Below are 121,896 nucleotides of genomic sequence, written 5' to 3'. Positions count from 1 at the left end.
CTTCAGTGGGCCGGTATAATTTAATTTGGGCCACAGTATTTGAAAGCTATATATGTGATCAATTTATAGAGAGTTTTTATTGCATTCAGCGACTGGTCCATTGACCCAGCTGTGTTAATTATGAGACGGCCCAGCTGTGTCAAACCATTCTTAAGCCGAATAACTTTTTATGGCCGACATCCAAACACATTAATTATTAGAACAATAGAAATAAATACATAAAAGTGAGAAACAGCTTCCATACTCATCTATCTTCTTAGATATTTAATCGAGATTCTCATACATTGTTTCTTTTGAACATCAAACAGACAACAAGCATCCGAAGAATTAAACGAAAGAGAACATGTTACCAGAAATAGGAATTCTAGTAGTTGTGTTAATCTTTGTGGTTTTCGGGTTTTGCACTTGTATCGACACCATCACACTCACTCAACCAGTTAAAGATGGGGATATTTTGGTCTCTAATGGAGAAACTTTTGCTCTTGGATTTTTTAGCCCCGCAAACTCCACCGACAAATACGTGGGTATCTGGTATAACAAGATATCGGAACATACCGTTGTTTGGGTTGCCAATAGAGACCGTCCCATCACCAACTCCTCTGGTATCCTTTCCGTTGATCAAACCGGGAACCTCGTCTTGCGCGAAATAAATCAAAGTTTTATGTTTTGGTCAACCAACATTTCCGGAGTGGAGAGTGATCGTCTTTTTTCAGCTCAGTTATTAGATTCGGGGAATTTGGTGTTGTTTCAAAGCCTTAACAAAGACGTTTATTTGTGGCAAAGCTTTGATCACTGAAGAAACACTATTTGGCCCCGGAAGATTACGGATAATCTGGGGGTTAAGTAGATGTTTCCCACGAGGGTTAGGTCTGGCAAAGATGGTTGTTCTTCTGATGACCTGCAAAACAGACCGTGGCTCGTCACTGAGAAGGGGGGTGGGTTCCTCCTTGTGACCACCCTCCGGCGTGAGAATCAGACTAGATTGCTCTGAATATAAGTGTATATTAAGAGAAATAGCTAGAGCAGATATGTGAGTATGAGATAGTATATGATAAGATGTGTTGATACCGTTCCAAGGTGTTGGAGTATTTATAACCGAAGGTAGGTTTCCAAGCAGGTACAGCCAGCTGTATAATATTCCTTTTCTACCAACTGTGGGCTACGCACGTGCCATGCTGGTGGTTGGTAGGTAGGCAGCGGCTGATAGTGACATGGCCGGCTGTGTACTATTCCTTTTCCACCAACTGCAGGCTATGTACGTGCCACGATGAGGGTTGGTAAGTAGGCAGCGGCTGATAATGACATTAAGTACTAGAGCGTGCTGCTCGTCGTACTGTTGTCAGTGAGCTGTCACCCTGTGATTGATTCATGGGCTGCTTTGGTCAGATCTTGTCTATTTTGTCCATACCTTGGCAGGTATAGTACAAAAGATCCTCCAGAAGCGTACGGACTGGCTCATTTGGGCGGGAGTATTCCCGCCTTGCTCATTCCTTCAGGTGACTACTGAATTATTGAGAGTTAGTGCCTTGTGCGTGTAGCCTTGCTATTAGTGCGGGTAGCCTTCCCTGATGGCTTGTATCCGCAGATGCGGGAACAGGCGGGGTACTTCACCATTGGGAGGCTTTTCCTGCGGGAACAGCTTGCGTACTGCGCGTAAGGTCTTCATTTCTGAGCATGGTGGGTCATGCGGAACCAGTTGGTCTTTGCGCAGACGTCCCTCTTAAAGGTGAGTCTTGCGGGTCCAACTGGGCTCTGCTGAGACCTACCTCTTCAAGTTCCCCCAGTCCAATGTTCTTCTCATGAATTGTTAATAAGTGAGGTGAACTTTTGGACTTAAGCAAGGGGTTTTGAAAAGGGTTTTTAGTTTTAAGGTTGTCCGTGGGGATTCTTCCCGCGGTTTCCCTAATGTCACGTGCAGAAATTCCCGACTTTTCTGCTTGATCTTTGGGTATGATGCGGGTAGGTGTGTAACTTCCTCGTAAGTCAGGAGCGTTGAGTTTCACTTGTGTAGATTCTCCACAAGGTTTTGGTAGTTTGACATAGTGATCAATTATGTTAAACAACCAATTCCATCTTGGAGCTTCAAACAATCTAGTTCTCAACGTTCCTGCTATGCGGGGATGTTATTTCCCTTTCCACAAGCATGGCCCAGAAGATCCTTCTTGGTTTTAATTCCCTGCAAGTGCTAAGTATGTGAAGGGTTTCGCCTTGACACTGTACCCGCACTCGTCTTATAGTTACTTGACTTCCAAGGTATTCTTGGCTTCAATTCCCTGCAGGTGCTAAATATGTGAAGAGTTTTGCGTTGACACTGTACCCGCACTTGTCTTACGGTTTCTTGGTTACCAAGGTATTCTTGGCTTCAATTCCCTGCAGGTGCTAAGTATGTGAAGGGTTTCGCCTTGACACTGTACCCGCACTTGTCTTACGGTTTCTTGGTTACCAAGGTAAGGGGGTATATTCCCTCTTATTTTTGAATCTTTTTGAATCTTTGAAATTCGAAGAGTTGGTGAAAGGATAAGAACAGTCCAAACTGTTGAAGGGACGTTAGCGTCGTCCGACGGTTTCTTCTGACAGTTTCAGGACGTGCAAGAAGTTATGGTGACGTGATGGTATATGGTCATTCCAGACGCTTTTTCAGGCGCGTGGGCGCGAATTTTACGGCGCGTGTCCTTTCAACAGCTGTTGCCAGCTTGCTCTTTCCACGTGTCATAGTTTCATTGCACCTGCGCTTTCTCTCTCATCCGCATTAAATTCATCGCATTCATTGCGATGAGTATATAAAGGGGGAGAGGGTGCATCTTAATCCACACATTCACTTCACTCTTCTTCTTCTAAACGATTTCCGGTGAATACTCTAACTTTTCCGTCGAGCATTCTCCTGAAATCGTTCTTTACATCCAAAACATGTCTTCCATTCATGATCCTGAGGCTACTGCCGAGGAGTCTGAGGTGTACACCGAGAACCCAATGTCCGCGTCTGATAAGGACGATAAGAGTACTGCTGGCGAGTGCCAGTGTGCTCTTACCGTCGACCTGTACAAGTACATCATCAAGAAGTTCATGCTCGAGCCTTTCGAGCCTGAGTTTCCTGAGCCTCACCAGACGGTGTACGATGCCCCCAAGGGCAAGATAGGGGTTTATGCTTCATTCTTCATATATGGGAATCTCAGATTCCCATTAACGAAGTTCGTATACCGTGTTCTGGAGAGACACGGTGTACATTTGACGGAGGTGCACCCGATGGCGATCGCTAAGGATCGCCACTTTGAATGGGTGTGCCATATTCTGGGCGTTGAGCACTGCGTCGACCGCCTGATGACCTTCTACTCCTGGAGGTGCATCCAGGGCTGGTATACCTTGGTCACTCGGATCAAGGGTTTGAAGATCTGCGCTACCGAGCGCGGTCTTCGGTCTTGGAAGCGGGAGTTTTTCTACATCTCCGCTTGCGTCGTCCCCATTGCGATGACGTTCAAGAACGGGAGGGCGCTCCCTAGCCTTCACGCCTCCAATTACCAAAAGGCGGAATGGTTCACTAAGATCTCCCAGATCCAGACTCCGGTTTACCGCTTTGCGGAGTCTGGGATGGTGATGCTCGGTATGAGCCGGGTGTGGAAAGATGCTGGGGCAGAGGCGCCACAGATTCCCATCGTCCTCGAATACGGTTTGAACTCTATCCCTTACGATATGCTTCATATTATTTGCTAATTTAGGGTTTTTGTTCTAACCATTTCTTTCTTTTTATCTTCAGAGGGAAACAACTTGCAGTCTCTTCTGCAGCCGCGGGGGAGCGGTGGTCCCGCTCGGTTGGGTACTCGTGATCTTGACGAGAACGAGTTGCCCATCCCGGAGCAAACGGCGGATCGGTTTGTGGAGGTCTACCCGCCGGGCCACGAGATTCTGAGCGCCACGCGGCCAGGTAAGGGACTCTTTAACCCTCGCCCTCTCAATGCTCAAACCTATGCTGGAATTCCTCTAATTTTGTCATCTTCTGATGAGGAATCCGCAGATGGTCCTTTCTTCGTGAGGAAGAAGAAGGCTACTGGCGCGAAGGGCAAGGCGAAGGTTACCTCCGCCGTCGACCTAGGAAATCAGTCTGACTCCGAGACTGAAAGCGAGGAGGCGGCGGGGAACCCTGGGGGTGGTGAGACCACTGTTCCGGAGGTTGAGACAGCTGTCACCTCCGGGCAGCCCAGTACGACGACGATGACCGGCATGAAGAGGCCGGCTCCATCGGGTTCGTCCCCGCCTGTCAGAACCTTCAAGCTCAATAAAACTCGTAAGTATAAATTATATTCAGCTTAACTGCATATCTTTCCGCCATCATACTTATATATCGTCTTCGTGCAGGCGTGGATGCAACCGCATTCCCGAGTGGAGCGGGAAGGAGCGTCTCTGGACCCATGACAGTAGGTTTGGTCAACCTACCCGAGGCGATGACCCAGGCGGCTGCGCCTGTTTGCAGCATTGTTTCAGTTGCTCATCCCGTTGAGGCAACTGTTCCAACTGTAACATCATCCCCGCCGGCTGTCAGTGCCATCTTCACGGAATCCTTCACTGAGCCGGCGGTGGTTTATCCTGCGGGTTCTTCCGCAGCTACGGCCACGGTTGTGAGTTCACCTCCAGTGAGTTCACCTCCGTTGGTTTCTACCGCAGGGGCCTCTACAATGCCTCCTCCAGCGCCGGCGACTACGGCCGGTCCCTCAGGTGCGTTCAGGGTTGGGGCTTCTAGCCAGTCTTTGCCTCCTTCCCATCTCCCTGACCTCTTGGATGGATATCCCTTAGGTTCGGGTGATGGGTTTGGCGGCTACCGGCCTGTTGTCGACCCTACAGGTGCGTAGGGTTATTTTGGCTTATTATATTTTTTTTATCATCTTTTCCTAACTGTTTTTTGTTTTTATAGTTTCGGATTCCAATGAGGTGTATGTTCCACGGTGGAACATCCGCCGGGGAACAACCCTTCGAACAGCTGTGGACTGCGTCGAGTGGGCGCGTCACACAGCCCCAAGTGGTGCGTTGGGGGAAGCCATGTCTAGCTACCAGGAGGGTAGGCTGACAAATGAGCTTCGGATTCTCCTTGCCCGGATGCAGCCGCGCGTCGAGTTGCTTTGTCGTGAAAACGACTAGTTAAAGACGGCGCGTAGCCAGGAAGTGGCTCAGGCGCGGGCTATCCGGGAGGAGAACAGGAGACTTTCCGCCATTGCTGCGGATAAGGAAAAGGCCTTCAAGGCCCTCGAGGTTGAAGTTCAGGCCCGGCTCGAGGCCCGTTCCAAGGCTACCCAAGCTGTTAACGAACAGCTTAGGTTGGCTAAGGAAACTGCGCGGAACGCGACCGAGAGGGCCACCAAAGCTGAAGCCATTGCTGAGCCTCTGCGCGCCGAGAATGAGGAGCTTAAAGCCAAACTAGAGAGGCTCCAGCAGGCTCATGATGCCTTGGCCATGGAAGACGCCAAGAAGCTCCAAGAGATCTTGGACCAGAGGGGTATGCTTGACCACACTAAGCGTAAGCTGAAGGGCGTTGAAGAGGCTGCAGCTAAAGAAGTGTTGTTTGCCAACCTTAACCAAAATGAAGCCGAACGCGCCCGTGACCAAGCTCAAGCTGCCCTCCAGGAATCTCAAGCCGCTATCTAGGAAGCTCTGATCACCAAGGAATGGCTTTTACGAGAAGCGTTGTCGCAGGTATGCGTAGCTTCATAATATCTTTATGCTTTTCTTTATACTTAGAAGAAAAGTTTTTGATACATACATATTTTTTGTAGGTTGTGCATCGGGTCTTCACAAACACATCCTATGACGATGCCATGAGCGCATCCCTCAACGCTTCCCATGATGATGGGGAAAAGGCTGGTTTCCTGCTTGGTCTGGGGTTTGTTGAGAAGGGCATCCCGCCTTCCAACTTCCCTCTTTATGACGTGGACACTGAAGCTGCTTACGACCAAGCAGTGAACCAGTATGCTGCCTTCCCGCATCCAGTGATGGAGAAGGTGAACGAAATTGCTGCTGCTGATGATGGGCTAACTATTCTCAAGACTTTCCTTGAACCGCCACAGCCAACTGATGGTGCGGGTTCAAGTGGGTTTGGAGGGAGTGGTCCTGAAGTTTGAACCTTTAGATCCCTTCCCACTGTTAGAATAGATTTATATTTTTGCATGCGGGTATGTGCCCAGCAATTCTTGTAATATTTGAATTTTGATGGAATATATATTATTTGTTAATGCCTTGCCTTGTAAACCTTATATGTTTTGTTTCACGCATATTTTGGTTTAACTTAGCAATTTCTTGATTACTTTGGATAAGTTAACTTCTCAACGTGGCAGATAATAGGTTAAAGTTTTGCTTCATCTTTCGTGATTGTGCGGGTAAGACCGTCACTTTCACTTAGGGTGGCTAAATTTTACCTATATCTGACCTGCGTGAAGGTTTTCCTCATCTTTTCCTTAGAAATTTTCTAAGTGTTTTAAATAAGTTAACCTTTCGACGCGCGGTTGTCAATAGGTTTATGTTCGGTATCCTCTATCATGATTATGCGGGTAGGACCGTCACTTTCATTTAGTGGGATGACCAAACTTCACCTATAACTGACCTGCGTGAAGGTTTTCCTCATCTTTTTCTTAGAAATTTTTGCCGTTTTTTGTGTTTATGCGGGTTTTGCCGCCTTCCACACGCAACGACTTACTTCTTTTCACACTTATTTATGCGGTGAATACCGGCATATCAGTGTGGAAAGTTCATAAGTATAGAGGTAAGGCTATCAACACAATGTGATAAAGGAGAATCATTTCCATTAGAAGTGGCTCTAGGCCTTTTCTTTACAAGTTTGGAGTTGATCTACATGTAACATTTGCGTAATTGAGCTTCATTCCATGTTCTTGGGATGGGGGTGCCATCGAGCCTTTCGAGCCGGTATGCGCCCTTTCCCAAAACTTCTTTGATAATGTATGGCCCTTCCCAGACCGGGGCCAGCTTTCCTGGGCGTTCTTGGTTCGAAGCCTCGTTGTTACGCAGTATGTAGTCTCCGACATTGAAGTTGCAGAGTTTTACCCGCGTGTTGTAGTACTTTTGCATTTGTCGCTTGTAGTTCTCTTCACGCGCTGCGGCTAAGTCTCTGCGTTCTTCGGTTAGCATAAGGTCTAACCGTCTTTCCGCATCATTGTCTTCTGGCTGAATCAAGACCCTTGGTGAGGGTAAACCAATTTCGACCGGGACCATGGCTTCAGTGCCATAAGTGAGGCTGAACGGGGTTTCTCCCGTACTGGCCTTTTTCAGCGTTCTGTTTGCCCAAAGGACGTGTGGAACTTCGTCCACCCAGCCGGATCTGTGTTCCAAGAGTCTTTTCTTTATGCCGTCGACGATGCTCTTATTTGCTCTTTCCACCTCACCATTACCCTGTGGGTGCGCCACTGAGGTAAAGGTGTGGGTGATTTGAAGTTCTTCCAGCCACTTTTGTAGCTTCTTGTCAGCAAAGTTGGTGCCGTTATCGCTCACCAAATTCTGTGGAAGTCCAAAACGACAAATAATAAATTCCCAAATAAATTTTTTGATATGTTTTGCGGTTGTTTGGGCTAAGGGTTTTGCTTCTATCCACTTGGTGAAGTAGTCGATGGCTACCACTAGAAACTGAACGTTCCCTGCTGCTGTGGGAAATGGACCTGTCACATCGATGGCCCACTTCTGAAATGGCCATGAAGAGGTGACTGGAACAAGTTCATTCTTCGGGCGATGCGTGTTGGGTGCGTAGAGTTGGCAAGACCTACACTTTCTGATGTATGCCAGCGCATCCGTATGCATCCCCGGCCAAAAGTATCCCGCGTTGTTTAGCTTAGCTACAACAGCGCGTGGACCTGCGTGTACTCCACAGATGCCCTCGTGCACTTCCCTTAGGAGGTAGCCAGCATCTTGGTTGTCCACGCATCTTAGGAGTGGGCCAAGAAAGTTACGTCTGTAAAGGATATCATCGATGAGTTGATAGTTCAGTGCTTTACAGCGTATTTTTCTTGCCTGTGTTTTTGACTCTGGCAGTATACCCGCCGCAAGGTAATTTATTATTGGTGTCATCCACGTTTCTGTGCCGGTTTGGATGACACAGATTTCCTTGTGCGGGACTGATGGTGCTCCAAGGAGTTCAATGCGGATGTCCTTTCCCAAGTGGGTGAAGGCTAATGATGCAAGCTTGCTTAACGCATCCGCAGATTTGTTTTCGCTACGCTTGACGTGTATGACTTTACAATCGTTAAAATCACGCATAAGGGTTTTTGCTTGTGCGAGGTATAGGGCCATTGTGTCGTTCACGGCCGTGTACGTCCCGTTTATTTGGTTGGCTATTAACATGGAATCCACGTGGGCTTCCAAGTTTTTCACTCCCATCTTACGCGCAATTCTCAGCCCGGCCAAGAATGCTTCATACTCCGCTTCGTTATTCGTACTTGGAAAATCCAGTCGAATAGCATAAGTGTATTCTTGGCCTGCTGGGTTGGTTAGTTTCAACCCTGCGCCTGAACCCTCGTTGTTGGTTGCTCCATCAGTGTAGAGTCGCCAGACATCATCGATGTCTTGTGCTGGAGAGGGTTGAGCCTCCTCCTGGCACTCTTTCTCCCGCGAAGCGGGGACTTCTGCAATAAAGTCGGCCAAGACCTGGCCTTTTATGGTTGGTCTTGGCTTGTAGTTTATCGCGTATTCCCCCAACTCAATTGCCCATTTGGCTAGGCGTCCCGACAACTCGGGTTTGCCTAGAACGTTTGCAAGTTTGAAGTTGGTGAGAATGGTGATTGGGTGACCTTGGAAATATCGTCTTAGCCTGCGTGAAGCCTGTACAAGTGCTAAGATTAATTTTTCCAGGGTAGAGTACCGGGTTTCCACGTCTGTTAGGACACGGCTAACATAGTAGATTGGCATCTGGATGCCTTTCCGCTCTACTAGCAGGACTGCCCCGGTTGCTCTATCTGTGGCGGAAAGGTATAGGATTAATTCCTCCCCCGCTTCTGGTGCTGTGAGAGTTGGGAGTTCGATCAAGCGTAACCGAATTTCCTGAAAAGCTACTTCCGCTTCTGGTGTCCAGCGGAAGTGCATTTTCTTTAAACAGTTTCTCAATGTTGACACGAATGGGAACGACCTATCCGCATGGTTTGCCAAAAAGCGGTTAAGTGCGACTAGTCGTCCATTCAGTGTCTGAGCTTGCTTGATGGTAGTAGGTGATTCCATTTTGATAATGGCTTCGACCTTTTCAGGGTTCGCTCTGAAGCCATCTTTAGTAACAATGACTCCTAAGAACTTCCCTTCTTCCATCCCAAAGGAACACTTGCTCGGATTGAGCTTCATGTTTATCTTTCTGAGCGTGTTGAAAGTTTCTTCGATGTCTTTCAACATCGCTTCTGGCTCAGGGATTTTGATGACCAAGTCATCCATGTAGACTTCCAAGTTCCTCCCAATTTGGGCATGAAACTCTTTGTCCATCAGGCGTTGGTATGTGGATCCGGCATTCTTAAGTCCGAATGGCATCATTTGATAAAAAAAGGTGTCATCGGGCATCCGAAATGCGGTTTTGTCCTGATCGTCAACGGCCATGTGGATTTGATGGTACCCCTTATACGCATCAAGGAAGCATTTAAGGCGAAACGGTGCTAACGAATCTACCTTAAGGTCAATTTCGGGTAACGGATAACAATCTTTGGGGCATGCTTTGTTTAAGTCTTTGAAATCTATGCACATGCGCCATTGTTTGTTAGATTTCGGTACCATGACGGGATTTTCAACCCATGTTTGATATCTGCTAACGCGTACGATGCCCGCGTCAAGGAGTTCCTTGACTTGGGTTCTACACGCGTTAGCTTGTTCCGCCCCCATTACTCTGCGCTTTTGTACGACTGGCGTAAAAGCCGGGTCACACTTGAGCTTATGCTCTGCCTTACTTCGAGGTACACCAGTCATGTCAGCTGGTGTCCACGCGAAGATGTCAGCGTTTTTCTGTAGTAAGCGTTTGAGTAAGGTGCGCGTAGGATCAGTGATTGTTGGGCCAATGGTAACAGCCTGGTCAGGGTATTTGCCATTGAAGGCCCATTCTTCTGGTTCGGTGATGGTTGGTTTAGCCATCTTTGGTTTGGGTTCAGATGAGACAAATGCGATGCATACCTGGGGAATACCGGGGATCATCGCTACACCCTCAGCTGTTGGCCATCCCATCATGCCATGGACTGAAGATACCACGGCACTGAATCTTGCCATCCCATCTCTCCCGAAGAGAATGTCGTACGTGTGGTGTGGCTTCCTTATTACGACAAAGTCCACGTCTTCTGTGTGGGAGTGTTTCCCGTCTGTGAGAATGACGGGGAAAGATAGGATACCCAGGGGGGTGTTTGTGCTGCCGTCGAATCCTTCCATCGAGGCGTAGACCGTTTCCAGGCGTTCCTTGTCTTCGTCGTCTAGCTTGTCGAAGAACTTCCTGTACATAACCGTTGACGAGGCGTCGTTGTCAGCAAGAGTGCGGGAAGTAATGTAGTGCCCCAGCTGGCTTTTGATGACGATAGGGCCTTCTTTGCTGGGTCCTCCTGGCACTCGCGGGAAGCGCACCTCAGCTTCCTTCCACGCGCATGGTTCTGTCGTTCGTCTTTTTCTTCCTCGGACGTTACTATGAACAATGTGGATGCTGATGTCAACGGGATTTCGTCCGTTGCCTTTGTATCGGTTATCATTCCTCCCTCCATTCTTGATTGATGCCACAAGGTGTGTAAGTCTTCCATCCTTGACGAATGTTTCAACAATATCCTTCAAGGATGTACACTCCTCAGTGGTGTGACCCTTTGTCCCGTGGAAGTCACAGGATTTGCTCTGATCCGCGTTATGTCGCTGCCGGATCATTGGAGCTTTTGGCTATGGGAGTTTTTCGGTGGCAAATATCTCCGTGACGCTTTTGGTGAGTGGCGTCCACCGGGGTTTTCGGCTTGATGGGTGCGTGTTATCCCTTCCGCCTACTAGAGGGCGAGAGCTGGATGAGGTGTCAAAGTTTACCCTTGACTGCCAAATACCTAGCTTCCTCTTTTTGTTGTGCCGGGCGGTCCGGACATTGTTTTCTCTAGTCCTCTGCGTGTAGAGGTTTGTGCTCTGGGGAAGATCTCTACCCAGTTGCTTTTCCGTTTCCGCGAAACGTTTAGCTGCTGTCATGATGGCATCCCATGTGGATGGCATGCCGTCTTTACCCGTCAACGTGCGGATAAGCTCTGGGTATTCGGCGCCCTGGATGAAAGCGCTGCGAACAAGATCTTCGCTTATGGTGCCCAGACTCAGCTTCTTCGAGTTGAAGCGAGTGATGAAGTCTAGTAAAGATTCATCCTCCTCTCTAACGCAGTTGAGGATCATCCACTGCTCTTCAGTATATTTCCTCTGTTGACTGAAGTGCTGGCTGAACTTGTGTTGGAAATCCGCCCAATCATAGATGTGGTGGACCGGTAAACGATCAAACCACGCCCTGGCCGCTCCAACCAGCGTCATCTGGAACATATAACACCACGTGGGTTCCGTCCGGTTGCTGACGGTTGCCCCTGCTATGAATCTGTTCAAGTGATCGTCTGGGTCAGATATACCATCATAAGTGCCGATGTTGGACATCTGTTTGGCACTCTTCGGGGCGATTGCTTCCGCAATGTCCCTTGCAAACTTGGACGTTCCCGCATTTGCAACAGTTGGTCTAAAGGTTTTGGAGAAGTCACGTGGGTTTCCCCCCGCGTTCCTTGGTTTGAAGGTTTCTCCAAAATTCCTTCTTGGTTGGAAGTCCGTTTCCTTACGCTTCCCTTTCGCCTTATGACGAGGGTTTGCGTCACTGTCGGACTCCTCCCAATCATCGTCCAAGTATTCGCACTCCTTGTTCATGTTGAGCTGTTGTCGAGTGCTTCCGAATTCGTCAGCCTGTTGGAGTGAACGTAAGCGTTCATCCAACTCAGCTTGGAATTCCTTCTGACGTGCTTCCACCCACGCTTTAACTTGATCCAGTGTTTGGCGGGGAAGCCTCGTCTGTTGCTTCTCTACCTGGGTATCAATGAATCCCAGGGGAGGGTTGTTTACTGCACTTGCCCCGACTTGGGTAACCGGGGTAGTGTTCGTAAAAATCGTGTATTCGCCGGTATTCCCCCCAGCAGTTGGGGTTGTGGTTACCGGAGTTTCTTGGTCACTCGGTGGCCTTAGCATCGGAGTAACCTTAACCATCTTTCCAGAAATTTGAAAAAACTGAGAAAAAGAATTAGTTCTAGCTTAATGCACGGATGGCGCCAATGAAGAAACACTATATGGCCCCGGCAGATTACGAATAATCTGGGGGTTAAGTAGATGTTTCCCACGAGGGTTAGGTCTGGCAAAGATGGTTGTTCTTCTGATGACCTGCAAAACAGACCGTGAGCTCGTCACTGAGAAGGGGGGGTTCCTCCTTGTGACCACCCTCCGGCGTGAGAATCAGACTAGATTGCTCTGAATATAAGTGTATATTAAGAGAAATAGCTAGAGCAGATATGTGAGTATGAGATAGTATATGATAAGATGTGTTGATACCGTTCCAAGGTGTTGGAGTATTTATAACCGAAGGTAGGTTTCCAAGCAGGTACAGCCAGCTGTATAATATTCCTTTTCTACCAACTGTGGGCTACGCACGTGCCATGCTGGTGGTTGGTGGGTAGGCAGCGGCTGATAGTGACATGGCCGGCTGTGTACTATTCCTTTTCCACCAACTGCAGGCTATGTATGTGCCACGATGAGGGTTGGTAAGTAGGCAGCGACTGATAGTGACATTAAGTACTAGAGCGTGCTGCTCGTCGTACTGTTGTCAGTGAGCTGTCACCCTGTGATTGGTTCATGGGCTGCTTTGGTCAGATCTTGTCTATTTTGTCCATACCTTGGAAGGTATAGTACAAAAAATCCTCCAGAAGCGTACGGACTGGCTCATTTGGGCGGGAGTATTCCCGCCTTGCTCATTCCCTCAGGTGACTACTGAATTATTGAGAGTTAGTGCCTTGTGCGTGTAGCCTTGCTATTAGTGCGGGTAGCCTTCCCTGATGGCTTGTATCCGCAGATGCGGGAACAGGCGGGGTACTTCACCATTGGGAGGCTTTTCCTGCGGGAACAGCTTGCGTACTGCGCGTAAGGTCTTCATCTCTGAGCATGGTGGGTCCTGCGGAACCAGTTGGTCTTTGCGCAGACGTCCCTCTTCAAGGTGAGTCTTGCGGGTCCAACTGGGCTCTGCTGAGACCTACCTCTTCAATCACCCTTCAAATAACTTTCTTCCGGGTATGAAGCTCGGCTTAGATAGGAAAACGTGTTTGAACCGGGTGGTTACATCTTGGAAGTCTAGTGGGAATCCCGGTGTCGGGGATTATTCTAGTCAAATGGAGTTTGCTGGAAAACCTCAGTTGTTCTTGGTCAAAGGCATGACAAGAATTTGGCGGGCCGGCTCATGGACGGGTCTTGGATTCAGCGGCGTACCCTTGATGGGGAAAGATTCTGTCGTTGAAGTTAATTACATAAGCAATGATGATAAGGAGGCGGCGACTTACCATATGATCAACTTGAACTCGTCTATGTATACTAGATATGTTGTTACTGAATCTGGAACCTTGGAGAGGTTAATGTGGAACAAGGCAGATCGTAAGTGGACTGTAATCTGGTCAGCTCCAAAAGAACAGTGTGATGGCTATAACCATTGTGGTCCTTTTGGCTTTTGTGATCCAAATAAATGGATCACTTCTGATTGTGATTGCCTTCCTGGATACGAGCCACAGTCACTACAGGACCAGTACATAGGGGACGGTTCCAAAGGGTGTAAGAGAAAGGTTGGAACACTGATGTGCAAGGGTGGAGACGGGTTTGTTGAGTTGACCCATGTTAAGGTACCCGATACATCAACGGCACATGTGAACATGACTTTGGGATTAAAAGCGTGCGAAGAGTTGTGCTTGAGAGATTGCACATGCATGGGGTATGCACTTGCTGATATCAGTAAAGGGGCCGAGGATGGAGGTTGTCTTACATGGTACGGGGACATGAACGATACAAGGACGTTTTCAGGTGGAGGACAGTCTTTTTATATTCGTGTTGATGCCAATGAATTAGGTACGCCACCATCTATTAATGGTTTTTTTCTTTTTTTTTGAATGGCGAATCATTGCTTTCAAGGAAAGTTACCAAAATACTTGACCACAAAATTTTCAAAGTGGCAGTACCTGCACACACGGTCTAACATCTAATCTTAAAAGGTTTTAAACAGCCATCCAGATAGAGATCGGATGACAGTGACAAAAAAAATTCTAGTTTGACTATGGTTAGAATGATTGTTTGGATATAACGACTATACTGACAATAACTGTAAAGTTTGAACCTCCCCCCCCCCCCCCCAATATGGTCAGACTTTCGTCCGGATACTGTTCAAACGATCGTCATGACCAATAACTTTCAAAGTTGAACTTCTTTTTTGTTAAAACGACTATCTAATGATGGAGTGTCAAATGAGGTGTGTAGCTATAGCATAGACAACTCATCTCTACAAGAGTCATTGGAAATTACTCCTTTCCAGTCATTTCCTTTCTGGCTAGGCCGATCAAAGCTCGTCACATCGGACTAGTAGGCTAAGGCCGCTTAGCTCACACCTTTTGGCACTGAAAGTCATAAAAAGTACATTGGGACCCACATTTTGACCAATTGTGAAGCAACACGTGTCACCAGTAGGCTAAATTTAGCATACCAGTAACCAGTTCATATATCGTTAGACGACCATGCCACTTAGACTTGTAGCCACTTGTTGGTCTTCATTAGCCGCCTAAATATCACGAGCTGGTTAAAACCGTTATATGCCCAAATCACAAGGATTGGCTGTGTAATTAACTACCGTATTTATAATGATAATTTTTCGTCATGAATTCAAGTCATCTTGGATATTTCTGGTTAACTACCATGGATGTACCAACGACCAAGTGACAAGCACTTTGAAACGTAATACATTTCCAAGGGTTATTTTTAATGATTTGTCGTTAACATATAAGCTCATATCATTTCATGATATTATATTTCAGCCAAGTATTCGTCAAAGAGGCCAAATACATCGCACAAAACCCGATTTCTCGTATTTGGGATGCCAGTTATTGCAGCAGGGTTTGTCTTGTGCGTCTCCATTTACTGTTACGCAAGGAAGAAAAATGGTATGTCAGAATTTATTCATGTTATCTTTGGCAAAAAAAAAAAAAAATAATAATAATAATAATAATAATAATAATAATAATAATCTAATCTAACATCTAACAATACTAATAAAGAAAATAACTGAGATGATGTGACAATCTCACATTTATTATTGGTCTAATCTCTTCTCTCATTGATTCTACCTATCCTTGGGTTATTGGACAAAACCATTTTGATAAATGAGTTATAATTTTCTTTCTAATCTTTCATCCCATTCATCATATCTTTGCATGGGTTATGGGTCAAAATATTTTTGACAAGATGGATTATAATTTTCTTTATAATTCTCTAATTCCTCATCTTATTTATCCTACATATCTATGGGTCATGGGTCAAAATAATATTAACAAATGAGTTATAATTTATCTTCTAATTCTCTAACTCCACGCCATTCATCATAACTATCCGTGAGTAATAAGTTAAAACAATTTTGGCAAATGTTGTATATAAATAGACTTTTTCTAATTTGTAAATTTAAGATTATAGACTTTTTATTATTTGTATTATATAATTTATTTTCTTTATACCTTTAATTTTGTTCATTTCTTTTTCAATAACGGACCTTATTTATTTTTATTACTTGACAAATCTCATGTCATACACGGGTTCAAAAGCTAGTAAAAAATAAAATAAAAAATAAAAAAGGGTTCAACAGGGCCTAGACATATGTGTGACTCCACCTAAATGTCTAAAACGTTATTTAACATTATTATAATTTATGTGGATAAATAAGAAAAACCAATGAAGAATGTGTAGTATAAACACGTACTTACATTCTGCTCATATAGTTTTTATTTTTTTATTTTATTTTTTTTTGGTGTTTATGGTTTGTGCTGTTTTCTGGCCAGTCCGTCTAATTTCATGGTTTACGGTTTTGACTTATGCTCCAAGAAAAAAAAATGAAACTCTCATAAATGCATTAAGATACCAATTTTCATTACCTTTTAATGGATTGACGCAGCCAAACAAAATGAAGGTGAAGTTGGCTTCGATTTCAAGAAAAACTTAAAAACCTTGGAAGGGTCTAACATGGAGAACGATATTGGCAAAGGTGTTGATTTAGAAGTGTTTGATTTGAGCACAATAGTTGTAGCAACTAATAACTTTTCTCCGTTAAACAAGCTTGGAGAAGGTGGATTTGGTTCTGTGTATAAGGTAGCGTCTTGTCTATCTTGGTAATGATTATATATGGCCTTTGTGGTTAAATATAATTGTTAATTAATAAAGAATGAGTTATTCAGGGTAGGCTACTAAGCGGGCAAGAAGTTGCTATCAAAAGATTATCGCAAAGTTCAAGTCAAGGGATACAAGAATTCAAAAACGAAGTAACATTGATAGCGAAACTTCAACACAGAAACCTTGTCCGGCTTATGGGATATTGTTTTCACAATGAAGAAAAGATGTTAGTTTATGAATACTTACCAAATAAAGGCTTGGATTCTTTCATCTTTGGTTCGTTGTTTAACCTATTAAGTTCTTAAATTCCAACTACTTCAATTTCGAAATCTTTTTTTCAAACTCTGAAATATTTTAATGAAATGGTTTGGTCCTAGATCAAGAAAGGGCATTTCTTTTAGATTGGAAGATACGATTCCATATCATTCAGGGGATTGTTCGAGGACTTTTATATCTTCATCACGATTCTAGACTCAGGATAATCCATAGGGATCTAAAAGCAAGCAATGTTTTGTTAGATACAAATTTAAACCCTAAAATTTCTGATTTTGGATTGGCGAAAATCTTTGGAGGGGATGAGGACGAAGCTACAACCCGTAGAGTTGTTGGAACATAGTATGTGTAGTTCTCCATTTTATAACACAACTCAACTTTAATTTGTTGCATTTATCTAACGATGACATAAAATGATTGTAGTGGCTATATGTCTCCGGAGTATGCAATGGAAGGGCTTTTTTCAGTCAAATCTGATGTCTTCAGCTTTGGAGTTTTAGTTATGGAGATAATCAGTGGTAGAAAAAAACAACAGCTACACTAATGACACTAAGGATAAATCACTTAATTTGATCGGGCATGTAAGTACATGACAAATTTTTATCACATATTTTTTTGTTATTATTCAACCATCAAACAAATTTTCTCATACTTAGCATTGTTGTTAGGTTTGGGAGTTGTGGAAACAAGACAAAGCATTGACTATTGTTGACTCATCTTTAGGAGATTCATTTGATGCCCGTGAAGTTCTTTTATGCATCCATGTTGGGATCTTGTGTGTTCAAGAATTGGCTAGTGATCGACCTACAATGACTGACGTAGCTTTTATGTTGAGTAATCATGAAACAATGCTTCCTTCTCCTAATCAGCCAGCATTCATATTTAGACACTTGAATTATGGAAGGAACTTACTCTCTACATCACCAAGTGGTGGTGTTAGCTCTGTCAATGATGAGACCATTACCGTCCTTCATGCCCGATAAGTTCATGATAACATCGTATTTATTTCTTGAGCCATAAATGAGGCATGTAAAACAATTAATATGTGATGTCTTTGAACATCTTGAATTAAGTTGTCTGTAAGTAGCATTTACAAAAGTTTGAACAATACACATGTAATGGGCTAGAACTTGAAGGTTAATCTTGATGGGTTAAAGTCAGTGGTGGTAGTGTCAGTGTCGGCGGTTGCGGTGGTGGTGGTGTCGGTCGCGGTGGTGGCGGTCGCGGTCGCGGTGATGGTGGTGGTGGTGGTGGCGGCGGCGGTGGCTGTAGTGGTGAGTTTTTATGTTAAATTACATTTTTGGTTTGTCTTCCTTAATATATTTTACTCTAAAACTAACCGGGTTAGTTCTCGCTAAGAAAAGACTCCGTGAAGGCCAATAGAGTGAAGGTTAGGATTAATGTAGGGAGTTTCTTAAGTTGGAATTAATATCAGCCAATAGGCCAAAGTTCGGATTATTAAAATCCAACATCCCTTATTATTATTATTATTATTATTATTATTATAAAACAGAGTAAAATAGTCGGGTAGGTTTTTGTAAGAAAAGGGTTAAACGGGTTAGCGGATTGAAGTGAATCGTGAGGGTTTGAAGAACGCATCATGTTTGGATACAGATAAAATAAATTATATTTTGTCACAAAAAAGTATGCATAAGAGCATTCACAGTAGCCTCTCCATCTCCATAAACTTCCAATATGGGTCGATCTGGTGGCTGAACGTGTGAGACGGGAATGAAAAATCAATATGACAGTTGTTGAACATTGATGCACCAAAAGCACGTTTTATTTTGAAGGAGTACTTGAAAAGCTAATGATCATTTTGAGTATGTTACCTATATATAGTCATATGTTCACTTTAAGAATTGCATGTGTTTTTGCTTTGGTGGGTAATTTGGGAGAGAGTGTTTGAAAGCTATATTTGTGATCGACTTATAGAGATAAGGTTTTGATTGCAATCAGCGATTTCCATTGACCCAGCTGGGCCAAGTATACACAAACGTACCATTCTTAAGCCGAATACCGTTTTATGACCGGCATCCAAACACATTATTAATTAATTAGAAAAATAGAAATAAAATGAAAGTGAGAAACAGCTCCCAGACTCATCTATCTTCTTTGGTATTCAACCAAGATTCTCATACATTGTTTCTTTTGAACATCAAACAGACAAAAGGCATCCGAAAAAGCGAAAGAGAACATGTTACCAGAAATAGGAATTCTAGTACCCGTGTTAATCTTTCTGGTTTTCGGGTTTTGCGCTTGTATTGACACCATCACACTCACTCAACCTGTTAACGATGGGGATATTTTGGTCTCTAATGGAGCAACTTTTGCACTTGGTCTTTTTAGCCCCGCAAACTCCAGCGATAGATAAGTGGGTATCTGGTATTATAAGATTTTGGAACATAAGGTTGTTTGGGTTGCCAATAGAGACCGTCCCATCACCAACTCCTCTGGTATCCTATCGATTGATCGAACCGGGAACCTCGTCCTGCGCGAAATAAATCAAAGTTTTGTGTTTTGGTCAACCAATATTTCTGTAGTGAATAATGATCATCTTTTTTCGGCTCAGTTGTTGGATTCCGGGAATTTGGTGCTGTTTCAAGGCCTAAATGAAGATGTCTATTCATGGCAAAGCTTTGATCACCCTTCAGATACGCATCTTCCGGGTATGAAGCTCAGTTTAGATAGGAAAACAGGTTTGAACAGGGTGTTTACATCTTGGAAGTCTAGTGCGAATCCCGGTGTCGGGGATTATTCTAGTCAGATGGAGTTTACTGGAAAACCTCAAATGTTCTTGGTTAAAGGCATGACAAGAATTTGGCGGGCCGGCTCATGGACAGGTCTTGGATGGAGCGGCGCACCATTGATGGGGAAAGATTCCATCATTAAAGTTACTTACATAAGCAATGACAATGAGGAGGTGGCGATTTACCATATGATCAACTCGTCCATGTATACTAGATTTGTTGTTAACGAATCTGGAACCCTAGAGAGGTTAATGTGGAACGAGGCAGATCGTAAGTGGAATTCAATCTGGTCGGCTCCAAAAGAACAGTGTGATGGCTATAACCATTGTGGTCCTTTTGGCATTTGTGATCCAAAAGAATGGATCACTTCTGAGTGTGATTGCCTTCCAGGATACGAGCCACAGTCACTACAGGACCGGTACATAGGGGACGGTTCCAGAGGGTGTAAGAGAAAGGTTGGAACACAGATGTGCAAGGTTGGAGACGGGTTTGTTGAGTTGTCCCATGTTAAGATACCCGATACATCAACGGCACATGTTAACATGAGTTTGGGGTTAGAAGCGTGTAAAGAGTTGTGCTTGAAGAATTGCACATGTGTGGGCTTTGCACTTGCTGATATTAGTAAAGGGGCCGAGGGTGTAGGTTGTCTTACGTGGTACCGGGACATGAACGATACAAGGATGTTTTCAGATGGAGGGCATTCTTTTTATATTCGTGTTGATGCCAATGAATTAGGTATGCCACCATCTATTTATGGATTTTTTTTCTTTTGAACGGAGAATCATTGTTTTTAGGGAAAGTTACCAAAATACTAGACTTGACCACAAAATTTCCAAATGAGTAGCTGCATCACACACTGACATCTAATCAAACGGCCGTCCGGATAAAGATCAGAGACGACTGTGACAAAAGATTCTCAAACAACTATTCTAATAAATAAATTTTCAAAATTTGACCCCCTATGATCAAATTGTCATTCCGGTACCGTTCAAACTGTCATTCTGACTAATGGTTTTCAAAGTTTAACTTTTTATTTTTTGGTCAAAATGGTCATCTAAGTGTTTTGTGAATGGGCGTGTAATGGAGTATCAAATGCGTATGTTGCACCTATAGCATACACGACCAATTTCCAAAATAGTCATTGAAAATTAGACCACTTCTTTCTAGTCATTTCCTTTCTAGGCCAATCAAACGTTGCCACATCAGACTAGTAGGCTAAGGCAGCTTGGCATTAGCAGCACCTTTTTGACACTGAAAGTCATAAAAGTACGTTGATACCCACATTTTGACCGTGGTTGCAAAAGTCGCTAGCCGCTACCAACTCAGTTGACTAGAGAGTTGTGAGTACTAGGACATAGTCAGGGAGTACTCAGGGATGGCTCGCCGAGAACTCGGCCTAGGCTCGAAGTACTCGGGGATTGCTCGTTGAGTAATCGGCACCTAGACATGATTTTTACAACCATGATTTTGACCAATAATGAAGCGACATGTATCACTAGTAGGCTAATTTTAGCCAACCAGTTAACATATCATTAATCGGCCATGCCATGTAGACTTGTAGCTGCCTGTTGATCTTCGTTAGCTGGTTAAAGCCGCCTAAAGATCACGAGCTAGTTAAACCCGTTATTTTGCCCAAATCACAAGGGCCATCTGCATAATTAACTACTCTCTATTTATAATGATAACTTGTCATCATGAATTCAAGTCATCTTGGATATTTCTGGTTAACTACCATATATGTCCATGGATGTACTAATGGCCAAGTGACAAGAACTTTGAAACGTAATATATTTCCAAGGGATTTTAAAGAGTTGCCGTTAACAAATAAGCTCACATCAATTGGCATAATCTTTCATGATATTATATTTCAGCCAAGTATTCGTCAAAGAGGCCGCCAAATACATCAAACAAAACGCGATTTCTCGTATTTGGGATGCCGGTGATTGCGGCAGGGTTTGTCTTGTGCATATCCATTTACTGTTACGTGAGGAAGAAAAAAAAGCAAGGATTCAAGAATCCCTTAATCCAAATCAAGGAACTATTCATACATTGTTGAATCGAAATAAGGAATCTCAATCTTTGATCATTTTGTCATCATCCAATTGTTCTCGAATAGGCCCATTCAACGATGTAAAATCTCCCCATGTGATAAAAGAATCAATCAAAAAGGACCCCCTAATTCCAATTAGGAATTCTTTAGGCCCCTTAAGAACAGGCTTTCCAATTTATCATTTCGATTTATTTTCCTATTTAATAACCCATAATCAGATCTTGGTAACTAACTATTTACAACTGGATAATTTAAAAAATATTTTTCAAATACTTCAATATTATTTACTGGTATGTCAAAATTTATTCATGTCATCTTTGGCAAAAACAAAAGGTTCACCAGGGCTTAGACATATATATGCGTCACTCCACCTAAAAGTCAAAAACGTTATTTAACATTGTTATAATTTATGTGGATAAATAAGAAAAATGTGTACTCGTTTAGTGTGATACTGTGATTACATTCTGTTCATATAGTTTTTCTTTTTCTTTTTTTTTTTTTTGGGTCCTTCCAATTTTAAGGTTTATGGTTCGGACTTATGTGTCCCGTGAAAAAAAAAAAGGAAACTCGCATAAATGCATTAAAATACCAGTTTTTACTACCTCTTAATGGATTGATGCAGCCAACCAAAATGAAGGTGAAGTTGGGTTCGATTTCAAGAAAAACATAAAAACCTTTGAAGGGTCTAACGTGGAGAAGGATATTGGCAAAAATGTTGGTTTAGAAGTGTTTGATTTAAGCACAATAGTTGTTTCAACTGACAACTTTTCTCCCTTAAACAAGCTTGGAGAAGGTGGATTTGGTTCTGTTTATAAGGTAGCGTCTTGTTTATCTTGGTAAAGATGTGGTTATATATAATTGTTTTTAACTAATAAAGAAGGAATTATTCAGGGTAAGCTATTAAACGGGCAAGAAGTTGCTATCAAAAGATTATCACAAAGTTCAGGTCAAGAGATACAAGAATTCAAAAACAAAGTAACTTTGATAGCGAAACTTCAACACAGAAACCTCGTCCGGCTTTTGGGATATTGTTTTCATAATGAAGAAAATATGCTAGTTTATGAATACTTACCAAACAAAGGCTTGGATTCATTTATCTTCAGTTTGTTCTCTAACCTATAATAAAGTTCTTAAGCTCCAACTACTTCAATTTCTAAATTATTTTTTATTAAAAAGTCTGAAATATTTTAATGAAATGGTCCTTCATTAGATCAAGAAAGGGCATCTCTTTTAGATTGGAAGAAACGGTTCCAAATTATTCAGGGGATTGTTCGTGGAATTTTATATCTTCATCACGATTCTAGGCTCAAGATAATCCACAGGGATCTAAAAGCAAGCAATGTTTTGTTAGATACAAATTTAAACCCTAAAATTTCTGATTTTGGATTGGCGAAAATCTTTAGAGGGGATGAGAATGAAGCTAAAACGCGTAGAGTTGTCGGAACATAGTATGTGTAGTTCTCCATTCTATAACACAACTCAACTTTAATTTGTTCCATTTATCTTATGATGACATAATATGATTGTAGCGGCTATATGTCTCCAGAGTATGTATGCAAAGGAAGGCGTTTTTTCAGTCAAATCCGATGTTTTTAGCTTTGGAGTTCTAGTTATGGAGATAATCAGTGGTAGGAAAAACAACAGCTACAATAAAGAGAAATCACTTAATTTGATCGGGTATGTAAGTACATGACTGAAGAAACACTAACCGGACCCCGGACAGATTACGGGTAACCTGGGGGTTAGATAGATGTTTCCCACGAGGGGTTAGACCCGGTAAAGATGGTTCTTCTGATAACCTGCAAAACAGACACCGTGAGCTTGTCACTGAGAAGGGGGGGTTCCTCCTTGTGACCACCCTCCGGCGTGAGAATCAGACTAGATTGCTCTTTAAATATAAATGTATATTAAGAGATTGCTAGAGCAGATATCAGGTATAATATGATAAGATATGTTGAGATAAGATGATCATACCATTTGTGGTATTTATAGCCGGAGGTAGGTTTCCAAGGAGGTGTGGCCTGCTGAATAGTGTTCCTGTTCCACCAACAGTGGCCTACGCACGTGCCATGCTGGTAGTTGGTGAGTAGGCAGCGGCTGATAGTGACCAGGCCTGCTGTGTACTATTCCTTTTTCACCAACTACAGGCTAGGCACGTGGTATGTCAGGAGTTGGTGAGTAGGTAGCGGCTAATAGTGACATACAGTACAAGAGCATGCTGCTCGCCATACTGTTGTCAATGAGCTGTCGTATCTTTGGACAGATCTTTTGCCCATACCTCGTCAGGTACAGTAAAAGATCCTCAGTATCGTACGGACTGGCTCATTTGGGCGGGAGTATTCCCCCTCCCGCCTTTGTGCGGGAATGTTCCCGGCTTACTCATTCCTTCTTCAGGTGACTGCTGAATTATTATGAGAGTTAAGCCTTGTGCGTGTAGCCATGCTGCGCGGGTGGCCTTCCCTGATGGCCGGTATCCGTAACTGCGGGAACAGGCGGAGTACCTGAAAACCATTGGTAGGCGTTTCTTGCGGGGACAGCTTGCGTACCGCACGTGAGGACGTCACGTCTCTGAGCGTGGTGGGTCCTGCTGATCCGGTTGGTTTCTGCGCAGACGTTCCTTTAGTTTAGTCTTGCGGGTTGAACTGCGCAGACGTCCGTTAAGGAGTCTTGCGGGTTGAACTGCGCAGACGTCCCTTTTCAAGGTGAGTCTGTGGGTCCACCTGGGCTCTGCTGGGACCTACCTCTTCAAGTCCCCCCAGTCCAATGTTCTTCTCATGAATGTTTAATAAAGTGAGGTGAACTTTTGGACTTAAGCAAAGGGTTTTTGAAAAGGGTTTAGTTTTAAGATTTTTCCATGGGGATTCTTCCCGCGGAAGTCCTAATGTCACGCAGAATTTCCCACTGTTCTGCTTGATCTTTGGGTATGATGCGGGTAGGTCTGTAACCTCCTCGCAAGTCAGGAGCGTTGAGTACCTCTTGTGTAGATTCTCCATGAGGTTTTGGTAGTTTTGAACATAGTGATCAATTATGTTAAAACCACCAATTCCATCTTGAAGTTTCAAACAATCTAGTTCTCGACGTTCCCGCCATGCGGGGATGTTATTCCCGTTTGCGCAAGCATGGCCCAGAAGATCCTTCTTGATTTCATTTCCCTGCGGAGTGCTAGGTATGTGAAGGGTTTCGCCTTGACACTGTACCCGCAACCGTCTTATAGTTACTTTACTCCCAAGGTATTCCTGGCGTCAATTCCCTGCAGGTGCTAGGTATGTGAAGGGTTTTGCCTTAACACTGTACCCGCACCCGTCTTATAGTTACTTAGTTGCCGAGGTATTCATGGCGTCAATTCCCTGCGGGTGCTAAGTATGTGAAGGGTTTTGCCTTGACACTGTACCCGCACCCGTCTTATAGTTACTTGGTTGCCAAGGTAAGGGGTATATTCCCGCTTACTTTTGAATCTTTTTGAATTTTTTTGAAATTTGAAGAGTTGGTGAAAGGATAAGAACAGTCCAAACCTCTAAAACGTCGTGCGACGGTTTCTCCTGACTGTGTCAGGACGTGCAGGAAGTTATGGTGACGTGACAGTACATAGTCATTCCAGACGCTTTTTCAGGCGCGTGGGCGCGATTTTTCGGGCGCGTGGCCGCGAAATTAATGGTACGCGTCCTTTCAACAGCTGTTGCCAGTTTGCTTTTCGCCACGTGTCATAGTTTCATTGCACCTTTGATTTCTCTCTCTTCCGCATTAAATTCATCGCATTAATTGCGATTAGTATATAAAGGGGGAGAGGGTTCTTTGTAATCCACACTTTCACTCTTCCATCTTTATCTTCAAAACGATTTCCGGCGAATACTCATCTTTTTAGTCGAGCATTCCCTTGAAATCGTTTTCTTCTTTCTGCAAGATGTCTTCACGTGATCTCGAGTCTACAGCCGATGACAAGAGTACTGCTGGCGAGTGCCAGTGTGCTCTGCCTGTCGATCTGTATCAGTACGTCGTCAGGAAGTTCATGGTCGAGTCTCTCGAGCCTGAGTTTCCTGAACCCCATCAGACGGTGTACGATGCCCCCAGAGGCAAGATCGGGGTATATGCTGCATTCTTTGTTTATGGGAATCTTAGGTTCCCATTGACAAAGTTTGTTTACCGTGTCCTTGAGAGGCACGGTGTGCACCTGACCGAGGTGCATCCGATGGCGATTGCCAAGGTTCGCCACTTCGAGTGGGTGTGCCGGATTCTGGGCATTGAGCCCTATGTTGACCGCCTGATGACCTTCTACACTTGGAGGTGCATCCAGGGGTGGTACACGTTGATAACCCGGATTAAGGGTTTAAAGATTTGCGCAACCGAGCGCAGTCTTCGCTCGTGGAAGCGGGAGTTCTTCTACATTTCCGCTCGCGCCATCCCCCTTGCCATGAAATTCAAGAATGGGCAAGCACTTCCCAGCCTTCACGCCTCCAACTACCAGGAGGCGGAATGGTTTGCGAAGATAACCCGAGTCCAATCTCCGGTTTACCGGTTTGCGGAGTCCGGGATGGTGATGCTGGGGATGAGCCGGGTGTGGAAGGCTGCGGATGCGCAAAAGATCCCAATCGTCCTTGAATACGGTTCGAACTCTGTTCCTTACGGTATGCTCTGTTTCCTTTTGTTGATTTAGAATTTCTTCTAATCTTCTTTCCTGTTTATTTCAGAGGGGAACGACTTGCAGTCGCTCATGTACCCGCGGGAAGCTGACGATCCCGCTCGGATGGGTACTCGCGCTTTAGACGAGAACGAGTTGCCCATCCTAGAACAAACGGCGGATCGGTTCGTGGAGGTCTATCCGCTAGGCCATGAGATCCTTAGCGCCAGGCGGCCAGGTAAGGCGCTATTCGACCCTCGACCCCTCAATGTTGAAACCTCTGCTGGAATTCCTCTAATCGTATGTTCTGATGAGGAATCCGCAGATGGTCCTCCGTTGGTGCGGAAGAAGAAGGCTGCCGGCGGGAAGGGGAGGAGAAGGTGGCCTCCACTGCCGATCCGGTGCCTCGGTCTGACTCGGAGACCGAGAGCGAAGAGGTGGCGGGGAATCCTGGTGGTGATAAGATCACCATTCCGGAGGCTGTGACAACTGTCACCGAAGAGCCCAGGATGACAACGGTGACCGGCGTGAAGAGGCCGGCTCCATCGGGTTCATCCCCGCCTGTCCGCACTTTCAGGCTCAAGAAAACCCGTAAGTACAAACTTCCTTTATCTTTAACTTCATAATTTTCAATCATTAACACTTTTCTTCTTTGTGCAGGCGTGGATGTTGACGCATTCCAGGGTGGAGCGCAGAGTACTCCGCCCATGACGGTAGGCTTGGTCAGCCTACCTGAGGCGACGACCCAGGCGCCTGCGCCTGCTTCCGCTGGTTCAGTTGCTCACTCCTTTGAGCCGACTGTTCCAGCTGTGATGACGTCACCGCCGGCTGTGAGTGCTATTTTTACCGCATCTTTCACCGAGCCGGCGGTTACATTTGCTGCGGATTCCGCGGCGGCGACCGCGGCGGCTTCTACCATGCCTCCGTCATCGGCAACGACGGCCGAACCTTCAGGTATGCATGGGGCTTATCGCCAACCTCTGCCTCCTTCCCATTTGCCTGACCTCTTGGATGGATATCCGTTGGGTTCAGGTGATGGGTTTGGCGGCTATCGGCCTGTTATTGACCCTACAGGTGCGTAGGGTTCTTTTGGCCTATTTTATATATATATATTTTTTTATCATCTTTTCCTAACTGCTTTATGTTTTTTGCAGTGTCGGATTCCAATGAAGTGTATGTTCCACGATGGAACATTCGCCGAGGAACAACCCTTCGCACCCCTGTGGAGTGCGTGGAATGGGCTCGTCACGCTGCTCCCAGTGGTGCGTTGGGGGGAGCCATGGCTAGCTACCAGGAGGGTAGGCTAACCAATGAGCTTCGGGTTCTCCTGGCCCGGATGCAGCCGCGCGTCGAGCTGCTTTGTCGTGAAAACGACAAGTTAAAAGCAGCTCGCATTAAAGAAGTAGCTCAGGCGCGGGCTGTCCGGGAGGAGAACCAAAGGCTTTCCGCAGCTTCTGCGGAAAAGGAGAAGGCCTTCAAGGCCCTCGAGGTTGAAGTTCAGGCCCGGCTCGAGGCCCGTTCCAAGGCTGCCCAAGCTGTTAATGAACAGCTTCGGCTGGCTAAGGAAACTGCAAGGAACGCAACCGAAAGGGCCACCAAGGCTGAAGCTGTTGCTGAGCCTCTACGCGTGGAGAATGAAGAGCTTAAAGCCAAATTAGAGGCTCTCCAGCAGGCTCATGATGCCTTGGCGATGGAAGACGCCAAAAAGCTCCAGGAGATCTTGGACCAGAGGGGGGTGCTTGACCATACTGAGCGGAAGCTAAAGGGCGTCGAAGAGGCTGCGGCTAAAGAAGTGTTGCTTGCCAACCTCAACAAGAGTGAAGCCGAACGCGCCCGTAACGAAGCTCAAGTTGCCCTCCAAGAAGCTCTGGTTGCCAAGGAATGGCTTCTTCGAGAAGCGTTGTCTCAGGTATGCTTTTCATTTCTTTACGCTTTTCTTTGTAGATAGAAAAGGTTTTGATACTTGTATATTTTCTTGTAGGTTGTGCATCGGGTCTTCTCAGAGACGTCTTATGACGATGCTATGAGCGCAGCCCTCAACGCTTCTCACGAGGATGGGGAAAAGGCCGGCTTCCTGCTTGGTCTAGGGTTCGTTGAGAAAGGCATCCCGCCTTCCAACTTCCCTTTGTACAATGTTGATACTGAAGCTGTTTACGACCAAGCAGTGAATCAGTATGCCGCCTTCCCGCATCCGGTGGTGGAGAAGGTGAACCAAGTTGCTGCTGCTGATGATGGGCTAGCTATCCTTAAAGCTTTCCTTGAACTGCCACGATCTACTGATGGTGCTGGTCCAAGTGGAAGTGGCCCTGAAGCCTGATCCTGAAGATCCCTTCCCACTGCTAGGATAGATTTAGCTTGTATAGATTTATTTTCTTGTAGGCGGGTAGTTACCCGGCCATTCTTGTAATGAATCATTGTGAAATATAAATCTTTTTGCGGGTAAGACCGCTACTTTCGTTGGATTCCTTGCTTTGTAAACGTTGTATGACTTGCATACTTTAGTTTAAATTAGCAATTTTCCAAGTGTTTAGAATAAGTTAACCTTTGAACGTGGTAGATAATAGGTGTGAAGTTTTGCTTCCTCTTTCGTGATTGTGCGGGTAGGACCGTCACTTGCACTTAGTAGGATGGCTAAACTTTACCTATATCTGACCTGCGTGTAGGTTTTCCTCATTATTTTTTGAAATTTCTAAGTGTTTAGGATAAGTTAACCTTTGAACGTGGTAGATAATAGGTGTGAAGTTTTGCTTCCTCTTTCGTGATTGTGCGGGTAGGACCGTCACTTGCACTTAGTAGGATGGCTAAACTTTACCTATATCTGACCTGCGTGTAGGTTTTCCTCATCCTTTTGTTAGAAATTCTGTTTTGAACCGTTCGACGCGCGGTTGTCAATAGGTTAGTGTTCAGTTTCCTCTCATGATTCATGCGGATAGACCGGCACTTTCATTTAGTATGATGACTGAACTTTTCCCCTTCAACTAACCTGCGTGAAGGTTTGCCGTTTTTTGGGTTTATGCGGGTTTTGCCGCCTTCCCCACGCAACGACTTTCCACGTAATTATGCGGTGAAGACCAGCATATCCGTGTTGAATAAATTAACCGTTCGACGCGCGGTTGTTAATAGGTTAGTGTTCAGTTTCCTCTATCATGATTCATGCGGATAGACCGGCACTTTCATTTAGTAGGATGACTGAACTTTTCCCCTTCAACTGACCTGCGTGAAGGTTTGTCGTTTTTTGGGTTTATGCGGGTTTTGCCGCCTTCCCCATGCAACGACTTTCACACTTATGTATGCGGTGAAAACCGGCATCAGTGTTGATAGTTCATAAAGTATAAATGTAAAATCATCAGCGTCGATGTTCTAAGGAGAATCATTTCCATTAGAAGTGGCTCTTGGCCTTTTCTTTACAAATTTGGAATTGATCTACATGCAAACTGTGTAATTGAGCTCCCTTCCATGTTGTTGGGATGGGAGTGCCATCGAGCCGATACGCACCTGGTTCGGGATCTCGTTCTTTACGCAGCATGTAGTCTCCACATTGAAGCTGGAATTTTTATTCGTGTTTTCCCCTGCTGGGGTTCTACACGCATCAGCCTGCTCAGCGTTCATTGCGCCACGAGGTGCGCGAGCGTCCCATCTCTGACAAATGCTTCGACCATGTCCTTTACGTCTATGCATTCTTCGGTGTTGTGGCCTTTTGTCCTGTGAAAGTCACAGTATTTGCTCCAATCAGCATTGTGACGATGTCGGATTATTTGAGGCTTTGGCCATGGGAGCTCCTCAGTAGCGAATATCTCGGTGACGCTTTTGGTGAGCGGCGTCCATCTGGAGTTCTTGTTTGACTGTACGTTATCCCTTCCGCCTAACCGATGCTGCAAGCCGGATGAGGTGTCAAAGTTTACCCTTGACTGCCAAATGCCTAGCTTCCGCTTTTTGTTTAATCGGGCGGTAAGGACGTTGTCTTCTCTTGTTTTCTGGGTGTAGAGGTTTGTGCTCTGTGGGAGATCTCTACCCAGTTGCTTCTCCGTTTCCGCAAAGCGTTTAGCTGCTGTCATGATGGCATCCCATGTGGATGGCATGCCATCTTTACCCGTTAAGGTGTGGATGAGCTCTGGGTCGTTCGCGCCCTGAATAAAAGCAGCGCGAACAAGATCTTCGCTAATGTTACCCAGACTTAGCTTCTTCGAGTTGAAGCGAGTGATGAAGTCTAGCAAAGATTCATCTTCCTCTCGAATGCATTTGAGGATTGTCCATTGCTCCTCGGTATACTTTCTTTGCTGGCTGAAGTGTTGGCTAAACTTCTGTTGGAAGTCTGCCCAGTCGTAGATGTGGTTGACCGGTAGACGATCGAACCACGCTCTAGCAGCCCTGACAAGCGTCATTTGGAACATGTAACACCACGTAGGTTCCGTCCAACTACTGACGGTTGCCCCCGCTATGAATCTGTTCAAATGATCATCTGGGTCAGATATACCATCATATGTGCCTATGCTGGACATTTGTTTGGCACTTTTTGGGGCAATTGCTTCCGCAATGTCCCTTGCAAATTTGGACGTTCCCGCATTTGCAACGTTTGGTCTGAATGTTTTGGAGAAGTCACGTGGACTTCCACCTGTGTTTTTTGGTTTGAAGGCTTCTCCAAAATGTCTTCTCGGTTGGGAGTCCGTTTCCTTACGCTTCCCTTTTGCCCTATGGTGAGGGTTCGCGTCGGAGTCGGATTCCTCCGAGTCATCGTCCAAGTATTCTTCGAATTCGTCAGCCTGTTGGACGGAACGCAAGCGTTCGTCCAACTCAGCTTGGAATTCCTTCTGACGTGCCTCCGCCCATGCCTTAACTTCATCGAGTGTTTGGCGGGGGAGTCTTGTTCGTTTCTCTAACCGGGTATCGGTGAATCCCAGTGAGCGATTATTTACTGCACTTGCCCCAGCTGGGGTAGTGTTCGTAAAATTTACTTCACTTGCCCCGGCTTGGGTAACCGGGGTAGTGTTTGTAAAGACTGTGTAGCCGGTATTCCCCCCAGTAGCTGGGGTTGTGGTTACCGGAATTTCTTTAACCATCTTTCCAGAAGTTTGAAAAAACTGAAAAGAAATGAAGTTCTAGCTTTATGCACGGATGGCGCCAATGAAGAAACACTAACCGGACCCCGGACAGATTACGGGTATCACAGATTTTTATCACATATTTTATCACAAATCTCCTAAGATACATCACAAATTTTATCACAGATTTCTATCGTTGTTACTTGTTAGGCTTGGGAGTTGTGGAAACAAGACAAAGCATTGACGATTGTTGACCCATCTTTAGGAGATTCGTTTGATGCCCGTGAAGTTCTTTTATGCATCCAGGTCGGGATCTTGTGTGTTGAAGAATTGGCTAATGATCGGCCTACAATGACTGGCGTGGCTTTTATGTTGAGTAATCATGAAACAATGCTTCCTTCTCCTGAGCAGCCAGCATTCATCTTTAGACACTTGAATTATGGCAGGAACTTACCCTTTACATCACCAAGTGGTGGTGCTAGCTCTGTTGATGATGAGACCATTACCGTCCTTCATGCCCGATAATTTCATAATATCTTATTTATTTATTGAACCGTAAATGAGGCATATAAAGCAATCAATATGTGACATCGACGTCTTCTGAACACCTTGAATGAAGTTGTCTGCAAGTAGCATTTCCAAAAGTTTGAACAATACATATGTAATGGGCTAGAACTTGAAGGTTAATCTTAATGATGGGTTAAAGTCAGCTCATGGAGCTCAGTTCGTGAGTGTTGGTTTAAAGGGTCAAGTTAGTTTATGTTTTAATAAGTTAATGATTGCTTTCAACACAATCTTTTCATTTTGTGTTCTTTAAGCAAGTATCGATTTAATATAGACCCTTTTGAATGTATCTGAAGCTATAAATAAAAGCCAAGAAAAGAGTGATGATATAGTTTTATCACAAATCCTTGGCTTGTAGAATTTGTAGTCTTGATTGTGGACTATTTACCAACATAACTTATTTCATAAAAGGGTATTGTTAATGGTGTGCACTGTGCAATACCTTGACATTTGCACTTATGAAGGACCTTCTCTTTCACAGTAGAAGCAAACAGAAACATACCCAGTATCACTTATTTGGGAATGTGTTGAAAGAATTCAAGTAACAGTCGAACATGTAACCGGTGATGGGCAACGTGCTGACATGTTAATTAACAGCAACTCTCACGAGTATCAAGTTCAAGGAGATGCGGGAACTTCTTGGAGGTGAAGACTGTCTTAGTTCAATTCATAAATCAAGGGGTGAATGTTGTTGGCTAGCTAATCTCGAATAAGTTACAAGGAGGTGGGCATGGTAACTCAAAACAAGTGTGTATCCATGCCCACCTTCAAGTCCCAGATCGATAATCAAACACCAAGTAAACGAATATCTCTCGTTTATATTAATCAGAAAATATAACTCAAAAAACTGATTACAACTCTCAAACCCTAACTCGGTTTGACTCTTAATGAACCCTAACTTGGTTGCACCAACTTCTTATTCTAATGTCTAACCATAACTCGGCTTATATAAACTAACCAAACTTGCTAGTCAAGACATTACCAAATATAATAAACCCTAATAATTCTTGGGCTGGGCTTTACAATTGGGCTAAACAACAATTGTGCCAACACACCTCCATGTGACTTATGATCGTGTTTAACAATTTACCTTAGATTATAAATATATACCAGTTAGGGCATCCATTGTAATCAAGTTTTGAGTTATTTTCTTGGTTAGATTAAAATTTTGGGACTTATTCAATTTACATTTTGTGACATGCCGATTCTAGAATTTGAGAGCACGAAACTAATGTTACTGGTAGCATGTAACCACCTTGGAACGAGGCGTCAATCAAAGTAGGTACTAGTTTGCTAGTGTTATGTTGTGTTGATTTCTATTTATTTTTATCATTGTTTAAGAGGCTTGTAAATTTACATTATTGAAAAGAGAGAAGTAAAACCTTGAACACTTTTTACTTCAATGCATTGTTTACTCCTAAGCAGAACTTAATTTATGTTTTTCGTACATTGTTATATAAATGCCATTAGGCCTCTAGTATGTTGGTAAAGGGGTTTTTCCTTATAGGTTCCTCCTCGGGTGGTCCTGGATTCGATCTTTGAAGCGTCAAACTAATAGTGGAGTGTTAAAATTCCGTCTCGGAGCTTGAACTCAGTTATTGGTGATTGATAGGCCCAATTGCCAGCTTATCACAAAGTTAAAACGTCATTCAAAAAAATTGTTATCTTAATTAGTGACGAGGCTTTTGGATCTTGGATTCGGTACAAATAAAATTAACATACTAAATATACAAATAACTAGAGTAATTATAGTTTTAATATAGCTAGAGTAATAATGTTATAAAAAATAATATAGTGTAATAACAATTAACCTAGTTCAAAAGTTATAGTATAATAATACTTACTCTAGTTACTTGTATACTTCTCATGATAAAAGTTATTTGTATTTGATCTAAACTCTTCAAACATTATGTATCAATCACTCGCTGTGTTCCCGAGTTCATTTATGAAAAGAAAGGGAAGGAAAAGAAATTTTTCTCTTCTTACCTTTTCTTTTGTCATCACCTCTTTCTTTTTAATTTTCTTTCCTTCTTAATTTTTTCAATTTGAAAAGATACATTTTTTTTTATTTTACTCCTTATTTTCACTCCCCTCCCCTCCTTTTCTTTCCTTTAATGAAACTCGGGAACACCTTTTTTATATCTTCCGTCCCTTTCCTTTCTTAAATGTAACTCGAGAACACAGCAAATTTTTTTCATTCCTCAATATCCTTTCTTTTCCTCCTTTAAATGAAACTCGGGAACACAATCTTAAGCCAAAATCATTTTTACACAAAGTCATGAAAGTGATGGCTCCCAGAACCATCTACTTTCTTTGATAATTTATATGTTTATCACTATCCTCATATCTTGCTTCTTTTGAAACTATTAAACACACAAAAAACATCTGATCCGAAAAAAAGAAAACATGTATGAACAAAGAGGTATCATTCTGGTATTTGTGTTAATCGTTTTGGTTTTCCGGTTTTGCACGTGTATCGACACCATCACTCTCACTCGGCCCGTTAAAGACGGGGATATTTTGGTCTCAAATGGAGGAACTTTTGCTCTTGGATTTTTTAGCCCCGCAGGCTCCAACGACAGATACGTGGGTATCTGGTATAACAAGATTTCAGAGCAAACTGTAGTTTGGGTTGCCAACAGAGACAGTCCAATCACCAACACGTCCGGTATCCTATCCATTGATAAAACGGGGAATCTCGTGCTACACGAAAAAGATCAAAGCTTTGTGTTTTGGTCAACCAATGTTTCCGGAGTGATGAATGATGGGTTTGCGGCTAAATTGTTGGATTCGGGGAATTTGGTGTTGTTTCAAGGCCTAAACAAAGAGGTCTATTCATGGCAAAGCTTTAATCACCCTTCAAATACGTATCTTCCGGGTATGAAGTTCGGGTTGGATAGGAAAACGGGTTTGAACCGGGTGTTTACATCTTGGAAGTCTAGTGGGAATCCGGGTGTCGGGGAGTATTCATATAAAATGGAGTTTGTTGGGTCAACTCAGTTGTTCTTGTATAAAAATATGATACGAGTTTGGCGGACAGGGTCATGGACGGGTCACGGATGGAGCGGTGTACCCGAGATGACGCCGAATTTCATCCTTAACGTGACTTACATAAACAACAACGATGAGGTGGAGGTCATTTACCAAATACGCAACTCGTCCATTTTTTCTAGATTAGTGGTTAACGAGTCTGGAATCGTGGAGAGGTTAGCTTGGCATGAGGCGGCTCATAAGTGGATCGGATTCTGGTCGGCTCCAAAAGAACAGTGTGATGGCTATAACCATTGTGGTCCTTTTGGCATTTGTGATCCTTATAGATCAGGCACTTTTGAGTGTGATTGCCTTCCTGGATACGAGCCACAGGCACCGCAGGACTGGTACCTGAGGGACGGTTCCAAAGGGTGTAAGAGAAAGGTTGAGACACATATGTGCGAGGCCGGAGACGGGTTCGTTGAGTTGGCTCGGGTTAAGGTACCGGACACATCTACGGCACGTGTGAACATGAGTTTGGGGTTAGAAGCGTGTAAAGAGTTGTGCTTGAGGAATTGCACGTGCATGGGGTATGCAAGTGGTGATGTTAGTAAAGTAGCCAGTGGTGGAGGTTGTATTACGTGGCATGGGGACATGATCGATGCAAGGACGTTTTCAGACGGGGGCCAATCTTTTTACATCCGGGTAGATGCATCTGAGTTAGGTATGTACTTCATTAACGGGTTTCTCATATCTTATTTTCTCAGTAACTTTTAAGTTTGTTATTCTCATCATCAGTCATCACGTCACGTTAGTTTTTAAATACCAAACAAACTTAACAATGATTATAGTACATTTGTTATTAAATAAAAATAATATAAAAAAGCTGGCAATGAATCAATGGTAAGTAACAGAACACGAAATGTAGTATTTAATTAATCAGTGTAGGTACATTTATTATGAAGGGTTCGTTTCATGGCTATAAAAATATCTTTCTAGTTGAAACACTAACTAGCTTTATTTTCGTGCATTTAATTTAATCCTATTCACATAATAAATATCTAAAATCTATTTGAAAATAAAGTATTCTAGTAAAATTTGATAACTTGATTATTTGTGATTTGAGTTTTATCCTAATTAAGATTGTTGATAAAATAAAATATTAAAAAAAATTTGTTGATAACACGTGATCAATTTCCATTAGCTCCATCTTTAAAATCTTATCTAGATGTTAATTAATCCGACGAACACCGCACCTCCTAAAATTCATCTAATGTTCACTTTGTAGTATTCAAACCACACTAGTTTGATGAAGATAAACCTAATGTCACCGGCCAAAAGGCCTTTGACACTTTTGTATCTTATTCTTGTAATTTAGCTAAGAAAAACACATGCATATATTTATAACTTATTCGATTTAAAAACATTACAAAAATATTTCCCTGTCTTCCATTCGCAAAAAATATGAATCTATGTAATTTGAGAACTACTATAATTTCTCTAAAACTAATTTCTTTCACATAATTATAGGGGACACATAATTATAGTGGATGAGTTAAGAATGCTCTAAATAGAAAAAAAAATTTCCAACCAAATGGGCCAGCAAATGGTTAGCCCAACAAGATGTTGATGAGGTTACTCTAATAAAGCAATCCTACCTTATTCTGTCGGTAAGTTGCTTGTTTAATTAGCTCGGATTAATAATATCTAGGGTGCAAACGAGCGAAGCTGCTCGCGAGCTACTCGAGATCGGCTTATTAAAGAGCTTGATCAAGCCGAACTTAATCGAGTCTGAGCCCAAGCCTATAAGTAAGCTTGTTTAATAAATGAGCCCGAGCCCGAGCTTCACTTACCGAGCTCGAGCCGGCTCGCGAACCTAAACGAGCATGTCAGTTATATAATTTTTTGAAATATATATTTAATAGTTATTAATTAATATATATAATTTTATGAAAAAATAACTAAATTATTTTATACATAAAATTATAATATAAATAATGATAATTATATAAAAATAATTATTAGAAGTAAACGAGCCGAGCTCGATCTTTGAAAATAGAGCTCGAATCTGAGCCTGAGCCAAGCTCGAGCTTTGAAAATAGAGCTTGAATCGAGCCGAACTCGAGCTTGAGCTCTGCGTAAATTAAACGAGCCGAGCTCGAGCCTGGTCGAGCTCGGGCTCGGCTCAACTGGTTTGCACCCCATCTCAGCACTAATTACTACAACAAGAAACTGATCTCATAAAGTTAGCGGGCTTAGCTCTTATTAAATTAGTATGCTCTTTATTTGTGTAGATCTCTATTGCTAAATGCGTATAAAATTTCACTGCTAGAAAACTAGGTTTTGCGACCGCATCTGCCGTCGCAAATGGTAGTGATTGCGCTGTTGGGACTGTTTTGCGACTGAAAATGTGGTGGGAAAAACACACGTTTTGTTTTTATTTTTGCAACCGAATTTTTCAACCATAAAGTTGGTTGCAGATTTGCGAATTGCGACAGCTTCTAGTACTGCGACTAATTTTGTATGCAACCGTTTTGCGACCGTGTTTAGTGACTGCTTTCCTTAGCGATTTGGCAACTGCATATTATATATATCATGATATGAGTCGACTTTGTAAGCTTCTGACTTATAAAATCATAAGTATACGTAATGTCAGACATTTAAATCTGCGGCACAAAACTATATATATAAATAAGCTTATATATTATTTGGCCTAATGTTACTTCTTGTGAATTTATAACAGCCAAGTACTCATCACAGAGATCGCATAAGAACCGATTTCTGGTCATCGGCACACCAGTGATTGCAGCAGGGTTTTTCTTGTTTACTTTAGTCTGTTGTTTCCTATGGCAGAAAAAAGGTATGTCTAAACCAGCTCATTAGGCCTAGACATATGCATATATCCTGAGACTATGTATTGTTGTTTGGTTAGTTAAAGTGCCACCTAGGTGCCACGTGATTGCCACATAGGCAGTCGGCTTCAACAAACCAACTTAAAAAACAAGTGTAGCTAGGAGGCTAGTTAACCAAGACACCCCCCCCCCCCCACCTCCACAACACTTGGTCTAATATTAGATTTCCTTTCTCCGGCATTATTTGACCCTTGGAAAATGTCTTTTCATCTGTTTATTCTTTTTAATATTAGAACTTGCCCGGTATCGTCCCCTTTACCAAAAAGAATGAAGATTGAAGATATATAGGATAAGCAAATAAAGAAACCCATGAAGAATATGTGGAATGAAGAACACTTAGTGGTTTAGTTTGATTAGATTCTGACAAATCAAAAACTAATCCACCTGAGTGTTCATATATTTCTTAGAGGGTATGAATCATGAAAGCGTTGGAACGAAAATCCGAAAATGCTATTCGATTTTGTTTTCCGGTTGAAACCAATTTTCAAACTCTAAACAAATAAGTATTTTTGACTTATGACTAGAACACAACATATTCACAATCTCTTGGATGTTACTCTTTTTTTGTATAAAACTTGAGTAGTAAGAACTCTGCCTGGGAAACATGAATTAAGAAAAACCAGTTCTTTTTGAGTGAATTCGGAACAATTCATGATTCATACTATACCTATAGGCTATAACTACATAAACCAAAATGACATGTTTTTTGTTTGCATTGTTGACTGGATACCGGGCATGGGCCATGGTTTACGCTCCTGGCTAGAAGAAGAATGAAACTAACAGAAATGCATTAGTAAACTAGTCCTTAAGACCTCTTAATTGTTTCAAACAGCCAAACAAAATGAAGACGGAGTTGGGCTCAGTTTCAAGAATAGCTTGAAATCCTTGGAAGGGTCTTTCAGAAAAAACGATATTGGTGAAAATGTTGATCTACATGTGTTTGATTTGAGCATAATAACCACAGCAACAGATAGTTTTTCCTTTTCAAACAAGCTCGGAGAAGGTGGCTTCGGCTCCGTTTATAAGGTAGGAAAATTAACAGACAAATAAAAAAAATGCTCTAAATGCGTAGGAAAACTTTTTTTTAATTTTTTCCTATGAAAGTTTTCCCGACAAGATAGTTTTTTTGTCGGAAAACAGAGTCTCCTATACATTTCCGGCCCATTTTTGCATAAGAAACGTCCAAGTTTTCTAGTAGAGTACTGTCAGTTAATAAAGAACAAATTACTCAGGGCAAGCTACTAAATGGGCAAGAAATTGCAGTCAAAAGACTATCACAAAGTTCAGGACAAGGGATGCAAGAATTCAAGAACGAAGTAACTTTGATAGCGAAACTTCAACACAAGAACCTAGTTCGACTTTTGGGGTATTGTTTCCTTAAGGAAGAAAAGATGTTAGTTTACGAATACTTACCAAACAAAGGCTTGGATTCTTTCATCTTCGGTTAGTTCTTAAATCCAACTACATACTATATTTCCTAAAGTTCCATAAATTCTGAAATATTCAACGAAATGATGTATTAGATAAAGAAAAGGCATCTCTTTTAGACTGGAAGAAAAGGTTTCAGATCATTCAGGGAATTGCTCGCGGACTTCTATATCTTCATCACGATTCTAGGCTCAAGATCATTCATAGGGATCTAAAAGCAAGCAATGTATTGCTAGATACAAATTTAAACCCAAAAATTTCAGATTTTGGAATGGCAAAAATCTTTGGAGGGGATGAAGACGAAGCCAAAACGCGTAGAGTTGTTGGAACATAGTATGGGCCGTTCTTAGCTCTATAACTTAGAACAATCTTAATTTGTTTCACTTATCTAACAATGATGTGATACGATTGCAGTGGATATATGTCTCCAGAGTATGCAATGGAAGGCCTTTTTTCAGTAAAATCCGATGTTTTTAGCTTTGGAATTCTAGTTCTTGAGATAGTCAATGGTAGGAAAAACAGCAGCTACTATAAGGAAAACTCGGTTAATTTGATTGGGCATGTAAGTAGTTAAAGTTTTTTACATCTTTGTTTGTTGATTATTTACCCAACAAACTAAAGTTATCATCATAAATACCATGTTTAGGTTTGGGAGTTGTGGAAACAAGACAAAGCGTTGACGGTTATTGACCCATCTTTAGGAGATTCGTTTGATGCCCGTGAAGTTCTTTTATGTATCCATGTCGGTATGTTGTGTGTTCAAGAATTGGCTAGTGATCGGCCTACAATGACTGGCGTGGCATTTATGTTGAGTAATCATGAAACAATGCTTGCATCTCCTAATCAACCAGCATTCATCTTTAGACAGCTGAATCATAGTAAAGACTCAACATCAGCATCTGCTAGTGGTGATGGTGGCTCCGTTTTCGATGGGACCATCACAATTGTTCATGCTCGGTAGTTTCATACTCTCTTGAACATTAATATGAATGAAGTTATGTAATGTGTAAGTAGTTTTTCTATAAAGTTTAAACATGTATGTAATAGGTTGCAACTTATTATAAAAGTAATGTCACGCTGCTCCATAAATGTCTTTACAATCACACTTGTAAGATACATATTGTCAAGCTCTGGTACCCACTGGCGCAGGTTAGTTGGGGTCTGGGGGTGCCCCGGCCCCCCAGTTTTTCCGGTCGGTAGTGTATATTTTCCGATATTCGACCGAAAATTTTTATAGGTATTGAGCCCGACCCCCCTGGATTGTTTTTATACGTATCGAGCCCGGCCCCCAAAAATAATTTCTCCATAGAATAATCCTGGTTCCCACTGATTTTATTTTATAAAAACCCGACATTTGATTTTATTTTATATAAAGTCTGTTTATTATTATAATTTGCTTTTTGTAAAAGAAATCCCAAACTTTAAGGGCTTGTATTGTAAATATGTTAAAGTTATTAAATCAATAAAATTAACAAATGACGGTTTGAATTAGGGTTCTGCCTTCGCGCCTACGCACAGGTCTCCAGACTCCAGCGGCATTCCAAACGTCCGTCAAAAGGCGAAACGGCAATAGCTGCAGCCTGCAGTGATCGTCCACAGCCGCCAGCGCCCAGCCCCCAGCCGAAGTGCTGTGACATTCGTCAATTTCGGGTCTTGTTTGTATTCGTTTTTTTATTTGTTTATTATGTAAACCGACCCGATTTGTAAACCGAAACTTATGTTATAATCAAAATAATGGATTTATGTTACAATATTGTTTCACACTTGTTGGGTCTTGAAAACATCCTATTTTTATTTTTATTTATTTATTTATTATTTATTTTATTTTTTTGTTGTTTTGTGTTTTTGTCTTGATCCATTTTGCATGAAAACTCTTGTGTCTCACACCCATATTTGACCACCAACATTACCCTATATATACACCACCTTTCCTCTTCATTTTCCCTTGCTACAACTCCAAAAAAAAAAACTCTCTCAAACATCAAAGATTCAAGGTTATCTTCTTAAGTGTTCTTGAAGGATTTTGGTCTTTCATCTTAATTAGTTTATGTAGCCTTATTAATACTTGTTTATGGTTGTGCAAAATATATATAATATACACCCCTTGTTTACCTTTGGTAGTTACTTCTCAGATTCCGGTCGGTGAGGTTTCGGACCCCATAAGGCAAGGCTTCACGGAGGACTTCGTGTCCTTGATATATATACATCTATATAACTTGTTCATACATATTAATCTTGCTTATTTTAGTTTGTTGGTCATGTTTACAAGTTCCATGGTTATGGGTTTTTAAGAGTCTATGCTTCGGTTTAACCGTAAATAGCTCTAAACCGTAAACCGAACTTTGTTACTAGTTTTGTTTGTTTAAACATACTTAGTGTTAGATCTAAGTTTCTAAAATCATTTTTACAAATTCTATGGTTATGGGTTTGTAGAATCTTACCTCGGTCTTAACCCGAAACACGATCCGAACCGAAAACCGAACTTTTGTTTAAAGAATTTATTGTTAACTTTTGGTATTTTTCTATTTGTACATTATTATACAAGTTATTTAGTGTTTGGACATGTGGAAACCATCTATGAACTTGTTGTAAGATGGAAACCGAACCAAACCGATTCTTGCTCGCTTAAGACACACAAGTGTGTTTTTCTTTAGCCATCAAGACTTGTATATTTCTTTAAAAATAGTTACAAATTGATTTTTAAATATTTTCTTAAGTACTTGGAAATGTTGGATCCAACTTGATCTCATAACAAAGTTTGGACCGACAAAACCGAACACTCGCTTAACGTGCGTTGTTAGTTCTAAAACAATGGAACTACATACTTGGTTAAGTCTTATTAAATTTTATTGAGTTATCTCATAACATTCAATATTTTGGAAAGTTGACTTTGGGTTTGACCAATTATCAAGACCCGAACCGACAACCCGAACACTCGATAAAAAAAACCAGTTTTAGTATCTTTATTCCAAAGGGATTTGCATTCTTGCATTTTACCTACCTTATTACTTAACATAGTTTGAGTAAATATTAAGGTTAGATACTTTAACCCGGTTTCGAGCAAACTTACATTTTTAAAGGGTTATTATTATAAATTCTTAAATAGTCACATTTTAAACCTTGAACTTTAATTATTTACATTTCTCAACATTTATTTTGTTTAAAGACCTTCAAGACAACCTTTCTAAATTCAAGACTTCTTTTCTTTTTAGGCATTGTGCGTTAAACTCGTCGTTCCGACAAATCTCCAAATTATCATCTTTCAAGTTTACTACTTGAAGGTGAGTACTTCATACCCCATTTTCCATATTTTATTTTGGGGTGACATTTCATACTTATTCAACAAAATGCTTTATATTTGAATCTTAAACCACAAACGTAGTTGTATACTTTACCTAAATAATTGCTCGATTTGGTGTTCTATGCTTATATGCCTATGTGTTTATCGCTTTTGGTTGGTGGAACTATAAAATCCTAGACTATTTGGCATCCCCTTATAGCAAGGTGTCGTTAACGTAATGCAATTAACGATAACTATAAAATCCTAGACTATTTGGCATCCCCTTATAGCTAGGTATCGCTAATGTGTTTAGCGATATCTATTTATCCAAATTACCACTTTTATTTATCGTTTCGTATGCAAGTTTTGTGGTTATCTTTATTATATACTAATATGATTAAACTTATGAATTGCTCACCGACCTTTGTGTTGACAAACTTTATTTTATGAAATGTTGCAGGTTTGCATCTTGGTTGATTTATGATTGTGAAGAAAACGACATCAAAGACCTTAGGATATTAGTAAAAATGAACAATATCAATTTGCCATATTTTGTGATATCTTGTTCATGGTTATTTTATGAATAATTGTTATGTGACATTTTCGATGTTGTGAAATGAAATGAGTTTATTAAATACTGTCACTTTAATTAGTGTCATGTGCTTATGGACAATCGTTACACCTCGGCATGTTCCGCCGCCTTTGGTCGAGGTGTGACAAGTGCCACCTCTTCTCGCCACTAACGCCGACCAGAATACCAGAGCCCGACCTTCGTAACCGGTGATACTTAATTTGGGTTGAAATTAGAGTTAAATTGGGTTAAAATATGGTCGATTTTGTATGAACTCAGAGTTGAATTGGGTTAAAATTACTAAATTAAGTTCGAATCAACTAACCTGCGCCACTGATCGTACTGTTGCTTTTTTTTTAACTCAAAACTCGATTTGTATGAACTCAGAGCCTGCTTATATGAACTCATAATTACTTAATTAGTATTGTAATTTAATCGAATCGTGTTGTTGCATTTTTATTAGGTAATAGGCATATCATGACCCAACCCAAACCACTGACTCGAAAATTTTTATGTTGTTTGACTTTGACCCGACTCAAACCGAACCGCTGACCCCAAAATTTTTTGATCCATAACTTCGGCCCCACCGACAATTTTTCTCTGTAACGTCCTCTTTTCTAAATAAATAAATAAAGCATTTCGATCATTTTAGTTGACGTGTCGAGAGACGTTAATTAAATTAATTAAATAATATGTAGGGTATGGATAGGATAAGGTTAGCAAGGTTAATGGACTTGAACATAATTATGGGCCTAAAAGCCTTTGAGTTTTGCCTATTTAAACCCCTAGACTTTAATTTCAACCTTATCCTCATTATTTCTTCATCATTCTCACACACCTATACACACACAAATCAATCTTTCCATTTCCATCCTAGATTTAGTCCAATCACCAAAAAGATAAACTTTATATTATTGTCATTCGTTTCTCGTTAAGATTATTAACTCCTAAACCGGGTCAAACCAACGTAACCAAATCTAATACAAATAACATTAAAAATGAGAAATTATAAATAATATAATTAATATACATATAAGGAAATAGTGATTATGCAGATGCTTGTATATCTGTATGTACACCAATATATACATACAAAGATATATACATGTATATGTATATAGATATATTCGGTCTCGAGGAATCAACGGGTTGAAGGTCCGGCGAGATCCAAGAATACACGAAGCTCGAGGTGCCAAACAGATCCAAACCCGTATAAGACCCGAACCCAAATAAACAACCCGAGCTCAGATCTGAGCCATATGAGAAACCGAAACCAAACCGACCCGTTCCGACCACCGTTAAGCACCCAAACGGCCAGAAGAGGATCTGTCAGAACTCCACGCAAAAGTCCGGCAAGCGAAATGATTCCACGCGAAAGTCCGGCAAGCGAAATGAAACTAAGCGAAAAAGCTTATGCGAAAGGACTAGAGGTTGCCGTTCCAAGCTTTCTGTGTACACCACGGTGGCCGGTGTATGGTGTCGCCGGAAGGAGTGAATGGAGGCAGCGGTGTGTGGCCGGAAAGCTTATAGGGCAGTGGCGGTGAGGAGGGAGGTCGCCGGAATCCGGTAACGCCGGCGGTGGTGGTGGCTTTGATTATAAAGAAAGAAGAAGAAAGAAAAGTAAGAGAAAAGAAAAAAAAAAGAGGTGAGGGGGGGTGTACGGTTCTTGGGTTTAGGGTTGGGGGAGAGTTGGTATGTGTGTGTATATAATAATAATAATAATAATAATAATAATAATAAAAGTAAAACTAATAATAATAATAATAATAATAATAATAAAACTATAGTATTAATCATAAAATGCATAAGGATAATAAGGAAAGTGTGAATTGGTTAACGAAACCTGAACTCAAGACCTGCCCCAAATAAAGAAATAGGAGTAAAAGGAGAACCAAGCAACTAACTCGCTAAGAAAGAAACTCATTGACAAGTATTAATCTATAAATATATACATATACATATAAATATACATATGACAAATGTAGAAATGAATATGAGAACTTAAAATAAGCAAGAGCCAAATATGAACCCGAACTCGCTCTTAAAGAAACGTTAACTCTTAGACGCATTGAGAACGTAAACTAATAATAATGCAAAGAGTATATATATATATATATATATATATATATATATATATATATATATAAAGATCCTTAAGAATGCAAATTAATGAAGTCAGTTCGTTAATAAAATAAGGATAAGCATATTAGATTAATAAGAACAGTTAAAGATGAATATATGTCGATTCGGTTAATTTAACGGTTAACCCTGTTAACTCAAGAATATAAATAATAAACAAATATAGAGGATTAATACGTGTACATTATTAACAGTTAGTCGAGCTCAGTTGAAGAAAGGAATTACTATTAACGGTGAACACAACAGGATCCAGGTGAGTTCTAGCCCCTTTCTCTGCGTTTTTCGGGGCTGTATGCATACTCCTATGTGATAGTTGAAATACTTATCCTAAGTGATAGGTATAGGATACGTGTATGATTGTGCATTGACTGCTATTATTACATAATATTTATATGATAGAATGTGTATATGTATATATGTATATTATATATACATGAGACAGGTAAAGTATGCATGTACGATAATGAAAGTATAAAATGAGCGTATGGAAATATATATGTGTATATTGTGTATATACATGAAGCAGGTAAAGTATGCACGTACGATAATAAAAGTATGGAATGAACGTATGGATAGTTGACGGGACATGTATGGTCGTATGGTTAAACGAGACAAAGGGACCAGACCCTAATAATATCTGAGATTGTGATATAAGGGACCAGACCCTAATAATATCTGAGATAGTAGGGACCAGACCCTCATAATATCTGAGATTAGAGGGACCGGACCCTATTAATATCTGGGATAGAAGGGACCAGACCCTTGCAAATATCTGAGATTGAGGGACCAGACCCTAATAATATCCGAGATAATAGAAGTAGGATAGTATACGGTATACCTTAGGAAAGTAGTAAGGAAGGTGTGTAAATACGTACGTATGTACGTAAAGTATATATATGAATGGGTAATAGTAAGTAAAGTACAAAATACGTATCTTCGGAAGCGTATAAGTATGGACGTGAATGTATTGTATGTTAAATTGATTAACTAGAACTCACTAAGCGGAACTGACTTTTAGTATACACGCAGGTGAGCAGGATGAGACAGGTGGCTTGAGGGAGACACGTGGCGAATAAAGGAAGATTGGCATCGAAAGAAAGAAGAGACATGTGTTATTATATTCTATGTTTAAGACTTATGTTTTGTTATTTTAAGACAAGTACTTATGTTATGTAAGAATGCTTGACGTTTATGTTCCGCGAAATGTTTTAATTAACTCTGATTTTACGAATTATGTGAATGAGTAAATCCAACTAACAAGAAAGTAGGGCACCCGGATCGGGGGCTTTACAGGTTGGGGCACCCGGGTCGGGGGCCTTACATTCTCAAGCTTTGTCCCTGCTGGTACCATCACAATACAAATAGGTAAACTTGATGGTGGTAGTTTTAATTAGACGTGTAAAGTTATGTTTGAATACTATTACTTGTATTGGATTAATTGGGCCCTTTTCTAATTTAATGTTTAAGTTTCACCACTGCTTCACCAATGACTAGAAAAAGAAATTTTGCATCAAAAAATTACCTATAAGCAAGTAGCACAATCTAAATTGGTGATCGATGCATGATTTATAATGTTCTGATTGAGATAAAATCAGCTTAAACATACATTGGAGCTAATTTACTTTTCCATTAAATTAGGATTTTGTTGAGAAAATTAAACGTCATGACTATGCAATTGGCCTCTGGCTTAATGGCATAAGTTTTTTTTTATGGTGTTTTTGAGTGTGTTAGACATGGAGTATCAAAATCAGCATGAACGGTTGGCATCTCATCTCAAAAAACTCACTCAGATATTAGTGATGGATCCAAACAATATTTAAAAAAAGTAATGATTTTCATTAGTCCAATTACTACTATAAATTATTATATATCATGAAATTTATTCAGTTTCAAATATTACAATTAAAAAATTTGATCCATGATATGATAAAAGTTGGAAACAAATATCTACATGACACATAAATCCTCGACCACCAAATTGTAACAAAATATTCCAGAAACTATTTAATAGCATCACCCGTCCCTTATGATCGTTAACTTTACGAATTAGTCTTTCTAACTACTCTCTTTCTGAAGGTACATTTTCTCCTCCAACCTCTTGTTGTTTTGCAATTGTTTTCTTCATAAAAGAAACAACAAATACAAGAGAATACATATGGCTGCATGTGGAACCCTTCAGCAAATCTTTGATAACCCATTAGCCGCTTCACCATGCAAGCACAATATCCCCATGAGCCTGCTCGATGATTCACCCGTCGATGTGTTGTCAGGATTCAATCTTAACGAGATAACCAATTCGAATATTATTCTCTCCCCGGATCATACTTTCGAGACAGAAAGACACGAAAGTATCATAAAACAAGCAAGAACCAAGATCCCGGTGAAACCGAAGATCAAGTCTAGGAATATTAATGGGAAGGAAATGCCGCCACCAATGTCTTCTTTCGGGAAGCGGGTATGTTTTAAATCGTATCGGCATAATGGGAGGCTTGTTATTAAAGCAGAAAAGATCCTAACACAGAATATATTGCATGCGTATATAGAGGACGGGCGATTGATGTTGCGGTTTGTTCGGTTTGATGACGACATGGAGGCCTAGCAGGATGATAAAATTCGGTAACGGTAAGGTTATGGTGTTCATTAGAGTGTTAATGAGGATGATGAAAATAGGAAAGAAAATGTGATTAGGAAAGAAACACCAAAAAAGCAGCCAATTTGTAAAGTTCGGTATATTTCTCTTGGAAATAATAAATGTTGATTTCAATTTTGGGTTTGTGTTATTTTCCATACTTAGGTAGCCTGTATTTTCTCTTTTAAAATTGTGAGGAATTTTGTAGAATATGTAGTGATTATATAGGAAAAATAATTGAATTTTTTTAATATAAAATAGTCACCATCAGCTAGGTGGACCAAGTCAAACCTCACCCCGGCACTGTGTGGGAACAGTCCCCCCCCCCCTCCTTCTCCCAAAGCGCCCAGGGGGCGGTGTTCCCCGACGCTTTGGGGGAGCCCAAAGTGCCCCATTACGAGGGGGTTCTAAGACAATGACATCTTATCATCTCATCATATGCTTTTCATAACAAAATGGGATTTTTACATATTTCATGTTGGTAACTCCAACAATTACATATTCAAATCTAAAAATTAATTACATATTTCCCTTTTTCGTATATAATTACTCATTTACCCTTATTCATTTCACCTCTTTTGGTAAAGACACAGACCAAAAATCTAACTTATTATTGAAACATATAACGGCTAATTGATTTCATTTTCTTTCAACTTAGATTCACGTGACTTCTTTACCCTTTGAATTACTAGAATCCATTATAATTATAGTACCACCCAAACACATATCTTACTAAGTTTCAAGTACACATTTGTAATTTGCATTGTATCTTATCAATGTATATAGAGTTTTTAAAATAACGATGTTTAGAATTTCTTCATCTCAATATCAACATCATGTCACAACTCACAAGATTCAAAATCCTTATTGCTACCAAGAGAATCTAAAGAACAAATTCGCGAACCGTTCATAAGTTTAGATCACACATGAAACTTAGTAAAGATCACCTTCTTTGTGTGTGTGAACAACACAATCAGAAGTCGGGTATGAAATGCAAGTCAACAAGTAACCCTCTTTCATTTGGTTATCATCAAGAAACGACCCATCCGATTGGTCAACACCACCAGAGACCAGCTTTCCTGCACATGTTGAGCACGCGCCCGCCCTGCAAGAGTATGGCAACTCGACTCCAGCACTCTCAGCTGAGTCAAGAATGTAACAATCATCGGCTGCATCAAACTCGTGTTCTTCACCTCCGGGTCCCACAAGTTTAACCTTGTATGTAGCCATTGCGGTTGTTCTATATGAAGAACCGGTCTTTAAGCCAAAGGTTTTTGAAATGCTCTTAACTGTTGGAAGAGTGGATGGGTACTTTAGAAAAGAGCTGACCGTGGTTTGGGGAGCGGTTTTGACCATGGTTTGGGGTGCTGTTCGGAGCATGGTTTGAGTTGGAAGTGTGAAGGACGACATGCTGACCTGGATATAAATGAAAATAAAGAATTAGTAATCAGAATGAACCTTCTGAATGACTGATAACTAATTTCTACACCAAACGAATTGATGTGATAGACTAATACAGTAATAATGTTGTTCAAAATTAAAAACATGAATATGAAGATGATACCTAAAATAGAGGTGGGTAGGTGTTTCTATAAAATTGGGACATTTGCATATGATATGTCTTTTCTTTACAATTAAAGATTTATGGTTATGATCAAACAAGTAAAATGTCCAGAATATCAACATCAAAAACCATAAATCGTATTTGGCAGCCACATTATAAAGAGTATAAAACAACTCTTACCAAAAAACCAGCCAGAATAAAAATTAAGGCAGTAGTTTAATAATTGTGAGCAAATCCATATTCATAATTGAAATTCATAAATCCAAAGTGCAGCAATCGCAGGGCCATGAGATATTTGTGTACATACATTGCAAAGATCTTAAACTGAAAAGAACCTAACAATCTAATTAACATGAAAATCAGCCATTATACTCACCAAAATGAATTAAGACCGCTTAATTAGTGTGTGAATTCTTAATTGTGAAGTTCAGTAGCACACTTTCTTTTCACAGGCTATAACTTTTAATTTTAGTTTTAATTTCTTCTCTGCGGATGTTAATTTTCAACATTCTATATAAGTATTCCTAAATAAAACTCAGTCTCTCACTTTACAAAGTGTAAAATCGGTCAACATCGGTTAACAGGAGGATCAGCCAACACTCTTGACCTTGTATACAAATAATTTGCCTTTAATTATATTATCTCCACAATACATCACAAAGCCATTTCAAAACACTTACTCTACACCAAAATCTTCTGTTATACCTAAAAATCATGAAATCAATCTGAATACATCACACAGATTATCCATGTGAATTTTGCAATTACTTTCACATGCATGTAAGCATCTACGGCAGCAAAACAAAATAATACTCCTCAATTTCACAGATCTAACCTAAAAACGCATACCTCGACTAATCATAACGAGATCAATTTCGTCATAACAAAACCTAATAAAAATTGCATCTAAAACTCAAACTGTCAATCAGCGATCGATAGATTGAAACACAAGTAGTGTAATAGCGTTAGATTACAAGAAAACATAAAATTGAAGGATCTGGACGAACTTACGGTTACGGAGGTGAAATGCAACAAGCGGAGTAACCGAGGGGTGAGCAAATTGGAGTGTGGTGGGTTTATTATTTATTTATATTTATAAACAAGAGAGTTGGGGTGGTTGGGAAGGTGGCGTTTGGAATCTGGAAAAGTGTGTGAGCCAAATGATATCCTGAGGGGGTGTTTGGTAGAGGGAATTGAGGGGTGAGAAATGGAATTGGAAAAAATTATCTTGTTTGTTTATGAAAGAAAGAGGTGAGAAATGAAAATAAACCATTTCTATTTCTCTGATTTTGTTTCTCTAAAAAAAGCGGAGAATTGATTTCTAGGGTTTCATTTCTCCCATTTTCCTCTTTTTCATTTCTCCCATTTTCCTCCTTCAGCAAGGATAGCATCGCAACCCAATTGCCTCCTGTTAATCGTTATCTCGACAGTCACTCACCAATCGGTTGCAACATTCACCTATTCCTTCAATAACCTTTATAATTGCTAATCGATTAGCTGGTGATGTAGTCTATTGGGTTTCGACTATTTTCATTGATGCCTCTTCGAAATACGATCAGGTACTAATCAATATATCCCTTGATAATTAGGTCTAAATCCCGCTATTTTTTCGATTTCTACTTGAATATCGCCTTGCCTATAATTGGGCGAATTTGCGTCAGCATTCGATAATGCCCTCAACTTTTGATATATACAACTGATACATGGGTATGTTTGGATTAGTTAGATATCAGTTTAGAAATGTTTATTTAGGATGAAGATTTTGGATTTTTTCTTTTTGGACAATATATAAGTTTGGTTCCTCTGAACATGGTGCTCTTATTATAAACTATCGTGAGGTCTAGTTTAGTGTATAATAGGAACTATGAACTCTTTTGATTTGTTATATATATGAAGTTTAGATTTAACAGACACAAAGCAAACTGATATACTTTTTTTTCATCAGCATCGGCAGTCACCTGACATCCATCAGCATCGCCGCCGTACCTGGAATCAGCTTCTATCAATCATTTAATCATCAGCAAACCTAACCTGTGAGTTCTCCTTTAATTCAACACTTTGTTTTCATTATACATCTTATTCTATTAGCTTTGTACAAATCAATAATTATTAAGTGGTAGAACATGAATTAAGTTTATGTTGTTGATTAAATTAGCAACTGCTTCAATATTCTTAGCTAAATGAAGTTTAGATTTAACAGACACAAAGCAAACTAATATTTGGATTATATTTTGGAGTTATTTGTTTTTCTTGAATTTTCTTATATTTTTATGTGTAGATGGCAAGATCACCTTCCAGACAAAGAATAGTTGCCATAGGTGCATTTTATGTCATTTATGTTACGATTCGTTGGTGGATGTTGTGTACTTATCATTTGCGTCGGTCGATTGAGTCAATGACTTTACGTACAAAATATTTAATGAGTTACCATAATAGGCGTGAAAACATGGTGAGGATGGTTTATGAAAGTGATGTTACGAGTGTTGTTAACATAAGAATGAATATACATGCATTTACAACACTTTGTGATATGCTAGAAACTAGAGGGGGACTAAAGAATAGTAAAAACATGCTAGTCGATGAGCAAGTTGCTATGTTTTTACATACCCTTGCTCATAATGCAAAGAATAGGATACTAGTCAACAGATTTCATCGGTCCGGGGAAACTGTAAGTCGGTATTTCAAGTTAGTCTTAAATGCTATATGTCGATTACACAAAGAACTCTACAAGTCACCCGTGCCAGTGCCTGATAATGAAACTGATGAAAGATGGGAATGGTTTAAGGTTAGTCAAACACATTTTTTATTAAAGATATTTTTTGCTAACATACATTAGTAAGTAATGATTTCTTTTAACTCAGGGTTGCTTAGGAGCATTAGATGGAACATACATTAAAGTTAAAGTCCCTGCTATTGATAGAAAACCTTATAGGACAAGAAAAGGGCAGATTTGTACTAATGTACTCGGAGTATGTACGAGAGACCTTTTATTTACGTATGTCTTAGCGGGATGGGAGGGTTCTGCAGCTGATAGTAGAGTTTTGCGTGATGCAATCAGTAGACCCAATGGTCTTAAAATAACTCCGGGTATGTGATAGACAATTTTCAAAGAATATACATAGATTTAAGTATGATAATTAACATAGAGTTTATGGTTAATTGTAGGAACATACTACCTTTGTGATGTCGGTTATACAAATGGTGAAGGATTTTTAACTCCATATCGAGGTCAACGTTATCATCTTAATGATTGGTCTCGTCCTCCTACGAATGCTAAGGAGTTCTTTAATATGAGACATTCATCGGCCAGGAATGTTATAGAAAGATGTTTCGTAATGATTAAAGATAGATGGGCTATTTTGCGTGATAACTCATATCATCCCATAGAGTCCATGCCACGTATCATCATTGCTTGTTGTTTATTGCACAATTTCATACGAACAACAATGAGTGAAGACCCTCTTGATAACGAAATCCCAGTAAATCACACACAACCTGCAAATGACCATGACAATGTTATTTCTATGATCGAGCCCTCACAAGAATGGACCGATCGTAGAGACCTTCTTGCTAATGAAATGTTTAATAGTTGGACTGCGATGCGTGCGCAGCGTGCCAACAATGTTTCTTAATTATGTATTTTTTATTTGTAGAACCAAGGATGTTTCTTATTAATGTTTATTTATGCACTTTATTTGTTTCTTATTAATGTTTCTTGTTATATTTGTATTTGTAGTTACATGAATTATGATTTTTAATTGTATAATTATGCATTTGTACATAGACATGGCAGATTCAAATATAGTGAGAGGAGTTACTCGGAGCAAGCATACCTGGACAAATGATGAAGATGCAAATCTAATTGATGCATTAATGGAGATACATGCATCCGGAAAGTATGCTGGTGCTGACAATGGATTCAAACCAGGTTATTTAAATGGTGTTCAACAATTGCTAGATGTAAGTCTTCCTAACTCTGGCCTCAAAGCAGAACCACATATAAAGTCTAGGATGAAGACATGGAAGACACACTTTAGCATTGTATATGATATGGTGCATACAAGTGGGTTTGGTTGGGATGAACAAAAATGTTGTATTATTGCCGATGATAGTGTTTGGAATGAATACGTGAAGGTATATTCTAAAAAATATGTTTTTTAGATTTTAAAATTTTAGTCTAATTTATTTGTAATTGTCTTGTAGTCTCACAAAGGTGTTGTGAATTTTCGTGACAAGTCATTTCCTTTCTATGACAAATTGTGTACCATATTCGGTAAGGATAGAGCTACTGGTAGTAAAGCAGTTGACCTTGGAGAAGAAGATGTTGTTCAAGAGACGCAAAAAAGCTCACCTGTTGATATTGAAGACTTTGATTTTGTTGATGAAGCCGTTCCAAATATTGATAGATCTGAAGGACAAACAGGAAGTGTAACAAGCAAGCGCAAAAGAGGTAGAAGCACGGATGCAGATGAGATATATCGAGAGTCTTGCAAAGATATCAAGGAAGTTTTGCTTCGATTTGGGGAGATGGTGGGTGAACAACTTAGCAAAGAAGGTATGGAGGCTCGTGAAATCTATGAAAAGGTTAGTGATGAGTTGAAAGCTTTACCAGGTATCACTACGAAAAAATGGTTCAAAGCAGCTCATTTGATTGGTAAAGATGTGGATCTAAGACGTTCTTTTCTTGCGTTGACAATAGAAGAGAAAATTGAGATGGTCGAGTGTATACCGATGGTTCAATGGGATAGTTGTGTATGGTTGAAGTATGTTTTGTATGTGAATTGGTTTTAACTATGGTTGATGTTTTTTGCTTAAAAACTATGTTTTGTATGTGAATTGGTTTGATCAATGCATATTTTGGTTGGAATTTATGCATCTTTTTATATGTTTTTTATTTTTTAATAAATATTTGTTATGAAAAAAATACTTGTGCTAATGATAAAGTTGATATAATTCTCTGTTTATTTTCTATGTACCAAACAAGAGAAATGATTCTCATCTATATTTCTCTATTGAAATCTCTGTACTACCAAACAGAACAGTCAATTCTCATTCTCCAGACTAATTCCCTTTCTCTGCAATTCCATTTCTCTATTCCATTTCTCTACAATTCCATTCTCTGTACCAAACACCCCCTAACTCTAAAGACAAACTCAATCTTTCTTTCTTTTTCCTTTTCTAAATAAAACTTAAATAAATTCGAAGCCAGTCATCGGTAAAAGAAGTTCAGTGTTAAATAAAAACTTAAATACTCTCAAACACGTCTAGTCAACTGTCAATAATATAAAGTTTCACCACTAAACTTTCTTACGTTTTCGTATCATCACACACTATTACATTCGTATTTCATAATCAAATTTCATCATCATCGTACTCAGTAAATCCCACCAATAACGAAGCTATGGTAGAGTCTAAGGAGGGTAAGACCTAGACATTCTTATCTCTACTCCATAGAAATAGAGAGGCTGCTTCTAATGAGACCCCCGGTTCGATAGTGGTTTTGCATCAAGCCTGTGACATAAGGCACGTAATACTCAACCATTGAGACACAGGCTGATTGGTGCATATATCCTTGTCTTTCGGCTATTGGCGCCACCACATGATGTCTGATTAACTTTCCATCATTTTTAACGCTATTTTCACAAAATTATTAAAATAACGTTAAAGTTAATGCAATTTTACTTTTGCCCAGCCAATGGCCCACGCGGTATATACACACACCGCAAACAGGGCTTTTTCATAATAAAATTTGTTAATACCAAATAATATGTATAATTAGCTTATATTAGAAAAAATGCATTTTTAAGCAAATTAATTTATATAAACAAGTCTCCGGTCTAAGTGGTTGTGTAAGATATCCAAAGACTGATTTCATTAAAAGAGGGATGTTTTTGGCTCAATTATCACATGTGACAAAATATGGGTTTCAATTAGTGTATATGTTTTCTCACCTGTGATAAGTTTTCTTCATGTGGTCTCTGGGGTTGAGATTGATGTACGAGCTTCCCTTCAAACAGGTGGCATCCAAGACCTTAAGGTTCCGTGCTCAGAGAATGCAAATGATCTAGTGAGCTAATGGTTCATCAATGATACAAATTAATTTTTAAAAAAACAGATAATAAAGCGATCAAGCAATAGACGTTGCTCATAAGTAAATTGTTAATATTCAATGATCCTTCACAATAAGCTTGTGATTACAATTGGAACCGTATAAGATAATCTTTCAACATTCTGGTGCTTATTATAATAAATGAATAAGCATTTATATCTTTGTTTGTATATTTTTAATCTAGCAGAAAGTACTTTTTCTAATAAATGCAACCATTTTTTGTTTTTTTTTTCCCACTAAAACAATTTTATATTTAATAAAAAATAGTTAAAAGTGGTGATTGAAAATTGAAATGCAAACCAAAAACCATTTATTTTAGATCCAAAAGTCTGAATAATATCACTACAAATGATTAAGTGCCTCTTAACCGTGACCAATAGTTATGTCTCTATTCAATAAAGTCGTCAAATTTGCTTTGCGATCGTTGCTAGTGTTTTGCAAGTGGGTCAAATAATCGACCAAATCAAATTGCTATTTATTAGGTTCAATAAAGTTGTTAAAGTGCTTTCTTAGGATCCTTCTTACTTTTCGATACGATTTATTAGGTTCGAGAAAAAGCTAGTTAATTAAACCAAATCAAATTAACCGAGAGGAACAAAAAAAAACAAAATAACCAACGTAAATTGGTAAACGATGATTTGATTTTGTTTTTTCTGAAAGTTACGATTCGTTGGATTTTGTTTTTATAGATCAACATCACTGTTTTGAGCCAAAAATTGTAGACAAATTTATTAATAACAAAAAAAAAATTGTAACACCTAACCCGGAATAAGCTGACGTGTCACTATTAAAGATATCATAAGCCAAACACAATCCAATTAAAAGAAAAGGAAACAAAGACAACCAACGGGTTCAAACAAACCGAAAGAAAATCTTAAGTCATATTTATTAAAGGTATATTAGTTTTTAATGATCATGACTATTGCCTCTTGGTCACTGCTGGTCCCAACTAATGAATTGGTTACTAATGGTCCCAACTTTAAACGTATTTGTTTCTAACGGTCCGCGACTAACAGAATCCTAACGTCGTTAGTTTCAGGTCGCCGAAAAAACGGTTTTGGTCGGAAAACTCAATTTTTTTCCCGAAAACTCAACCATTTTCGTCCAAAACATCTTGGTAACTTCGTATCGGACCTTTAGGAACATTTTTCTAGTAAAAACCCCAATTATTGAGGTCGCCGGAAACCTTAGAACCATCGTCGGAATCGGTTGATGGTGTTCAAGTGGTGGTAGTTGGTTAACGGTGAGTCAATCGGAGGTGGTTGCGGTGTTCAGGTGGTGTTTTCCGGCAACAAATTTGAATTTTCCAGCCAAAAACGTTTTCCCGACGACCTGAAACTAACGGCGTTAGGATTCTATTAGTCGCGGACCATTAGGAGCAAATACTTTAAAAGTTGGGACCATCAGTAGCCAATTCATTAGTTGGGACTAGCAATGACCAAAAGGCAATAGTTGGGACCATCAAAAACCAATATACCTTTATTAAATGCTAAAACAAAAGAAAATATAATAAAATTCTTTATTACTGAACTTCATTTTACTCTCATCACTGATTTTCCTGATTTCTTGGATTACCTGTAAACAAATAAGAAAAACATAGACAAAGAAACACGGCTGAGCCAAAATTTACCCAGTAACGAAAAGAATGATACAATAGGTCGAGATCCACAAACTCGAGATCCACACCGAAACAGAAACAGATGCTTAACATAATCAAAACCATAATCCAACACACGAGCAGAACATAATCAGATGCATATATATAAACAAATTAAAACATATCAGAACTACAACAGAAGCATATACATATACCAAACTACACGACTGTGATGTAATAATAATACAATAGGTCGTGTAACACATAATCACCCAGATCCAGAAACAGAGGGGTACACAGCTAGCTAGTCCATGCACCTATGAGATGGTACGTGTTGCGTAAACGCATTGTTCCATCCCCCAAAAAATAGAAGTCAGAAATCATAACAGAACTAGGATCGATCCATACGCTCCTAAGTGGCCCTAATACTACACAAAAACTAGTTAGAAACGTCGTGAACTTTAATTACGCACTGTCACGACAAGTATCATGCCATTGACGCCCCAACGACAAGTCATAAAATGCTCGAGTAACAGAGTACTAAGCTAAAACCATATAACAAAACATATTCAAATGTGAACATGAAACAAAGAGTACAAAATATATAATTTATTGCATGATACAAAAATATATTATATAGCGTATCTGAACTCAAAATGTAAATAACGCATAACAAAAATCTGTACTACAAAGTAACGGAATAGAGTAAATACAATAAGTAAACGAGAAAAGAAACCATACCTTAATCAATGAGCCAAATAACAAGCAATCAAACCCGTCCATATATAACCACAAGAAGTTATAATCCCATTACTTTTACATATTAGAGTATATATATATATATATATATATATATATATATATATATATGGGGAGATTTCAATTAAGAACCCCTTTGAGTTTTAAGAACTCGAAAGAACTCAGTGTAACGTTTTTTTTTTTCGAATTTTTTTTTACACATGCGTAATATATGTAAGTTACATACACGTAAAAAAATTATAGAATTTTTACGCACCGAGTCGACTTTTTACACATGTGTAACGGACGTAAAAGTTAGTATAACCACTTACATATTTATTCTCTCTCATACTTTGACTTTTTTGCCAGATTTAATCTCAACCACATATTCCAATCCATTTAATTAAATGTGTGGCCTAGAATTAAGTTCTTAAAACTCAACATGATTCTCAAAATATCCCTCCTCTATATATCTATATATATATGTAGTTCAATCATGTTTTAAATTGGTCCACATAAATTGGTTGTATACACTAGGTTTTATACAATCCGTTTCATGATTTGATAATTAATTTATTCAATATATTATAACAATTATTAGATATTGATTTTTTTTTTGAACGACCAACAAAAGCAAATATATAAAATAAAAAACGACAAGTACAAACCAAATATACTAGCAAGACACTAGTCAACACAACCCTCAATAACAATTACACTTTAAACCTACACCAATCCTCCCATAACAAAAGAAGTCTTCCGGATCTATTTTTAACCCAAAGATAACTTAAACCTTTAATATCACTCACAACACCACCCGCAGTGGCCGCCAAACCGTTGAACACTATTAAAAATAAATAGTGAAAATAAATTTTTCCTTGAACCTTTAAAATGCTCATATTTATGTAACTTGTACAGATTCTTTTACAAAAGCCCTGGTTTACTTGTAAACATTGGAAACTACCAAAAATAATATAATAGAAAACATGATTTACTTTATACGTGGAATGTGAAAGTTGCAAGATGATGAACAAATAGCAAATGGTCTATTATTTCATCTTCTTCCTAGTCATCCAATAAAAATTCAATTGACAAATCAGTAGTTTCTTTCTATTTAACAAATTAATAATTTGGATAGCAATTATGACGTAACATAATTAATTGAATATTTCATTACGTTTTGCTTGAAAAGCCATAATCAACAAAAGCTTTCTTTACCGTTAGGTTAGGCGAATATAAGAATTTAGGATGTTACCTGGTTGCCGATCAAATTTACGTCTAACAAAACAGGTTACAGAAATAGACGGTCGCAATTCCGGGTGGCGGCTAATATTGTTTCTGGCAACAAGCGATAGCAGTGGCGGCGGCTTACGGCAAGTTGCTTTTAAGTCGGTCACAAACAAAGCCTGAAGTTTCAGCGGTGCAAGGGAACTGAAGAAGAATAGCGATTTTGATGAAGGCAGAATTGGTTACAGTTTTATGAGAGGAAAGGCTGAGTATAAATGGCCGAAATAATACGTTTGAGAAGAGTTTCATCCCGATGAATACGTTATTGTAGCTTTTAATACCGACTGATCCTACTAATGAACCCGAACAGCAACCAGTTTCCGACTCAGTATGGCTTTCAAAATATAGAATTTTGGTTTGCAAAAACCTCTTTAAAGCATGTATTTACTAAAAAGAGCAGCAAACATGAAAAATCCCGGTAACCATTAAACATAAAGTTCATAACATCAACTAATACGAGAAGATAACAAACCACCATAAATCAAAACCGACAACCCATGTCAAAGAAAAATGCTTCCAAGAACCGATCTCACAACAAATTTAAAACAGACAACACCTAAAAGATGCGAACCGGCTTTCCCATTGTTGTCTTCAAGTACAAGCATCTCACCTGAAAACAGAATATAAACACAAACATCAATCCATGATGCTGTTTCAAAAAAAATTAAACCAAATTTGATCAAAATATAACTCACATTCTGCCAGTTCTTCTTCAACAATGAAACAAGAAAATTAACGCTCATCTGCACGTTTTGGAAAATCTGTTTCTCCTCCATGCTGCAGTTACCAACGGCAACTCCCATGCACAAAACCTTTTTCAGTTGAAACTTAACGGTCGCCTTGGTTTCATTCACCTTAGCCTCAAGGGATTCCTGGTGAGTAACAAGTGTCGGGAACTTTCCTACAATGTGACATGAATAAAACAATTAAAATCACATTCTAATGAAATAAGTTATAGAAACATGTAATTATATTAACTCAGTCAGACTTTGGTTTAATGAATAAATCAATGCATGGACTTGTAGACAAACCAAACATTGAACGAACAGTTCAGCGGGATGTTCGTTTATACTACGTTTATTTAGCAAAAGAACAAACATGAACAACTTTGTTCATATAGTTAAACAATCAAACATGAACACATGGCTCGTCCTTTCATTTAGGCTCATGAACATTCATTTACGTTCGTTCATTTAAATTCGTTAACGTTTGCTTTAGTTAGTTTGTTTACATTTGTTATTATATTCATTCAATTTTTTTTCGACCCATTACAACTCAGTCTAATTTTAGAACTTTATAGGCCCAACACACTGTTCTTCCCATTACTTTTAACTTGTTTAGCTAGGTTATGTTCTTTCATAAATGTCCAATTACGTTCGTTGTTTTGTTTGTAAACTGAGGGCCGGGTTGAACTCGGCGATTGTGCGCGAGAAGCCGAATGTTAAGTGGAGTGATGTGGCGGGTTTGGAGAGTGCGAAGCAGGCGCTGCAGGAGGCCGTGATTCTGCCCGTTAAGTTTCCACAGTTTTTTACTGGTATGGTACTGTGTTTTTAGGGGGTTTCGGGTTATGGAGATTAGTGATTGGTTTATGATTGTTGTTTAGGGATTTAATTGGTTTAAAGGTGTTGTCTTTTTAGTATTGCATAGCATAATCATACCATTTTTTGAGGTTTTAGACATGTTTTAGGCTTTTTTTTAGGGCTAGGTTAGGCTGGTTCCAACCTTCTAGGCAATTTGTGAATGTTTCAGACTTCAATCAGTGTTGCAGAACATGATAGGCGCTAGTTGGCAGGAGGGGTACCGCCTAGCGATTAATCAGATTGGAGTTTTATATGTAATTATACAAATATACATACATATACCAAAACTTGTATATAAATTTTCAATTTTGACTAAATAGCGGTGGCTAATTCATGATTTATCTGCTAGTTTATTAGAATTAGAAATAATTGGTTCAAAGGGCCCATGATTAGCAAAGGCGCATAGCATGTTTTAGGCTGATTCCAGGCCATTTTAGAATATTTCAGACAAGTTTGCCTGAAATTTGCGGAATTTTTAGGATTTGGTCGGAACCTGACTCGCTTGAAGGTTCTTGCTTCTGACAACATAGATTATTATTGTCCTATTTGTTCTCATAATCCTAAATATGTGAGCTGAATGACTTATGATCATTATGCTTTTAAGCTTGTGATACTAGTAAAAGCTTCATTACCATAATCCTCAGTTCTTACCAAGTTTTAATGGTGTTGTTGAACAATGTTTTTATATTATTATTTAAAATCACATGAAATGTACCATTTATATTGGATCTTTTGGATTGACAGAATGAAGATATAAATGAAAAATGTGTTCAGAACTTGTAAGAATGTTCTATGAGTTGAAATAACTCATCACCTAAGTAATACATGGTTCTTCTTAATTTTATTTCTCATGGAAAAGCTCTTTATTTGGTATCGTGGATTAGTGGTTAAGCTGTAGGGAGGATAATTAGATGCAGATGGCTTATTATCATTGGTTTCAGTTTTAACATAAGTTGTCAAGTGATGCTTGATGATATATGCATGTTTTGTAGAGATGCATTATGATTTTGTCAACAGCATGATAGTTTGTTTTTGTGGTAGGTAAAAGGCGGCCTTGGAGAGCTTTTCTTTTGTATGGTCCACCCGGGACAGGAAAGTCATACTTGGCAAAGGCTGTTGCTACTGAAGCAGACTCTACATTTTTCAGGTGTTAAATCTAAATAAACATAGATTAATTCTGTGTTTTCTTATTTTAATCCTATATACAATGGAACTCTCTTTATTAGGTTTGTTTACTTTGTAGTTTGTAGTTTTTACATACGAAATGCTGACAACTGTGGTTAATGATATCAAACTTTAGTTAGTTTACATAGATACATATGTGTGTGGTATGTATGGATAATTATATATGTGTGTGTGTGTGTGCATACATGCATGAATATATCTGTATGTATGTAATATGTTTGCATGGATGCTCCTAAAGAAATTAACCAAAGTTGATGCATGTCAAATGGGTTGAAAGTTATTTGAATTTTAAAGTTTATTAAAAGGCAAAATACCTCCACTACCGATTCATTAGAAAAGTTAGATAATTATCATTATGTTAATTTTTTACAATCATATCTATATCTTTAGCTATATATAAAAATAACAATGGATTACAAAGTTTTTGGGCCAGTCAGTCTGGCTCATTTTGACCCACACATAAAATCACTGTTTTGACACTAGTAAACTTGTTGTAACTTTAATCTTTTTTTATAACATGATCTTCTTAATGGAAATTCAACATTGGTCAGGGATCTAGACAATATAGGTGGGGTGGTTCAGTCCACACCGGAGCTAGACCTAACAATGGCTTGGAGAGGGTGCAAATAGGGACACTGAGAAGAGTGTCTTTATATGCACTCTCTGTGAGCCTTGTTGTGTCTAGGTTCGGTGTGGGTTGAACCACCACCACCTGTCTTGGCCAGGTCCTCAACTAATGGTGCATCTCTATTAAGGTCCTCTTCTTTAAAAAAAAAGTTGAAGCTGCAATAAGTTTGTTGTGTTTCAACTGATTTCATGGTTGCACTGATTGGCATTGACACTTGCATACATACATCACACTGTGGAATGTGGACTAGTCACTTATGTATAAAAGTTAAATGTCGATTTTTAGCCCATCTACTCATGAATGGACTGATTTGGGTTGTGATTTATCCAAATCATATATTTTTGAACGCGTCAAATAGGTGTCAAATATATGATTAATATTATAATGGTTTTTTCGTAATTAAAATTAATTTATTAAATATTTAAATAAACTTTTACACAACCTGTCTGACTCCGATCTTTCATCCTCTAATGAAAGGAACTTCCAATATTCAAGCTGACAATATATATATTTCTGACTAAAAAGAACTTTTGGTTATGGTTTCTGTATATTTTGGGTTCTTTTTCTTTTTTTTTTTTGCATTCATGAACTTATGCCAATGAGTTGGCAAGTGCCAACTGGTGGTTTGGTGCAGTGTTTCTTCTTCAGACCTTGTTTCGAAGTGGATGGGTGAAAGTGAAAAACTGGTGTCAAATCTGTTTCAAATGGCTCGTGAAAGCGCACCCTCTATTATTTTTATTGATGAGATTGACTCTCTGAGTGGTCAACGTGGCGAAGGCAACGAGAGTGAAGCTTCAAGGCGTATTAAAACCGAAATTCTTGTTCAGATGCAGGTGATTATTAAAATTTAAAACCACAAAAAGATAAGTGATAAATTGATAGTAATCAGCCAGCACCGATATGACCAGTTTTTGTACATGAACCGAACGAGGCATGTTCACGTTTGTTTGTTTTACTTTAACTGAACAATCGAAAACGAAGAATTAACGAACAGGGTTTTCTTGTTCATGTTCATTCATTAAGAAAATGAACGTGCTCATGTTCGTTTGTAGATATTATAAACGAACGGTTCACGAACGCAAACAAGCATAGTTGAACATAGATGAACAAACATAATAGCGGAACACCAGTTAAGTAAACGCTAAATCAATCTGTTGGGCCTTATAAAATAAAACCAGACTGAACAGCAGCAGGCGATATAAGCGATCCTTTAATTTCATAAACCTACAGTAAAATGTAATGGGCCAAAAAGAATAAAGTAAATGGGTTATATAAACGAACGAACTTAAGAAACTTAATCGATGTACATAAATAAACGTAAACAAACACATAAACGAGCGTAATATAAATGAACGAACAAGATGCGTGCTCATGCTCGTTCAGTTAACTAAATGAACAAAGTATTTTATTCATGTTTGCTTATTTGTTGAATAAACGATCTTTTAGCCGAACGGTTCACTAAACGTTCGGTTCGTTTACAGGTCTATGACCACTTGCCAACTTTTTATTCTTTCAGGGTGTAGGACACAATGATGATAAAGTTCTTGTACTTGCAGCAACAAATACACCCTACTCTTTGGATCAGGTTTTTTAGAAAGTTAATAATACCTGTTAAATATTAATATTGAAGTCACCTAAGTTATCATTTTTAAAATAATTGGTGCAGGCTATCCGTCGGCGTTTTGACAAGCGTATATACATTCCACTTCCAGATTTGAAGGCGCGACAACACATGTTCAAAGTAAGGATGACTCTCCAAATATTCAATATCTTTGCTGCTATTTCTATTCAGTTGTTGTCTGATATAAAATATGTTGTTTCTTGAAATTTGGATTTTAATATTTTCAATTCACTGCAAGTAAGGGTCTCATATTGAGCTGGACGATTGGGTACAAGTCAGCATGGGTTTGTGTCTAATGAGTGATTTTAATTAACTTTTAACTTTTCCGTTTCTTTTTATAAAATAATTAGTGTGTAGTATGATTACCACAAATGTGATTTTTATATGCATTAAGAATAAACTTTTGTGAGTTTTTCGACTCGTTCAACCCAGTTGATTTGTTTCCTATGTAGCTTAACCTTTTTCTTTGTCTTATGTCTTTACCCATATGACCCGTTAAGAGGCAGAACATAAAAATCTACCCATTTATTAATAATAGGCCAAAGTGCCTCATGTATTTGCAAATTTATTAAAATGGTGTATAACATGTGGGTTATTATACAGGTGCATTTAGGAGATAACCCTAACAACTTAACTGAAAGTGACTTTGAAGCCTTGGCATGCAAGACAGAAGGATTTTCTGGTTCTGATATTGCTGTCTGTGTAAGTTCAGTTCTTACATTTACTGCAAGTATTCATAAATAACATTAAGGGTTCTGCTATACGAACCAACCCCCCCCCCAAAAAAAAGTATACTCCGGATTGCTTGTCACATCATACGGGCTGTATGATTGGATGAAAAATGGTCATACGGGTTTTATGACTTTCGGGGGGCCACATCGGCCATTTCTTTGTTGGTCAAGAACATCATAGGCGCCATATGATTTGCCCCTCGTACAACCCATATAATCATTTTCTTCCTGTCAATCGGCCCATATGGCCATTTTGTCACTGTCATACACTCATACGGCCCGCATGATCTGTCAGTGGTGTCTCGATGGTGTGTGGTGCTTCTTTAGCTCTGCCCTTTTGAGTATGTATCATATATGCTAATTAAGTCTAATATTTTTTACTTATATAGGTTAAGGATGTTTTATATGAACCCGTACGTAAGACTCAGGATGCCATGTTTTTCGTTAACACGAATGACGGTCTGTGGGTCCCGTGTGGTCCGAAACAACCCGGGGCTGTCCAAACCACCATGCAGGAGCTTGCAGCAAAAGGGCTGGCAGCAAAGGTAATGACATTTTTTCAGGATCAAATTGTTGACCTTTTTCATCGAACGGTTAATTCAAGTTATGTTATTGATAAAGTCACATTATAAGCATTCTGATTATTTGGACATGATATTTTATTGCAGATAAGTCCACCACCAATCATGCGAGCAGATTTTGACAAGGTTCTTGCGAGACAGAGGCCGACTGTAAGCAAAAGTGACCTTGAGGTTCATGAGCGGTTCACAAAAGAGTTTGGGGAAGAAGGTTAAAAGAATGGTGAGTCGCACCGGTTCTTGTTAAATGTACCATGCTACTTTGTGTTTATGGATTACTGTTATTATTATACAAGTTTATCTACATGCTTTTCTTCTGAATTAATGAAAAATGGTGTGATTAACTTTTTAAATTGTTTGTGTTGTCCATGTAATACGATTTTTGTGAAAATGCCGGAGTCACTGACTGTTGGCGTTGGTGTATTTTGCTTTCACTTTCTCATCTTTGTAATAAGATAAATCTAATTTATTAAGTTAAAGTGAAAACATGATATATAATTAAAGTTAGCAATTACTTTAACATGCTATATAATACATCTTATGATAATTATTAGTATAAGCATGTAAGTATGCAACAAATAAAATTTAACTTTTCACATTGCTGCATACGCTACATATACATTTTCAGTGTGTATACATTGTTGATTACATCATATGTGTTACTAATGAAGCTTTAGTGTGTGCAAGGTTATTTACATTGTTGCATATACTTCTCGTATATTTATAATATAATGTATGCACTATTGTCTACATGTAATAAGGTTTGATGGATCAGATGTTGACTTTGTTCTCAGTTATTTGATTTAGAAGGAACTAAATAAATAAAATTTAGAAAACCAGAAACTTCAATCCGGTTCAACTGACCGGCACCATAACCAGCCGGCTCAAATGAAGGTAGTTTGAGAGTACAAAACCGGAGCGGTTGGGCAAATAATTTATGCAGTCCAGTTTGTTTCGGACCTTCGGTAACGCTTGTTCAAACACATCCTAACCAAGATTACCCAATTTGGTCTCACCCACTCATTTTAAGCTATTGTCAATCAATCTAACAAGATTTTAAGCCATGAGCTAAACATCACATCACATCACATTACAAAACTGTTGATGATCATGTATTAGTGAACAAATTTCTATCTAAAAACCCTATTCCCTTGTACATTCTATCTCCTACCATCAACTCCTATCCAGGTACCAAATTTCTTGGCAATGGAAAACTCAACTTACTTTCGGGTTTTCCAAACCGTGAAAACCGTCTACTCGCGTGCAATCTCCTCTTTATAACCGGAACCTTTTTCGCTACCGACCGCCATATCATCTCCACCGCATCACCCTTCTTAGAAGGATACTGAAACTCGAAAAAATGCTCAACTTCTTTAAGCCTTTCCCATTTCCGAGTCCACTCGGTTTTACTGACATTCCTCATAAAGTTTATAAGAAACTTGTCCTTTAACGCGTCAGATGTTTTAACAAAGATACAAAACTCAGAGTAATCAAGAACATCTTCAAAGGGTAGTTCAATATCATCACTAATAATAACAGGAACACAGTGGCTAGCAATTGCATCAAACAACCGATTTGAAGACGGTGTATCACCGGCTATATTAAGACAAAACTTTGATGATTGCATCCCTTTAGTAGCAGAAGGTATACCTTGCTTTTGAACACTACCAAATGCAAAACGAACGTCTTTTTCTTTCTGTAAAAGATAAAAGATCTCTTGACGAACAAAGCCTCCGTCTTTTCTGTATATTGCTCCTTGAAAAAACAGCAAGTTCTGGCGCGAATCGAACCCAGACGAGTCGTTAACATAGCTTTTGATTATATGCTTGTAAGGTGCAATAACATCTTTGTCAATGTTTGCTATTGTTGGTGGATACCTACCAAAATCCGAAAGTATAAACATTGCAGGCCATAGCCGCATTCGTGCATCGAGTAAACTGTTTGGATGGTGAGCCACAATAACATGGTCTATCCCACCGGACCGGTTCCATTCAGGCTGACGCGTTAAGTACTTGACTACCTTCTTTTGCAGCTCTTTGTTTTTGTTCGTTTTTTGCTGCGGGTTTAGTCTTGAAAACCGGTTGAAACATAATGAAGAGAAAAAGGGGACGAATATTACATCGGCTTCACTCGAGTTGTGAACCCGTATAGCGGTTTGACCACCGGTTTGACCGTTAATTTCCGAGGCTAAAAGGTCTAAGGTAAGCCAGTATGCTACACTATGCTGCAAGTTTAACCCACCGGGGTATTCAGGCACTTTTAACCGAAGGTCTGGCCACGGAGTGTACCCGTCAGGCTCCCAATCCAAGAGCTCAAAATGAAACTCGGACGGTAAATCATACATAAACACTTTAAGAGTTGGTTCTTGTTGTTGTTTATGATCGGTTAAATACGGGCTGCAATGTTTCGAATGCGGGAAGAGGTTTTGATCAATGAATTGAGACCGGGTACCCGAGTTCAGGAGTAAGGATAAAGATAAGATGAACAATGTTAATGCAAGTGAGAGCAAGGCGATTAATGATTTCCAGGAAAGTAAGGCAATTGAATAATATGAAGCCCCATTTCTGTCAGCCATTTCGTCGAACAGGTGGTGGGCAATGCTATTTCATGGTGGGAAAAGATTAAACCTTGGAATGATGTTGAAGGGTAATTGAAATGAAGATAAACCCTGATTGGAATTGGATTGAAGATCTTGAAATCAAGCAAAATCCGGATGAATGGCAGGAAGAAAAGAAAAGAATCAAATCAATGGAGGTGTGTTTATGTATGTGTTTGATGAATGTGAGTGTTTCTTTGGGTTCTCACCCTCCAAACAAAACTGGCAAAGATTTAACAAGCCTCAAATTGGGGGGATCCATTGCTTTACAATTTGCCTTTTATTTTATTTTATTTTCCATGTGAATCTGGTAGAAATATATATAAAGCACATGCATGCTGACATGTTAACTTCAAATGATTTTTATATACAAAATTTTAGGAGGTGATTTTAGGATAGAAGGAATACAATATCGATTTTTTTTAAAGATTCTTTCGTATAACAGTAACTAAGTTTCAATTTTGTTCTAATCAGTTTACTGATATAAAGTTTCAGTTTATTTTCAAATATTTTGGCAAAAATGCGTAAAAATAATTTTAAAATTGCGAAAATGTGTATAGCATCCAAAAAAATTTATAGTTTTATAAATAACATTGGTATTTTTTTATAAAAAAAACATATTTTTATAAGGAAATTGGTGAATTATTTTTCATCATTTCAAATTCTTTTTTTTTTCACATTTTCTCAATTTTAAAATTATTTTTTACATTTTTTTACTATTTTTTTGCAAATTTTAAAAAATATTATGCAAGTCAAAATATTTGAAAATAAAAAAAAGCTAGATAACTTGCTATCTAGTTCAAATATGTAGGACAAATAAAACAAAACTATACACCAGTAATCTGATTGGAACAAAACTAAAACTTGATTACTATTTTATGAAGTAAACTTTTTTTTTATATGGCCACACTGATGTAAATTTTGGGTGTGCCCATAATCACCTATACGCATTGTTGTAATTAGTTTAGAACTGTAGATGCTCTATTGTAACTAGTTTAGACACAGTGTTGTAACTTCATTTTTAATGGGACAACGAACCTGTCACCTCAGCTTGAAACACCCCAATGCCGTTAAAGGGGTTGGTGAACATGGGTTGTTGTTTGCCCACTTGAGGCCACCTCTCTTCATATAATTGTGATAGCCTATATGATCCAATCGCATCACTACTTGTTTCAGTTTTTTGTTTATTAATTTTATTTAGCCAATGACCACCATACACATCTTCGTGTTTTCCGATGGTTTGTTGCGGATGGTGCTTGTGGTCTTCCCATTTCTTTTTCATGACAAAACTAATACAACTCATGGTCTAGTTAAAACATGCAGTAATACAATTCCTCTAAGTCAATTAGTTTGAAAATGGTAACTGTTAGGTCAGGCCTATGCATACTCCTTTTAAGTGACCATTGATTGTTAGTCTATTTCTTATTCCTGAAGTTACAAGGAGTTGGTGATTATCTATTGATTTGGAATACTCATGCACCTGTATAGAAGAACACAAAGGACTTAAAAACTTATGTTATCTAACATTGTGTAGTGGACCACTTGGCACATTCAATCAAATGTGTGGTGGATGATACTACAACTTTTGATATGAAAAGATTGAAAACAAAATAAAGAGAAAATAAAGAGGCAATAAAGCATGTAGCTACTTTTAATTTAAAAAGTATAGGGCACCTTGTAAAGGTGGCTTGTCATGGAGCTGTTTGAACAAACCTGTTTTTAATTATGCCTTTCCAATTGCAAGTCATTTAATAAGTTCATCCTCTGGAATCGAAATGTTTAGTGCATAAAATGATGAATAATTTATCTAGTATTTTTGTGTGATTGAAAAAAATATAAATTCCATGGTTCTTAAACAGGAAGTAAGACAACTCGACGCCAATGAACAAATCAACGTGATGAACATATCAAAAACAAGGGAAAATTTCGACGAACAATTACAGACCTAACAAGAATCGACGAACTTATCGAAGACGAAGGACAACCGACTCATAGGTAGTGTCATGTAAAAGAATTGGGGAAGAATATACAGGTTACACCGAATATTCATACTTCACATATGAGATGACCATCATCAATTTTGGGAATACCATCATCAATTTTGGGAATGGTTAGATGTTTGGTTGGTTGGTAAACATTTTTGTCAAAGAAAATCAAAAGGGAGAACTTTAGAAGGAAGATAAAGGAATAACTCATTAGGTGTTATATACAATCTATTTTGATAATCATATGTACATTTTTTGGTTGCACTTATTTGTTTTACAAAATGTTTTTCTTTTTAAGAAATTAAGCTTTGAAGGGGCTAAATTTAGAACTGGAATTCAAAGGAATTCAACTTGAAAAAGAGAAAAAAAACAACTGAATATTGAATCTAAAGGAACCACGATCTATCAAAGAAATTTTAATTTTGCAATAATATATTGAACTAACAAAAGTATTTATATAGGAATTAGAACCTATCATTGAACGTCATCCCACCCTCACCACATCGTTGTCATCATCGAACGCCTCCTTGCCACCATTGGACCCCCCAGTAGTGGTCGGAGTGGGCGACAATAGCGGTGGTCATGGGTAGAGGTGAAAAAGCCATAACCTGGAACCGGGTCTTTTTATACCCGGGTTTTTACTACCCGAATCTGTACCTGACCCTACCCGTAGGGTACAGATAGAGTGTCACACCCTGGCTCAGGGCCTGGGCGTGACACCCAACGTTGGTACCTGTTTTGTAAATATATTAGAGTTTAAGGTTGTAAAGCGGAAGACTTTAATAAAATATTATTATATTTAAAAGACGGGATTTTAAAACACCCGTTAATTTGGACATAAGTGTTTGGATTACAAAACCATGTTTCACATTATTTTATTTATAAAATATCCATTAAGCCATCAGATCGACTAACGGCTACCCTTCTTCTCCAAACACCTATTATTCGTTACCTGTAAAACAATTATAAAAATACGTTAGCAACACATGCTAGTGAACACGCTGACACAAAAACATTTAAGTTACTTAGTTATCCCCTTGGGTATCTTATGACCCGGCCCATCGTGGCTTAGGAAACAACCAAGTTAAATATACTATTATAAACCTCCGGTTATACTTGAAACCTCTCAGCGATACCGTAGCATCGAGGTCTTAGCAACTATTCAATATACACGAGATAATTTGGGTTGAGTACGTTGTGCGGAACGACATGTGTTATTTAGATGGCCAAAACGGTTACAAATGGTGCCATGGCGACAAGGTAAGTGAGATGGGTGATGAAGTTGACAATTGTTACACAGTAGAAAAGTACCGGTATAGGGTTTTCGATTTTGTAGGGGAGCTTGGTGTTGTTGTTGCGGTTGGGTAACGACATAGTTTCGGTGGTTTTGTTTGGGTTTCTTTTTGTTGTTGTGGCAGGAAGAGTTTGAGTAGTTGATGGCTTGAGGTGGTGGGTCAACTTTAGCTTGAGGTGCGGGTTTGGTTTTGCTTTTATCACTTTTTTTCTTGATGGTTAGGGTACCCGCCTTAACATGGTTCTCCGATAGCGCACCGGCTAGAGCAATTGCATCCTCAAGGTTCTCGGGTTTACTACTCATGACTGAGTCCCGAATTAGCATGGGTAAACCCCCGATGTATTTGTCGATTTTACGTTCGAGCGGGGTAACCAAATGAGGTACAAGGGTGCTCAATTCATGAAAACGGAGCGAGTAAGTGGCATTATCACCACTTTCTTGTTTCAATTCCCAAAATTCGGCTTCAAGCTTTTGGAGCTCGTGTTTGGGACAAAACTTCTTCATCATGAGTTCCTTAAGTTCGGTCCATGGAAGCGCCATGGCAATTTCCGCCCCTTGGAGATGCATAACACTACCCCACCACGTAAGAGCAGTTTCCTCAAACATGCTCGAAGCGAAATTAGTTTTCTTCGCTTCGGGGCACTCGCTGTGTCGGAACACACTTTCCATCTTTTCAAACCATTGCAACAAGGTAGTCGCACAGTTCGTACCAAGGAATTTGGTTGGGTTAGCACCTGTAAATTGTTTATACAAGTAGGGAGCGGGTGTGGGTTCAACGGGTGCTACAACGGGTGGAGGTTGGTTTGCTTGCAAGTGAATTAGGAGTTTGGGAATCACAGCGACAAATTGTTCGGCTACTAAAGCGGCTATCTTGCGTCTGGAGTCCTTGCGGTAGTGGCGTCGTAGCGGAGGCATTCTAAAAATTATAAAGAATTGTAGTGAGTTTGAGGGCATTGAGTTTAAAATAGAAGATATATGTAACCATTTTTTTTACGTGAATCCTAGTGTCATAAGGATGAGAATGTTAGTAGAAATAAAGTTTATACATAAACCAAATGATAAAAACGTATATATAAGTATATGTTTCAAAGTTTCGAGAATTTAAAATTTGGACGTTTTGAAGTGTTGAAATTTGTATATAGTCGGAAAAATCGTACATGAACCACCATGATTTGATATTCCGAAAAAAAAACAACAAAATTTCTTGTAAACATATATATAGTTGGGAAAATCGTACATGAACCACCATGATTTGATATCCCAGCAATAAAAACTTATGTAAAAGTAATATATATGGAGTCGAACATGTGCACGTATCACCGCATCTTTCATGTTGTTGACTCAAATCATGATAATAACATACAATAAAACGGAGATACAACGAGATGTTAAAAACACTTGTCCACGTATCACCGTGGCTTTTATGTTTTCAACACCAAAAATAAGGAGGCGACCGGAACGCTCGCATACGACAACTTAAAGTGTCGGCTCATATAACTCGAGTTGCTTGACCTAGAAACCAACACTAAACCCAATCATCCCAGGTAAGTAAATCACCTTCGATTCTTGGAATTTTTTTGTCAAATGATCGAATCAAGTGTTTCGTTCCCTACGGTCGTCACAAAACAAATTATAGAACCTAGCTTTAAGGAGATTGTAAACAACGAGATCCAAGTTAAGCTTGTGATCCATAAAACACAATATAAAAACTAATGTTTTGTTTTAAGGTAAGAATACCTTAGAATACTATTGAAAGTGTGTGTATGTGTACATTTATGATGAGATAGATTTTTAAACAAGTTTATAAATAATTAATTAATGCAATAAACAATCAAGTAGGGTAAACACGTATGAGCACACGTATAGGGACCCTAGAGCATAAACTATACTAGGCTGTTACGTCTAACCGCCTATCCTATAGTCGATGGCTCTGATACCAATCTGTCACACCCCGACCAATGAAGGCGGAAACGTCGAGGCGCGACATGATTGCTCATTGCACAATGACACTATAAAGTTACAATATTTAAACAACTCATTTAAATCCATATCATCATAAATAACACAACAATTGTTCATACAAAATACCAAATAGATAGATAAACAAATAACTTGTTCTTTTATTTTCTAATATCCTAAAGCCAAGATAATAAGTTTCTTCAAGTAATCCAATCAAGCTAATATCAAACCTGTAACATTGCATAAAATAGAGTTTGTCAACACGAAGGTTGGTGAGCGATTTTCATAGTTTTGGACAATAAGTATATAGTATGAAATCCACAACTAGTATATGAAAACAATAAATAATAGCAACAATTTAGATAATAAAACCGTCAATAAGAATACATTGACGACAATAATGAAATCGTCAATAAGAATACATTGACGGCACCTTTCTATATGGGGATACCATACATACTCGGAATTAACGTATGATCATACTTTGATGAGGCTACCCGCCTTAGCATTCAAGAGGCTACCTGCCTTAGCATTCAAGAATTTGCACATAATCATGTAAAGCATATAACACCAAATCGAGCATTTATTTAAGTAAACATATACAATACGTGTCGTGGTTTAAGACTCAAGTATAAATCATTTGAATTTGAATAAGTATGCAATGCACCCCCAAAATGAAAGATGGAAAACGGGGGATGAAAAAGTACTCACATTAACAAGTAACTTGAAAGATAGTGTCGTGAATAATCGGAGAGATCGGTTTAACGAGCAAGACCTATATTAAACGGGTCTTGTGTTAGTAGGTAGTCTTGGAAGGGTTTAAAATAAAATACATGACAAATAAAGTAAATAAATAAAGTTTAGGATTTAAAATGTAAATATTTGAGAAATTAAAGAAACGAGTTTTGTAAAATAAGTTTACTCGAAACCGGGTCTCGGTATTCTATTCATTAGTTTTTTTCTTTTTTTCTTTTTACTCAACCTATGTTAAGTAATAATGTGGGTTAAAATGCGATATTGCAAAACCCTTGGTTATAAGAATACCAAGACGAGGTTTAAACGAGTGTTCAGGTTTGTCGGTTCGAGACTTGATAATTGACCAAGCTCACAGTTAACTTCCCAAAATAATAAATGTTATGAGATAACTCAATAAAATCAAAATATACTTAACCAAGTATGTAGTTCTATTGTGAAGAACCTTAACGTTCGTTAAGCGAGTATACGACCTTATCGGTTCGAACTTGTTATAAGATCAAGTTGGTTACCGACATGCCAAGTATGTTTAGTAATTAACTAAAATTGATTTAAAATATAATCTTGAAGAAAAATATGAGTTTTGGTGGCTAAAAACACACTTATGTGTCTTAAGCGAGTGAACTCGGTTTAGTTCGGTTTTTGGTTCGGTCCTTGACTCGGAATAAGACCGAGGATGGTTACCACATACCCAATTACCATGGAACTTGTAAAATAACTTATAAATAATAATACTCAAGTTTTACATTCAAAAATTTAACGATAAAGCTTTTAAACAAAAGTTCGGTTTTTGGTTCGGTCCTTGACTCGGAATAAGACCGAGGATGGTTACCACATACCCAATTACCATGGAACTTGTAAAATAACTTATAAATAATAATACTCAAGTTTTACATTCAAAAAGTTAACAATAATGCTTTTAAACAAAAGTTCGGTTTTTGGTTCGGTTCTCAACTCGGGATGAAACCGAAGCTAGTCACCACATACCCAATACCATGGAACTTGAAAAATATGAACAATAAACTAAAATATGTAGAAGTTAAGCAAGTATAACAAGTTATATGGTTAGATTTGTTAAATATATAAACAAGGACTACAAAGTCCTCTATGTAACCTTGCCTTACTAGCCCGACATTTCAACCGGCCGAGACCGGAGAAATGAAAAACCGAAGGTAAACAAGAAGTTTATATTATATATATGTTGTAACATCAAGCTTTAAGTATTGAGAAGTTAGTTAAAATGAAAGATTAGCTTATGAAGAACAACCTTAGAATTTAAGAATTTGAGAGAGAAATGAAGAAATGAGCAAGCACAAATGAAGAAGATGGGTGTGTATATATAGGGTAAGTTGAATGGGTCTTTCATAAAGGGTGTTTCATGAAAATGGGTTGGTTATAGACCCAAGAAAGCACAAACTACAAATGAGTCCTTCAAGTCTCCATTTTGGTAGTTTTAGTCACTGGAGTTCGTGTTGAGCGTTTTCGGGGAATTTTAAGAACCGAAAAAGGTGTTTTTTTTATCCAACAACTATAAAACAAATATTTAACATATAATTCATCATTTTGATAATATCGAAAGGTTCGGGATACAAAACGGGTCGGGTTTACATTAAGAATACAAGTATAAAATAACCCTAAATTGACAAATGTCACATTATAAGTACTAGATCAACGATCTAGCTTCAGACCTTTAGTTTGATTGCATAACCTTTACCTTGACATTTTATCTCTTTATAAATATAAGGACCTTTAGTCCTTTCTTGTTAATCACTTATAAACCTGTGTTTCTTCTTCGTTGAAGAAACATATATTTCAACTTTCTTTTATTATAAGAAATACTTAATAAAATCTTTATATATAATAAAGAAGTATTATTTTATCTATAATCTCGACTTTATGGAATCTTATTTCCACTTTATAAAATCAAGGTACAGGCTATATCCCTAACTAGGGTCTAAGCCATTTATAATATAATAATCGGGCAAAATCCCTACCGTGAATGGCTTATTACTCGAAACGCCTATGCTCTATTTGGACCGCACTTCTACTTGGAGAGAGGTCGAGAGAGAGTAACTAGGTAGAGTTATGGCACGCATTTCGAGGTAAGACTTGTCGGGATATCGCCATATCGGGGTCGTGGCATGCTTATCGAGGTAATGTGTGATTGGGAGTGTGAATTGGATGAGTGAGGACCACCCCCATGGCCGGCCTATCGCGAAGATGCACTAGCTTCGCTGAGTCGCCGCATAGGCTTGCCACGTGTCGCTACGGTATCGCCACGTGTCCTGCATCTTCGCGTATCGCGAAGATGTAAAACGTGGATTCTTCGCGTATCGCGAAGATGCAAAACTTTGAATCTGTTCATTTTTGGTCCCTGATCTTTTGCTAACTTGCCATATCTTGATTTCGTCTCATCATTCAAAAATACAAAGGCGGCTCTTAAGCGACGATGCGAGCGTGCGCCATCAAAGCGCCACATTGCGCCCATTGCCCTTCACCCGAGCCCGTGCGCGTCGGGTGCTTCGCACCCCCGCTAGAACTATGTAGAGTGGTTGACCACATAAGAACATTTTCATGGAATGTTCTCTTCTTATAAAGTGCTTAATTTTTCTTTCTTTCTCCGATGTGGGATGGAGTCTCCTTACTCTATTCCTTAACATAAGCTACTTTCATTCTTTGTCTTATTTTTCTCTTACTTTTGCCATGTATATTTTTAGTCCTTAAGTTTTATTAGTTTGTCAAATTTTGACCAAAATTTTCATGATGTTACATAGAGTATGCATTTCAGTACCAAAAAATGTCACCGGAACCGGACCCGATATGTATCCGATAATACCCAAAAACCGGAACATGGTTTTTCCAATACCCAATCTATACCTGAAATTACCTGAAAAATACTTGAAAGTTGAAAATACCCGAAAACACCCAAAAAAAAGTGCAACCCTTAAAAACCCAATATATACCTGAAAACTGAAAATAGAGTTTTTTCAATACCTGAAAATAGGGTATTTAAATACTCGGTGTTAGAATACTCATTTTTATACCTGAACCAAACCCGTTGTATAGGGTACGATTTTTAGAGACAATGCCCGGACCCAAAACCGACCCAAGTATTTCCAATACTGGTCATACCCGAACGCGGTTCCATACCTAAAACCAGGTGTTAGAAAAACCTGATTTGTGTACCTCTAGTCATGGGTAGGGATGAGCTCGGTACCGTACCGGTACCGAAAATACCAATCCCAAAAATCACAAAATCTTGGTACCAGTACCGGTACCGAAATATTCTATTCGGTATTGGTACAATACCGGTATTGAAGGTAAAAAATAGGGAAATACCGGCACCGGTACCGTACCGATCCTGAAACTCAAACTTTGGTACCAATTCGGTACCGACGGTACGAAATCAGTACTGCTTTTGGTAACGGTACCAATCAATACCGGTACCGAATTTGCTCAATGGTGACATGGGCTGTCTAAAAACGTGGATTATAAGACAAGTCCATTGATCTAAAAATAGAATATACCGGGCTGGCCTGTTATCTGTGAAAGCCCACTAACAGTCGGATAAATAAAACTAGGGTTACCAAAAACACAACACAACACAACACAACACATAGAGATCGATCGTCTTCAACAGAAGACAGGTATCACCGTCTTATTCAATCCATTGCTCACTAGACCCAGCTTAATTGAATGTTTGCTGCAGAATGAAGGTTATTGCTGCGTATTTGTTGGCTCTTTTGGGCGGTAACACCTCTCCATCCGCAGAGGATTTGAAGAGCATTCTCGCTTCAGGTATGATCCATATATTCGATGCTTATCAAATTGTTACTGTTTTCATACTTATTTTGAGGTTACTTTAATTGACATTTTTATTAACTTCACTGCTGTTGATTGTGACGACTGTATATATATGTGTGTGTGTGTATATATATTATTGATCTTTAATCGTCTCAAATGTGCTTTATATGCAATTGACTGCCCAGCTAAAAGCGTTCACGAGATTTTCTAAGAACTAAGAGACTAAATCATGATGGATTTATACGATCTTTACGCTTGACTACAAGTCGTAATAGTTAATGAAATAATGTGCGTGTGTATAAATGTTTTATAATATTTTACTCAGTGCAATAGCTTTTTTGTATTACATATAACTAAACAATTTACTTCACTAAATCTGTGTGTTTTATTTATTCAAAATTTGAAGTAACCTTTATGTTATAAATTGCAGTTGGAGCCGATGCAGATGAAGATAAGATTGAATTGCTACTGAAGGAAGTTAAGGGTAAAGACATCACAGAACTAATTGCTTCCGGAAGGGAGAAGCTTGCTTCAGTTCCATCTGGTGGTGGTGGTGTTGCAGTGGCGGCTGCAACTGGCGGTGGTACTGCACCTGCAGCTGCTGCAGCTGAGACAAAGAAAGAAGAGAAGGTTGAAGAGAAAGAGGAATCTGATGATGTAAGATACTTTTTATTATGATTTTATGATACAATTCTTAGTTTGCTATGATTACTTGCTTACGTTTATTTTTTTGTATCTTTTTCAGGACATGGGATTCAGTTTATTCGACTAAGGCGGGTTTTGTGAGAAGCATTATGTATTTTTCACTTTGTTTTGTCATCAATTATCTTTAAGACAATGCAGAAATTATGGAGTTTTAAGTTTTATTAGTTATATATGATGAAAACACATACTTTTCGTGTGCTATAGCAGCTTTTCTGGTGTTTTATTACATTTCAAGATATGACCCCTTTAAAATGCATAGTATTTTTGTCTTTAAATTTTGGTGTATCTTCATATGGAGCTCTAATTAACGGTGCCCAGATTTAATGAAATTATTTGATTATGATTTTTACATGTTTTGATAATCACACTTTCAAATACCTTTTAAGCTGGATTTGATAGCCCCAAAGAAAGAGAGCATAATAACAAAGGTATTAACATTGTGTAGCTGATGCGTTGTTGCTAAATAAGATTAAAAAAAGTCTGATATAAAATATAAATGACAGGCCATTCATTCGACAAGTTGTTTGATTTTATAATAAAAGTTTTATTTTTTTAAAAATTAAAATGACTTCAGTAGGTTTATATATGGTGGTGGTGTGGCTGTTTGGTGTATTTGCCGCTGTCAATGAACAATGATAAAGACATGCGTAGAAGCAGAAAGGCACTCTAGGCCAGCGGCGATTGAGGACAAAAAACACCATTGAAGTTGAAGAACCATCGTCGCTCTTTTGACGGAGATCTGCAATTAAAGTTGAATTTTCGATGACTCATCTGAGATACGTGACTATGTGTCGCAGTGTGGGCATCAGAGGCTTTGCCTTGGTATGAACCCTAATTCTTTTTTTCTTTTTTTTTAAATCGATTAGGTTTTAGAATTTCTTTCGTTTGTACATTTTGGTTTGTTCTCTGACTGACTTTTGGGTTTTTTTTGTGTGTGTTGTTGCATTGTTGACTTTAATAGTTTAATTTGATTGTCACCAAATTTTGATAATGTTTGGCATCGGTTTAGATGTGTTGTCGGTTACTACATTTTTTACTTTAATTTGTTTCAACCTAATATCCATAGTGATTGGCACTGGTTCGTTGTCGTATGTTTGTGATGATTTGGCTGGTGCAGCAGCTTCAGGAATTGTCTTTTTTGTGGCCTGAAACGAGTCACTAAGTATGCATATGAGATTATGAGTCGTTTGATAGGCTGCTTGAACTAAAACCACTTCGGTTGTTGCCTATCAAGTAATACATTTATGAGAGAGTATTACATATTAAAAGGTTCAATTATTTTGTCCCTTGGATTAGCAATTTAGTATTAAACCCATGCGCAATTGCTATTTCAACTTATGCTTCATTAGTATATAGCATAACTTATGTTGTGTTATAGGTAATTTTGGAACGGATCAAATAAATAAATAAATAAATAGAAATAATAACCGGTAATTTTGAAACATGTAAAATGGATTTGCATCAAAATAGTAATTTTGAAACGGGTCAAGCAAAAACTAGGTACCTTTGAAACATGTCAGGAAAAAAAAACATTATGGAAATTATCAATGAAGAGTATGGTGATAAGCAATGAGGATAGGGATATAAGTTGCATATATTCTTTTTTGTTGTATGTAGGTGATATAATTTGATCATGGTGATAGAAAGGTTCTAATCGAAAATTAAGAAGTGTGATAGAGGAGAAAAAGAAGACCAGTGGGGATGCGAACGGTGAAGGATTGTTAATCAATGTCAAATGTCCAAATTAATGGCACATGACAACCCAGTCTGCATACAACTAAGAGAAAAAACAACATAAATAGAATTTCTATTGTTGGCTCCTTTGTAATCTCAATCCCCTTCAAACGAACCCTAATTTTTCTAATATCTACTCCAAAACAACACGCAAATGTCAAACATCATCCATGTTATGATCGTTGTCGTTGTCTCCTTCATAGTATTCATCATCACGTTGAATTTGCTTGTCCCTTGTGTGCTCTGTTAGAAAGAAAAGGAACTATATGAACAAACAGCTATTATGGGTAAATGCGCGAATTTGGGTTGTATTATTTCTCTGTGTGTTAATAGGCGAACCTAGAAAATTTAGCATTAATGAAACTACCCGAAAGCCACGAATATTGAATACAAAGCGTATAAAACCATAAAAAATCATTGTATCAAAACAATTATTATTGTATTGCTGTTATAAGGATTTGTGTACTTACGATGGATTCGTTCATCAGGGTTCTTCTCATCTTCATCAAAATCAGGAATATAGAAATCAGGTGGGACCTGCAATATTTAGAGAATTAAGGAAAGATTCATTTCAATCTTTAATGCGAATCCAAATAAGTCACATTGGTGAAGAAATGCTTGAGTATTGGTCAACATTCCAAAACACCCTTTAGACAAAGATAATTATAGAAAAACTACAATTAAGTTTTTCTTAAGTACTTAAATAGTTAGTTTTTAATAATATTCTTATTTACCTCTTGCATTTGTACACTTGGAGCATGTTGAATGCATCGAAGATTTTCTAGAACTTGCATCTTTATAGTGCCCAAGTATGACTTGCTATTAAAATTTTCCTGTCAAACCAACAAAATTTTTTTTGATTTGGCTCAGTAACCCAAAAATAAGTAAACGGGTTGAAATGACCACTTCTAGCTAAAACCAAAACGACCAAAAAAAAAAATAGAGAAGAAATGACATACAATATGAGCCGTTGGAATCCTTAACGAACACTCTGGAGCAAAATACTTGATATAATCATTATCTGGAATCTCTGCATTCATTCACACATTTATAAAAATTTTAAACATAATATTAAGTTTTAAAAATATGTAAAACAAACAAAAAAGATGTCCGTCAAGAGAATCAAACATCAGTTTCCACAAAATAGCACCTAAAGATGATGCAGATAAGCATTTAATCACTTAACTGGATTCAGACAATTATAAAAAATAATGTGTAAGTTTTAGAAATATGTAATGCAAACAAAATATGTGACTGACAAGAGAAACAAACATCAGTTTCCACAAAATACCACCTAAAAATAATGCAAATAAGCACTTAATCACTTAATTGGATTCAGGCAATTACCAATTTGCATAATGTGTATATTTAACAAGAGGGATAGTGTAAAAAAACGCCCTTTAAAAGTGTTCAATTTCAGTCATTTTTTATTAAAAATGACCATCACATCCCTAATTCTCTTGAGATGATACTTACAATGGCCTTTTTTATTGAGACATTATTACATTTAAGCCTTTTTAATCAAGCAAGCAACTTTGCAATATATATATATATATATATATATATATATATATATATAGGGGAGCTTTCAAATGAGAACCCATTTGAGTTTTAAGAACTCGAAAGAACTCATTGTAACGATTTTTTTTTTCGAATTTTTTTTACACATGCGTAATATATGTAGGTTAAATATACGTAAAAAAATTACAGAATTTTTTACACACCGAGTCGACTTTTTACATATGTGTAACGGACGTAAAAGTTAGTGTAACCACTTACATCTTTATTCTCTCTCCTACTTTGACTTTTTGGTCAGATTTAATCTCAACCACATATTCAAATCCATTTAATCAAATGTGTGGCCAAGAATTGAGTTCTTAAGTTCTTAAAACTCAATATGGTTCTCAAAATATCCCTCCCCTATATATATATATAAATATAACTTAATATGATTCTAATCTGAGAAAATAATATACGAGTTGAAAAAAAAAGTATATACCATCAGGAAGCTCTGTATCTAAAAGAACTCCCGTTTCAACAGTCCAACACCGAGCAACATTCTCTTTTGTATATCCTCCACCACCAGTTACCTTCACAAAACCCTAAATATTAGTTTATAATTAACACTATTCAAACAAAAACTATTTAAAATAATAAAATAGACCTACCAGCAGGGGCAAACCAAATCTTTTTACAATTCTAACACATTCAGCATGTCCTGTAGGACATTCAGAAATAACAGAAGCAAGTATTGCAGCATTAGTCAATTATCTGTTATTTACAAATTTAGAATTTTAAACAATAATCAAGTGGGTTTTGATTACAATAAGATTAGCACCATCTATTGAGAGATTGAAACAGCCTAAGCGGTCCCCAGCAAGCGAATCGGCCCCACACTGGAGAACTATTACACCCGGTTGGTATGTTTCAACAACCTTTGATATTATCTGCAAAATGAAATTTTAAATAGAAGTATATAACTAGCTCCCCCACCATAAATATATCAAAAAGACAAAATATTTAGCTTTAATAAACATACCGTTTTAAACAATCGGGTAAAGCTGGTGTCGTCTATACCGTCCTTTAAAGGGACGTTAATTGCATAAAACTTTCCTTCTCGTTCCCCAATTTCCTACAAAATCAAAAGTATCAAATAAATATATGAGTATCGTTCTAATTAGGCTTGTAAACAAACCAAACATTCAGTCAACCATTCCATGAGAAGTTCGTTTATTTAAAAAATGAATGAACATCAACAAAACTTTCCATTCATTTAGTTAAACGAATGACCATTAACACATGTCTCGTTCATTCATTTCTGGTAGTTTAAGTTAGCTAGTTTACGTTTGTTCGCTTATGTATTCATTTAAAGGGTTTGGATCAGATACAAATTAAATTAACGTACTAACAGTGCGAATCAAGTAGTGTAATTACACTACTTGATTCGCACAGTTAGCACGCATTTTTAGTTTGTACGTTAACTTTCCCCTTCATTTAAATTGTTAGGGCTCATTACAATAGAGTTTATCAATATTTAAGGCCCAACAGATTGATATTCGCGTTTACTTTTAATTAGTGCTTGTTCAGTTACTCGCTCATATTGTTCATCTATGTTCAGTTATATTGATTCGTTCTATCAACGAACGAACATGACCACACTCAGTTTCTTCACGAACGAAAACGAACAAGAAAACCCCGTTCGTTTAACTGTTTATAATTTAAAAATATCAACCATACAGATAAACAGAGAAGTGCTGGATGTAAAATACCTTAACATCACCTGATCCAGGAAAGAACAGATTTCCATATTTGTGAAAACTAACTGTCATCACCCTGACACGTTAAAGCATCATATGGTCAAAATGAGTGCAAAATATGTTTGATAGTAATTACATAGCATATGATCAGTCATCTAAACTTCCAATATGTTTCTAATGTAGACCAATTAAATTTGTTACCTGTCGGTGAAGTAAAAGGCTTCTTCAACACCATCACCATGATGCACATCAATATCAATATATAAAACCCGTGCATGATATTTAAGAAGCTCCAAAATGCCCAAAACCAAATCATTGATATAACAAAATCCAGAAGCCTCACACTTTTTAGCATGATGTAATCCACCAGCCCAATTTATGGCAACGTCACAAAGCTGATTATTTAATCTTCGTGCAGCATCTATTAGCAATCATAAATAGTTAAACACGGTATATGTATAAAACCAGAATTCTAAATAAATTAATAAAATGTAGCTAATTATTTAAGATAAAGCTTACCAATTGTTCCACCAGCATATATTTGGCAAAACTCAAACATGTCATCAAATACAGGGCAATCTTCTCCAAGCTTAACTAAACATAAATTAAGTGTTAGAATTTAAATCAGTCATAAGTGTCATCAAACAAGGTACTTACACTTTGCCATTTCTTCTGGAAACAAATGCTGCGTGTCGGGGTTAATCCGCTGCAAGAACTCCACATAATCTGCTGAGTGAAACTGTGCTAGCTCAACTGGATAAGCCTTGTGAGGTCTCTGAATTAAACATCACAGATTATATTATATGCTATTAACAAAGGGTATCAGCCATATGACTAAAAACTAGGGGTGTACACGAGCCGAACCACTCGTGAGCTACTCGAGACTGGCTCATTAAAAACTCAAATCGAACCGAGCTTAAATTAGCTCGATCCCAGGCTCAAGCTTTTAACGAAACTCATTTAACAAACGAGATCCGCTCGATTCAAGTTTTAGTTATCCTATCTCGAATAGCTCACGAGCGGCTCGGCTCGCTTACACCCCTATTAAAAAGCAAGTGAAAAGCCATAAAAGTATAAAACTAACATAAATTTCCATCTTTTTGTGAAGATCATACGAGAGCACCAGATGATGAGTCATACATAACCGGTGCGGCTTCATCGGATGGTTCGGCCCGAAGTAAACATTGCCAACATCTCCTGCACAAGTCAATTACCCTAATAATTTTGACAATCAATTCTCAATTTTATAACCAGTTTTAGCCACGAAATGTAAACCTATCACAACAGTCAACAGTAGATAATTTCTAGGGTTTGATATTCTTAGGCAAAAACTAATCTAAAAGGATGGATCTTGTATAATTAAATTAGGATATTGCGAGATGTTTCGTAAACATTAGTGTGCGCATATACAGATATATACGTACCATCGTAAAAGTATGAAATTCGATCTTTTGAACGCATGTTATCCCAAATTACAGATATAAATCAGTAAGATATCAATAATGGAGCTTAAAACCAGAACTGATGTTCGTAGCTGAGCTGAGGTCTGTTGCTGTTTAACAATGGCGGTCGTTCAGGGAGTTATATCTTTCGGTATGTTGGCCTTTTGGTCCTTATAATTTTGCATCTTTCTAAACTCTAAAGCTAGTTGTGAAGTACCAAATGTTCGAAGATCACCGCTACTTAAAAGTGTGTTGAGTTGACCGGGTACTTATGAGAATCTTTGGAGTAGTGACGGGTGGATTGTAGAGCCACCCTAAAGTGTCATAATTCTAGTTAAAACGTGTGTGTTTATGTATAAATTCAAGGATTTGGATTACTACACTATGTTGTGTAATGCAGGTACAAATTAGGAGAAAATATTGCTCGAGTGTGTTCAGATGAAAAGGAACAAGAGAGTCAATGCGGGAAGTCAACAGCCAAGAATTGATAAAGAAAAATGGAATTTTTTAGGGTCTACCGTAGCTTACGGTAGCCACCGTAAGCTACGCTAGGGGTCTGCCGTAAAAAGCCACCGTAAACAGACACTTTCCACCGTAGGAACTTCAGGGCTACCGTAGCTTACGGTAGCCACCATAGCTTACTGTAGCCTCAACATTTTGATGTCGGTTACAACTCGAAAAATGGGTTTTAAAGGACTTTTGGGTTCCATTCTTGGGGATTCCGAACTAGACAATTGGTGTGGGTGATTTTGGTGCCTTGGAACAATATTTTGGGTGTTTCTTATTGAAGATTAACATCATAATCTTTGATTGAATTGGATTAAACATTGGATTGATGAAACCAATCATGTGTGGCTAAACCCTTTGGTGTTTCTCTTAGATGTAAGGTTATTCACAATACATTTATGTTTATTGTCCTTGAATTTGGATTGGTTATCTAATTGTTGAGGTTAGTATAACTATGATGTTTGTTTGATTGTTTGTAATTTGTCCATATCGTTTTAAACCTAGTTTCGTTCTATACGTTCTTGGTGTTGTTGACAATTGAGATTTAGTAGAAGGAATTAGGGTTAAGACTATATTGAGTGATTACCAAGTAACGACCTCGCGTTCTAGGAATCCGAGTACTTAGTTCTTGATTAATCACAAACAATTACACTTACACAAAATCAAGATATTATGATTTATCCATTGAACTTTAATAAAAGTGTTGAGTAATAACCCGAATTCCAAGAGGAATACTTGCTTAAGCAATTGTTTACAACTTTCGTTTAGTTTATTTAGTTTATAAAATCAAATCAAAACCAACTTGAGAATTACTTTTTCGTCATTTACGTTTATATTAGTTTAATTGTTGAGTTACTTAGTAACACATATTCCACAAACTCCACGTGTTCGACACCCACTAACCGCTATCTAGTTAGTTGTATTTGGTTTATTTTTGTACGAGTCTTCGACCTCGTGTCAAATTTTGGCGCCGTTGCCGGGGAGTAATGCGCAACGTGTGTTATTTTTGTAGTTTTTGTTTAAATTGTTACTGTCAGTTTTACGCGGGTTGTTCTAGTGTGCAGGTACTTACAGGTATATGCATACACGACGCTTGCGGTCTTCATCACCGTTAGCTTTTGATCCGGAAATCGAGAGAACTTTTCGCCAGAATCGGATTCTTCAAAGGGAGAACAAGATTATTGGGTCACCAAGCACACAAAGTCGAACAACTGACACCATAATCATGACTTTGGAACAAACTTTACCGCCAATGCCACCACCCATCAATCCATAGAGCCCACCATCCACTGAACCCATTACCACCATAAATCCTACAAGCGAGCCTACTTCAACCGTGTTTAGCTTTCAACCACTAGCTAACCTTCCACCCTTGCCCAACTTCATGCCTATTCAAGGACAATCATCGACTTCATCACAACAATCACCTTTTCACTCTCAACAGCATCCATTCTACCATCGACAACCGTACACATTTCCCCAAGACCCACCCATAATCCATATTTCACCGGGTCCTAGATCGGGCCCGCATTTGTTTGGTAGGCCACATTATGGAGATAACAATGAAGGGTATGAAGAATTTGAAGAAGGATATGTAAGTGGAGTTGATGGGAGTCAATTGAGGGTGCAAGGGCAATTCGGGTATGGACCCGAACAACAACCGCAGAAACTAGTGCAAAAATGGGGTAGGCCGAATATCAATCAAATACAACAACCACAACCATTGCAACAAGTTCCACAACAACCGCAATATCAACAACCTCAACAACCAAATCCTCAACCACAATCCAACAATATGCCCAACAAAGGCCCGCTTACCGGCAAATGGGCCAACCAAGAGTACCATTGGGGGTACCAAGAAGGCATGCAAGGGAGATGGTTAGTGGAATTGAAGCTCATTTTAGACCAGTCATCACCAATAACCCATCTCCGGTAGTTATTCCTCAAAACCAAAATGGAAGAACATTTGAGGTGAGAACCAATGCGCTCCAAAGTTTACCAAAGTATAAGGGTCTAGCAACGAAAGAACCTTATTTTCATTTGGAGGCATATGACTCTATTTGAAACACGATTGGGGGTCAAGGTTTTTCACTGGATGAAGTTAAGTTGGTTTTATTCCAATTCTCGTTAGAAGATAAGGCAAAGAGATGGTTCTACACTTTGCCTTCCGCATCAATTTATACTTGGGCCGAGATGCAACAAAGGTTCTTGGAAGAGTTTTACACGGCCCAAAAGACTAATGATGCGAGACGAAGTTTGAGAAGCTTCCAACAACAATCGGGTGAGATGTTTCATGAAACATTCGAGAGGTTTAATATGATGATAAAAAATTGTCCTCACCATGGTATAGCTCTTTGGGAATTGTTGAATACTTTTCATGAGGGGTTAAATGCGGAAGATGAGAGGGACTTAATGTCAATCACAAATGGTACATTCGGTACCAATTATGAACAAGATGATTGGGAATTCTTGGAGCAAATGTCGGTCACATCGAAGAGAAAGGCTCAAACCGCAAGAAGAGCAAGGCCGGCAATTGGAAGACCGCAAGTCCATGCCGTAGAAGATGTAGGAGTACAAGCCACTAACCAAAGAATTGATGTTTGTACAAATTGAAATGAGTTGGGTCATGCGGCGGATGTGTGTACGGTGGGACAAGCACAATTAGAGAACGTGAGTGCACTTCAAGGTCAAGGGGGAGGTGGTCGAAATTATAACATGAATTCAAACACTTACCACCCCGGGTTGAAAAATCATCTCAATTTTCGTTATGGGAATCCGGCTACTCAATCTAATCCGAATTTCCAAGGGAATCAAGGAAATTATGTTCCACGCCAACAATACAACAATCAAAGCTTTCAAAGTCAATTTCAACAAACGGGCAGTGGTCAAAGTGGGTGTTCGGGTCAAAGTTATTCAAGTGGGAACGAAGTCATGGATATGCTTAGGATGATACAACAAGATATGCAACGGAGAAATCAACTTGATGAAGTGCGCATGCAAAAGGGTGAAGTCCGTGACAAAGTCATTCAATCGTTGACCACTCAAATGGGTCAACTTGCAACCGATGTTGAGAATTTGAAGAAACACAGCTCGAGCTTAAAGAAGGGGAACAATGTGCATATCAATGCGGTAAGTCTTTTACCTAATTTTGGAATTTCAAGTGTTCAAATTGATCCAACACCACAGTTTATTGAGGAGGTGGTGGAAGATATTAGTGATGAGACTGAAAATGTGAGTAATTATGAAACAATTTTCAAAACAACTCTGAATTACAACCGAATGAAATATTTTTTTGTGAAAATTGTTCTTGTGATAAATGTTTAAATGACAAATTAACTAAAATAAGGGATGAGAGGGTTGATAATAATATTATCCCGAGTAAACTTCAAGACCCAGGAGTGCCCCTTTTATCAATCCAAATTGGTGAATTTAAAACTGATCGGGCACTGCTAGATCTTGGAGCTTGTGTTAGTATAATGCTCGGTAGTTTATATGATCAGTATGAGTTTGGTCCGCTACAAAAAGTAAACACCACCGTGGTTTTAGCGGATCAAACCCATACACTTCCCCGAGGCATGATATATAATGTGATGGTACATGTGGAGGATTTATGTTACTCAGTTGACTTTTTAGTACTTGATTATGCTAAAAATGTAACTAATACGCAACCCACAGTCATATTGGGTAGACCCTTCCTCGCCACTTCACTTGCAGTAATTGATTGTGCTAAGGGGACACTGGGAGTAAAATGAGGGAATCGTGATAAACGGTTATTATTATTTGAAAATACTACTGACCCTTTTATTGAAAAGGAAAGCCTGAAGGCGGATTTTGTTAAGAAGTGTGCATCCTTGAACAAGGATCACACGAAAATGGAGTGTCTTGTGATTGACAGGTCAGTTGAGAAGAAAGAAACTGAGCATCAACATAGTGAGAAGGTGGCAGAAAAAGGTGGCCGACCAAGGAAGACAAAAGTGAGACATCCACCTAACCTAAATGATCTAGGGTGGAGGATGAGGATGTTCGGGCCCGACCCTGGTGTCACACCCCGACCAATGAAGGCGGAAACGTCGAGGCGCGACATGATTGCTCATTGCACAATAACACTATAAAGTTACAATATTTAAACAACTCATTTAAATCCATATCATCATAAATAACACAACAATTGTTCATACAAAATACCAAATAGATAGATAAACAAATAACTTGTTCTTTTATTTTCTAATATCCTAAAGCCAAGATAATAAGTTTCATCAAGTAATCCAATCAAGCTAATATCAAACCTGTAACATTGCATAAAATAGAGTTTGTCAACACGAAGGTTGGTGAGCGATTTTCATAGTTTTGGACAATAAGTATATAGTATGAAATCCACAACTAGTATATGAAAACAATAAATAATAGCAACAATTTAGATAATAAAACCGTCAATAAGAATACATTGACGACAATAATGAAATCGTCAATAAGAATACATTGACGACACCTTTCTATATGGGGATACCATACATACTCGGAATTAACGTATGATCATACTTTGATGAGGCTACCCGCCTTAGCATTCAAGAGGCTACCCACCTTAGCATCCAAGAATTTGCACATAATCATGTAAAGCATATAACACCAAATCGAGCATTTATTTAAGTAAACATATACAATACGTGTTGTGGTTTAAGACTCAAGTATAAATCATTTGAATTTGAATAAGTATGCAATGCCACCCCCAAAATGAAAGATGGAAAACGGGGGATGAAAAAGTACTCACATTAACAAGTAACTTGAAAGATAGTGTCGTGAATAATCGTAGAGATCGGTTGAACGAGCAAGACCTATATTAAACGGGTCTTGTGTTAGTAGGTAGTCTTGGAAGGGTTTAAAATAAAATACATGACAAATAAAGTAAATAAATAAAGTTTAGGATTTAAAATGTAAATATTTGAGAAATTAAAGAAACGAGTTTTGTAAAATAAGTTTACTCGAAACCGGGTCTCGGTATTCTATTCATTAGTTTTTTTCTTTTTTTCTTTTTACTCAACCTATGTTAAGTAATAATGTGGGTTAAAATGCGATATTGCAAAACCCTTGGTTATAAGAATACCAAGACGAGGTTTAATACCAAGACGAGGTTTAAACGAGTGTTCGGGTTTGTCGGTTCGAGACTTGATAATTGACCAAGCTCACAGTTAACTTCCCAAAATAATAAATGTTATGAGATAACTCAATAAAATCAAAATAGACTTAACCAAGTATGTAGTTCTATTGTGAAGAACCTTAACGTTCGTTAAGCGAGTATACGACCTTATCGGTTCGAACTTGTTATAAGATCAAGTTGGTTACCGACATGCCAAGTATGTTTAGAAACTAACTAAAATTGATTTAAAATATAATCTTGAAGAAAAATATGAGTTTTGGTGGCTAAAAACACACTTGTGTGTCTTAAGCGAGTGAACTCGGTTTAGTTCGGTTTTTGGTTCGGTCCTTGACTCGGAATAAGACCGAGGATGGTTACCACATACCCAATTACCATGGAACTTGTAAAATAACTTATAAATAATAATACTCAAGTTTTACATTCAAAAAGTTAACAATAAAGCTTTTAAACAAAAGTTCGGTTTTTGGTTCGGTCCTTGACTCGGAATAAGACCGAGGATGATTACCACATACCCAATTACCATGGAACTTGTAAAATAACTTATAAATAATAATACTCAAGTTTTACATTCAAAAAGTTTACAATAATGCTTTTAAACAAAAGTTCGGTTTTTGGTTCGGTTCTCAACTCGGGATGAAACCGAGGCTAGTCACCACATACCCAATACCATGGAACTTGACAAATATGAACAATAAACTAAAATATGTAGAAGTTAAGCAAGTATAACAAGTTATATGGTTAGATTTGTTAAATATATAAACAAGGACTACAAAGTCCTCCATGTAACCTTGCCTTACTAGCCTGACATTTCAACCAGCCAAGACCGGAGAAATGAAAGACCGAAGGTAAACAAGGAGTGTATATTATATATATGTTGTAACATCAAGCTTTAAGTATTGAGAAGTTAGTTAAAATGAAAGATTAGCTTATGAAGAACAACCTTAGAATAAATGAAGAAATGAGCAAGCACAAATGAAGAAGATGGGTGTGTATATATAGGGTAAGTTGAATGGGTCTTTCATAAAGGGTGTTTCATGAAAATGGGTTGGTTATAGACCCAAGAAAACACAAACTACAAATGGGTCCTTTAAATCTCCATTTTGGTAGTTTTAGTCCCTGGAGTTCGTTTTGAGCGTTTTCGGGGAATTTTAAGAACCGAAAAGGGTGTGTTTTTTTTATCCAACAACTATAAAACAAATATTTAACATACAATTTATCGTTTTGATAATATCGAAAGGTTCGGGATACAAAACGGGTCGGGTTTACATTAAGAATACAAGTATAAAATAACCCGAAATTGACAAATGTCACACCTGGTTTGCCGGAAGACTGGCAAAAGTTGCTTGAAAAAGAGCGTGCTTATAACGAGAAGGCTGCACGAGAGTGGGCCAGTCACCCACCTTGTGTAACACCCCGACCAAAGGCGGATTATACATCGGGGCGCCACATATTGTTTCATTACTCGTGACACTATTGGGTGTCAATATTTAATAAATATATTCATTCACGCATGCGCAACGTATACATAAGATATAAACCAACTTAAATCTATATATATTATAAATCAAAATATTCGAACAGCAATAACTTGTCTTGATACATTTTAATCTAGGTCCAAAATAAAGAAAACTTCCTACGTGTCCACAAGCTCCAAAACAGCTACTGCAAACCTGAACATGTGTTAAAATAAACGTCAAACACTTGCGTGTTGGTGAGAAATCAAGTTTAATACAATACATAGATAACAATAAATCTGCGCGCAACATGTGTATGTCTGGTTTTCAACAAGGGTGTAATCTGATCGGGACCAACTCTAAGAGACAAGACTGCCAGTGCTCACAATTGAGCTCACAAACAAGACTAACTGTGCATGTGTAAACAAAAGAGAAAATCATAAACGAATGTTCTCCCGTGTTCATCTAATGGTACCATGAAAACTGCGGAATAGACCGACAAGACGGTTAATGATCCACACATACAAATAAACAGCCAAGTCTACGTCCTCAACACATGGGATACTGCGCGACTAAAGTTCATAAACAAGTTTAAGACTCTAAGTTTGTATGAACACATGAACATCCCAAAACATTAAAAGCAAAAAGGGATTAGGTACGAGATTACTCACTTGATAAACGATGCGGTGTAAGATATGCAAGAATCAACTTTTAAACAAGCACAAGTTAACCTATAATTAAAGATTATTGTTTTAACGATTGGTTTTAAGTCTTGATTATAAGTTAGCATAATTAATAAGTAAACTATTATATATAATATATATATATTACCGGAAAAGCAAGGCAGGACGGAGAGGAAGACGGAGGCAGAGAGGAGGCGGCAGAGAGAGCAAGGAGAACAGGAGAGATTAAGTGTTTGTGTGTGTAGTGTTAAGAAAATAATACTATTATTTATAGGAAAACCCTAGGAAACATAAATCCAGAAAAAGGGGAAAAGGTTCCAAGACAAACAGAACAAGACAAAACAAAAGATAACAAAAGATATCAAAAGATATGGCAGCTGCAGGGGGCAAGATAAAGCTGTCAGGGAACAGTAAAAAGGCATGGGCAGTTCAGAAAAAAGGTACTGGTCAAGCATGGCAAAGGCAGATCTCAAAAGATTATGGCAGTCACTTTTTCTACCAACCAATGGGGCTGGTACGCATGCTGCGCCGAAAGTAACTATTCAGACATTAGATAGGTTAGGTCAACAGCTCAGAAGATAAGACAACACAAAAGCAAACGGCTAGATTAAACAGAAGAAAACTCAAAGGGTTCAGCGCGAGAAGGCTAAGGCGCTAAGGCAAAAGTGCGCGAGCGCGAAGGCGGACAGAACCAACCTTAACGCGTCGCGGAAAAAACTACATTTCCATGCGCACCGCGGGAAGAACCACATTTCTTAGCGCGCCGCGGGAGGAACTAAGATTCCTAGCGCGCCGCGGGAAGAACTATAATTCTTCGCGCGTCGAGGGAACTACAAGTCCTTAGCGCGTCGCGGGAAGCGTTCGTCTCGCGTATCGCAGGAACAGATTGTCTTCACGCAGGATTTCTTGTAAGGGAGTCTGGCGCGTGAGCTGCGCAGACAACCTTAGGCGGGAAGGAACAAAGGACAAGCAAAGAGGGAAACAAGGCTTAAGGGCGGGACGGCGACAAGAGGGAAAAGAAGGCGGAAAGAGAAAAGGAGAGGGACGGGACAGCGGGAAGGAAACGAAAGGCGGGAAGGAAAATATATATTATTATAAAAAAATAAAGTATAAGTATAAATAAATATTAAATCATAAAAGAAAGAGATTGGGTCAGAGAAACGGGTACCTGGGTCGGGTCGGATCGGGTCAGATGTCACAGTCTCCCCTACTTTAAGAAATTTCGTCCCGAAATTTATCTCGAAGTAGGTTGCGCAGAGAACAGGTGCGGGTACTTGATCTTCATTTGATCTTCCCTTTCCCATGTAAACTCGGCTCCGCGCTTGGACTCCCAACGAACTTTCACGATAGGGATACGACTGCGCTTGGTTTGCTTAACCTCGCGATCCATAATCTCAACAGGCTTCTCAACAAAATGCATAGTTTCATCAACTTGAACTTCATCAAGTGGAATGTGAAGGTTCTCGTCAGCTAAACACTTCTTGAGATTGGATACATGGAACGTTGGATGCACATTACTGAGCGCGGGCGGCAGGTCAAGTCTGTAGGCAACTTTTCCCACACGCGCGAGAATCTTGAATGGACCAACATAACGAGGAGCAAGCTTACCCTTCTTCCCAAAGCGGACAACACCTTTCCAAGGCGACACTTTGAGGAGAACAAGATCACCAACTTGAAATTCGAGAGGCTTTCGTCTACGATCTGCGTAACTCTTCTGTCGGCTTCTGGCAGTCAGCAGATGATCACGGATCTTGGCGATTTTATCGGTTGTCTCTTGAACAAGTTCGGGTCCTGTGATTTGAGTTTCACCCACTTCGCTCCAACAGATCGGGGAGCGGCACTTACGACCGTAAAGTGCTTCAAATGGGGCCATACCGATACTGGAATGATAGCTGTTATTATAAGAGAACTCGATCAAAGGCAGGTGCGAATCCCAATTACCTCCAAAATCAAGAACACAAGATCGGAGCATATCCTCAAGAGTTTGAATAGTTCGCTCAGACTGTCCGTCAGTCTGGGGATGATATGCCGTACTCATGTCCAAGCGAGTTCCTAGCGCAGATTGGAGAGATTTCCAAAAGCGAGATATAAAACGGCCATCGCGATCGGATATGATGCTCAAAGGAGTACCATGGCGGCAGACAATTTCCTTGACATAAAGCTGCGCGAGATGCTCAACACGGTAGTTTTCACGAATGGGCAGAAAGTGAGCAGACTTAGTCAAACGATCCACTATTACCCAAATGCTATCATGTTTGCTTGCTGTCAAAGGTAACTTGGTAATAAAGTCCATCGCTACACATTCCCATTTCCACGTAGGAATTTCTGGTTGTTCGAGCAAACCAGATGGGCGTTGGTGTTCAGCTTTTACTTTAGAACAAGTCAGGCATTTAGCTACGAACACAGCAATATCCTTCTTCATACCGGGCCACCAATAAGTAATGCGCAAATCCTTGTACATCTTATCGGTGCCAGGATGAATAGAATACCGAGATTTATGCGCTTCACACAGGATATCAGCGCGAAGATTCTCATCGAAGGGAATCCAGATGCGATTGAGATAGCAGAGAATTCCACTCAGATTAGAAACAAAATGCGCTTCCGCGCCACACGCTAACTCGGCGCGAAGGTTACCATTTCTGATGGATGCGCGCTGCGCGTCACGAATACGCGATTCAAGGTTGCTCTGAATCGGTGCGAAGTGAAGCTGCGTGCGCGGCAAAATACAGTTAAGCTGGCAGGGTTTTCGGCTGAGCGCGTCGGCTACCACATTAGCCTTACCAGGATGATACCGGATCTCACAATCGTAATCGCTGATGAGTTCGTTCCATCGGCGTTGTCTCATGTTAAGTTCCTTTTGATCAAAGATATGCTGAAGGCTTTTATGGTCAGTGTAAAGGATACACTTAGTGCCATAAAGGTAGTGTCTCCAGATCTTCAAGGCAAAAACAACTGCACCAAGTTCGAGATCGTGAGTTGTATAATTCTTTTCATGAACCTTAAGTTGCCTCGATGCATAAGCGATAACCTTGCCTCGTTGCATAAGAACACAACCGAGACCTTGGTTGGATGCATCGCAATACACGACAAAATCATCATTACCCTCAGGTAGCGCAAGAACAGGAGCTTCACACAACAAACGCTTGAGCGTTAGAAAGGCTTCTTCTTGCTTCGAGCCCCAAATATATGGTTTACCTTTGTGCGTTAGAGCTGTTAAAGGCAAAGCGATCTTCGAGAAGTTCGAAATGAAGCACCGGTAATAACCAGCTAAGCCCAGAAAGGAACGGATCTCAGAAGGAGAGGATGGCGTAATCCAGTTCTTGATTGCTTCAATTTTGGATGGGTCGACATGAATACCCATCTTGTTTACAACATGACCAAGAAACTGTACTTCATCAGACCAGAATTCACACTTGGAAAGCTTAGCATAGAGTTGCTCAGCTCTAAGCTTTTGCAGCACCAACCGAAGATGTTGCTCGTGCTCGGCCTTGGTCTTAGAATACACCAGAACATCATCGATAAACACAATCACGAATTTATCCAAGAAAGGCCTACACACCCGATTCATTAGATCCATGAAAACGGCGGGTGCGTTGGTTAAACCGAAGGACATGACCAAGAATTCAAAATGGCCATAACGAGTTCGAAAAGCAGTCTTCGGAACATCTTCATCGCGGATGCGCAACTGGTGATAGCCAGAGCGGAGATCAATCTTCGAGAAACAAGAGGCACCTTGGAGTTGATCAAAGAGGTCGTCAATACGTGGTAAGGGATACCGGTTCTTAATGGTGAGTTTGTTCAACTCGCGGTAATCGATACACATGCGAAACGATCCATCTTTCTTTTTAACGAACAACACCGGAGCACCCCAGGGCGAAGAGCTAGGGCGAATGAATCCTTTAGCAGTCAACTCTTGAAGTTGGCTTGCCAATTCTTGCATCTCAGCGGGCGCAAGACGGTAAGGAGATTTAGCTACGGGGGAAGCACCAGGGACAAGATCAATACGGAACTCGACTTCACGAGCGGGAGGGATACCAGGAAGATCATCAGGAAAAACTTCAGGGAAATCACGCACGACGGGGATATCGCGAAGCTTCTTTTCTTCATCGGGTTTAACCACATGGGCTAAGAATGCAACACACTTCTTCCGCATGAGTCTTTGGGCTTCGGCGCAAGACATAAGTTTAAGACCACTGGAGGGTTTTTCTCCGTAAATATGAAGATCACCATCTTCTCGAGGAATGCGAATCAACTTCTTGGCGCAAATAACTTCGGCGCGATTCTTCGAAAGCCAGTCCATACCAATGATAACATCAAAGCTTCCAAGAGGCATGGGGATGAGGTCGATCAGAAAATCGTTTTCGTTAAGGTTAAGTGTGCAATCTTTAATCACTGAGTTAATTAAAACAGTTTCACCATTAGCCAATTCAACTGAAAAATCTTCTTTTAGATTGCTGCGCGGTCGCGCAAGCTTCTGCTCGAAGGCGCGAGAGATAAAACTTCGATCGGCGCCAGTATCAAAAAGTACAGAGGCATAAAATCCGTTAAGCAAAAATGTACCATTAACTACGTCATTATTCGCTTGCGCTTGGTGCGCGGTTATGTTAAAAGCTCGTCCACGCGTCACTTGGTTCGAAATCTGGTTCACCGGATTCGCTTGTGTGATTTGCACTTGTAGTCTCGGGCACGCGTTCCGGAAATGACTGGGATCACCGCAGTTAAAGCACGATCTGGGTCGTGGGTTTTGGTAGGTTGGTTGTGGGTTCTGCGGGTAGACTGGTGGTGTTGGCGCAATTGGATTGGCGAGAAGGACTCTACAGTTTTCAGCAGTGTGACCAGCGCGGCCACATCGGCTGCAAAGTCGACACGGGGTTTGGGTTGGGTGGTGAAATCTACAGGTTGGGCAAAAGGGTTGATTTCCTGTGTAAGGTTTCTTAGTTGGCGGGGCAGGGAGTGTGGGATTGGTTAAGGCATAGTTGTGGACTACAGGAGGTGTTGGGTAGGCTGTCAGTGGGTTAGGCGCATAAACTGGAGGTTGGTATGCGGGTTGCTGGACAATGGGCGGGTTGGTAAGCGCATAGGCCTTGCGCCTGCGCTTGAGGTTATTACGGTTTGAGGGTTCTGGTTTGGTTTCTGTTGGTTCAGGGACAGTCTTGGTGGGTTTGGTCTTTTCTGTTCCCCGCAGGAACAGGGTTCCTGCTCTGACATGGTTGTCGCTGAGCACAGCGGCCAACTCAATGGCGTCAGAGAGGGTTACTGGGTTTCTGGCCCATACAGAATCTTGAATTTCCATGGGGAGACCCCCAAGGAATTTCTCGATTGCTCGGCGTGAAGGGGTAACAAGGTGAGGGACCAGTAAGCTTAGCTCGTGGAAGCGCGTCGCGTACTCGCGCGCTTCACCGCTGTACTGCTTAAGATTCCAAAATTCCTCCTCCAGGCGCTTAACTTCGTTGGGAGGGCAGAATTCTCGCGTAAGAATTTCCTTGAATTCCTCCCAAAGCATGCTGGAAGCAGCTTCTGCGCCACGCGCATGAGCTACTCCATTCCACCATGTAAGCGCTCTAGATTCCAGGACACTGGAAGCATACAGGGTTCGTCTGTCTGAGGGGCATTGGGTATGGAGGAAAGTGTTTTCTATCTTCTCGAGCCATTGGAGCATCACGGTGGCTCCTTCAAGACCTGTGAACTTTGGAGGGTTACCCGCAATGAAGGATTTAATGTTGTAACCAGAGGTGTTGGTATTGTTTTGGCTCAAGGCTTGGGCTATCGCGGCGGCCATTTCCTGGGAACGTTGCTGTCTACGCATGCGTGAGGCTTCTCTTCTCTGAAATCGGCGAGATAGCGGAGGCATTCTATAAAAATTTTAATTTTAGTTAATATCTTGGTTTTAGCACAAAGTATAACCTCGAAAAGCTTGGTTTCACGGAGTTAGATACTATCAAAAGTTAAAAGTAAAATAAATGACCCTAAATGCAGACTTAATAAGGGTAACAAATTCGAATCAAGAATCGACAATTCATGTATCACCATGACTTTCCGAATTCCCAATTTAAAATATACGAGCAAACGAGTATTGGAGATTGACGATTCATGTATCACCATGACTTTTCAATCTTCAATATAAAACATACAAGAAAATGAGTATTGGAGGTTGACAATTCATGTATCACCATGACTTTTCAAGTCTCCAACCTCAGAACATAATCGTAAATGGAAAATGAAAATCAACTATTCATGTATCACCATGACTTTTCGGATTTTCAATCCCAATAAACGAATATGTAAGAAAAATCAATAAAAATCGAAATTCAACAAAAATCGAAATATCGCGAAATAAAACATAAAATCATATACTGCGCAAGTGCGAGCATATTCATAAATAACGAGTAATTAACAATAAGCGCGCGAACATGAGATTTCTCTCATGCGCGAGAAGGGACTCTTAGGTATTCTAGGCCGTTACGTCTAACCACCTATCCTAAAGTCAACGAGCTCTGATACCAATCTGTAACACCCCGACCAAAGGCGGATTATACATCGGGGCGCCACATATTGTTTCATTACTCGTGACACTATTGGGTGTCAATATTTAATAAATATATTCATTCACGCATGCGCAACGTATACATAAGATATAAACCAACTTAAATCTATATATATTATAAATCAAAATATTCGAACAGCAATAACTTGTCTTGATACATTTTAATCTAGGTCCAAAATAAAGAAAACTTCCTACGTGTCCACAAGCTCCAAAACAGCTACTGCAAACCTGAACATGTGTTAAAATAAACGTCAAACACTTGCGTGTTGGTGAGAAATCAAGTTTAATACAATACATAGATAACAATAAATCTGCGCGCAACATGTGTATGTCTGGTTTTCAACAAGGGTGTAATCTGATCGGGACCAACTCTAAGAGACAAGACTGCCAGTGCTCACAATTGAGCTCACAAACAAGACTAACTGTGCATGTGTAAACAAAAGAGAAAATCATAAACGAATGTTCTCCCGTGTTCATCTAATGGTACCATGAAAACTGCGGAATAGACCGACAAGACGGTTAATGATCCACACATACAAATAAACAGCCAAGTCTACGTCCTCAACACATGGGATACTGCGCGACTAAAGTTCATAAACAAGTTTAAGACTCTAAGTTTGTATGAACACATGAACATCCCAAAACATTAAAAGCAAAAAGGGATTAGGTACGAGATTACTCACTTGATAAACGATGCGGTGTAAGATATGCAAGAATCAACTTTTAAACAAGCACAAGTTAACCTATAATTAAAGATTATTGTTTTAACGATTGGTTTTAAGTCTTGATTATAAGTTAGCATAATTAATAAGTAAACTATTATATATAATATATATATATTACCGGAAAAGCAAGGCAGGACGGAGAGGAAGACGGAGGCAGAGAGGAGGCGGCAGAGAGAGCAAGGAGAACAGGAGAGATTAAGTGTTTGTGTGTGTAGTGTTAAGAAAATAATACTATTATTTATAGGAAAACCCTAGGAAACATAAATCCAGAAAAAGGGGAAAAGGTTCCAAGACAAACAGAACAAGACAAAACAAAAGATAACAAAAGATATCAAAAGATATGGCAGCTGCAGGGGGCAAGATAAAGCTGTCAGGGAACAGTAAAAAGGCATGGGCAGTTCAGAAAAAAGGTACTGGTCAAGCATGGCAAAGGCAGATCTCAAAAGATTATGGCAGTCACTTTTTCTACCAACCAATGGGGCTGGTACGCATGCTGCGCCGAAAGTAACTATTCAGACATTAGATAGGTTAGGTCAACAGCTCAGAAGATAAGACAACACAAAAGCAAACGGCTAGATTAAACAGAAGAAAACTCAAAGGGTTCAGCGCGAGAAGGCTAAGGCGCTAAGGCAAAAGTGCGCGAGCGCGAAGGCGGACAGAACCAACCTTAACGCGTCGCGGAAAGAACTACATTTCCATGCGCACCGCGGGAAGAACCACATTTCTTAGCGCGCCGCGGGAGGAACTAAGATTCCTAGCGCGCCGCGGGAAGAACTATAATTCTTCGCGCGTCGAGGGAACTACAAGTCCTTAGCGCGTCGCGGGAAGCGTTCGTCTCGCGTATCGCAGGAACAGATTGTCTTCACGCAGGATTTCTTGTAAGGGAGTCTGGCGCGTGAGCTGCGCAGACAACCTTAGGCGGGAAGGAACAAAGGACAAGCAAAGAGGGAAACAAGGCTTAAGGGCGGGACGGCGACAAGAGGGAAAAGAAGGCGGAAAGAGAAAAGGAGAGGGACGGGACAGCGGGAAGGAAACGAAAGGCGGGAAGGAAAATATATATTATTATAAAAAAATAAAGTATAAGTATAAATAAATATTAAATCATAAAAGAAAGAGATTGGGTCAGAGAAACGGGTACCTGGGTCGGGTCGGATCGGGTCAGATGTCACACCTTGAATGTCATAAAAGTTTCAAAAAGGTGGTAATTGTACATTTTGTATATTTTTATTTTGCTCTATAATTTCTAATTTGTTTGTTATTAATGGTATTTTAACTTACCATCTTAGCAAAAACCAAGTATGGGGAAATTCTCATGGATTTCTCTTTGACACTATGTTGGGGACAACACGGGTTTTTCATGAATGGAAGTTGATTTTTTTAATTTCTCAAAACCATAGACAACGTATCCCAAGTCTGTGGATGGGGGAATTTTTTGTTTTTAAAAATTTTTCATAAAAAAACAGAAAAAGAAAAGAGAAAAAAATAAAAAAATAAAAATAAAAAATTTAAAGAAAGTCGGAAAGTGGTAAAATGGCAGGGTAAGGTTGTGGTCCCTTTTCATGGTCACAATTCCCTAAAGGTCAAGTTTGCTTAGTTGTTTTAAAAAAAACGAGGTTGTGTAGTATTTTAGTCAATGTTATCATGCTTTCGGTATAATAACCTTCATAACATGTCCATATCTACTTGTTTATTGGGAAAGTGAAGAGCGGTGATGGATTGGTTATTCTCCGTTAGAACTTGTGCTATCAATGCATTTTGAGACCTTAGCTTGGCATAAGTGCAAAAGTGATAGAGGCAATTCGGTTTAAACCTTGTCTGGATGAGCGTGAGTGTGGGTTTTGGGGGGTTGGGCCTCATACATTACACATATGAGCGTGGGCAATGAGAGGGGCGGGGTGTTTGTTCCCTTAGAAAACTTTATTAGACTTATTCTTTTTATTTAATCAACCCCGATGTTTGATGTTATGTTGCGAGATGATCCGGCTTAGTAGGTATTTCTTTATATTTGTAATTGTTATAGTACTAATCAATAGGAAGTATTGAGTATAATGTTTACTAAAAAAATGAAAAAAAAATGAAAAAAAAAGAAAGAAAAAGTTGAGAGTCAATGTTCGAAGTATGGTGTAGTGAGTGTTGAGATGCAAGTTAGTAATGTTTATTGTTGTTTATATTATTGTTTAATTAGTTTTGATGTAATAAGCTGGATCGGATCGCCTGAGCTACTTTCAGTATTCCATTCCATACCCGTACACCTAACCCCGTTATAACCCGTTTTAAGTCCTCTTGATTTGTATTTGTGTCAAAGCATATATAGGTGGAGATTTGATGGTAGTACAAGCGTATGCGAGGAGAACTGAGTATTATTGGAATATATAGAACGATCACCGATAAGAGGGTTAATGAGTGACGGTGTGTTATGTGTGAGTAAAAGCCGAAAGCATGTTAAGGTTGACTAGAATTCTATGTTTTAAATATAATATTGAGTGATTCTAATGCAAACCTCTAATAATGAGGGAATAGGGTCTGATTGGGGACCTTGACTGAGCCGGGCTTTGTGGTATGTTTGGTGGTTATGTTTTAAAAACAAGAAATTGTTTGAGTTGCTTAAGGGCAAGCCACGTATAAGTGTGGGGATGTGACGGGTGGATTGTAGAGCCACCCCTAAGTGTCGTAATTCTAGTTAAAACGTGTGCGTTTATATATAAATTCAAGGATTTGGATTACTACACTATGTTGTGTAATGCAGGTACAAATGAGGAGAAAAGCTTGCTCGAGTGTGTTCAGATGAAAAAGAACAAGAGAGTCAATGCGGGAAATCAACAGCCAAGAATTGATAAAGAAAAATGGAATTTTTTTAGGGTCTACCGTAGCTTACGGTGGCCACCGTAAGCTACGCTAGGGGTCTGCCGTAAAAAGCCACCGTAAACAGACACTTTCCACCGTAGGAACTTCAGGGCTACCGTAGCTTACTGTAGCCACCGTAGCTTACTGTAGCCTCAACATTTTGATGTCGGTTACAACTCGAAAAATGGGTTTTAAAGAACTTTTGGGTTCCATTCTTGGGGATTCCGAACTAGACAATTGGTGTGGGTGATTTTGGTGCCTTGGAACAATATTTTGGGTGTTTCTTATTGAAGATTAACATCATAATCTTTGATTGAATTGGATTAAACATTGGATTGATGAAACCAATCATGTGTGGCTAAACCCTTTGGTGTTTCTCTTAGATGTAAGGTTATTCATAATACATTTATGTTTATTGTTCTTGAATTTGGATTGGTTATCTAATTGTTGAGGTTAGTATAACTATGATGTTTGTTTGATTGTTTGTAATTTGTCCATATCGTTTTAAACCTAGTTTCGTTCTATACGTTCTTGGTGTTGTTGACAATTGAGATTTAGTAGAAGGAATTAGGGTTAAGACTATATTGAGTGATTATCAAGTAACGACCTCGCGTTCTAGGAATCCGAGTACTTAGTTCTTGATTAATCACAAACAATTACACTTACACAAAATCAAGATATTATGATTTATCCATTGAACTTTAATAAAAGTGTTGAGTAATAACCCGAATTCCAAGAGGAATACTTGCTTAAGCAATTGTTTACAACTTTCGTTTAGTTTATTTAGTTTATAAAATCAAATCAAAACCAACTTGAGAATTACTTTTTCGTCATTTACATTTATATTAGTTTAATTGTTGAGTTACTTAGTAACACATATTCCACAAACTCCACGTGTTCGACACCCACTTACCGCTATCTAGTTAGCTGTATTTGGTTTATTTTTGCACGAGTCTTCGACTTCGTGTCAAGTAGTTTTAAGGATTAAAAAAATTCGTGCAACGGAAATGCTTGTGCTTCTTACGTACTATTGATGGAAGTTGGGATCAGTCCTTAGATGATTACATGGCAAGACAAACACTAGTGACTCATATCAATAAGCAAGATGAAATGGCTTGTTTTATGGTACATGAGAGAATCAAGGGGCTTGATAGATGGGCTGTGCAACAAATGGTATAATAGCGAATTAGAGCCTTTGGAGAATTGTCAAGTTAGAGTCAAAACTCATAAGCCAAAGGGTTTTGAAAGGAGCATGATGGCTGGAGAAAAATATCAACATGGAGCCCATTTAGTTGACGAAGTAACCGTGACAAGTAGAAAAGATCTTTGCTCCCGGTAGTTTCAAGTTGACATCTAGGCGTAAAATAAACGTATGCTTCGCTCAAGTTGATTACCAAAATCCAAGAGGGAGACCAAGCTATCGCATTCAAACTAGTTGTCAAAGCCATAAGTTCAACCACTATGTTAATGTCGTAATTTCAACATGGTTGGTGGAAGCCGGGATAAATTTAGATACAAAGGGAACGATGTAAGTTATGTTACACAAGTGTAGACGACTTAATTAAGCAATTTAAGAAAAAACGATAACCGAATGTTTTAAAAGTGTTTGAATGTAATAAAGTAAAACTTTAGGGGGATTTTGAAATTGGAGGCTCCTGTTTTAATTATATCGTTGTATTCATCTCCGGCCACCGCATCGGAAGAGATGGAAACTGCGAGTAGTAGTCTCATAAACCCTTCGAATACTTCAAAGTCAAAGCCAACAGTAGTGGTGATAATGGGAGCAACCGGTTCCGGCAAATCACGTCTCGCCATTGACCTTGCAGCAGCTTCACAATTACCACTCCCTATTGAAATCATCAACGCCGATTCTATGCAGGTTTATTTATTTATTTATTATTATTATTATTATTTATACACAAAACAGTTTAAATCTTCATTTGTTGTCGTGAATTTTGAATCAATCAATCAGGTGTATCAAGGATTGGATGTTCTCACTAATAAAGTTCCAGTTCATGATCAGAAAGGTTTATTTCACCTAAGTTTTATTAATAATATTAACATTATGTCCATTTTGTTACTTCCTGATATTGATTTTTGGATTATATGCCTGAGTAGGAGTGCCACATCATCTTTTGGGCACAATTAGCCCTAAAGTCGAGTTTACTGCAAAGGATTTTAGGGATTACGCCATTCTTGTGAGTAATTTTCTCCTCTGTATATGATTTGAACCTGTTTTGAAATGTATACTGAGGGATTTTAATCTTCAGATACAACATTCTTTATTAGTTTAAGAATAATAATAATAATAATAATAATAATAATAATAATAAAAGCATTTCTTAAAATGATTTTCAGCTTATCAATGATATAATATCCAGGAATCGCTTACCAGTCATTGTTGGAGGCACAAATTACTACATTCAGGTAAACTGTATTTATTATTTTTCAACTTCAGTTTATGAGTTTGCTTGATTTGCTTTTATGTTGTTTTTAATATTAGTGTAACTTGTAAATTTGTAATTTTGTTACTTGTTTCTTGCTGTTCAGGCACTTGTGAGCCGATTTCTTTTGGATGAATCACTTGGAGATATAGATGACAGTTGCTTAGAAGATGAAATGAATGGTAAACAGTATTTAGTGGCTATAAATATTTATGCTTGCTTTTAACAGGTAGACATGAATTGATGATTACCCTTTTTGTGAACAGGAGATAAAGAACCGCATACGCAACTTATGTTAGATCAAGAGAATTTTAGTTATAGTTATGGAAGTCTCAAGGCTATTGATCCAGTTGCTGCAAATAGAATTCATCCAAATGACCATAGAAAGGTGAGTAGATAAGTTTCTAAGAATGCTTTAATCTCACATCATTGATTTTGCAAATTAGACATACACATTAATTGTTTATTACCTTCTATAGATAAGTCAATACCTTCGGTTATATACTTCGTGCGGTGTTCTTCCTAGCAAATATCTTCAGGAGAAAACTATGGAGGTATAATTTTATAGCTGGCAAAAGGAGTTGGTCGGTTGGGATGGGTAATGGGTCAAAATGGGGTCGGATCGAAAGGATTTTGTACAGGGTCAGGTTGAGTTGAAACACTTTTTGTCAGATTTTTTTATATTTTTCAAATAGTTAGTTAGTTATATCAATAACAAAATGATTTCAGAGGTTTATGCATTAGAAGCACACTCTTGGTGACTTTTAACCCGTTTGACCCATGTTTTATAACTTTTTTTTTCTTTATACGCATTTGACCTGACAGATAAAATATAATCTAAATCGATCCATATTTAAGTAGATGGGTCAAAATTGGCAGCTCTACACACCGTGAATAATTGGAGTAAGGGGTGTAAACGAGCCAGGCCACTCATAAGCTACTCGATATTGGCTATTTGACTCACTAAAAGCTCAAATCGGTCCAAGCTTAAACGAGCTTGAGCTGGCTCGTGAGCCTAAACAAGCCTATTATTTATATAATTTTTATATAATATACTAAATACTGAATATATATTTACAATAATAATAATAATTATCATACACAAATCTATGATAAGATAACTAATTATTATATATTATGGTATATCTAAACATTATAGTTAAAATATATAAAATAAAAAATAGGTAAATGTTTATAAGTTAGTTAAGAAAAAACAAGCGAGCTGAGCTCAAGCTTGAAAAACTATTCACAAGTAGAGCTCGATATTTATAAATAGAGCTCTCAGTCGGCTCGGCTTGTTTACACCCGCTCTGGAATTGGCTTCTTTGACTGAACTAGAAAAATAGCATTTTTTTTCATGTAAAATTAATCTTAACTATTTCACTGAGCAGAATTGGGGAGATGGTGATAATTTACGATACAATTGTTGTTTTATATGCGTGGACGCTTCACTCCCTGTTATTGACACATATGTGGATCAAAGGGTAGATCAGATGGTCAACTCAGGTTTACTTCAGGAAGTTTATGACATTTTTAACCCTGATGCTGTTTACACTCGAGGTTTAAGGCAAGCCATTGGTGTCAGGGAGTTTGAGGATTTTTTAAAAGTTTATTATTCTCAAGAGTTGCCAATTACATCTGTTGAAAAGTTAAAAGAGAACATGGACACAATATTGTGTTCGTCTAGCGAGAACCCGCTCAAACAGCTTCTTGAAGATGCTATTGATAAAGTTAAATTGAATACCAGAAGGCTTGTTCGTCGACAGGTGAATAATATTCAAATGATTTATATATTTTGTTTTACTCTTGCAATCGTTGTGTATAATTTAGAAATACTAATAATTATTTACCAGAAAAGAAGGCTTAATCGGCTACAGACATTGTTTGGGTGGAACATACATTATGTTGATGCAACCGAATGTCTCTCATGTATGTCCTTTCGCTTTTCAATAAAAGGGTAAAATAGTCATTTCATATCCGTTTAACAGTTATATTAACGTATGCTAGTGATAAAGACCAAACGCGCTACAAAGTGGCAAACAGTTGGGACCAAAACCGATTTTTTCAAGAATATCGATCTTTTGATGTAGGAGTGAATGTGTTGACTTAAATAACACTGTGTTTATTTTATTTTCAGGTTTCACTGAAGAGTCATGGACTGAAAATGTGGTTAAACCATCAATCCAAATAATCCAATCTCATTTTGAGAAAGATATAAAGTGTGATTTTGATGCAAGTAATGTTAGTAAAGGAGTAAAATTGATGGAAAGGGATTTATGGACACAACACATATGCAAGGTTAGTTTCATGCCTTCATTAGCTGTTTATTTTCTTTAAAATGAACTCGTTTAAATGGATTAAAATCAGAGTGGTGACGGTTTGCAATTGATAAATAATACTACATAAGAACCATATTTACTTGTAGGCATGCGGGGATAAGGTGCTTAGAGGAGCGTATGAGTGGGAACAACATAAACAAGGGAGGAGTCATCGCAAAAGAGTTTGCCGGCTAAGAAAGTCTGGGGTCTCCGGGTTGGATGAGTAACCGTCTAAACCGAAGCGTAAGCACTCCTAGATATAACAACGTATTTGGTAAAAGAAAAAGAAGCAAAGTTAAGGTGTTAAAAGAAAATGAAAGTGTGTTATTATGGGTAAATTTTAGAGGTGGTATTTATTGTTTGTAAAAATTTAAGGATATGTTATTTTGTACAAGTAACTATAGTTTATTAGAATTATATAATTTTTGAAGGGTCACCCTATAATATCTGGTCCGGCAATTACACTCATGAACGAAAATCATTATCTTGAATAAGCGAACACCTGATGGACTGGAGTTGCTGTTTCTGGCGTTCATCTTCTGATAAATTAGCAAACGCACCTCAACCCCATTACGAGGGAGGAGAGGCAGCTGCCGCCTTTCGCCTCTTATATGTTTCGGCAAGAAAGCTGGGGTTTGGGTTTGATAACATTGCCAACGACTATATGGTAGTAGTCGGGAGGAGACACATGTATAAGACTATGTTTTACAAATTCAGTTTACGTGATGATGGATTCTTTAAGCCAATTGGCACTTGGTCTGCAAAGTCGATCTAACGTCCGACGTTTTATGCAACAATGCAGTCCACTGGTATAAAAATGAGCTGTCAAACTCACCAAAAAGATTTTAAATTTGATCTTAAGAAAATCAAAAAATGAGTTTTTATCTCGCCAAAAAGATTTTATGTTGCTTTTAAGAAAATCAGAAGACGTTTCAAAAAGAAAGTTCTTGGTTTTAGAGGGTGTACAAGTATTTCAAGTTTTTGAGAAATTGATTCAACCTTTGAGAAATGATAATAGATCGATTGAATGCTTCTAGGTCATGGATAAATTAGGCTAAAAAGAGCAATGAGCTCAGAATTTGATGTGTCCGGTAGGCTTTACGTGTTTAGTAAGAACCAAAGTGATATAAACTAAAATCTGTTAGATTTAGTGGTTTTATTCTTTGAAGGGGTATGTATGTCTCAAGACACATCTTTCCGAATGATAGGCAGAAATGTGATTATTCAGTCATTCACGAGCCCGTTAGTGGTTGGTCACCATGAAAAGACAAAATATTTACTGTTTTATGCTCAAATGTTGGAAATTCAAAGAAGATGAAGAATTAAAATGCAAAAGAGCTCAAATGTCAAAATCAACAAAAAAAATGTTAATAGTTAATAATATGCCAAAATAAAGGGGTATATGAGAACTACTTGAAGTGAGGCAGTAAGGTTGACAACGGTAAGATCTAACAATTTGTTCAGATTAATCCGTATAACTAGTAAGCGGAAATCATTATAAATACTCGGATCTCGGATTGAGTCTTGCAAAACCGAAGAAATAAAGATTAAGTTTTAAAGAGAGAAAGTTGCCAAAGATGTCCAAGAAGACTATGGAGAATAGTGTCCCTTTTCTAGGGAGCTCCAAGCCTCATAGGTTTTTCATTAATGGGCCTAAATGGCTTGCCCATCGAGCTTGTTACAACCAAAAGGGCCTCATACCCATAGAATGATTAAACGAAAGCTAAACGAAACGACAATCACATTGAAATACTATCTAATGCTTAAGCCTCTTATATTTAGCCCTATGATCGCCCTTAGGCTTTTTGTACAGATCGGTGCTTTCGTCTCTAACCATGCTTGGTCAACCATTCATTAATATCTGTCATCTCGAACTCTGAAAGTGCTTCAAAGTTCAATGGATCCAAACTCTTATTGGACTCAGATGATTCTTTAATTTCCATTCTTGGAGACTTGATTCTCAATCTTATTTTCTTTCTATTTTCCGAGGATTGGCAACAATAGATTTAGGAACATCATATACGAGGCTCGACATCTAATTCCTTTTTGTTGATTTTCTTGAGCCGAATGGTGGCATTCCTTTGCGTCTTGACGAATCTTAAGACATGATCAAATCATCTTTAGATTCAACCATAAACCTTTCGAGTTCTAGATTTATTTTGCGCGCTTCACCATCTGCAACTTCAATCTTTTCAAACGCACTAATCTTTCTTGTTTCTAAACCAGCAGGCTTGTTCTTGATCTGACTATTTATTGTCAACCACACAAATCTAGAAAAAGAATAAGATGCGCTCCCACTCAGACCCTTCTTTTCAGGGTCAAATAAATGTTGAGTTTTCAAAACACACCCTCGGATTAAAAAATTTGTACTTTAGGTTTATGAACTTTGTAAATTTAACTCACTGACCTCTCAAGCTTATAAAGTCTTTAAAATCCTAAAAGTGTTAATGTTTAAAATTAAAACTAAAAATAAATAAAATTACAAATAAATAAGATCGAATTAATCAAAAACAATCTTAATGGCAAATTAATCAAAAAATTACAATTCATTTATATATGATCTCCACCTTATTTTCACCTTTATTTGGTTCATAATCATCATTGTGTGTGGAATCAAGTCAAAACCAGATGTAGTTCAATAACGATTAATCGATTATACTATTGAAATTGCCCATAGTAACAAAAGTTCAAGTTAAGACTATTGTAGACAAATTAATGTTATTAAAATTCTTTTTTTCTTTTTTATAATAAGAAAAAATAATTATGCAAACAAAATCTTTTTCTTTTCAGAGTTGCAATAATATTATATTTTGGGACCTGCAATACGTAAACGAAAAGAAGAAAAGATTGATAAGAACACCTTCCCATGTTAGCTGCCTCATTCACTGAATATTATGGTCCAAATTATTGTTTTCTTAATAAAAATATAAAAAAAGATGTTGTGCAATATTAAATACTGTAATAAATATAAAGCTTATGATAGAAAAAAACTATAAGTATTTAACCCTAACTAAAATTCTAAAAACCTAAAAGACAATATTTCTCTTCAGGGCTTTTACGTATTCTAAATTACATCCATTTATAACAACTTTATGTATTTCAACCGTTTTCATTATCAAAATTTAAATATCAGACTAGATTTAAATAGTAACTATCTAAAATATCAATTCTTACAAAGTTAGTGTAAAAGAATATCGGAGTTCATTTAATTTGGTGTAACAATTATAATTATAATTATAATTATAAATATATATAATTTAGAAGTTTGTTGCCGCAAGCGCCCAAATAGGGTACTTCACGGCACCATATTAGTCCATGTTTTTTTCTTTTTTGAGTGTGTTTTGTTTAGTTCAGTTACTATAACGAAAGTAAGGGAAGCCGAGCAAATGTCAATTTTTTTTGTTATTTTAGTTCCGATACCATAATGAGGTTGACGGAAACCGACCAAATACGAGTAGGCTCGCCGCCTCAACGCCTGTGACTAACAACGCTCGGGTTTTACCAACGCGCAAGTTTATCGTCCAACACATCCCCCCCCCCAAACCCATTGGCCCACCTTCATATATTTTTTTTTTCATGTTTAGCTCCAGTATCGTTACGAGCGTAATAAAAACCTGGCCGAATTCGTGTCGAATTACTTCCACGATGCTCGAGACCGACAACGATTGTATTTTACACCGCCCGGGTTTGCCGACCAAATAAACATCGTTTAAATATTTTGTTTTTTTATATGCTAATATTTTATATGTTAATTTGATGAATTAATTTTTTGTGCGTACGCTCAAACTTTACCAACGATGTCTATACCCTAACGAACGTAATCGATACTGACGGAATTCGCTTCGACTCATCGTCGTAACCCTCGGGTTTTACCAACGCCTAGGTTTAAACGCCGCCCCGACGCAACGCGCCAGGTAGAAGAACTAGTTCAATAATAAACAAACACTATACACCTACAAAAAGACTATCTGAGTTCATTTCATTTAGAACCTAAAACCGTCAATTTGAGACAAAAGACTCTACCAGGTGAGTTAGCATCGCATAATTAGATATTTTAATAAATTTAATTGGGTGTAGATTGAAAGTGAATAATAATAAATTTTCATCTAAAATAGTTAGGGTAGACTCATTAGGGGGCCATTTCACATATTTATAACAATGATCAAAAGGTTCTCTCCAACAATCAATGTAACAACCTTCATACATACATACATACACGGTATGTGAAAACGAGATAGTGTATTTGTCAATGTAGACACATCTTTAATAGTCAGAACAATAAAATTTGATGATTTCTTCGATAGAGTAAAAAACCTACTTATTAACGTGTACATTACTTGAAAACCCACATTATCATCACTCATCTTGAAGGATCAAACTTGTGATAACATGGAGATTCTTTAGACGATAAAGTTGGTTGTCAAACAATAACCCGTGCTTCGGTTGCTCTATTGTTTGGCCATTGATTTTTCACCTAAAAAATCCACGTGACACGTTTCCAGGATGTCCACATAACCGACGGAATTCACAGTCTTGTTTACTTTACAATTTTATTTATTATTATTAGAATCTTTGATGTTTATTATTATTATTATTATTATTATTATTATTATTATTTTATTTTTTTTTTGAGTTTTTCACATCTTTATTCGTCTAAATATAAAGCGTCTATATCAAAACAGAGGATAAACGGGTAACAAGCTACGCCGCAAGACCTTTTTAAATAACAAAACCTAATCTTTTAAATACTGCATTGACAGATTTTAGAGTCATAACATTACTCAAAAATTTATTTTATTAAACTTTAAACATTTTAATTACCAGATCCAATAAAAGATTTTCCACCTTGAAAGCAGACAGTGGTGTCGGTGGGTTTGAGTGTGGGGACGCAGCGACTGAAGTGCTGACTTCTTACATTGCATTGGGTGTTGGTACACAAAGAATAATTCAACATACAAAAGTGTGTGTCAGTGTGTCACATGTTATATTATAAGGACCCTAATGAGTTTCTATATATACACACACACACTTAAGGTTAGGTTGCTGGTGGTGGTCATTGGTGGCAGATGGCGGAGTTCACACACTTGGTGGTGGTCAAGTTTAAAGAGGAGGTGGTGGTGGAGGATATTATTAAAGGTTTGGAAAAACTTGTTTCTGAAGTTGACACTGTCAAGTCCTTTGGTTGGTAAGTCTAATGTAGTAATGTAAATGCATGAACTATATATAAGTTTACATATTATATTGTTCATGAGTTCCAAAGGTTTTATGTTTTCAAAACATGTAGAGTACAACTGTTGGTGCTACTGTTACAAGTTACCATAGCGTTCATTTTTAAGATTAGTGTTATTTATTTCAATGTTTTTGAGACTCGAATGGGTCGGATGGTCACGGGTTCTACCGGGATTCAGTCACATGATCGTCCGGTTCTACATGGTTTGCTCGTTGTTTATAAAACCGGCCGGTTCGAACCGGTTGACCGGAGAACCGGACCGGTTAAACCGGTTTACTATGGGTAAAAAATTATTTTTTGTATTTAGCATTTTTTCAATCTTAACCGTCATTTTAGATGAAATTTGTTCAACTGGTCGAACTGGTTCAACCCTTCCGCTTAGCTGTCCGATCCGTTGAATAAATTTTATTTCATAAGTACAAGTAACTAATGCAAAAATAACATGTGTGGCAGGGGGAAGGATATTGAAAGCATGGAGATGCTAAGGCAAGGTTTCACTCATGCTTTATGATGACATTTGGTTCCAAAGATGATTTCAGTGCTTTCCAAGCCCACCCTAACCATGTCGAGTACTCGGCAACGTTCTCTGCCGCGATTGAAAAGGTCGTGCTTCTTGATTTCCCGGTTGTTGCAATCAAGCCTCCGCCTACTTGACATGTGGGTGCGTATTGAATACGAGTTAAAAAAGACCTGAATGTCACCTCAGGATATCAATATGTGAAGTCTATGTTTCTTGTTTTGTGCTTTTACTAAATTCGATGTTGTACGAAGAGCCTTGTCAATTGTCGAAAAAACTAAGTTGTTGGACGAATAATGTTCTCGTTGTCATGTACGATTAGTTTACTTTTACAGCATCTCTCACTTTGGGTAAAAACTAAAAAATGAGTATGAGGGAGATTAATAACAATTCACAATCACATTGGATAAAAATGTTTTTCTTTTGACATTCTTCATCTTTCATAAATTGACATCCAAACGACTATGATTATGAAAAAGAATAATCAAATCAATAAAATGAAAAACTATACATTAGAAACCAATCAATACATGAATGATGAACCCCTTCATCACCAATGCAAAAAACAGGCCCTACACATTAAATAGTTCATGGGTATTGTCTTTATTATTTAACTAAGTTACGCGTACTACACGGGTTGAATAATTTAAATTATATAAATCATAAACTCTACAGTGAGTTAGTGACAACAACGGCAATTAAATCGATCTCTTGTTCAAATTATTTAACAATCGATCTCTTGTTCAATTTTTCCGTACAAGTTTTTAATTCACTTCAAATGGTTTCAACTTTGTTAATAATTTTCTCAAATAACATGAATATTAATATTCAGTTTTAAAGTTGAAAAATATCCCTTTGAACTCAAAGTCAAACTAAAAATGAAAATGTAATCGAGTTTAGACGTAACAACATCCTAAATTCAAGAGGAAATCTTAAAAAAAAAGACATTTACAAAATATGTCAATGTCCTGTCTCACATATCAGCTCTTCCTTTGTTTGTTTTTATTAGATTAGATAAAAAAAGCATTGACTTTTGAGGTCCAAACTTTGAGTCAATCAAAATGATGTTCATTTGTTACTAATCCAACAAGGTCGTACTTTTAATTGTAACATACTTCAAATTGTTCGGTTTTGCTACCAACTTTGTATAAAATACATAAAATATATCAACAATTTCAAAGTTGAAAAGTAATAAATTTGACCTTACAAAAGTCAAACTACGCCATTTAGTTTCTGCATTACACTTCAAATGCTATAAAACCAATAGATGCAGAGAACTATCTTGCACGTCATACACCCTAAGCCCTAAGGTAATGAGAAAAATCTGTTTATAACTATACATCCACATACACCACGCCAAACACAAGGTCATATCTAGGGGTCCTCTGCCAACTAATCCATAGTCAACATTTTTTGAGAGCCCCTGATTGCTAAGCCGTAAAATGTTAATTGTATAAAAAGAAGTAAACATGATAAAAAAAAATAGTGTCAAATCATTAATTTTGACTTGTCATATATAGCGTCTTGAGACCAAGAAATTGTATGACAAAATATCATTTTCCTAAATAACAAAGAGCCCATATAAAAGAAAAGATCATAACCAACATTCTAACAATACAGATTGCAATACATAAATAAAGATTCAATGAACTAATTAAAGGTATACTCTCTCTATATACTTGAGACCATGAAACTGTATACCTCTCTATGTACTTATTCTGACCTCGAGTTTTCTCATCCATTTGATCTATAAATTGACCAAAATTTTTCAGTGAAATCAACCCAAAAAGAATTTATTTACCTATCGTATTAGTTAAAAATAAGCACTAAACTGAAAAAAAAAAAGATATATTGAACTAAAAAAAAAAAGATAATTCATAGTTGTTTTCTTTACCTTAAGGGCTGCTAACATACGCAATAAAACTTTGCAAAACCAAAGCGAAGAGCATGCATACAATTTATTTCAAGCTTTTAAAATTATTTTAGGTAAATAACATAATAGTTCATTAGGACAAGTAATTACCAATTTGACTTGTATCAAATACCATTCTTACACAACATTGTAACAAAGCATAGTCAAATTATTAATACGGATATAATATCACCATAGAACTTAGCTACAAAAACAGAAACCCATATTGATTTTAAAAAAACATATAGATCTTAGAAAAACCGAGGAATGAAATTAGTTAACTGTAAAAGAATCAACTTACCTTCATCATTGATAAACATAAAGTTACAGGTATCATCGTTTAACTATTCATTATTTTTCATGAAGCTGGGGCATCCACTAACAGAATACTTCTCATAAGTGTTTGACACTTGGTAAAGGCTGCAAAACATACCAAAATTTGGTCAAAAAATTTTGCAGGGTGTAAATTCAATAAATGTCAGATCATCATCAATTGCCATGTATTAACAACTAAATGACTGATTTGTTTCATGAAATTAAAAATGTAAAGAAGAATTAAGCAATAATCATCTTGAATCAAATAAAACACAGGAAAAATATTTGGTGATTTCATAGTAAATTTAAGTGAAACAGAAGCATATGCTGCCTAGATGATCTAAATCGAACAATATTAAAGTAACAAAGAGATAACTATTACTCATATATAACCAATTTATAACCGACGAAATCAAACAAATCAAGATGGGCAATTCCGAATTGTTTAGGGTTTATATGGTAGATGGTTTCATATGAAATTTTAGGGAAATAACAGTCAATTTTACCAACATGATCAAGATCGAACAATACTATGAAATCAAAGAGATAAATATTACTCATATATTAGCAATTTATAGATGATGCAATGGGCGATTCAGAATTGTTTAGGATGTATATGATAGATGAAATACACATATATTAATGTATACGCCTATATATACAAATAATATATGACTCGAATTTAGTAAAGGAAATATATGTACTAGAATATTCAAGTTAAATTATTGAATTTGAAAATCACTTATGTAAATGATTTGACACGAAGAAAGATTGGTGAAACCCTAAATCCACAAATCAAAGAAATAAGAATGTGCTTCAACATTAGTTCAAGATACTGAAATCAATAAGTCTACTCATAATCTAATATATACACATAATATTTTGAATACACATAATACAGAAAGAAGTATAACTACCTTCACAAGATTCAATGTCGACGGAACCTATGATTCACAGATGATTAGAGAGTTTTGTGCAACTCTAAATGATAAGATTGCAGAATGAATCGGATGATTACTGGGGAAAAGTGACTATGATTTATGAGCGAAGAAGAGCGATTCAGGGTTATAATTGGTCTAGGATCCACGTATGAAAGATAGGCTATAGGTTTTGGCAGGATTTTGATAATGTAGATGGGCTAATTATGTGACACGTGGCGAGGAAAAGCTTTATTTATTAAGTTGGGGTTAGGTTTAAATAAGAAGTTTGATTTTCCTAAAAAGGCTAGGAAGGAGTGTATTTTAGTCTAACACTTAAATATCAAAACCCAATTACTTTAATCTCAAAACTCACTTAAATTAATTTCAAAAACCCACTTACATAAAACCTAATTACATCTTCACTCATCTCCTACAACCACCGCCACTCCACCGCCCTTCGCCACCACAACCGTCACCCACCGCCACCACCTCGCCGGAAAAGTCCGAAAAAACACAATGGAAAAATACACTATGAAAAAAACACAATAAAAAACACAATTGTATGACACAATGGAAAAAACACAATGAAAAATACTATTGTATAACACAATTTTGTAAAACACAATTCGGTAAAACACAATTTGTAAAAAACCCAGTAATTTTTTTTTTAATTTTTATATTACAATATGGTACTCATATAAAAGATAAAAAGACACTCGTTATTATGGTGAATTTGTTTTTCAATAAAAAGGTCGTAAAAAAAAGTTATGGGCGTTTAAAAATGATGGAGGAATTTGACATGTGCCTTGCATGTGGAGAGAAAGTCAATAAATGTGTTATTCCTTTTATACCATTCCCCTTATGTTCACACTAGATTTCCCGCTAAACTAATATCAACCATCCATGTTTAAAATCAATGGACAAGATTACTTCTTATCCTTCCGACAAAAAGTATACTTCCTATTATAACCTAACCCTATTAAGTAGTAAGTATAAATAAATTGGTGGGTTCGGTTTATGAAAAGCCCGGCCCAATTAGGTTCAAAAGTATTTCAATTACTACACTCCTTTAAAAAATTTTCGATTAAATCAATCAAATTTCGAGGTTTTAACATGTTTTTTTTTCAATGAGACATCTTTTTACAGTTTTTCTTTATGCTTTTTTTATGTTGTTGTAGAGTGATGATGTGGATTTTATTATTAATTTTTAATAAATTAATATTTTTTAATTTGCAAATCCCGACCCCAAATCTTTTCATTCATTGCTTTCTTGACGCACAAAAAATCCAACAAGGCTCAATTTGAAGATTTATTGTGTTCTCGAATCTCATTTAACGAGGGAAGGGGAAGGAAGGGGAATTATAACATGAAAGAAAGTTAGGGGAAGGAAATGTGTGATTTTATTTCATGTTCCTGATTTTAATGAAAAGGAAAGAAATTAAACATTTTAAGTGTTCCCGAGTTAAGAGGAAAAGAAAAGAAAAGAAAGATATAAATTTTCTAGTATAACCTTTAAGTAAACTATAATAGATGTTGATATGAGGGTAATCTTAGAAATAGGAATTAATAGAAACTTATTATGAGACACAAGTATTTCTCTCATAATCTCTCAAATTTTGGAGAATGATAATTTTCCCAAATTTTCCATCATTTTCCTTCTTTCCTCTCTATTTCTCTTCTTAAAAAATCTCTAGAATATGATTGTTTTTCATATTTTTCTCTCTTTTCCTTCCCCACTTGTTAAATGAGACTCGGGAACATAGTGCTCGACAGGATTTAGAAAAAAAAATTATATGAACAAACTATTTGAAACTTTCTTTACTTTTCCTTCACTTGTGGAATGTTTCAGGTTATTCATTCCTTCACTTTTCCTAAATCAACTAATAAAAATTACTAGTATATATATATATATATATATTTCCGGATTCTACGCATATCTATCTACTCTAATAAAAGAATACCACTTTTTGCCACCTATCCCTCTCTCAATCCTCCTCATCTTTTTTAAGCACATTTCTAAAATATGGTTTTTTCACCGGATCCCATCTGGGTTATTACCCGACCCAATTGTTTGTTTCGGATCTATATGTTTTCTATAACCCACTTTGTTATTCTTTCAATCATCAAAATGGTATGCATTATTAAGGTACCTTCACAATTCCCTCCTTTAAATCCACCAATTTTCATGTTTATCAACATGCAATTGCTAATTTTTGTCCTCTTCAATCATGTGGAAGTTTCTTTTTCTTTGATATCGTTTGATGGGTTATAATTCAGTCCAATGTTTAGTTTAATTTGATTATTTTGACACTAATTATTTGCTATTACATGATAATTGCTATGTTTATTTTTTCTTATTTTAATTAGATTTTATTATTTAATTTGTTTAGGTTATATTATAATTACTACTTTTCAATTAAAAAAATTAAATTTCATCACAAAACCTGTTTAATTTAGGTTATTGATTGGGTAAAGTTGAATCATCATTATCATTCAAGCCATATGTGACTCAATTTGATTTAGTTATCACTCTGCTACTAATTTAATGAATCTTTTATTGAACAATCTATGTGCCATGTTAGTTAATAACACACAGAAAGAAAAAAATAGAAATACTAAAATGTATGATGTACCACTTGCTAATGGTACTTAGGTAATTAGTTTAACTTAAAATTCATATATGATTTAAAGAATTATGGAAATTCATATACGAGTTAATAAACTCTACAAAATTAGGTTTTAATGTAGCAGTATGTTTACAAAATCCCAATTGGTTTGCTTTTTCAGACAAGAGAATAGGCTATGATGGAAAAGCAATTGAGTTTGATCTAACAAAGCAGCATAGATATTTTTATCATTGTCAAACAAATTCTTTCTGATCTAGAAGGCCAAAAAGAGATTGTATATTCATATGAAACAACCCAAGATCCATCTTCACTTATTAAGGTAACCTTAAGGTCTTTAAGGAAATAAGGAGCTAATTTTATTGGCATAACTGGGTCACACTTACATATAAGGCACTTTACACTTTTCAATTTTCAATTTTCAATTTTAAATTATTCTTTTTTTTTAGAAATTTTATGTAGTCGAAGTTCTATTGTAGGTGTAACATTATAGTTCTTAAATCATTAACTGTTTAGAATTATTCGATTAATTAATTGATTTTGTAGTTGACTTATGCAGTGGTTTGGTGATGTTGAAGGCTTATAAAGGCACTCTTCTCATTTGCAAGCAAATTGGCACATGTAATCGTGTATGTTGATGAGGTGAGTTAGTTTTAATGTTGAAAACATTATGAACCCTTATATTTTTAAAAGAAATTCAGATGATATGATTTTTATACTTTTAAATTTTTTCAGCTAATGTTATTCATAATTCAATTAAATCTTTGTTGAATATTTAAACAGGCTGACAGTTTACTAGATGCGCATGGTGATGGATTTGAACATGAAGCTATGGGACGAATGAGAAATGAGTTTATGGCAGCATGGGATGGATTGAGGCCAAAAGATAGTCAAATGATTCTCATTCTTGGTGCAACAAACCGACCTTTTGATCTTGATGATGTCGTGATCCGACGGTATCCACAGAGGTAAGATAATTTTAAAGATTGATTTGTCTTTTATAATGGGTAAATTTCATGTAAACGAAATATACTTCCGGTTCAGTTCTACTTAGTGAACATGCTTTCAAAACCAACATTTTAAGAGCTTGCGTTATAAGTTCATAATCATACAAGGACCTTATTTGCTGTGGTTGACGTTTTATTTGTTAGTCGTGAACTTATGATGTATGGTTGCAAGCAGCAACTAAGTAACACAAGCTTCTAATTAATTTGACTTTGATTCTCTTTGCAATATTCTTTTTTAATATGCTAATTCACTTTACAGTAATTTTTAAAATTTGAATCAATTTTATGAATCACTATGTATGGTTTATATACAATTACAAGATTAGTGATGCTAATATCCCATTCCTCTTTTGGAGTCAATTGTGTCAATTTAAAGCTAATGGTTCATATAGTCTAGAAAATTTATAATACTTAGATTAATGTTTATCTTCATCATCTTTATGATATTATAATGTAATTTCAGTAACAAAAGAGTATAAGTTAATATATTGTATTTTTTAAATGAAATTCCATGCATATTTTTTTTATTATAATATGTAATCAATGATGCAGGTACAACACAAAGGAAGAGGAACAATGAATGATGCAAGTACAACCTAAAGGAAGGAGAGCAATGGTCAAAATGGTTTGTATGGAATTCAAATATGATTTAAGTCAAATTTAAATTGAGTCTTTTTTCTTGTGATGCTTATCTTGCTATGATATTCTAAAGATCTGCTTTTGTAGAAAAATGGTCTTATTGTTGGTATTAAAGACAATTTGTAAGTGCGCAAGTAACTTCATTTCCTATAATTTTAATGTAAAATGTGAGTCTATTAATGATATATGATAATTTGGTTATGTATTCTATTCCACTTAATTATATGTTATGTTTTAATTAGCTACCCGAGTATTACACGGGACTCAAACTAGTATATATATATATATATATATATATAGTTACTAATTCTTTGCAGGCGGGCATCAAGTTTCCCAAAATTGATTATGCCGCGAATAGAGGCAAGTTACTCAATCTGTTCATGTTTAACAAACATTTATAACCGCTCTTAATTTACAGCTAATTAATTATATATGTTTTTTTTTGTTTGTAGCAAGCTGGTTCAAATAGACTGATAGATCTTATGGTTTTGGTACTTTCTTTTGCTTAATCTTATCTTGGTTTGTTTGTTTGTTTGTTATTAAGTCCATTGTTAATGCTATTATTTCTATGCATCAGCTTACGTATAGGCATGATCGTGAGCGCACATCATATTTAGGGTTTGGGTGGCTGCTAATTTAGTACACGTTACATGATTTTCATGAGCTTAACTTAATGGGAGTATGATGTCTTGTTTTATGAACCCACTAGGTTAGCAACCCGTGTGATACACGGGTTGGAAAATAATATTTTGATTATAATGAATGAATATATAAAGATTCTTATGGAAGACAATAAATTACATGATGAAGTTATTATAATTTATAAATCTCTATAAATTTTCAAGAGTACTCTTATATATTCAATTCATGAATTATGTCAATGTCCAACGCGTCTTATTTACCACCATTGTATTTGGTCTCATTTCTTTCCTTTTGTTATCCTTTATGTGTTCTATGACTCTAGCCATTTGCATTCCTTTTAGTTATGTAAAGTGAAAATGTAGATGATAAAACATAATCTTGATACATAAAACAAATGATAAACAAATTAGATTAGTAGTCACACTATCATAATTGATGAACCATATTAAGAATGTTAGCGCTTCTTTATGTCAATGAAGCGTGAAAAGAGTTGTTTTATGGCATCAAAAGTTGGAAACCAGAAAACGAAACGTTATACATGGCAGTCATTTCATTAAACAGTTTACATGCATTCAAATATCAAAGATTAACATAAAATTCAGAAGTCAAAAAACCAAATCAGATAGCCAACTTGAAATACCAAGAAGAACCTTGAAAAACGCTTGC

At 38.0% G+C, this 121,896-nt stretch overlaps 6 protein-coding genes and 4 pseudogenes across 10 annotated transcripts; 7 read left to right on the top strand and 3 right to left on the bottom strand.

The window, feature by feature from the left end:
• Positions 1 to 335: 335 nt before the first annotated feature.
• On the top strand, positions 336 to 17,639 carry LOC143577707 (G-type lectin S-receptor-like serine/threonine-protein kinase RKS1; annotated as a pseudogene). Its single transcript, XR_013143150.1, has 8 exons — positions 336 to 788; positions 13,237 to 14,085; positions 15,042 to 15,167; positions 16,169 to 16,362; positions 16,449 to 16,659; positions 16,761 to 16,998; positions 17,080 to 17,237; positions 17,325 to 17,639. The product of XR_013143150.1 is annotated as a G-type lectin S-receptor-like serine/threonine-protein kinase RKS1 (transcript).
• A 1,214-nt stretch (positions 17,640 to 18,853) lies between these two features.
• LOC143577689 (G-type lectin S-receptor-like serine/threonine-protein kinase RKS1) lies at positions 18,854 to 31,635 on the top strand (annotated as a pseudogene). The gene is made up of 7 exons (XR_013143147.1): positions 18,854 to 20,141; positions 21,278 to 21,403; positions 22,073 to 22,272; positions 22,348 to 22,558; positions 22,667 to 22,904; positions 22,986 to 23,137; positions 31,321 to 31,635. The product of XR_013143147.1 is annotated as a G-type lectin S-receptor-like serine/threonine-protein kinase RKS1 (transcript).
• A 2,445-nt stretch (positions 31,636 to 34,080) lies between these two features.
• Positions 34,081 to 39,958, top strand: LOC143577697 (G-type lectin S-receptor-like serine/threonine-protein kinase At1g11410). Its single transcript, XM_077061461.1, has 7 exons — positions 34,081 to 35,368; positions 37,388 to 37,504; positions 38,389 to 38,582; positions 38,789 to 38,999; positions 39,080 to 39,317; positions 39,399 to 39,546; positions 39,631 to 39,958. The coding sequence occupies exons 1-7, from the start codon at positions 34,081 to 34,083 to the stop codon at positions 39,943 to 39,945; spliced, it is 2,511 nt and encodes an 836-aa protein (XP_076917576.1). The 3' UTR covers positions 39,946 to 39,958.
• An 8,497-nt stretch (positions 39,959 to 48,455) lies between these two features.
• On the bottom strand, positions 48,456 to 50,294 carry LOC143576764 (ferredoxin, root R-B2 pseudogene; annotated as a pseudogene). The gene is made up of 2 exons (XR_013142994.1): positions 50,179 to 50,294; positions 48,456 to 49,019 (listed from the first exon to the last, which is right to left on the bottom strand). The product of XR_013142994.1 is annotated as a ferredoxin, root R-B2 pseudogene (transcript).
• Positions 50,295 to 60,260: 9,966 nt separating this feature from the next.
• LOC143578579 (protein SUPPRESSOR OF K(+) TRANSPORT GROWTH DEFECT 1-like) lies at positions 60,261 to 65,540 on the top strand. Its single transcript, XM_077062115.1, has 8 exons — positions 60,261 to 60,432; positions 61,520 to 61,625; positions 62,926 to 63,124; positions 63,808 to 63,876; positions 63,958 to 64,032; positions 64,516 to 64,614; positions 65,033 to 65,188; positions 65,312 to 65,540. Exons 1-8 carry the CDS (start codon positions 60,261 to 60,263, stop codon positions 65,435 to 65,437), a joined length of 1,002 nt encoding a protein of 333 aa, XP_076918230.1. The 3' UTR covers positions 65,438 to 65,540.
• A 780-nt stretch (positions 65,541 to 66,320) lies between these two features.
• LOC143576756 (putative arabinosyltransferase ARAD1) lies at positions 66,321 to 67,804 on the bottom strand. The gene has a single exon (XM_077060785.1). The coding sequence runs from the start codon at positions 67,794 to 67,796 to the stop codon at positions 66,402 to 66,404; it is 1,395 nt and encodes a 464-aa protein (XP_076916900.1). The 5' UTR covers positions 67,797 to 67,804; the 3' UTR covers positions 66,321 to 66,401.
• Positions 67,805 to 77,502: 9,698 nt separating this feature from the next.
• LOC143576747 (large ribosomal subunit protein P2B-like) lies at positions 77,503 to 78,416 on the top strand. The gene is made up of 3 exons (XM_077060777.1): positions 77,503 to 77,606; positions 78,043 to 78,269; positions 78,358 to 78,416. The coding sequence occupies exons 1-3, from the start codon at positions 77,519 to 77,521 to the stop codon at positions 78,382 to 78,384; spliced, it is 342 nt and encodes a 113-aa protein (XP_076916892.1). The 5' UTR covers positions 77,503 to 77,518; the 3' UTR covers positions 78,385 to 78,416.
• A 1,721-nt stretch (positions 78,417 to 80,137) lies between these two features.
• Positions 80,138 to 84,886, bottom strand: LOC143576740 (histone deacetylase 9-like). The gene is made up of 14 exons (XM_077060767.1): positions 84,733 to 84,886; positions 84,393 to 84,505; positions 83,966 to 84,083; positions 83,828 to 83,902; positions 83,510 to 83,729; positions 83,321 to 83,384; positions 82,591 to 82,683; positions 82,390 to 82,498; positions 82,220 to 82,269; positions 82,051 to 82,141; positions 81,011 to 81,081; positions 80,786 to 80,884; positions 80,522 to 80,588; positions 80,138 to 80,294 (listed from the first exon to the last, which is right to left on the bottom strand). The coding sequence occupies exons 1-14, from the start codon at positions 84,767 to 84,769 to the stop codon at positions 80,209 to 80,211; spliced, it is 1,293 nt and encodes a 430-aa protein (XP_076916882.1). The 5' UTR covers positions 84,770 to 84,886; the 3' UTR covers positions 80,138 to 80,208.
• Positions 84,887 to 104,400: 19,514 nt separating this feature from the next.
• LOC143576725 (tRNA dimethylallyltransferase 2-like) lies at positions 104,401 to 107,694 on the top strand. Of its 2 annotated transcripts, none has more exons than XM_077060760.1 (11): positions 104,401 to 104,541; positions 104,635 to 104,689; positions 104,781 to 104,860; positions 105,021 to 105,089; positions 105,213 to 105,288; positions 105,376 to 105,494; positions 105,586 to 105,660; positions 106,498 to 106,872; positions 106,960 to 107,035; positions 107,244 to 107,404; positions 107,532 to 107,694. In XM_077060760.1, the coding sequence occupies exons 1-11, from the start codon at positions 104,440 to 104,442 to the stop codon at positions 107,649 to 107,651; spliced, it is 1,308 nt and encodes a 435-aa protein (XP_076916875.1). In that variant the 5' UTR covers positions 104,401 to 104,439; the 3' UTR covers positions 107,652 to 107,694. The 2 variants fall into 2 exon arrangements, with proteins under 2 accessions (XP_076916875.1, XP_076916870.1); XM_077060755.1 differs by having other exon boundaries at positions 104,466 to 104,541; positions 105,044 to 105,089.
• Positions 107,695 to 112,477: 4,783 nt separating this feature from the next.
• On the top strand, positions 112,478 to 113,453 carry LOC143576713 (stress-response A/B barrel domain-containing protein At5g22580-like; annotated as a pseudogene).
• The last annotated feature ends 8,443 nt before the right edge of the window (positions 113,454 to 121,896 follow it).

The sequence above is a fragment of the Bidens hawaiensis genome, unplaced genomic scaffold, assembly GCF_021521415.1.
Source record: "Bidens hawaiensis isolate Kalapana, Puna unplaced genomic scaffold, B.hawaiensis_p1.1 tig00001461_1, whole genome shotgun sequence".
NCBI classification, from domain to species: domain Eukaryota; kingdom Viridiplantae; phylum Streptophyta; class Magnoliopsida; order Asterales; family Asteraceae; genus Bidens; species Bidens hawaiensis.
Note: the sequence above shows the minus strand (reverse complement) of the source record. Positions and strands in the feature narration are given on the sequence as shown.

Excerpts from the sequence above, each read along its gene's own strand:
- LOC143577697 (XM_077061461.1), top strand. The coding sequence starts at position 34,081 with ATGTATGAACAAAGAGGTATCATTCTGGTATTTGTGTTAATCGTTTTG. Across the intron at positions 38,583-38,788 it reads GCTTCGGCTCCGTTTATAAG|GGCAAGCTACTAAATGGGCA; the intron begins GTAGGAAAATTA and ends CAAATTACTCAG. Across the intron at positions 39,547-39,630 it reads CGGTTAATTTGATTGGGCAT|GTTTGGGAGTTGTGGAAACA; the intron begins GTAAGTAGTTAA and ends TACCATGTTTAG.
- LOC143578579 (XM_077062115.1), top strand. The coding sequence starts at position 60,261 with ATGTCCAATTACGTTCGTTGTTTTGTTTGTAAACTGAGGGCCGGGTTG. Across the intron at positions 61,626-62,925 it reads GCAGACTCTACATTTTTCAG|TGTTTCTTCTTCAGACCTTG; the intron begins GTGTTAAATCTA and ends GGTTTGGTGCAG. Across the intron at positions 64,615-65,032 it reads GTTCTGATATTGCTGTCTGT|GTTAAGGATGTTTTATATGA; the intron begins GTAAGTTCAGTT and ends TTACTTATATAG.
- LOC143576756 (XM_077060785.1), bottom strand. The coding sequence starts at position 67,796 with ATGGCTGACAGAAATGGGGCTTCATATTATTCAATTGCCTTACTTTCC.
- LOC143576747 (XM_077060777.1), top strand. The coding sequence starts at position 77,519 with ATGAAGGTTATTGCTGCGTATTTGTTGGCTCTTTTGGGCGGTAACACC. Across the intron at positions 77,607-78,042 it reads GAAGAGCATTCTCGCTTCAG|TTGGAGCCGATGCAGATGAA; the intron begins GTATGATCCATA and ends TATAAATTGCAG. Across the intron at positions 78,270-78,357 it reads AGAAAGAGGAATCTGATGAT|GACATGGGATTCAGTTTATT; the intron begins GTAAGATACTTT and ends TATCTTTTTCAG.
- LOC143576740 (XM_077060767.1), bottom strand. The coding sequence starts at position 84,769 with ATGCGTTCAAAAGATCGAATTTCATACTTTTACGATG. Across the intron at positions 82,684-83,320 it reads CTGGATCAGGTGATGTTAAG|GAAATTGGGGAACGAGAAGG; the intron begins GTATTTTACATC and ends TTGATTTTGTAG. Across the intron at positions 80,589-80,785 it reads CAAGTGTACAAATGCAAGAG|GTCCCACCTGATTTCTATAT; the intron begins GTAAATAAGAAT and ends TAAATATTGCAG.
- LOC143576725 (XM_077060760.1), top strand. The coding sequence starts at position 104,440 with ATGGGAGCAACCGGTTCCGGCAAATCACGTCTCGCCATTGACCTTGCA. Across the intron at positions 104,690-104,780 it reads TCCAGTTCATGATCAGAAAG|GAGTGCCACATCATCTTTTG; the intron begins GTTTATTTCACC and ends ATGCCTGAGTAG. Across the intron at positions 107,036-107,243 it reads TGCAACCGAATGTCTCTCAT|GTTTCACTGAAGAGTCATGG; the intron begins GTATGTCCTTTC and ends TTTTATTTTCAG.